The sequence below is a fragment of the Syngnathus scovelli genome, chromosome 15, assembly GCF_024217435.2.
Source record: "Syngnathus scovelli strain Florida chromosome 15, RoL_Ssco_1.2, whole genome shotgun sequence".
In the NCBI taxonomy this organism is placed as follows: Eukaryota; Metazoa; Chordata; class Actinopteri; order Syngnathiformes; family Syngnathidae; genus Syngnathus; species Syngnathus scovelli.
Window position 1 is genome coordinate 7,438,464 of NC_090861.1, and position 114,210 is coordinate 7,552,673.

The 114,210-nt window shown below is 42.2% G+C and overlaps 9 protein-coding genes across 24 annotated transcripts; 4 read left to right on the forward strand and 5 right to left on the reverse strand.

Moving 5' to 3' along the window:
- The first annotated feature begins 3,755 nt into the window (after positions 1-3,755).
- Positions 3,756-16,274, forward strand: LOC125981701 (serine/threonine-protein kinase PAK 3). Of its 4 annotated transcripts, none has more exons than XM_049741565.2 (16): positions 3,756-3,954; positions 10,660-10,853; positions 10,925-11,025; positions 11,130-11,283; positions 11,371-11,408; positions 12,370-12,432; positions 13,401-13,562; positions 13,639-13,813; positions 14,053-14,116; positions 14,454-14,502; positions 14,592-14,704; positions 14,896-15,013; positions 15,309-15,408; positions 15,494-15,690; positions 15,769-15,906; positions 16,041-16,274. In XM_049741565.2, exons 2-16 carry the CDS (start codon positions 10,682-10,684, stop codon positions 16,128-16,130), a joined length of 1,734 nt encoding a protein of 577 aa, XP_049597522.1. In that variant the 5' UTR covers positions 3,756-3,954; positions 10,660-10,681; the 3' UTR covers positions 16,131-16,274. The 4 variants fall into 4 exon arrangements, with proteins under 4 accessions (XP_049597522.1, XP_049597524.1, XP_049597526.1 ...); XM_049741567.2 differs by having other exon boundaries at positions 13,404-13,562; XM_049741569.2 differs by lacking the exon at positions 12,370-12,432 and having other exon boundaries at positions 13,404-13,562.
- Positions 16,275-19,390: 3,116 nt separating this feature from the next.
- On the reverse strand, positions 19,391-27,519 carry LOC125981700 (calpain-5). Of its 3 annotated transcripts, XM_049741563.2 has the most exons (14): positions 27,446-27,519; positions 26,024-26,100; positions 24,487-24,675; positions 24,109-24,240; positions 23,686-23,894; positions 23,284-23,476; positions 23,016-23,206; positions 22,841-22,918; positions 22,572-22,767; positions 22,353-22,475; positions 21,086-21,288; positions 20,866-20,987; positions 20,647-20,783; positions 19,391-19,972 (listed from the first exon to the last, which is right to left on the reverse strand). In XM_049741563.2, exons 3-14 carry the CDS (start codon positions 24,649-24,651, stop codon positions 19,790-19,792), a joined length of 1,932 nt encoding a protein of 643 aa, XP_049597520.1. In that variant the 5' UTR covers positions 24,652-24,675; positions 26,024-26,100; positions 27,446-27,519; the 3' UTR covers positions 19,391-19,789. The 3 variants fall into 3 exon arrangements, with proteins under 3 accessions (XP_049597520.1, XP_049597519.1, XP_049597521.1); XM_049741562.2 differs by lacking the exon at positions 27,446-27,519 and having other exon boundaries at positions 26,024-26,155; XM_049741564.2 differs by lacking the exons at positions 26,024-26,100; positions 27,446-27,519 and adding an exon at positions 25,260-25,556.
- A 2,224-nt stretch (positions 27,520-29,743) lies between these two features.
- Positions 29,744-41,203, reverse strand: LOC125981702 (neuronal migration protein doublecortin). The gene is made up of 7 exons (XM_049741570.1): positions 41,036-41,203; positions 39,184-39,609; positions 38,505-38,848; positions 34,061-34,163; positions 32,844-32,933; positions 31,637-31,734; positions 29,744-31,554 (listed from the first exon to the last, which is right to left on the reverse strand). The coding sequence occupies exons 2-7, from the start codon at positions 39,545-39,547 to the stop codon at positions 31,498-31,500; spliced, it is 1,056 nt and encodes a 351-aa protein (XP_049597527.1). The 5' UTR covers positions 39,548-39,609; positions 41,036-41,203; the 3' UTR covers positions 29,744-31,497.
- A 4,605-nt stretch (positions 41,204-45,808) lies between these two features.
- On the forward strand, positions 45,809-51,260 carry LOC125982025 (transmembrane protein 47). The gene is made up of 3 exons (XM_049742170.2): positions 45,809-46,162; positions 48,009-48,149; positions 50,608-51,260. Exons 1-3 carry the CDS (start codon positions 45,946-45,948, stop codon positions 50,787-50,789), a joined length of 540 nt encoding a protein of 179 aa, XP_049598127.1. The 5' UTR covers positions 45,809-45,945; the 3' UTR covers positions 50,790-51,260.
- Positions 51,261-53,365: 2,105 nt separating this feature from the next.
- il13ra2 (interleukin 13 receptor, alpha 2) lies at positions 53,366-56,436 on the reverse strand. 2 transcript variants are annotated; one of them, XM_049742044.2, is made up of 9 exons: positions 56,349-56,436; positions 56,073-56,178; positions 55,783-55,934; positions 55,530-55,686; positions 55,340-55,454; positions 54,586-54,770; positions 54,308-54,450; positions 53,939-54,098; positions 53,366-53,842 (listed from the first exon to the last, which is right to left on the reverse strand). In XM_049742044.2, the coding sequence occupies exons 2-8, from the start codon at positions 56,158-56,160 to the stop codon at positions 53,958-53,960; spliced, it is 981 nt and encodes a 326-aa protein (XP_049598001.1). In that variant the 5' UTR covers positions 56,161-56,178; positions 56,349-56,436; the 3' UTR covers positions 53,366-53,842; positions 53,939-53,957. The 2 variants fall into 2 exon arrangements, with proteins under 2 accessions (XP_049598001.1, XP_049598000.1); XM_049742043.2 differs by having other exon boundaries at positions 53,366-54,098.
- Positions 56,437-57,190: 754 nt separating this feature from the next.
- Positions 57,191-71,347, reverse strand: lrch2 (leucine-rich repeats and calponin homology (CH) domain containing 2). Of its 3 annotated transcripts, none has more exons than XM_049742041.2 (21): positions 70,944-71,347; positions 66,910-67,054; positions 66,628-66,754; positions 66,438-66,543; positions 66,069-66,205; positions 65,854-65,984; positions 65,681-65,768; positions 65,476-65,572; positions 65,249-65,322; positions 65,107-65,174; positions 63,413-63,517; positions 63,166-63,234; positions 62,689-62,748; positions 62,487-62,535; positions 62,263-62,403; positions 62,041-62,091; positions 61,800-61,863; positions 61,202-61,314; positions 60,804-60,941; positions 60,644-60,721; positions 57,191-60,241 (listed from the first exon to the last, which is right to left on the reverse strand). In XM_049742041.2, the coding sequence occupies exons 1-21, from the start codon at positions 71,224-71,226 to the stop codon at positions 60,122-60,124; spliced, it is 2,244 nt and encodes a 747-aa protein (XP_049597998.1). In that variant the 5' UTR covers positions 71,227-71,347; the 3' UTR covers positions 57,191-60,121. The 3 variants fall into 3 exon arrangements, with proteins under 3 accessions (XP_049597998.1, XP_049597997.1, XP_049597999.1); XM_049742040.2 differs by having other exon boundaries at positions 65,249-65,346; XM_049742042.2 differs by lacking the exon at positions 63,166-63,234 and having other exon boundaries at positions 65,249-65,346; positions 70,944-71,346.
- Positions 71,348-72,027: 680 nt separating this feature from the next.
- zgc:163098 (uncharacterized protein LOC100037380 homolog) lies at positions 72,028-81,044 on the forward strand. The gene is made up of 24 exons (XM_049743779.2): positions 72,028-72,199; positions 73,479-73,563; positions 73,639-73,750; positions 73,828-73,934; positions 74,023-74,090; positions 74,169-74,269; positions 74,366-74,430; positions 74,505-74,670; positions 74,751-74,950; positions 75,533-75,576; positions 76,558-76,662; positions 76,742-76,808; positions 78,121-78,290; positions 78,368-78,530; positions 78,718-78,797; positions 78,892-78,979; positions 79,066-79,194; positions 79,268-79,457; positions 79,542-79,622; positions 79,688-79,745; positions 79,834-79,981; positions 80,082-80,192; positions 80,453-80,625; positions 80,708-81,044. The coding sequence occupies exons 2-24, from the start codon at positions 73,486-73,488 to the stop codon at positions 80,826-80,828; spliced, it is 2,625 nt and encodes an 874-aa protein (XP_049599736.1). The 5' UTR covers positions 72,028-72,199; positions 73,479-73,485; the 3' UTR covers positions 80,829-81,044.
- On the forward strand, positions 80,712-105,364 carry klhl13 (kelch-like family member 13). Of its 6 annotated transcripts, none has more exons than XM_068653066.1 (9): positions 88,333-88,483; positions 89,579-89,653; positions 94,936-95,007; positions 97,850-97,991; positions 98,165-98,297; positions 98,728-98,924; positions 99,094-99,889; positions 100,844-100,957; positions 104,427-105,364. In XM_068653066.1, the coding sequence occupies exons 2-9, from the start codon at positions 89,601-89,603 to the stop codon at positions 104,912-104,914; spliced, it is 1,995 nt and encodes a 664-aa protein (XP_068509167.1). In that variant the 5' UTR covers positions 88,333-88,483; positions 89,579-89,600; the 3' UTR covers positions 104,915-105,364. The 6 variants fall into 6 exon arrangements, with proteins under 6 accessions (XP_068509169.1, XP_068509167.1, XP_049599745.1 ...); XM_068653067.1 differs by lacking the exon at positions 94,936-95,007 and adding an exon at positions 89,761-89,895 and having other exon boundaries at positions 88,454-88,483; XM_068653068.1 differs by lacking the exons at positions 88,333-88,483; positions 94,936-95,007 and adding an exon at positions 80,712-80,851.
- On the reverse strand, positions 81,105-87,797 carry wdr44 (WD repeat domain 44). Of its 3 annotated transcripts, none has more exons than XM_049743775.1 (21): positions 87,670-87,797; positions 87,234-87,369; positions 86,961-86,994; positions 86,717-86,791; positions 85,861-86,470; positions 85,199-85,347; positions 85,014-85,109; positions 84,750-84,886; positions 84,554-84,637; positions 84,351-84,457; positions 84,140-84,291; positions 83,920-84,058; positions 83,776-83,840; positions 83,593-83,709; positions 83,388-83,510; positions 83,113-83,304; positions 82,618-82,719; positions 82,403-82,518; positions 82,064-82,191; positions 81,861-81,995; positions 81,105-81,789 (listed from the first exon to the last, which is right to left on the reverse strand). In XM_049743775.1, the coding sequence occupies exons 2-21, from the start codon at positions 87,332-87,334 to the stop codon at positions 81,701-81,703; spliced, it is 2,751 nt and encodes a 916-aa protein (XP_049599732.1). In that variant the 5' UTR covers positions 87,335-87,369; positions 87,670-87,797; the 3' UTR covers positions 81,105-81,700. The 3 variants fall into 3 exon arrangements, with proteins under 3 accessions (XP_049599732.1, XP_049599733.1, XP_049599734.1); XM_049743776.1 differs by lacking the exon at positions 87,670-87,797 and adding an exon at positions 87,448-87,663; XM_049743777.1 differs by lacking the exons at positions 86,717-86,791; positions 87,670-87,797 and having other exon boundaries at positions 87,234-87,663.
- Positions 105,365-114,210: the final 8,846 nt, after the last annotated feature.

The following is a 114,210-nucleotide window of genomic DNA, read 5'->3' on the forward strand; positions in this document are numbered from 1 at the left end:
ACGTTTATTGAATAAATTGAACATACAACAGCTGTAAATGCCATAGAACACATCATAAATTGCAAATTAAGAATGAACAAGAAAATGCTATTATATAAAAATAATATAAAAATATTTAAAGTAAAAAAAAAAAAAACGTAATAACGCAATAATAGATCTAGGAAAATTATAGACACGTAAGCTAGGCTTCTCCGCTTTCTTGTTCAGGAATGTACTCATTGATTGTAAGTACAATTCGAAGTCCTTTTTGTAATTGTGTCATTTTCAATCCATGTTTATGCATTTAAAACTTTGGAATTACAATTATCATTTTTTATCACAAAGATTTTTTTCGTCATCATCTTTGTTTCTCTTTACCCCGATCCACTCTTGCGATCGTTTTCTTATCCTAGCTTCAATTGTTTTACTGTCAAATTATGGTCTCCACATCAGTTTGTCCTATTATTTTCATGTTTGTGTGTTTAGAGGAGGCTGTTTTGAAGGACACTTTTAAAGAATATTTACTGATAGTTCTGCATAGGGTAGATAAAAAGTGGTTAAAAAAATCAGACATTGATATTCTCTGCCCTTGATCTGACAGCTTGTTCTTAATTGGGCTCCAAATTAGTGACGCCGTTGGGTAAATGTGCCCCTCGCTCTAATCTCCATAAAGGAGGGGAAATAAGGGAGAGGGTACCTGTTCCCCCGCTTATGTCAGTGTCTTTTCTCATGGAAATAGAGGTGCGGCCCTCGATTCCGGGCACCATCTGCCCTTCCTCAGGCTTTGGGCCCCAAGCACTCCAGACATGCTCTTTTGTTTGTGTGTGTCCAAGCAGAAAGTGGCGAGTACACGCGGCCCTTGTGCACCCACCCCAAAAAAAGCGCTTTGCATCAAGCGCATCAGCCTGCTGTTCATTAGCCTACATGTGACAGAAGAGAGTGGGAGGCTTCAAGCGTGGCGTGTGTGTGCCATAACATTAGTTTGCCTTTGAGGCTTGGTCAGGCTTGTGATGTCATTCAAAGTAACCGTTGACTTGACAGGTCAAATGCTCTTTTGTGATCCTGCGCGATAATCACAACATGTTGATTTCCAGCGAATATGAACATGTATGTTCTGCAAAAATGCATTTACTTTTGCGGAATTTTGCAAAAGTTGTCTGTGGTGTGACTCAAAGGAAGTAGTCAGATCCTCTGGTGGTTTTTGTACCTTTGCAAGACTCCGGGACAATGATGTGGCAGATCAAAATGTCATCTGCAGTCCTGGAGAAAGAAACCGGATAATGCGGAGATAACCTTTTAATATAATCATACGAGTTGAAAATTATTCATCTGAAAACTGAGAAAGAGAAGGCCCTGATTTTTTTTTTTTAAAAAGCGGGTTACTAATTCATGAACTAAACTGGCTGCTGCACTGAAATATTCTCTAGCTTTCAAGCAGCAAATCTGACAAGACCTCGATAGTAGTGCAATATAGGAAGCAACAATATTGGCATTGACTTACTCAAGCAAAGTTGCATGCACATTTTTGGACTGGTCAATGAATCATAAAGTGACCTCAGTATACTGGATCAGCCTCCTCATTTTCCAATCCCCACGCTGCCGGCTGCATTGAGATTAGTTATTGAACTGGTCAAGCAAAGGGAAACAAGGCCGCTTCAGAGACACGGCGCACAATAAGCCAGCTGTCAGAGGGAGGGGCTTTTGGGTTGTCATGGCTAGGGTGTTGCGTCGCCTCCACAGAGATGATAGGTGATCCTGTGCCATTTTGACATGCTATCTATACTGACATAAATCTTGATTGGGCCAGCTCGATTTATTTCAACATTACAATGACACTAATAAAAATGTATTTATTAATGACGACCATTTCTGGCCGGTGAGCTCGCATCTTCTTTTGATGATGCTTCCAAATGCATAATAATGACAGTCGAGTGTATTCATGAACATTAAAGCGTCTTTTCAGAGGCTCCACATGCCTCTCTGTTACTCTTTTATATTCAAAAGGTCATCCCAGCATCGTCTGAATGTCCTTTGAGGTATAAAAGAGGAATTAAATTCACAAGATTCTGATCTTTGTCTACATTTGGTGATTTTTATTCTAATAGGCAAATGCCATTCTCTCAAGCACATTTCTATTCACATGCATCAGGTATGCTCCTGTTAACTCCCTCTGAGCCTTGTTATCCTCTTTGATGCAGCAGGTTGAAACGTGCCAGAAAACCTAAATTTTAAAACTTGGCAAGGCCTTCTGAAATATTAAGTGCACTAAATTTCAAATGAAGCTGTAATCTGTCATTACTGTGCTCAGCTGCCCACGCTTAACTTGGACAATCAGCGAGAAAAAAAAAAAGAAACATCAATATTTACCCGTGATCAACTGGATAAAGGCCCACTAACCTCAATTATATTCCTTTTTTTTTTTTTTTTTGGTGGGGTGCAGGGTGGTAATCTGTCATGCTGGCACACATGGGCACGCACACACACTAAAAGTAGTCGTTGTGTTTGTGAATGCAGCTGTAGCATGCATGAGCGTGACCTATTATGTTCTGCATGCCAAGTTTACCAGTGAAAGGCTTAAAGAGGTTAATCTGATGTAGTAAAATGAAGTGCATTTAATAGACTGTCCATAGCAGACCTCAATGTAGTTCCATCATTAGATTTATTGATTCTATTTTATGCATTTATATCTATAAGTGATTTAGCAAATAATGTATTTTTCTACCCTCTGTTGTTCTGTCCAACTCTCGTGTCTACTTTAGGATGCTGGATTTGTCCCAGCAAATAAAAATTGCATTTGTCTGTATTTTCAGTCATGGCTTAAGCTTAGCATTCCAAAAAGTAGATATGCCAAAGAAAGATGCGTGTCGGATTATACTTCATCTGCCTTATATCTTAGACCTCTTTAAGATTAAACACATGGACCTTTGCTGAGGTTTTTAGGATGAATAAAAAGCATTTAGAGCTATATTTGCAGTGATGATTATGAAATGTACATTTTCACGCTGTTGTCTTTTCAAATCCCCAGGCTCTCCATTCGAGTCAACGCTGTCTACTGAACAGCTATGTTGCTCTTCACCACCGAGTGTCGACATTACAGGCGTTGTCATGACAACCAGCCATGATCCACAGGGCCTTGGTGAGGTTTCCACCTTGAGCTAGATGCTAGCCATGAGACTCAGCAGATGCTGCGCTCTTCAACCAATCACAGGTGAGTTTGAACAAAAAGATGACATCATAGGCAAATGAAAGCAAATGCGGCCAGGCGTTTGGTTGCCATGTCTGCCTCCCTCTGAATCCTCAACAGCTGAATAGATGACATTGCCTGCAACAAAGTAAAACTGATAGAATGCTATTTTTGGCTCATATTAAATAGAGACATGCATGCGCATATTTTAAGCTTTTTATTCTATATTGAATATCATTTGGCAGTATCTGCATATAAATGTGTCTTCAGAAATGGGGTTCGGGTAACCCTAACTCTAACGTTAACCCTAACCCACAAAATATACTGAATCGAGAGTATACTATTTAATATGCTAGTATTCGGTGTACTCTTTATGTTATTATTGTTACTCATTAACTATTATTTTTTTAACGCATAAAAAGAAAAAGAGCCAAAAATGGTTATTCAGTCCCGCCCTCCCGACCGTCTCACTCAGCAGGCTCAGGCTGTCAAACAGAAAACCAACAGTGTCTTACTCTCTGCTGGTTCCTCCCTCAGACCTGCTTCTCTCTTTAATATTCATTCTCTCGACCAATAAGCCGAACGGGGCGGATGACGTCACGAGCTAGGGAACAAGCGCAGCCAGTGAAGCATCCAGCCAGCCTGCTGAACAAGCCTGCTTTAGGGTCAGGAACTGGTCTGACAAGAGAATGGCAATCCTGCCGTAAACCGTCAGTAGGACCAGGACGGAAGACGATGGTGATGGCTCATAGGCGAAACGCGGACCGAGAGAATGTGAAGACATATTTCAGGTAATTCCCTTGTTTGTGTATGCAATATGAGGATGTTTTAGAGGGGGAGGCAGAAGAGGCGAGGAGGAGGACGGGAGAGGGAGGGGGACTATGTATGTCGGGGTGCTTTGTAGCCCTTTTTACCCGTCTTCCAGTCTGCAATAGGCCTGGCTAAGGAAGCAGCTGTTTGATCTGCAGTATGTTCGAGCGGGATCCGCTGACTGCATTAATTAAAATAGCCTTGACATGTTCCTTTTTCTTTTTTTTTTTCAATACCATCCCATATCTGTGCCCCCACCTCCGCTCCTCTGCATCTCATCAACTCTGCATGGAGAGAGCGTGCACCCCCTCGCAATTTAGAGATAGGGAGGTGTTTCTAATCAATAGTGGCGTTTGTGTAGGCCGGCAGCAGCTGCAGTTGCAACCCCAAAAATATAAAGACTCCTGAATCTGACGGATGTGATATGTGCGGATGCTTCATATGCTCACCGATGCTCTTTTGTTACCTCTGCGGTGAGGCCTCCCCACAAAGGAGGAAAAATGTCTTTTGGGGGCTCAGTAATTATCCACACAAAGCTAGGACATGCCTCTGTCTCCTGGCGTTGACATGGACGTGTGCACCAGTTTCATGGCGGCGCCACTGACAAGCAGATATACAACATCTGGTCACCTGACTTCTTTGGGGATGGGAGTGGGGGCGGGGTGCCGGTCCTGTGAGAGCCAAGCCGCTATCCTCCAGATTCTTCCACACCCCATCGATGGAGCACGATTGGACGGATGGGACCCAGATGAATGCATTTCCGCCACCATTTCGTGCGACTGAGCCAAAGTGAGCGATCCGTCCATGAGACTTGTGAGGCGCAAGGCCTGCTGGGAAACCTGTTGTCTAGCTGTCAGGCGTGAGGGAGATTTTAGGGAGTCAACCCAGTGATGGAAGGGAGGGTGAGATGATAACAAGGAGAATTGGGGGATGGGTTCCAGAAGGTGTTACTCCCTGCTAACACTGGTCTGCTGTATATATTGATATTCAGTGCTTTGTGATTCTAACAACATAATGACACAGTTATTCCTTGTCCTCACATTTAAAAAGGCAATATTAAGTTGTCCCAGTTGAAGATGAGACCTACCGAGCTCGTCGACACGGATGTATTTATTCTCTTCCCACTTCATTGTGCTCATAAAGTGTTCAAGCCTTCATTTGCAGATATTTAGCACAGGAACTGAGCTCTGTCTGCCCTCCACCCAGAATTCACTCGATTCAGTCCGTCTCTGTAGTCTCTGAAGGTTACATGCAACTCATGAAAATTTCATTGCTGAAAACAAGTAGGCAAAAGGTAAGATGTCCGATTGCCACAATGCATTACTGCAAAGAGTTGTAAAACTGCACCGGCCACTCAACCGTTTGTATAGTCAACAAAACTAACTGTGCGGGTGAAGGGGAACGAACGAGTTATGATGCATGTGCGTCAGTTCATTCCTTATTAGCGCTATGCTAATAAACAACTTTCAGTCTCCACTAAACTTGCAGATTAGGATAAAGTCTCTTTTGTCTTTCACTGTTGCTTTTCTTCGAAGTGATCCAAATATGAATCCTTATGCCAAATTCCGATTGTTTGACCTTGGCAGAGCTTTGCTCTCCATAGCATTTAAAGAATAAAATCAAATAGTGGCTGATTTTATGATGGCCTATTTTTCCCCTTCCTGTGTTTGCATTTCTTTGGCCTCCTTCTGTTTTCCATTACGACCGATGTAACCCAACACACGCAGCCTCTCTTACCTCGCCTCGGCTAACAAAAGCGGCAGAACATCGTCTTGGCCTGCAGCCCACTTAAAGTGGACTTTCTGAAATCTGATACACGCACATGGAGGCCTCCATCTGTTGGAGTCAGGGTGAGACTTGCTGCTGGATAGCGTTATTGTTCCGTCAAGTTACCGTTAAGGTCTCCCGTGTCTTCTATCAATGCAGGAGTTAGGTGGGGCGTGTGTGTTTGTTTTAGGGGCTAACTGACTGACTCCAGCAGTGTATTGTCGTAGGTGTGTCACTGTGTGTGCGTGTGTGTGCGTGTGTGTGTGTGTGTGTCATGGATTAGCATGTAGGATTGGAAGCCATCTGGCCATTTTGTTCACGCTGGGGAGGGGGAGTAAGTGCAAGAGATGGATGGAGGGAGACACTCACACACTGACACATTGACACAGCTTCAGTCATAATCTGCCTACTTGATGTCTGCCGCTTCTTACAATGCACTCACTTGTCTGCGTGCATTTGTTTGTTTGTCGGAAACGCTTCAGTCCGATGCGTCAAACTCCAGCAGTAAATTTCACTTTGAGGACAGTCCACAGGGTTTTCTTGGAAGGGTTCAACGTTTCTGGAAAGCTAGAGATGCTACACCCTTTAACTGGAAGATGACTCAGAGATGAACAGAGACATGCTGAATATAAGGATGAAATGTTGCAGAGTTGGAAGAGGTTTAAGAGATTAGCAAGTTTCACTGGGTCAGGCGTTTATGGAGGGGCTGGCGGAACTTGAATGTATCACTTCGGACAGGCCAGGGAATCGATTTGGGGAATTCAGAGGAAGACTGCAAACGCCCTCTCTTTGATTCACTTTTGAGTTTCCTCTGTGTTGTAAACGTACATTTTTGACAGCACTGGATTTGACTTATAGCGGGTGAGAGCTGTGCAGGCTCCAGCTGCAGTATTTAACTGCTCTTAATTCCCAAAAAGCCGTTTTGGCGAGCGTATGATTTGAGCTCTGCAAATGCAGGTGAAAGGGAAGATCACACACTGTTGCTTCGATCGCCTCCAGAGAGGTCTGTTTATTTTCTCAGCTGTAAGGAGGTGCAACTATTGTGTCCATGCTTTGTTAATTCACTTGCTGGCTAATATGAGGCTCACCAGAATGTGTATGGGTAGGGGGAGTAGAATCATAACCAGCAAAAATGTATTCAATCTGATTATCATTAGTGCCCACACACCGACTGTTAGTTGCAATTTTATGTAATTCAACGTACGAGTACCATATTGAGCACTCATACTGGTAACAGTTATTCCTACTTTTCAATCATCTATTCCTCGAATGTGAGTGGAAATACACAAATAAACCCAAAACACTGCCTTAGGGGTCTTACTATCATGAGGCAAATGTAGGTTACAAATCTATTTCCTGTCCCAAAGCTCATTAGAATAAATTTGTTATATTTATGCTCCTGGCTTTCCTGTTCTCACACACACGCACACACACCCATGCAAGTTTATTGGTCAGTGTTTCATCACTGTCTGCTCTTGCTGCACTCTGGGTTTTTTATTGTCACAGGCCAATGACGCAACCAACAACAACACACCTTGATTGCACATGGTTGTCGAGCAGTGTGTGACTTGAAGCACACCCATGACGACAACTGTTCATCAAAACAGGCATTACAGCATGCTTGTGCAAGAAAATGCATTCATTTGTGATGTGGCTTTATTGCTGGCAATTATGACTGCTAATTGGAACTGTTGCCTGGGCGATAACACATTACTATTGTGAATCAAATTCATTTCGACCAGTTCTTTGAATTTAAAGCGTGCTTGAAAATGGAAATAAATGGAAAGATCTACAACGAGGAGCTTCTTTCAAACGGTAGCATGTCATGCCTGTCAAAATAAAAGACTTATCATGGCGATAAGCTTTCAATAACGTGTCTCTACGGAGGAATTGTTGCTTCTTCCAAACAGACAACTTGTCATGTTAATGCGCCTAAAATGCTTTCAGGATCCTACAGATGTTGTCCACTTGACAGGAAGAAAATTTACCTTGTGCCGTTCAAATTCGCTTTTTAAGATATGTGTGGTTTTGTGTGTGCGCATGAGAGTGTGAGTACGATAAAGCGACACGCAACTAAATATTAAATGGCAGACAGTCTGGGTTCTCACCGCTCCTCAGCGGGGGTGGGGGGGATTGGTGGGAGGATGAGAGTTTGGTGGTGAATAAATTAGTCTGCAGAGTGGACTAACCAGTTTTCTCAGTTGGTTTCTTCACAGGGACGTTATCCCTCAAGCGTATGTGCTGATCAACTGAATCCTTAAAAACCTGGTATAGGGAGACCAGCCAAGAAAAACTAAGGCCACCTGTATGAAGAAGATGGAATTCTTGCTTTCCACAAATTTAAGGCAATCCTTGAAAATCGGTTCAAAGAAGATCAGACAGTGACATCTGGCTAGTGACTAATAATAGCCCCCTGCTAACTGATTAGAGATGTTTGTGCTCGTCGCTGCATGCAAACGAGTGGCTGAGAGATGATAACTTACTCCATGTTTGTTTTTGCAAAAAAAAAAAAATCTTACAAGAAGTATGCAAAATAGAAGTTGTCAGAACTCAGCGGGCTGTCAAGGGCTCAGGACATTAAAGCAGAAGTGCACGCGGTCAGAGAATCCATTAGCTTAGCCTTTGATATTGTGTAATCATGCTCTAGTTGGCATATTATGACTGAATATATGCCTTTTATGGCAATATAAGATGTTAGCATATTCAGAGGCGTAGACTACACCCGCTAAAAATAGACATTTACAGCTTTCTCAAGAAATGTGTCCCAACTATTGCTTCAAAGCACCGGGCTAACACCAGCGGCCATCTCTTTAAGGACCCATCCCTCTTCAGCGAGGCCATTACCGGACGGCCATGGATTCAAGATTAGAGGCCCTTCCTGAGTTGGCAGTTCAAATTCAGCATTAATGTTTGAAAGGCCAGCTTCGCGTAGTGAGATTAATTTTACATGAGAGGGAAATGTGAAAACATTATTTGTAATGTCTGAGTGTTGAAGTGTCAGGCTTGTTTTTAAATACATTCCGATAGCACGTTTAGCAAAGGATATTGTCGCAATCATTCAATTTTTAAATCAGAACTTGCAAGCTATTTTTGTTAGGATTGGGGCATTTTCTTTTTCCTCTGCTCAACCATGTTAGAAAGGTCTGAGCCCTCCATTTTGCTGCCTTTGTTCATCAGGTAGGTTAAATGGTAAAGTTTTATCATTTAATACTGATTATTCATCTCAGTAAGGTCTGGTAAACATAATGACTTTTTGGGACTGCATTCTTTATCTGAAGCTATTTTCTCCTGTAGTGGCAAAAGAAGCGTCCTGTCTTTATGTTCTGTATTATATGTTGCAAGGTATACAGTGAGAGTCATGTGCATGTCAGCTGAGTTCATTATGTGGTGTTGTTACTATCGATCAATTTTCCCTCTGTAATTGGTGACCAGATAGTGATGCCCCATTGATCGTATCTTGGTTGCACTTGTCATAAGCCATGGGGCATGACAACTCCTCACAATGATATCGTCATCAGTTGCATGCGACGATGGTGAGTCAAATACTATATACACTGTATTATGATTAATGTTAAATTTAGGAGTTAAGCAGAAAAATACACATGCTTTTATCCATCTCACGGGGCGGCCATTTTGCTTTGTACAGCCACTTGCTGTCGACTGAAAAATGACGAAGGGCTCAGGTACCAACGGTTTGCATTTGGTTATGTGACATTCAGAAGCTCAGCAGTTAGGCAGTGTAATGCATTTCCACCTGCATTTGCATGAGATGGAAATTAATTTTCCACAAATGCAATCCTAATCAGAATCGCTACTGTGTTGAGTGATGATAGAATGATCTGGCTTCCAACCTCCCGTTGTTGTCAGACAGACCATGCGGCTTTAGACAGTAAACACTGTCACAGAGTAGAAAATATCTTTCTAAAAATATATTAATGAGCTCAACATTTCAATTATAGTTTGCCCTTCTCATACTCGTGGGCAACAATGGAAATGTAATGTGAATTTTAAAGGCATCCTTTGTTCCAAAGGTTTTGTTTTGTAATAAACAGCCACGTGAGATGAAAAATTATAAAACGTTGAATGTCCTTCCTTGGTGTCCCTTGAAACTTCCTGACTGGCAGACATCTTATCAATTAATCAAGGGTTGGACTAATCCCCGTACTTCTCCAGAATCTTAATTCTGCATCTTGCCAAACTATTTTAGACAATCTGGTGTGCGCCTCGGTTTTTAAATCAAAATCCCTAAAGCCAGAAATTTCTCTCTGAGGCTGAGCCATTTTGTCCTATGAAAGGAAAAGCCACATGAAATAGTTTTGGATCATCATGAAGGCTTACTTGTGATTCGCTAGATTTATAGTGCTCGCTGCGTAAGAGCTCAGGGGTGGCTTTTGTTTGATAATGTAGGTCTCTATGATGGGGGCGGCCCCGGCTGGCCCGCTTTTCTGGGACAATCACACATCATATGATGGGCTTGGCCTCAGGGCGAGGCAGTGAAGGAGTCTCACATCCTAGTGGGATGGCTCGGTGGAAAACAAATATTTGACTATTGAAAATCTTGAGGTTGGCAAGTGGGAGAAATTTCAATGTACTTTATAAGACTGGTTCTTCAAGCAGGTTCCTGCTGTTCGAATGATAAATGAGGCCAAAGCCCAGACCAATTTGCACCAAGAACTGTTCCATGCATGTGTATGCAATGTGATCTGTCTGATGTGACAGTCACATTACCCCAATTCCGCTGCCTCACAAAGCAGCTGACCAGAAAAGGAACTGTGTCGTGTACATCACTACCCTCACCGGACTTTAGCAGCATTTTGTGTACAGGAAACAGGAAGTGCTACCAAATGCTAAGATTTTACAGGGTTCTCTTCTCTGCATAGACTTTACATAAACATTGCCTCCCTCTTTCTCTTTTCTAGGACATTGTGAGTGCTACTAAAGATGTCTGATAGTGTCGATATTGAAGAGAAACCACCAGCCCCCCCCTTGAGAATGAACAGTAGTTCCAGAGACTCTTCATCAGTGAATCCCGCCTCTAAACCGCTTCCAATGGCTCCTGAAGAGAAAATCAAGAAGGTGCGCCTGCGTTCCATCTTCCCCGGAGGTGATAAGAGTGAGTACTTGTCCCCCCGTTTCACCTTCATGTTTTGAGTGGCTTCTACTAATGTTCATGATGTCCTATAGCAAACAAGAAGAAGGAGAAGGAGCGCCCCGAGATATCCCTTCCGTCCGACTTTGAACACACCATCCATGTGGGCTTTGATGCAGTAACGGGAGAATTCACAGTGAGTGTCAAATTTCACCAGCAACATTAAGAAACATCACACTATTTTTGAATTGATATAAAAGTCTGAACCTCTGAAATTTACCTCCCTCTACTTGGTTGCAGGGGATCCCGGAGCAATGGGCGCGTCTCCTACAGACCTCCAACATCACCAAGCTGGAGCAGAAGAAGAACCCACAGGCTGTATTGGATGTCCTCAAGTTCTATGACTCCAAAGAGACAGTCAACAACCAGAAGTACATGAGCTTCACTTCGGGAGGTACAAAACTCCAAAATGCAAATTTTCAAGACCAAAAAATACAAAAAAACATCCACAGCATTTCAATGATATGCCTTTCTATTTCAGACAAGTCAGCCCATGGTTACATAGCAGCAAACACTCTGGTGAGTTATTTTATAATTATGGTTGAATAAGTCTTAAATCGAGTAAAGCATATTTTATCCCAAATACTGTAAAAGCCCAACAGGTAAGTTTTAACATTTTGTGCACTGGATTAATCCGAGTGACTATGGGAGTGCACTCATTTCCCTTTCATGGGCAAAAGTGCACATTCCACTCGATACTTTCCCAGTAATTCCCTTTGCAGCCATTCCAGACTCCAGTCCATTTTTCACTCCAAAACTGATCTTGTGTGAGAACCACTGCTGCTCCTAGTTTATTTTTCCGATCTACTTAACTAGATTTTGAAATACAAACAATAGCCCGGCTTCAGCAAAGACTCCCGCTAGGCTGACCTCATTCCTAACGTTGACCAGAATAATCTATGCTTTTAATGCCTTTCTCCGCACACCCCGCTCAGCCAGCCGGGTGAAGAAGCGCAGTCCGAGTCTGGCGAGTGGGGATTCGCCGCCTCGGGGCCAAGCGCGTTGGGATCATGCAGGGCTGCTGCGCGGATATTGCCAGCGAAGGGCAGGCGAGGGTGGCATTAAGCCCGAGAGGTTGCGTGTGAGAGCGTATTTGAGGGCGTCTCAGACGGTTGCGTTGGTTCTCTGCCCTGCAGACAGATTCAAGCGCGCCTGAATCTAGAGCCTCCCATGAAACGTATTGAGGCAGATCCGAGCGATGCACTCTGTTCTGAACTTGTGCCATAGATGGATCATAGTGTATCCAGCAGGCAGAACTCTTAAAAAAAAGTGGAAGGAAAGAAGTTCAAAGTAGTGCTTCATTCAGTCTTTAGTAGCTCCATCATGCCACATCCGGAGCTCAGTTTTACAGACTTGACGTCCATCCTTCAGTAGCGACCCCCACCCCTTGCCCCTCCCTCCCCCCTGCAGTCCACTCACTCTTCAACACTGTGTGGGTTTGTTTTGAGTAAATCCTCCCATTCTCAACCTTCACATTCAGAACCGACTGCTGTCGTCTGGGCCTCCTGTCAGCCTTAGAACCTGCAGCGCATTATTTGACAAGGTAACTCCTCCATATTACTATTGCACATCTCTGCATTGGCTTTCAAGGGCCAATCATTTGATCTAAATTATGCCCACTAAGCGAGTGCAAAAATATCATCACTGACATGGCGGCTGCAGTCATTGGTTAATTCTTGATTAATTCATGATGTCAGGGGTTTGTATGAGTTAGAAGCATGTTCTCTCCGACTCACTTTGAGAAGTCTCCCTTGTAACTTCATCACCATTGATGACATAACCGCATGGCCTTTTCTTTTTATTAGAAGACCAAAAAAAAATCCCTACTTAAAACATCCAGACTGTAATTTGTGCACGACACTGTTGACCAAATCTTTCTTGAAGCGGGTCAGAGGCCTAGTGGGCTTCAACGAAGCACTGGGTCTTTCCTTCTTGTTTAATCACCAGAATTAAGCTGCACTGCTTCATTTATGCATGACATAAATGTGAATGTTTCCATAAGAGGAAAATGATCTAAGGCTAACTGACTTTTGGATGGGGTGGGGGTACTCAGGGTTACTTGTAATAAAATTGCCTCAAGCATATTAATGTAGATTTTTAGTGAAAGGTATCCTCAGGATGTCTGCAGGTCATCGAGGCATTGCACTTTACTGCAATGTTGCAGCATGTTTGATCCACTTAGCATAGTGGAATACGTAAGCGTGGCCCTCAGAAAGTGCATTGTCATCCCCGGTTCTTGGCACACAGAACCTAACCCCGCTCTGACAAAAGTGCACCTTTTTCCTTGAGCTCTTACTCGGCTGCTAACACTTTCCTGCCCTTTAGCGCAATTGTGCCTGACCATTGCGCTGCTTCATTTTCCTACCACATTTAATAAAATGACATGTCTCATTTCCAGGAGTTTTATTTTTTAGGTTTATAAGATGAATTCTAACAAACTTGACACATCTTCCAGTTTGGGTTTCACTTGCTTGGAACTATTTATGATGTCATACATGTTTTTCCATCCAGCAGGGTGCCAAAACATCTACGTCAGAACCCCCGATTGCTCCACCTGTGTCAGAAGAGGAGGATGAAGAGGAAGAGGAAGAAGAGGAGGAGGAAGAGGAGGAGGAGGACGATGACGACGAACTTCCTCCCGTCATTGCACCTCGACCCGAGCATACTAAATCTGTGCGTTTGATTTATAGCATGAGCGAGCACAGTCCAAACTTGTAGAATCCAACCTTGCCATGATGATCTCTCTTAGATCTACACGCGCTCAGTCATGGACCCGCCCAAGCCTCCCACTCCCATCAAAGAGGTTGTGACGCCACCCGAGTCACAGGTCCAGCCCGACAACACATCGAGCACAATGTATCGCCACACTGACCGTCAGAGGAAGAAGTCCAAAATGACAGATGAAGAGATTCTGGAGAGACTCAGTATGTGTCTTTACAGACATGATTCCTGCCACGTGTACCGAATAATGTGATCAGTGAGCATACAAGTGACTGACACTTTCTTAATTGTACTATGAAAATGCTTTGGCCTAATTTCTAAAATGAGATAGGCAAAGGGTATTTGCCTTGCACTCATGTTTTTGTTATTCATTTACACACCCACATATATAGTAACACGCAACACGCACAATCATTATGCATGTGTTTTGTCTCTGACTCAGGGAGTATCGTGAGTGTGGGGGATCCCAAAAAGAAGTACACACGCTTTGAGAAAATAGGACAAGGGTAAGTGTGTGTGCGTTAAAATGGAAACCTGATTTTATTACATTTAAGAATAATATCTGCCTTTGTGACCTCACGTTATTATTATGAACTGTAAAAATTAAATCAGGCCTTTGTTTCTGGTCTGATGGTTAAGTAGGAAATGTGATGCGCTGGAGATGTTGTGAATCATTGTCATGGGCCAACTTCAAATTGAATTCCCCCTCAAGTGTTGTCATTGAATTAAATTACAGCTTAACAGTTCCATTGCAAATTTTGATAAGTACATCCTGTTTATTTTTACGCCTATTCAATCATAAAACCATCTACGTGTTTATTGATATCATTTCTTTGTCTCCAGCGCTTCTGGCACTGTGTATACAGCCATCGACATAGCAACCGGCCAAGAGGTAAGTGACGATTGTGGTTCTAATTATTCAAATATTAGTTCATTGTTGTGAACGACATTTTGTTTTTTTCATCGCTCTACCCACAACAGGTGGCCATCAAGCAGATGAACCTTCAGCAGCAACCCAAGAAGGAGTTGATCATCAATGAGATCTTGGTGATGAGGGAAAACAAAAACTCCAATATAGTGAACTACCTGGACAGGTACGTTTATGGTGTCGCTGCACTTAGGCGGAGTTAATCAGATTGTGGCTCATTATTATTATAGGCGGAGTCAATCAGATTGTGGCTCATTATTATTATGCTGATCAGCATTATTTATAAATCACATTACTGCTGTTGAAGAATGAAGAACAGTGACGGTAATGGAAATAATTATATTCTGCTTTTATCAGTTACTTGGTAGGAGACGAGCTGTGGGTAGTGATGGAATATTTGGCCGGAGGCTCGTTGACAGATGTCGTGACTGAGACCTGCATGGACGAGGGCCAGATTGCAGCAGTTTGTAGAGAGGTAAGCCTCAGCAGCAACACTCTCAACTGTCACATGACCTTTACTCAGAGATGGAAAATGGAAACATTTGAAATCGAGCATCTCAAATGTTTCTACTGGCTGAAGAAAAATTCCCACAGAGACATTCCAACATCTTGCATAGTCATCAATGCTGAAAAGGAGCGAGCATAATCGTTCCGGCCCTGTTGGGATGAATTTGAGATTTGTGGTTTTGTGATAGTCACCAAAGAAGGCTGACCGCTGATCAGATGCAGTTATTGATTTAAGATTAAAAATGTCTTTGTATTCTCATCAGTGTCTTCAAGCCTTGGATTTCCTGCACTCCAATCAGGTGATCCACAGGGACATAAAAAGTGACAACATCCTTTTGGGAATGGATGGATCTGTCAAACTCAGTAAGTTGTTGATTCTCATATGAGGTAAAAAAAAAAAAAAAAAAAGTCGATTTCAAGTAATGTCACTGATGGATTTTTCCAACAGCCGACTTCGGCTTCTGCGCCCAGATAACTCCAGAGCAGAACAAGCGCAGCACAATGGTGGGAACGCCCTACTGGATGGCACCAGAGGTGGTGACCCGGAAGGCTTATGGCCCAAAAGTGGACATCTGGTCTCTGGGTATCATGGCCATTGAAATGGTGGAGGGAGAACCTCCATATCTGAATGAAAATCCTCTCAGGGTAAGAATTGCCTGTCATTAACCATAAAATATTTACATTTCCTACCTCTATTTTGATCCTGTCCGTTCGTCTTTGCAGGCATTGTACCTGATAGCTACCAACGGGACGCCCGAGCTTCAGAACCCAGAGAGACTGTCGTCTGTCTTCAGAGACTTCCTAAATCGCTGCCTGGAGATGGATGTGGACCGCAGAGGTTCTGCCAAGGAGCTGCTTCAGGTAATAGAAAATCAAGTATAATAGATAGAAGGCAAATGGAATCTGCATTTGGTTCCATAATAAAAGCTTGTTCATGCTTGACTCTCAATTGTCCTCATCTTTCGATTACGTTATGTCTTTTTTCCTCTGTGCAGCATTCGTTCCTCAAGCTGGCCAAGCCTTTGTCCAGCCTGACGCCTCTGATTGTAGCTGCCAAGGAAGCCATAAAGAACAGCAGTCGCTAGCGGGCATCTTCTGTCCTCACCCAAGGCCGGAGCCCTGCCTGCTCGGGGTGCATGCGTTCATAATGGGTGCTTCTGATATTTGTGGGATAGGTGATGTGACAGCACAATGTGTGGTGGTGGGGGGGGGGGGCTGCTGGTTGGAGCTCTGTGACCCCCCCCCCCCCCCCTTCTCAAACGCCGTCATCCCCCCCCACCAGCACCGACCCCAGCCCAACCATACATACGTACAGTACGTCGGATGAGCGGCGGCCTTGCAGCCTCTCGGCATCGTGCTGCTAAAAAGACATTTTTGTTTACGTTTTCAGCACTCTGTACATGTAGAGATGTCTGTCACTTGTCTGCGTGAGTGTGTGAGTGCGCACAAATGTCTAGGTTCTGTAGGGAGGGGGGTACAACTGCTTCCAAACCAAAAAAAGAGGGGGGCAAGACCCTCAAAGAGGAGCTTTTGGTAGAGTTTCCTCTTCCTCTTGTGTCCTCCGTGTGGAAAACACATCATGCCTCCATCTACAGTGTCACTCAAGGACCCAAACTGTGCTCGTATGACTGTGGTGGTGCTTATAGCAGCTGTGTGTGTGTGTGTGTGTGCGTGCGCCCGCGCCCGCATGTGTGTGAAGTGCAGTTACAAGGGGAAAGTTATGATTAATTTTACCTGACCAAAGTTGGATTTGAGCATTCTTCATCGACCCTGCTTTATTTTAGCTTAGCATTGCTCTTATTTAATAAGTTAATTGTTTATCATTTTTCAAATCTGGCCCGAAACTGGCTCCCATTTCAGATCAAACGGGCAAATATTCAATGGTGGTGGTCAATATGGTGTAAGGACATGTTTAACTTTGATCCGATATGCTTTAAGACTCCTTTTGACATTCAGGGCTGTTATGTTACTAAGCCGCTCTTAGTTGCAAATTTGCATGCAAGTGCATTGCCAATTTTATACCTCATATAATATTTACAATATTTCATTGATTATTTTAAAATGTGTACAAATACTCAGTAGCATCTTTTGTTGGCATGAATTATATTTTGTACATTATTGCTCAATACCGTCAGTTAAACTACAACTTAATCCCGCTTAAATTGTTTACTATAATCCTTCTGAAAATCAACTTTGAATGAATAAGTAAATTATTTGTTTTTATTGCTGAAAAATATTTGACTGTTGTTGGGACTAAATACCAAAAATCTGCCCTCAAAAATCCTTGTGGAAATATTGAATACATAATGTTAATGTGCAATTAATATTCAATATTTCAACTTTTTATGTCCCCTTTCTCTTGGTGGTATTATTTTTATTATTATTATTTCTACTTTTTTGAGACCAACAAAAAAGCCTCCGTCCAGGTTTCTAAAACGTTTTCTCTCGCTGTGACTTTGCTGTGATCAGTGGACTTTTCAGTCGATCCAGTCATTGATGTCAATCATAACAACACTACCTATCGGTTGTGATGTCGCTCGTGTGTGTGCATGTTTAATATTATTGTCACAATCTGAAGATACATTATTAAACAGCTGGTTATTGCTGATCAACACTAAAGTTATGCATTACAATGCCATAATATAATTCGGAAGCTAGCACTTGTTATATTCCTCATTTTAATGTTCAAACAAAGTAAAGGGTGGCCTTTTATTTGAAACAATCACGAATCCCGGCACAAATACCATACAGTATCCAGACTTGTTTGTATTGGTGTATCCCCATGTAGCTACACCACCGTGTGCGCGCTCTCTTGTCTTCCTATCTATGTGCGACATTTCATCCTATTAAATTGTGAGTTTCCGAGGGTTACCTCAGTCAAGTCCTCCGACATGACAGAGGTGTGTGGGGAATTGCTCAGACACATTTTGTACCTCCATTGTACAGCAAAGGTCCACAACATGGAGTTATGTGACACATGAGTCATGCATGTTAAACAACCAATTGTACACTGTCTCATCATTCACTTAGGTTAAGATTGTTAGGATATATGCAGCGGTTACAAACTGTCTACGCACCCCTTTTTGAATGTTTTTGAAAGTTTTTTTTTTATGATACAGAATGAGAAAATGGCAAATCATTTAGGAACTGTTTCCACGTTTAATGTATGATCTGGACAACTGAATTGTATAACAAGTCAGGATAATTTGACATATATTTTGAGTTAATCAGAGGCACTTAAATTGGTGGCAGTTGTGTGCTAACTCCCACGTAACATGATTTCTGATATGATTGATAATATCCCTAATCAGGTGAATATAGCCTCACTTATGAGGGTGTGCACACTTGTGCAACCGTAGTAGAAAAGTTGGTAGAAACTTGAAATGATTTATCTTGTTTTTGTTTTTTCTACCACATTGAAACAGGGTTGTGTAGACTTTTTGTATCCACTGTATGTACAGTATGTAATGTATGTATGTATGTAAATATGAAAGAGGGAACCATCCCCTCTCCCCTCACCAACCCCCCTTTTTTTCAAATGATGTAACTTAAAAATAAGACATTTCAGGTTGCTTTATAGTATGTATCAGTCGATGTTTTGCACTCTGCAAATGGAACAAAAGAAGTAACACGCACACCCTCTGCACTCCAAGGGTCCCCTCATTTTGGGCTCCAATAAGACAGTGAACTGATGAGTGTGTGTGTGTGTGTGCGCGCGCGCGATGGGTATGGCTGGCCTGTGAAGGACGCTTGGTGCAAAAGGCCCCAATGACGCCCATGCACAGGTGCGAACTGTGAGCACGAGAGGTGGCGATGCCTCCGAAGTGCCGCCTTCCCCCTTTCCGTGGTGGCTCCTGTGCATTCCTATCTTCTGAATGTGTCAATCTGTACACGTGGTGTGAAAATTCCTCTATTAATGTGTATTAAGAGAATGGAACAAAGACAAAAAAATGTTACTTTTTAAATTATTATCATTACTACTACTCTTACTATTGTCAAGCTTTGTAAAACTGCTGATCCATTTGGCGTACCTCAGCAGGCTGGCTGCTCCCCGCCTTTGAGGACAAAAAGGACATAAAAAGCCCAACGGGGAAATGAGGTTTTGGATAAACTATTTTTAATTGTGGTTGAAGCAATAGACTTTTTGAACTTTGAATTGTGCATGGCTGTGTCTTGAGTGTACAAAAAAATTATTGCAGTTTGGGAACTGGACTGAAATAAAAAGAAACCGAGTTGCTGTAATGCAATGTGGCTATAGTGAGTTGCATTCAAGGTACCAGTTTACAAATTTGTGGAATTTTGGAGCTGTAAAAGGTGAGAAAGAGGTAGAGATGCATTTTGAAAATAGGTGGTTGATTGTGTTTTAATACACTCAGTGTGCACAATGTAATTCAGTAAAAGAGCTGTACAAACAAAGATAATAATACTCACATATTAATCTGGTTTTGATGGTTTCATCATACTTGGAGCTGTTTCTAATATTTTGCTCGTAACCAAAATATCAGAAACGCCCCAATGATTAAGAAATTAAGAATACAAATAAATGAACACACTATTAGCCTTACAGATGATCATAAGTGTAAACAGTTCATTATAAAATGTATAAGTTACTCGTAAGATATAAAGGTTAAAAAAAATTAACATTCACACAGTCCAACATTGCCTTGCTTTACAAATATGCATATCATAGTATACAATGACCTTAATGGCGAGTTGTCATAGTTTCATAGTTCCGCACGGAGTTTCAAATGGAGGTAAGCTGAGTGGAAGTGACTATTCTCAGAGTGACACTGCCGGGCATCTCGTCGGCCATGTTGCGACCTTGCTTCCTCAGCCGAAGCCTCTGAGGATTGGTGGTGTCCTTTGCAGAACCAGAAAGCATCACTTGGCCCATGAACTGATCCTGCACTGCGTTGCCGTTCCAGATCTGGCGTTAGGCAGGCAGGTTTTGCGGGACAAAAGACAATCTGATTAGAAAATACTTTTGAAAGAATGACAAGAGGGTATACAAACAATAAAAAGCATTACCGTATTGGCCCGAATATAAGATAGTGTTTTTTTGCATTGAAATAAGACTGAAAAAGTGGGGGCCGTCTAGACATTATACCCATTCACAACGCTAAATGGCAACAGACATCTTTAAAGTGAATGCTGAACTTAGGCCCCGGCCAAAACGAAGCCCTGTCACGAAGAATAAAAATAAAAACAGCGGTAGCACGAAGAAGAAAAATAAAAAATAGCGGTAAGAAAGGAAAGAGAAGAAAATAAGAGAAGATATAACAGAAAATGGAAAAACCAGAAGCCAATCATTTACACTTTAGTTTACATATTTAAATGTTCAGATATTAAGATGTGATAGACAGTTTTTGCATGATTTGAATGAGGCAAAATAACATGCTTTTTCTCTCGAATATATTTTTATAATCATTTGTTTCAGATGTACTGTAATTATTTTCTGTATAAAAATTTAATTTGGTGTTCAAGAAGTCTTTTTTCAAAACTGAGTCTTGAAAAAGAGGGGGTCGTCTTATAATCAAGGTCGTCTTATATTCGGGCCAATACGGTAGTTGACACAATTGAGAATGTAAACAAACATCTTACCTGCACAGTTAAAGGCTTCCTGGGCTTCTTCCTGTAGAAAACACCACTTGTTTCAAAGTCTGGTGTCAAAGTGTCCTTCTGGATTGGAGATCTTACTGAGTGGCCCTCACAGCTTATGATCACATATGGGTCTGCACCTGCATGGAACCACAGGGTCACGTCAAAGGCATGCACTTTTTAGGATATTGTGTAAATTTGGCTCAAAACCAAGCAACTGACCCCCTGTACTGTCCTGGTTTTGCAGCCCCTCGGCAGCATGGACGTAGACGTGCGTCACGACTTGTGGGTAACCCAGGAAAGAACTCCAACATCTCACCCTTGGCTTATCCTCGCTCAGTTCCCTGGAAGCACAGAAATTAGACACGTGACTTTCTAGATGATGATGATGCAGATGATGATGATAAAAAATCCTGAATGTGTTGTGTGACATTTAGATTACCTACAGCCCGAGTCCACGTCAGTGAAAACTCGCAACATGTAGTCACCCAGAATGTGAGGATGGAAGGTAGTGGGCATGATGACGTAGCGGCCCTGCTTCAGCGTGGACCTCATGAAGACCGTGCGGGCGTTGATGTAGGTAGACGTCGCCACGCATTTCTGGGTCAAGATGTCGTGCAGCCTGTATTTTCTGTTCAGTTCCACCTGTGATAGATAGTTAGCAGCGTGAAGAGGACAAATATGAAACACAATTCATCATTTTCCCCTCCATGTTATGCTGTATCCCACGAAGTTCAAATAACGACGAATAATTGGATGTTTTCACTTAGCCATGTGCAGACAACTGCTTCTTAAAATGTTAATTGCGGTACTGACCTCAAATGCTGTCCAGAGCCTCCACAATCAGCATGATAAGAGCGTATGATGTGTGTTTGACCCTAGCCAGATGTCAAGTCAAGTGTATTAAAGGAAAAGTTTTGGCATAGACTTAAGTGTGGAAAGCCTAATCTGAGAAAACGTTATTCAAGTCTGTACAGAAACCTTTTGTGAGAAAGCATGTGTTTTTAAAACTAAAGACTGGTTGTTTGTTTTGTCACTGTCTGGCGTGTCCTGTAAGGTTTCTTCAGCTTGGAGCAATTAACATAAATGATAGCATTATTTGCTATGATTCAATGTCCTGCTGAAAAAAAACCCTGATATGATCCGATAAACTCAATAGGTGTCATTAAAATTTCATTTGTTCAGTCTTCAGCCAAAGCCAAAATGTGAACAAATGAGCCTTCTTTCTTTCCAAAACAAATTGTCTTTTGGTCTGTGTCCACACATCCCAGACTGTGTACCTAATAGACATTTTTAAGCATGCCAAAACAGTGTCTTAATATTTTTACTTTTTTACACGACATATATTGAATCGTATATTGTACAATAATTAATTTGCTTGCCTGTGTAAATTTTTTCCCTATTTAGGCCTCACGCAATGCACATCCCATTAATGTGTCGCCACCTAGCGATACATTTTCAAAGTGCAACTAGCGCGTGCGCTGTTGATGTAAATTTTAATTCATAATACTGTAAATTTAAACCCCTCAATTTACACTATGTTGTGTATATTGCTGTTGGAACATGTTTTAATTGATGCTAAAAACCACTAGGTCTCAGCTCTGATAGCAACTTTATGTCACTTCTCCATGAGTATTTTTAATTTATTGTGGATGTATTTCGTGGTTCTTATTTAGCTTCCCTTATTATTTCCTATGGGTTTATTTTACCTTGAAGACAATGAAGCCGATTGTTAGATTTTCCCCTTGACCATATTTCCTGTGAATCTTCATATCTCTTTGTTGTAAAGAAATGAGGACCTCGTCAGCCTCCTTTGTGACATCAAACACATACTACAAAAAGACGGAGGACAAAAAAATCAGACCACCCATCTTTGTTATAATATGATAAAATGTTTTGAAGTGTTGTGTATTGTGGCTCCATAGTACCTGTGGGTTCTGCAGAAAGGTTTGCTTGTGGTTCGCGCAGCCACCACAACGGTTTAAGAGTGGTTCAGATTGCTTGGTCCAGCTTCCAAAGTGGACAATCTCATGCCAGGTCTTATGGATACTGATCACCGATGTATTGATGAGACGACACACGTCGGCATCCGTAAAGTATTTGCACCAGTCTGAGAAAGACATCCTGTGGAAGGTCAAGTCGCAATGATTAAAGGAGGATGTGGCCACTGATGGAGGATTATAAATTGATTATGTACCAGAACTCTCCATCGTCCTCCACTGTGATGCCGAGGTTGCCTCTTTCAGTATCACCAACCTTTGACCATTCCGCCGAGCTGAGAGAGACACAATGAACATAGAATACAAAGTAATCCAAGAGAAATTGTATAGAAAATGGCTGGCTGGATTTGGATGTATGTTTGGGGTCCCCACCTATCACTCCAGGCTCCATTCCACTCTGTCTTGCCCCACGGATTCCTCATGCGGATCAAGGGGATGGTATCATTCTTGAAGTAGGCCACCAGTCCGTGACCCAAACGCACCCTTTTCACTGCTGTCACAGAGTAGGCATGACCTTTCACCAGCCCGTTGCCCAGCTTGAGCTCAAGTTCGTGAGCTTCTGCCTGTTAGACGGGAAACATCTCACATGTAGGACCATCTCTACCGTAGACCAATCAAATAACGAGGACACGCCACACACCTTAATGGAACAACTGATGATTCCGCCACGATCGTACACCTTGAGTAGATCTGCAAAGAGATGGTCCAGCTTCTTCTGGTCCTTATAGTAAGCTTCCGCTTCCAGGTTGATGGCCTCAGCCACGGCTCCGCTGAAGTCCACCACTGCATCTCCAGTGTTGCCCCCTTCCAGCGACTCATAGCAACCAGATAGCCTGCACACACGACACAAGGCACGTTTGGGCCCTTATGTTGTATTTTCCCTATCAGTGGCATTTTATCAATGGGAGAACTGCCACTTGTTGCTTGGCAAAGTTCAAAGGCAAATAAAGGAGATAACAATAGTCCAGCAAGTATTTTTTTGGATGGTGTGTTGATACAGTCCACAATTGTAACAAGCTGCTATGATAAGTGGTTGACTCACTTAGCATAGGCTTTCTCCAGCAGAGCGCTCCAATATTCATTGTTGTCTTTGGAGTGACAGTAGATGAGCTCTCCATTGATGGTAGGAAGCCGGTCATCCACTACCACATCCACCCACGCTCCAAACACCCAAAACTGAAAGTGAAAGATTCCAGCATAGTTCTCCGGGTGTTTGGAGTCCCACTCCTGCTCCTTCCAGTCTGGAATTACCTGTATACGCAATGGAAACCTTTATAATTGCACCAATATTTTGAGGTTGAGAGCATTTTGTTTTCATTGTTTTGTTTTTCTTGTAAAGATAAAAGAATGGCAGTACAAAAAATAAATAAACTCAAGATTTACTTTGAAATAGCCTCGGGTGAATTCCTGCTGTCAGCTAACATGAACATAATATAGATCATCTTTCTAAATACACGACGCTCACTTTTTTCCAGAGGTTGGGCTTCAACGCCAGACAGGAGCAGGCGGCCACAAACCAGCAGTTCCCCACAGAGCCCTGGTTCAAGTCATGTGCGCTGACGCCCTCCACAAACAGGTGAGGATCATTGCTGATCTCCTGCAGCACAAACGTATGACTGGATCACATGAAAGGTATTGAGAAATTTGTTCAAAAATACATGTGGTGCATGTCTCGCCTGTGAGTCAGAACTGATAAGTGATAAAAGCAGCACCCAGCACCATTAGATACACTTGATAACATTTACACTTTGTCTACAAGCTCAAACAAACTGTGGAATCTTGTCCAGTAAGTCTGGATTGTCCCTTCGACACATCCCAAAATTTCCCAAAGAGTACAACTCACCCTAGGTCGTTTCCATTGCACCATACCAGGTGGTGGTTTCCGAAAATACAGTGACGCATTGATGCACGGGAACTCGGGATCCTCAAAGAGTTTCTTACTCCTGATACAGTCCTTCTTTAGCTCAGCATAATGCTGGTTCTTGTAGGGGGTCGCAGAGGAGAACATGGTCCACAAATGGAAGACTCACAGCTGAATAAGGGAATGATATACATTTCAAATTGGATGCATATTGAGCCCCCCTCCCCCGGTTTTGGCAAATGCTGCCATTTTTTTTTTTTTTTAATCCCCAGAAGAATTTTGTGAATACCTCTTGAGAGTCTAGCTCTGGAAATATTCGATTAAGTTATTGAAGGCTTTGTAATAACTGAAACCATATTCCCAAAATAAACATGCGCCAACATTCACATCGAAATTGTTCACACTGGCCCAAATTACATTTTAGAGTATCTCAAAATGTCACATGGCTAAAGGAGCAATGAACTATGAAGCTGTATACAGATGTTTGAACTTACGACCCCACACACTGACTCCTTCATTGTTTAGATACAAGCCAAATGAATTACACTAAAGCGATCAAAAACTCCAAGACGACATTAAACTAGATTTACATCCAAGTAAACATATTTTCTTTTGCACGGCCAAAATATTCAATAGGTAATCGAAATCAATTCAGTAATTGTGTCACAAATATTGACCAAATGTCTTCAATGGATTCTGATGATCCATTTCAAGTAAACAATTTTAGATGAAAGAAAGTAGCGAGTTCACCATACCTCTGACGCAGGGACGAATGCCTTCCTGCTCCACGAGAAGGAAGCTCTCGAGTGTTTTTACCTGCCCGCCTCTGATCCTCCCACTCACAGTCGGTGCATTAATGTTCTGCTGGAGCCGCGCCCTGCCAGTTTTCCACCGCACTCCACTAATGTGTTAACTTCCTCCAGTATTGTTTTATTGTGTTACATATACTGGACATATGGGAACTCATTTAACTCCGATTACCCGGCTGATAGACTTCTAATTTAATTGAGGAGCCAGTCCGAGCGGGAAACTACTGTTTGCGACAGTGTGTGTGTGTGTGTGTGTGTGTGTGTGTGTGTGTGTGTGTGTGTGTGTGTGTGTGTGTGCGCGTGTGTGTATGTGTGTGTGTGTGTGTGTGTGTGTGTGGATGTGATCATGCGGTGTATTTTGGTAAGGTGTTTATATTTCAGTAAGATCATAAACGTAGCATTGATTTTTTTGAAAAAGTACTATTAAATTGCCATTTTTAGTGTATGTATATGTGATTGAAGCATGTACAATCCAATTCAAGAACTGTATCCAATTTCTACTTTTGAGTGGCAGTGTCAAAGTATTTGTTTAACAATATATTTATTATGATAGTTTGTGGAACTATTACAAAGACTGATGTGACTAATCATGATCATATTTTTAAAAGTGCATATCAGATCTAACAAACTAATCAATTGTCATAAGAGCATGCAGGTATACCTAATGAACTGTGAGTAGTCTGTGCTAAGGTAATAAAGGTAACACTCACCTAAAGAGTGCTGTCTTCTGTTCTGTCGTCAGTCACATTCAAAATCCCCACTGCATCCCACGTTTGGATTTCAAAGTCTGTTTCCATAAAACACAACGGGGGGGGGGGGGGGGGGGGGGGGGGGGGGGGGGGGGGGGGGGACGGGTTCAAATACAGATTGTGAGCTACGTAAACTCCCTGAAGCAAATGTCGTAATTGGCCGACAAGCACGAGTAGAAAACTGGTCTGACCAGCAGCTCCGTGCATTCATGCAAAAGCTGCAGAGGAGGGAAGGGGAGACTGAAACTGAATACTTCAGAGCTCCTTGTAAGTCAAACAAGCCAAAACCTGTTGTGTTTGATTTGCATTGCTCCCGTAAGCCATCACAGCACTGTGTGTGGAATCGGCTAGAGCTTTTATATAGTAGCAGTATTGTTTGGAATCACCCACAGAGGCCAAAGATCAGACGTATTTAAAAGCCTGACAATTAACAGGACTACCAGGGCCATTCAGTGTGCACACTAGGTGAAGTGTAGTAAAAAAGACAAACTGGCGAGCACTCTGTTGTCTGGATTGAAGTCGGGGAAGGAGCACAAGAGGCTCTTTGACTCTTTGAGACAGAAAGGGAAAAGAAGTCTTTCAGATAATCTTCCACCGTGAAGGGGAAAAAGAGGCAAGTGAAGAAGAATGTTCCGAGAGAGCCAAAAGAACTACGCCAAATCTGTGCAGAATGAATGGAGTAGCTCAAGAAGAAATTAAAAATAAATCTCACGGATCAGGATTGTGCTGCGAAAGTGATCGGTGATGTTTAAACAAATGGAAGACTCACAGCTGAACATATATGAACATGACATATATTTCAAGTTGGATGCATATAGAACCCCCTCAGCCCACCCCCACCCATCCATTTTTGTTTTCTTATCCCCAGAAGAATATTGTGAATACCTCTTGAGAATCTGGCTCTGGATGTATTCAATTAAGTTATTGAAGGCTTTGTAATAACTGAAACCATATCCCCAAAATGAATATGCGCCAACATTCACATCCACATCTTGTTTTGTTTTAGGTGAATGCAACAAAATTCTTCACACTGGCCCAAATTGCATTTAGAGTGTCTCAAAGTCACATGACCAAAGAAGCAATGAACTATAAAGGTGTATACAGATGTTTGAACTTATGACCCCACACACTGACTCCTTCATTGTTTCGATACAGGGCAAATGAATTATAGTGAAGCGATCAAACTCTCCAAGACGACATTAAACTAGATTTACATCAAAGTAAACATGTTTTTTTTTGCACGGCCAAAACATTCGATAGGTACATAATCGAAATCAATTCAGTAATTGTGTCACAAGTGTTGACCAAATGTCTTCACTGGATTCTGATGATCCATTTCAAGTAATCAATTCTGGATAAAAGAAACAAACGAGTTCACAATACCTCTGACGCAGTGATGAATGCCTTCCTGCTTCACTAGAATTTTGCTCTTCAGTGTTTTTACCTGGCCGCCTCTGATCCTCCCACACAGTCAGTGCATAACTGCATTGTTGGAGTTATGTCCTGCCAGTTTTCCAGCACTCTCCTCTATGTGTTAACTTCCTCTAGTATTGTTTTTTTGTGTTATGGGAAGTAATTTCACTCCGATTTTCCGGCTCCCAGACTTCTGATTTAATTGCCAGTCTGTGGGGGAAACTACTGTTTGCGGCAGTGTGTGTACGTGTGTGTGTGTGCGTGCGTGCGTATACGTGTGTGTGTTATCTATTTTAGAGTTCCAGGCTAATGTGATCATGCGGTGTATTTTGGTAAGGTGTTTATAGTTAAGTAAGACAAAACATAGCATAATACAGAAGATGAATGGACTAGCTCAAGAAAAAATTAAAAGTAAATCTCATGGATGAGGATTGAGCTGTGAATGTAATTCCGGAACATCCATCCATCCATCCATTTTCTGAACCGCTTAGTCCCCACGGGGGTCGCGGGCGTGCTGGAGCCTATCCCAGCTGTCATCGGGCAGTAGGCGGGGGACACCCTGAACCGGTTGCCAGCCAATTGCAGGGCACACAGAGACAAACAACCATTCGCACTCGCACTCACACCTAGGGACAATTTGGAGTGATCAATCGGCCTACCAAGCATGTTTTTGGGATGTGGGAGGAAACCGGAGTGCCCGGAGAAAACCCACGCGGGCTCGGGGAGAACATGCAAACTCCGCACAGGGAGGGCCGGAGGTGGAATCGAACCCGCACCCTCCTAACTGTGAGGCGGACGTGCTACCCAGTGCGCCACCGAGCCGCCAATTCCGGAACACAAATTATCAAATTTTCAAATTTGTATCCGGGAGCTGCCGCGTGATTATTAATAAAAAAATTAAACTGATAGTTTAATAATTGTGACAACTAACAAGTTAAAACTTGCTGCCGCCTGATTATTAATAAAAATATTAAACTGATTGTTTAATAATTGTGACAACTAACAAGTTAAAACTTGCTTAGTCCCACACTGATAAGAATAATTATGCTTCCGGTATTACTTCATCATCTTTCCCAAAAACTAAATAAAAAATGATCCAAGAGCAATTTGCAACAGTGAATGCCTCCCAAGTGATTAAAACAGGCTGGGTCAAATATGTGCCCCGCAACGTCACAGCTATTTCTGCTAATATTCGTGAAACATGAAACAATTTGTCTTCATTGTTTGCAGCACGAGGCGGGGTCACCTTTGTCTTAACCCAGGTCGAATGTGCAATAAAATGCCGTTTAGCTTTTAAAGCACACAAATGCCACAAGGTTACTAGCGTGACTTTTTACGTCATGTGCTAAAAATTTCGACATATTTTAAATAGAGGGCAATGCCCGATAAGAGTGTTTACCATCTTTAATTGATTTTGGGCAGTGTGACAACTATGCTTAGATAAACTTTGTTTATCTTTATATTAAGCCACTAATTATCCCCAAATTCACAATAACAGTACACGACAGTCAGCAGATGGCAGCAGATTCCAATTTGTTATACTACCTATAGCTTAATAACAGTGAAAAATACTTACTGCGCTGTGTTATAATGATCTAAAAAATGATGAATACCTGACGTGTTATTTTCCTATATCCTCCAATTTCAAAGGGTGGAACAAAAGTTCTGTATTTTCCCCTACTTCAATAATTAATGTGACATTGGCCCCTTTTAAGTTATGCTCGCCTTTTACACGCCACTTTTTCTGTTGATGTCCATGGGGGAACGCGCACGTTGTTATCGCCACATTTGACGGGAGGACTTTGTTTTGTGCCGTCATCGTCAGGTTTTGTATTTGAGACAATATTAAACGCAAGCAAGACACGATCCTGCTGTACGTCATCATTCCCGACTGCTGAAACGCAACGCAGTCGAACACCAGCGGTTACCCTTAAATCCGGTGGCCTAAAATAAATAAATAAATGTCATTCATGTGACCTTCGTGAGGTGCACAATAAGTGACCTCATTTTCAGACATCTTGTGACAACTTAGTGCCAAAGAACAAAGTTGAAACTAATTGAATTTCATTTATTTATTTATCATAGTGCTCGGCTGCCATCTTGTGGAATCCTGGTACCAAGCAACTATGTTAGAGTGGGGGAGTTTTGTTTAGACAAAAGTAGAGCTTTGCCTCCATAGGCAATTCTAAGCGTTTACGTGGCAGATGGTAGGAGTACATGAATGGAAGGACATCACTGTAAATGTAATAAATGATGACATAGGTGATGTATTTGTACAATTGTTTTAATTGCAAAATGATGCCTGTTATTACATTGAATGAAGCACTGAAACAAGCCACTGTTTGACATTCCAAGATACCACAAAAAAGGTCATTTATGTTATGAGAAAAGGCATAGGTGGAATATAAAAGAGTACGGGATACACCATGATAAAGTGTCTAAGCCTACAAAACAAGCATTGTTGGTGAGCCTCATTTGAACAAAGTGGTTAAAAAATAGCAAGCAAGATTCTTGTTTTGATCAAAAACAAGGCACCAATGTTGATGACTAAACCCCACACGGACATTTGTTTGTTTTATATTCTGGGTTCATAGACGTCGTCGACAAACGGCATGAACATTTCATCCTTACTCCTAAAATCCAAATGCATAGATGTTAATTGAAAAACGGAGGCTATACAAGTAGCACTTTGTTCACATAGTTTTTCGGGGGTGAATTGTGGTCCTGACATGCAGACATTCAAAGTGCCTGGAGCTGGTTGTGCTTCAGTGTTATCTATCCAATTGAATCAAAAGAGTCTCGGGCTTGATTGCCAGCAAAACCTGAGAAAGCTCTTAGGAAACAAAATCACATACTTTTTATTATATTTATTAAAAAAAGAGCTGCACAAGGCGACTTAAAAAAGTACTAATGGTCATAGCTCACAAGTTGAATGTAGAGAAAAATCCAAGACACGTATCATTCTTATAAATTAATAAACTTTATCAAATATTAAAAGCAATATTATGTTAGAGCCTTGGGAGGAACATGTTTGCATCACCAGATGTTCCTCCAGAAATGTTAATAGAAGCTAAGTCTTTTTTTCCTAAATAGATCCTGCAACACTTTGGCTTTGTGACCTTTACGTATTTATCCGTGACTTATTAAAATGTTACCAAAACACTGCCGTATACTGATTGGCCTAATTTAACAAGATGAACTTTGGTTAATCTTATGCACCGTTAGGTCCTTCAAATCAGCTTTTTTTTTTTTTTGCACCTAAAGCTTTAAAATAATTCACCAGTATCATGCAAAGCAATATGTACAAGATGGAGGGTATATGATGTAACCGGGTATAGCCTGCAAATGTATATATGGAGCCATTAAACAAAACAAAACAAAAAAATTGCCTGAGGAATGTGTGGAATGTTTTTCCGCAATGTTTTCATAGTTATTGCAATTATTGATTAAGAAAGCTTCCTTTTCAGAAGATCTTTCCACACATTGCTACCTCAGGAGTTCTTTTACTTTGACTACAGCCAGAAAAGGTTGAAAAAACGTTAAGATGACTTTATGGAAGCACAGCAATGGTGACCGGAATACCAGGAAAGGTTATGAGAACTATGAACAGTATTTACAGCAGGTTCAAAACACGGGGCTCACCCCCCTCCCAAAAAAGACTAGCTTTAGCACCCTAAAAAAAAAAAAGGCATACAAAAGTCAGATTTGACACCCTAAAATCACTCATTTTGCTGCTGGGAAATTTGTGATTGGAGTGTAGTGTGCAAAAAAAAAAAAAAAAAAAAAAAGAGTACAATTTCTAACCAGTGGCAGTGAAATTTGTTAAAACATTTGTAGCATTGTGAGATGAATATTTTGTGGTAAAAACTGATAATAAATTATAAAACCAAGAGTGGGTGTGTTTGTGCTCTCAAGCAGCAAAGAGAATTATAGTTGACACCTAAGTGGGTCTCCTCGACCACAAGGTGGCACTCTAGAAAAGCTGGAAAGCCTCACAGGTTTACAAAAAAAGGTTTCAGAGTCTACATGGACTCCCCAACAGAATCATCATCATCCAGAGATAAGGGCAGGTAGAGATCCTGTAAACACACAGATCATGTTCAGATGATGCATTGAAGGATTTAAAAAATAACAAAAAACAGCAAGAGTGTGTTTTGGTACCTTCTGTTTGTTACCGGGTGCAGGGCTGGTCGGGGTGGAGGTGGGAGAATGCTTGGAGATGGGGGTGGAAATCTGGCTGCTGGAGCCTGTTCCGTTGGCTGGGAGGACAACATAATAGTATGAAACTTAGAGAAACTACTGTTTGCGTTAGATACTCTGTTTCCTGTGTGTGATATCAACAAGTATGCTTGCGAGTGTGAGCTGTGGTAGACAGCAGCTCCTGGGTGTGTAGTCGTATTTGAGTTTTGATATTCTCCCAAGAAAATGCATCACCGAGAGCAGCTAATTTAAATTCGGGTGTAATAAAATAATTGATTCTCATTTTGACAAGACACATGGGATCTGTTTTAAATTCTACACTTTTATTGTAAATACAGCATATTTGCGTTTTGACAAAATGGCGGCGGAATGCAATTTTGTTTCATTAAAGAGCGACGCCAAAGGAAAGGCAAACATGACACAAGCAAGCATCAAAAGGATTGCTTCATTTTACATCGCACCAAAAATGATGGATGGTTTTCTTCCAATCTGTAATTTACATTCCTCTAAAAGTTGAAAGTCATTTGTTTGGTTCTCATTGTGTCACATTTTTGGAATCTATCTGCTAGCGTATTAGTGTTTACATTCAAAAGCAGCGCAAGAGTTTGTAAAGTGGGTTAACGGTGCTTTTTGTCTACAAGAGATAAAAAGACTTGAGCAGACTGTCAGCCAGGTAGTCAGTGAGTGTTGTAAACAATTCTTGAACAAAGATTCATTGTTAAGCTTCATTTAAAATCACTCAGTCAGACTAAGTGTATCATTAAAAGAAGGCCACCCAAAAGCCACAACACATATCACGTTAGTACATAAAATTCCCCAAGCATTACAAACCACATCTCGGTTTGGATTTTGTAGCATATAATAACATTCCATGGAAAATCCAAACCACTGAATTATTTTATTTAGTGCAGGAAAACCGGCATCTGCTGTACAAATACAAAATACTGCTGAACAGCTATTGTGTGCACGGCTTCCCCAATCAATACCGATCAATAAAACAATCAAGTCAGTTAAATAAGACTGAAAGATTGTGCCTCCACCCCCACTACTAGGCTACATGCATCAGCTGCCTTTGTTTGATTTTTTATTAGCTAGACCGCTATGATTTATCTGCTATTCTGATGTTCATGCATTCTAATTTGTGAAGGTGAAAAAGAAAGAAGCTTACTTGATTCAGCAGGGGACTTGCAGCGTGTGACGGATCCAGGACTCTTGATCAAACTACGATGAGCTTTCTGATTCTTCATCACTCGGCATTCTGCAAAGGTAGACCATCAGCACTTTTTGAAAAATGAATTTCACAACAATTAGCAGACTTGCTGCCATGAGTTTTTTTTTCTTTTTATGAGTGAATGATAAAACTGTTACTATTCATGTCTGACAACTATGTTGCCACACAGATTAAGGCTGAATTTCATCTGTTATTTAAGCATTATTTTACAACATAATCTTGAATTGTTAAATGTTTTGGGCTAGTGAAGCAGAAAATACAAAGCACGTGTTTTGTAGTCTTCCATCTTGCTACTTAGCTGCTTGGAAACCAAATAAATCTCAAATTGACCTTGGCTGCATGTGATGTGCAGCAATAGAAACACAGCTTCTTGTGTATTTTTGTTAAGTGGAAAATGTGGTGACTTGGATATTGCCCAAGGCCACAGACCTCATTTATGGTTGCTGGGTAACCTCTTGTTGCAGGACGAATATAATCAAGTTGAACCATCTAGCCCTCAGCATTGATTGCTTTTCTTAACTTTTTGTCATAACATGCAAATACAGCGTGATAAAATGGAATTCTAATATTATGGCAAGCAAAGATGCTGAAAAAGGCAACTTAGTCCAATTATACATACATACACTGCATCATATTGCAAGGTGGTAGACAAAGAAGTGATAGGCATACCTTCAAAACTAGCTCGCATTAGAATGTGTTAATATTCAGAGCAAGTTGGTTAAAAAAAGAAAGAACAAAGGCTTTATGGGCGTACAGCGACTCACTAAGAGGATTGCTTTAACATTTCTCGGCAGTATCAGTAGCGACACATCAACTGGCCTAAACCTGTCACCAGGCAGATTAACGCTTCTTTTTCTACCTTTTTCTCATTCCCGCTGCTGCTTGCAGATAACAGGCTCCCTTTCTGCCTCCTCATTGGCCTCCCTCTGACTGCTTCCCTCAACAATCATTGAGCACCACAGGCAATATTAAGCCTATTTAGCCACAGTGGAGGTGACAAAAAAAAAAACAGCTCTTGTCTGGGGATATTTATGGATAGGTATACACTACTGCTGCCGTGAAAAAAAATAATTACGGCTTTAGCATCCTTATTGCTGTGAAGGAAGTGTTTTCTTTTCCCATACAGTTCTTGCTTTGTAAAATAATAACTGTACCATTCTCATCCAGGGAGAAGTCATCCTGGGCGTAGCGGAATTTCTCAGGTCCACATGCAATGAAGACATCATCGTCCCCAAAGAAATCTTGAAGGCAAGTAACCTATGAGATCACAGGACAGAAAACGTGAGCAGGAATTATAGTACATAATCAACTAGTATCAAGAGAAAGAGTACGTGCATCTCTCCAAAATTGATTTTATAGTATATAAAATATTAAACCATTTATATTTGCAAAACACGCAATGCTGAGGGCATGAGTGTGATTCATTTGAATTATTACTTTTTTTTTTCCATAGTTAAGAACTTAAGATATGTTTTGCTGTAGTTAAGTCTATATTTACAAATGATATCCATATATTTGACATTAGCGCTAAAAATAAGCTAATATGCTATCAAGCAGCTTCCAGGGCGCAGTGTTTGTCTGAAGATGTGACATGATAAATGCCACTGTGGCGTCACATTGCATCATGGCACATTTCATGATACACATCTAAACTATGAGCTGCAGATAATTTGGGAAGATCCCACCAACCCACCCACCCAAGCAGCTGTCCTGACCAACAAGTGCGTGCTGGTGACTTTCTGGCATGGCATCCAACAGCTGTACCCACCCCTCTCAAAGGCCCTTAGTGCACATCGTGCCCCCCTGCCAACTAGATTAAAGGCAGGATGATCCGCTGATGCACAGAGATGGTGCTTTGACTCTCGGGATTAAATGCTAATTAACTAGCCAGAGCAATTTTCTGAATGTGTATGCTGTTTTTACCATGAACATTAGCAAAGGGATTAGATGCATGTTACTTTCATTACTGCAGTGTGGCAAGAAGAGCTGGAAGCTTCAAGGAGACACTCATTCCGACCCCCTAGAGGAGGAGAAATGGGCTGAAACGGGCCCGCAGGGGAGAGGCTCGACTGTTTTAATAGCTTTAAGGACCGAGCTGATTAAAGCGATAACGTAAATAACTCTCAGCAGGACTATGTGTGCAAAATGTGACAGCGAGGGGTAGGAGGATCACTCATCTGTCCAAATGATCCTTTCATCAATTAACATTAGATGTTATTAGATAGCAAAGTGAGCTTAAAACTGTAGTCAAAGGTAACTCCAGGGGGAACTCAAAGTGTCTATAAACTCATAAATAACCTGCATAAGAACACCAGTGAGTCCCTCTGAGCAAAGCACTCAGACTAATCTCGTCGCCAGGGATCATACAAGTTTCAAATGATCTATACAGTTGCTCTTTACAAGTTCTACTAAAAAAAATATATTTGGATGATACACTCAATGTGCATTGGCCGAGCAGCTGTCTACAGCTTCGCTTGCTCTTGAAATGTCAAGAGTTGCTTTGGAAATCCATCTTGGAAAATATTTGGAGCAAATATAGCACATCCGCCAGACAAAAGTGTGGAACTGAGATGTGGCGCCATGACAGCAACACTGACAGCAGAGCTCAGTTATTCAAGATAAATTATATTGTGTCTATTTGGAAGAATGTGTGCATGCATTGGAAAACTAGGGACTCCTTTGAGATCCCCCTTAAAGGCCCTCCCTCAAACCCCCTCCACTCTCCATGCCACCCAGCCCATCCCCTAATCTCTGCTTGACCAGCTGTCAAGAACACATGACCTCCCGAAAACTCTTAACAACTGAATTATTCAGAGTGACTAGTGATCAAGAGAAGAGAGCTTGGGTTGAACTAACACGTCATCAATTTCCAGTCTTCACTAGCAACTTATGTCTGTGGAACCTTGCTGCATCAGCACACTCATCAGTGCTCATTTGAAGCACAGATGAGCAATTCCGGCAGAGATGTATCTGCACAGTCATGGGGGCCAGCTGGTGTCTGATCTGTTCAGCCCCCACCACCACCACCACCACCACCACCACCACCCTCCCTTCCTTCCCCATCCTGGAGGAAGCCAGCATCGCATTTGTCTGACGGATGTTGTCCAGAGCATCATTAAAACGTGATTCCTTCTTTTCCCCCTAGGTCATGTTCACTGGTTGATGCTGTTAAGAGGGAGACACGACCCTTTAAGAACCTCGGAGAAAATCAAGGGTTGAGGCGACGTCTTCATGTGACTAAATGAAACGGGCAAACGAGAGCCAGGTAAGCCCCAATGAAAATGACAAAAGGCCCACTCAGCATATCCTGTCCTTTGTCAAAAACCGAATCCATCACGGCAGAGCTTATCGCCATGACAACAGCTTCTGCAGTGTGTCCAAGAACAAGCAGACAATTTTTCCATCTCAGCAAATGTATTTAGTCTTTAAGACGCCATAAACACATGTCTGCATCCATCTCCCATGCTGAAAAACACTCCCTGAAATTAGGGTACTGTGCACCTTAAAGAGATTTCCAAAATAGCATATGGCACTTATTAAATGAAAGCTTCCCCTCGATTCATTTAATACAAACCAGATGCAAACCAGACACTGCAAATTTAATACAAAAGGTCTGGAGCCGATTAGATAAAGACTGATTTTGTGTTAAATTTGTTAAACACATTCGAAGGCAATGGGAACAATTAACACCCCCAGCGCCCTTGTCAGGGGAGAGAAAAAAGAATAAAATGATTACAACTGGCTCAAAAGGATGGAAAATTACTGCTCTCAATGCATCGACCCCACCCTTTTGGATTCGTGTAAAAAGCAGCAGCGTTTGAGGGAAAATAGGAGTGATTTTCGGACGGAAGGGTCCTTAATGTCTGTACTACATTTTGAAGGAAAACAAAATCAATACTCTTATTTATATTAAAAAAAAAAAAAAAAAAGCCTCGAGTCTGATAGGGAAAAAAAAAAAGAATTAAATCATCCTCTTACATAAAAGACCAGGAATCAATCACATCCCGTAATGGAATGCAAATATCATAACCTACATTGATAAACTTTCACACCCACTAGACTGCGGGATGTAGTATCCGGCAGACCGGTCCACACCAGCTGGGCTCTCTTTGTGCCTGGGATGTGGTTTCCTAGCAACCAGACCTAGCAGCTATCGCTATGCAATGGTAAGAGGAGGAGGAGCGGCGCAAAGTCAGGGAGGGGCAGGCACTGCATCAATAACGTTTCTACTAGATCACCTCCAACGCAGTAGCGTCGTTATAGTCTATCAATGTTGTCCGGCCATTTTTAAACATTTCTGCCATTTAACGTTACAAAAATCAATTATATGGATAAACAATTAATTGTAGTTATGACTGTTTTATTCTGATTAGGATACATGACCTATGGTGGTAAAAAATTCTAATGGCAATGCTTCCTATTTTATGACTGCAGTATTCAAACATTTGGCATGTTGGGTCTGTAACACCTTGCGGCTAACTGACGGCATACCAGGGAGAGGAGAATGCATTCAAATCAATTCAATTTCTAAATTTATCATGAGACAGCTTCTCCCCTCCAGCAAGGTCTTACCAGACAAGAAAAAAAAATGGATGGGTTCGGTTACTGGTTTGGTTAGAGTAACTGTTGTCCTCCCATTAAGACCAAAAGGTAGCAAGTACTTTTATTGCGCTGTAATTCATTCTAAGTGGTTTCACTGGACTTGACCATCAAAGTGAAAGGTTGAGTACAAAGTATTGCTGTTTACCAGCAGGTCAGTGAAAACGGGGAAGCAAGGCACACAATGACCTTCTTTGTCTTAAGTAAGTGTTCACCTGCCTTGCAGTTCAGGTCATGAGTGTCCTTTGTTTTGAGAGTTTTTTTAGGCCATGGTGCTTCTGAGAACCTTTAAAGTTCTGCCTTTCACCCTGTGTGCATTACAAAGAACCAAACCCTGTATTGTAGTGAGAGAATTGTCCCATATTGTGGTTATTTGTGTTTCAAGAGCTTCTGAGAGTTCTGAGAGAGAGTTAGTAGATTTTGTGATGTGGTTTTCACTCATGGCCTTGTATGATTTAGTTTCATATTACAAACTGAGACTGTACACTCATTTACTTTGAGTCATTTCCCATGCTCAAATAAGTTATTAGTCGTCTGGAATTGCATAAACAACCAAATCAAGATTTAAAGAGTTCACAAAGAGAACACGGGAATATTTATTGCACAGAGATAGTAAGTCATTGAATAAAATGTGGAAACAACTGGTATGATTTGTAACACTTGCACCAGCTGCTCAGTAGATTTTGCAGTTTAGTATCTCTTTAAATCAGTTTTTTTATTTTGGCATAAAAGCCACTTGGAATTGGTTATTTCACAATAAAATCCAACTATTTGTAATTCAAAGGTTTATCCAGTAATCATACAGTTTGTTAGCCCATTAATGGCATTTTGCATTATTTGTTAGCAGTATGCTAGCTGCCTTTTGCAAGACCGCAATGAGTTTACTGAAAATGTGTCTTTTTGAAATAGTGTTCACCATCTACAAACTCCCAATTTTTTTGAGATTCCAAGGAGCACAGACAGTTGTGTGATGATGAGGTGGGCGGGGCAATGACATACCTGTTTGCCATCCAATGTGTAGATCCTTTTGACCACCCCGCTTTCCAGCTTGATGGCCTCCGTGATGTCTGTGAGCACCTGCTCAAAAGAGTGCGCCGTCTTCTTGTTGAGTAGGATGCGTACGGCCTTGCGCGGTTTGACGCCGCTGCGCATCACTGTCACCAGCTTGGGTCGGACAAAGTCTTTGCTTTGCTCTCTGGGCTCACTAGCGGCACGAGCCGCCAACGATTGAATGCTCTTCTGGCTGGCCGAGGCCTTCACATTTACAGACCAGTTGGGGTTGACGTTCTTTGTGTAGTCGACCTTCTTGAAAGCGTTCTCTGAAGCGCAAACGTAGCTCTCCCCTGGGATGGCAGCAAATAACAATATTAGGTTAGTGTTACACCACATTGTGGACACCAGAGACTCCCAGTGGTGTCCTAATGCCTCAAAAATAGCAAATTAAATCAAATAAAACGTCTCAAGGGGAGTTGCAAACCGTCTTTTAGTCTAAAGAGAGCACTTCCAAGAGACAAAACTAAAAACTACAAGAGACACATTGACTTTGAGGCAAAATACCTGCAGTCAGTGGCGGCGGTGCTAGAGGGTCGCGGGGGGTACTGACCCTCTTCAGATGAGTTGATTCGATAGATTCTTTAAGACTAAGTTGATAACATAGAATGTTGCAAAATGAGCGTACCTTCTTCTAGTTCATCCAGTGCTGTGATCCTAGTGGCGCCATCAATGGTGAAGATAAAGCGGACGCCCTGAGGCAAGTTGATATGGTCGGCCAGCGAGCGCGTCAAATCGACTAGTAGGGCGTCGAAGGTGCGAAATCTGTCATTGGCCACAGCATACACGATGCCCTTGAAGTAGCGGTCTCCGTTGCGGTAGAAGCGCACCTTCTTGGCCTTCTTCTCATTGGACAGGGCTTGCAGTGTGCGCGTGCGGTAGAAGCTGCAGTGGGCACTGTGGGTAGGGCTGGGGAGTCCGTTCAAGCGGCCATTTCGCGGGCTCCGGGACGCCTTGTCTCGCTCGTCGAAGTGTGCAAAATCGAGCTCCATGGTGACCAAGAGTTTGGGTACTATTGATACGATTGAGGCGAGGGGGACCAGCTACACCGAGTCTAAAAATACAGGGAAGAAAGTTCCAATGAATTTCAATGAGGTCGAATGCTGCCTGCCACTTCAGGGAATATGCAAATGATCGTCCGTGAAACAATCACCAAGCTGTGCTTTGGAATGAACAGTCCTGAGACTGGAGGACCATCCATCTCTTTCAAACATTTGCATACGCACACCCACACCTCACCTGCACCCCATTCAGGTCCCCTCCACTTTCATCGACAAGTACGCAGACTGGCATAAATTCAAGCAAAACTGATGCACTTGTTTCCACAATAGGGTAAGGACACAAAGTGAACATAAAACATAGTTGCTCGCATTTTCAAACAGCTAACACACTTCTAGGAAGATTTTATTCAAGATTTGAAGAGTCCCTTTGTCGATCCCAAAGGTGTTTCATGGGGCTGAGGTTAGATGCAAATTCTTCTCAACCAAAGTCAGCCAACCACAGCTTTACATACCTGGTTTGGCTTTTCCTAAACCAATACCACAAAGTTGGAACCATAGAATTGTCCAAAATGTCTTTGAATTTAATATATTTTGGTATGTCCCAACACTTTTGTCCAATAACATTATGAACATACCAAAGAAATATTCTGGTAAACCAAAGCATCCCTTCAAAAAGCCAATCAATTATCGAGGCAACTTTAAACCTAAAAGGAGGAGATTTCTGCTTTATTTGTATGAGCTAAACACCTCAACAGTGCAAGATATAATGGGCTTCAGCGTGCAATGATGACCGCAGTAATATCATGCATTCTTTCAAATGAAGTCTCAGTTTTATGAGGGGCGCGGTGACAGGGGTGTGACCAGTGGTGGTCCTCAGCTGACAAAGAGCAGGTTCCAGGCCCATCTGCTGCTCCAAAAATGTCCCTTTCCCCTTCAGAGCACTAACTGGAAGGACAGGCCATTGTCTGCGTACAAGTCGGCTCCTGCAGTTTAGGGTGACATCACCTACCATAATGCATGCTGCTATGGACACTTGAGTCCTAAAACTATTTTTTTTCTCTCTCTCATTCAGATTAACATTTTTAGAACATTACCATCATAGTTGAGAGTATAATTTATTGTCGAGTGATAAAATTGTTAAGATTGGACAGAAAAGGCATGCATTTGACATATAGGGCTGGTTTCTGACGGGTGACTTCAGAAAATCAAAATGTGACACTGCCTCCACATAAAATATCAATAGTTTTTTTCTTATAAGAGAACACAAAAGCGGTGAATTGCCATTAATGACCGCATTTTTTTTGGGGGGACTGGCACATGGCGCTGACGCCAGCTTTTCTTTCTTTCGCATGCGCAAGTCTTAAGAAACAACTCTCCCATGCATGCAGAACTTAGAAAATAACTCAAATATTCTCTTCGGTAGTCAAAAAATTAAATTATGTTTCCTGCATCCGTAATCCCACCTTGAAGTGGACTCACCTGCGTGGCTGCTTGTGCCAGTGAAAGGAGCGTGTGCAGAAGTGGGCGAGGAGAGGTGCAAGTAAAGGAGCGTGTCAGAGCGCGCGCGCGCGTGTGTGTCAATGCTGCAGGAAAAACTCCACGCTGCTTCTCTGCTCCCCTTTGTCTGCCAGCCGCTGCCTGCCTGCCTCACAAGAGCAGACGCCGGGTCCTAAAGCCGACGCTCCCGGACACGCCCACTATGGTCAGTTTATTGGTGCCAGGAAAAAGTGGGTCACTCATTAGACGTTTTGAATTTGTAGTGCGACTTCAAAACGTAAGAAATACTTCACAAAACAAATAAAAATAAAATACATAAAATCCATCCCTCATTAGCGTAAGTTTGCATCCTCGCCTGTTGTGTCTGTGGCCTTTCAACACGGGATTGGAGTTGTGCTGTGAATGGACATGAGTAATTTGCATGCTTGACTGCTGCTCAAATTAATAACTAAGGCATGTTTTTGACAAAAACCTTGTCAAATAGAGGGCAAGGTGAGCCAGAGGACTGACTACCACATGATACTCCCAACAGGCCGACAATATCCGAGGATAAAACCCTACTATCCAAACAATGTGAAGAAAAGGATCTCCTTTGTTGTTGTGAACTTTGATGAACAGAAATGACGTCTTCCATTCCTCCAAAGTAGGCCACAGTGCAAATGTCTAATGTTTCTTTCCAGCAAACTGTCCTGGTGAACCTTTTTTGATCATTCACCTCATCTTAGGGGTAGTGAAGTGCATCCATTTTAAAGCACAACATATGCAGTACAGTCTATTTTATGATTCCTCTTCCTCGCCTAGCCTGACCAACTTTGCAAGTCAGCTGTTGCCAGAGCGTGGCGCCTCTCCTTTGCATGTCACACATAGCTCTAATGCGGTGTGATCAGCTCACGCGGCGCTGCCATGCCCCGCCCGACTGCCTGTAGTGTGACAGAGGGGACCGGTAACACGCTGTCAATACACGGCAAGATGGAGGGGTTGGGGCAGCTGGGGGAGCAGCAGATTTGGATTTTCCGCTCTCAGCTGGATGCCTTGTTGTGAGCAGTTCCTCTGGACACATGTAAACATGGAGGATACAGGATCCAAATTTCTCATTTCCTGCTCCTACCGTGAAATTAGCATTAAAATACTAAAGTGAGAACATGATGCCTGACTTGGAGCTCTCAAAAAAAGTGAGCTGCTTATCTCAAAAGGCTTAAGTTGAAATGCATTTAAATTTATGCTACATTGAATAGGATAAAAGTATATATACATATATTTGTACATATATATATCGAGATCGAGAGAGAGAGTGAGAGCAACCTTTTGGCAGTAGTTTCAAAGATGGATGGATGGGCGGATGATGGATGGATGGATGGATGGATGGATGGATGGATGGATGGATGGATGGATGGATGGATGGATGGATGGATGGATGGATGGATGGATGGATGGATGGATGGATGGATGGATGATGGATGGATGGATGGATGGATGGATGGATGGATGGATGGATGGATGGATGGATGGATGGATGGATGGAGGGAGGGAGGGAGGGACGGACGGACGGACGGACGGACGGACGGGTGGGCGGGCGGGCGGGCGGACGGACGGACGGACGGACGAATGGATGGATGCAAAATAAATCAAACTGGTCTGCAAATGACTTTCTGAGCCACTTTCTGTACCTAATGAAATGTCTTCCCATTATCATTTAGAACAAAACAAAAGGTCATAAAATTCAAATCACCCCCAGAGGTGAGGAACATTGGGTTAGAGTGTGACGCTTCCCTCGGCTGGCCAACAAAAGTTGAAACATGATACTCATAATAGAAGCATTCAGAATCTCATTTGATTATCCTCCCACAGTCGATATAAAACAAAATGGACAAAGCCTGCTTTGGTTTGTGTATTGTACATGATGACGACAAGTTGGTGACTTCTGCACCGGTGAAGGCCACGAGGAGCCAACTGAAATGAGAACTATTAGCGTATTGCAGCTGGTGTCTGCAGAGAGGCGTGGGGAAGGCCCTGCCGGCTTGGGGGCAGGGTCTGCTGGAAATTGGGGTGTCAGGGAGGTCGCAGCCATGGCGACGGTTCCTGGAGGAAGTAAACAGATGTCCACAAGCTGGCGAGACAAGCAGTATGGGCGGTGAGGACGCTGAGAGCCAGTTGGACATCCAGAGACACAAGCAGGCTTGGAGACAGCTTGAACTGACTGACAACCTAAGTTGCTAATGCTATAGCCAGGATATAGCTAGCCAATTGTATTTGTTCACTTCCATGGCGCTCATCAGACCAGATGTGTCTTTTAAAGATCTAAACACATTTACAGCCCGATCCTAATTTCTGTCCTTTTATATTTATTCCCAGCCTTTCGTGACCACATGAAATAATACGACAGTGAGGATGATGCGCTGAGAAAGCTTCCATCTCAGCAGTCCCAACACATTTCATCATCGTCTCCCTTAAAGCTCACTTCAGCGTTCTGCGGCGTCACCGCGGCAGTCTCCAGGAAACAAACTAAAGCAGTGCCGTCGATTTGAATCCCGCAGCATAATGCCGACTCGGCGCGAAGGGCAGGAAGGCCACGCAGGCGTTGTTGTATCCATCAACACTTGATGTCACCATGACCTTGAGGAAGGCATTCGAAAGCTAGACGCTGTAAGGCTCGCTTACATGCTGGCGCCGACTTCAAGTACTCGAACGAAAAGGGACAAACATGCTTGTGACAAAGTTAATATTTTCGCTGAGTGACATCTTGGTTTATTGCAACTAGCCTTCAGTTGAGTGCAACCCTCTGCCAGGGCTGAAGATTCAGTGGCCCTCGCCGAGCTCCGCCAGCGGCCATATCCACATACTGCTTGTGTTTCGATTGTGGTTATCAACGTTCATGACTCACTGGGAATAAAAATCCTGGATCCACCAAAATCTCAAATGAGCTCATGCCTCCTCAAAGTTTTGCAGTCGATGAATAGTGAAGTGCATACTCAATACAAATAAGATTCGACGGAACTTCTATCTTCACAATAAATAACAATAAATGACTGTGATACATCATGACAGACTATAGTGGATTTCTAGGAAATGAAGATCTCTGTGGCTCTGCCGTAAAGCCAGCAGTAAATAAAACCTCATCAGTTACCATGGAAGCTTATTCACAGCCGGAAAACCCTTGAGAGGATTATTAGGAGCCTACTCAGCGGCAGTAAATGCAGGGAAAGATGGAGGCAACAAAGGATGAGGTCGTGTGATGAGTAGTTTATTAGGAAGCTTCCTAGTCATCCACACCATTGCTGAATCATCAGCGTGTCTCACTCTCTTTCTTTGTTTTTATGTCTACTCCATTGTTCTCCATCATTCCGAGAATGCTCATGAGTCACTCCTCCTGTATGTGGCAGGCTTTAGAATATGGTGGATGGATAAGAGCTAACAGGAGGATTGTACTGTAGGTGGTTATGTCTTGGAGGATAAGTTAGACTTAAGCTGAGGATCACCCAAAAAAATAAAGTAAATCACGACCAGACTTTTCTGTCTGCTCTTTGTGGGGAGTCGGTGCCTGTGCCATCGCAAGTAGCTTTGTCTGCCTGGAGGATTTTCTAATGAGGGGCTTTTTGGAGGAGGATGACAGGCCGCTCAGCTTGTCCTGTCCATGAGGAGGGGCGTTTAAAGGAAATGAGCAATGTGCTCTCTCCGTGGATGCCACTAATACTACACCCTCCGCTCACCACCCCTCCTCTGATGCCATGCTGGCATCTTGGCAGCACCATTAGCAAAAGACAAGTTGCAAACTGTCATTATGTCAAAGACTTTGAAAACCCGTAATTTAGCCACCATCGAGGGGTACAATGAAACCAAACTAGGCCACAACAATTAGACTCTTTATACTAGACACTCATCAGCCATAAGATAAAATCTTAAATATCTTACACAGTTCCTGTCTAGGGTACGTTGTGCGCAGACATTGATGGTATTATATATCACAAAATGGCCATGTATAGTAATTTTGACAAATATAAATCAGCGATTACAGCGGTAACATTATATGCAAAGTTATCCATAATTCCACATTTAAATATTTTTGTCTAATGAGACAATGTACAGTATGCCTTACAGTCGCAACACACATTAACGAACAAATACTGCACCCTGCTGGATAGCTATAAGATTACAACAACAACTCTTCCAAGCCTTACTTCTATCGCGATGACAGATGCAGTATATCAATAACTTCATCAGAGAAATGTTTTAACGATCATTTAAAAATATAACTGTAGGTTATTTTAGTATGCAATGCATTTTAAACTTTTAAGGTTGACGTTCTTAGGACTTTAAGTAAGATATAACCAGCTCAGACTTCCTTAAGACATTTGAAAAATTAAAAGCAATTGTACCTGAGGACATTTATTCCTTACAAAATTAAACAGTTCAGATTGCACATTTTAGGCTATTCTCGTTTTATAGCCCACAAACGTAAGGATCCAAAATGTTTGTTGTACATTATTGACAATACAAAATTGTATATTAACTTATTTTTAATTTACATTTCTGTGGGTGAAAAGGGAATAGAGCACCGTAGGTATTTAAGCTAAAATGATAATCATGATATGGTCAACATTTTTTTTAATTTTCGGGTCAAATGACTGAAATTGGATAATTTCCTGTGACAGATTTGCTTTCAATTATACAATTGTAATTTACCCGTTACTCTTAATGTGAAGGCTGATCGGATGAATGTCTCGGGTTAAAGTTTCCAAGCTTAAAGCGCCCAAATGCAGCGAGCGTGCGCGTATCCGTGCGCGTAATGGTAGTCAGTGCGTCTTATGGTTGCAGACAGCGCACAAGCAGACTGCTCCTCCTCCTCGGGTTCTTTCCACGGCTACGGCCCCACGGCGTTGTGAGACGAGAGAACCATGTCGATGAACGACGTGTACGTGCTGCGGCCGTTCAAACTGATCGCGCTGTTGTGCGTCTTCCTGGCTCTCTGCCTGGACCTGGTGGCGCTGCTCAGTCCGGCGTGGGTCACGGCCGACCACTTCTCCCTATCCCTGTGGGAGTCGTGTTCCCAGTCCGAGGCGAGGCAGCTGGACGAGGAGGCTTCGTGGAGCTGCTTCTCCACTCTCACTTCTGGTCAGAAACGTTTACTCTTATTTGTCTTCATCTCTTTTGGGATGCGCTAAGTGTTTGGATACTGCAGGGAAAAGTTGGTTAACTGAACTTAAGAGACAAACAAAAATGCACATTTATTAATTGAAGCCAAGAACATTGTAATTGTGTCAGTATCACCCAAAACATGAAATAACGTATTTATGTGTCACTGGCTAAGTTTCCCTACTTGTAATGTACTCAAATACTGTACTTTCAATCGCATATCTTTGGGGCTAATTGACATTTACCTTTTTTTTTTTTTTTTTTTTTTTTTTTTTTCTAAACCATATGAAAAGAGTAATTGATTTAATGTTTATTTTGCATTTGCACTTCAAGGAAACAAAAACAATTACAATATATGTTATCACATACAAAAACACTATGTACAGATGGTCCAATAAGAAGTCGGAGGTCAAACTGATTTAAAGCCTAGGTGAGGTGTGATGACAAACATGCGGGCTGATTCATGAGCAGGCAGGACACGAGTATGAATAGAAGTCGCGCTGATGCACTTCCAATCAACGAGTTAGTCACCAGCCATATGAGTGAGCCCCTATTGTTTTGCCATGGTCAGTTTAAATAAATGTTTTTGTGTAGTGGCGAAGGTAGGGGAGCTATGTAGGGGGTCAATCAATCACTTGCAGTGGATCCCCTTTGAACCCACTATGACACAAACACAACAAAGGCTTTCAGTGGGCTTCAACAGGCACGTGGGCCCACCACGTTGTAATCACGTGGCTGCTGTGTTTATACTTTCACTCACTCACTTTGAATGGGCACTCTAAATGTTTCTTAGAAATGACTAAATATGTACAGCAATCCATCTATGCATGCATTGTGTAAAGTTATCAAAAGAATGCATCTTAAAATGAATTTAACCCTTGTTGGGTGTGTGTGGTGTAAGATGTTATGTTCATAGTTGCACACATACACGCATGCCGCAAAGAATGTAGCGGAAACGAGGCTTTGGCCCAAGTATTCGTGTTGTGGAATGTGTGGGGCCAAATGGGAGGTGGGTTTGTCGCTTTTGAGTGTGTGCAGATCCCGCAAAAGCAACAGTGGACGGCTGGCTTGGGGTTAAAGGCATAAGCAGAGGTGCCAAGGCCAATCTTAGCACCTAACACCTAATTCATTTCATCTTTGGACTCAGCTCTGCACACAAATAGTGAAAAGCACAGAAAGGACCATGAAATGTTATGACCTTAAAAATATGTGTTGTTGTTGAGAGGCGTCTGATCAAAATTCTAACCACATGATGTGGTAAAGCTGGAAGCCAAACGGTCTCCGGTAGGATAAGCCTTCGCCTCGTGTGCTTCTTATTCAAATGCCATTGAGCCGTTATCACGCGGGGAAACGTTCCGTTCTCTCTTCCCGATGACAAATGAAGCTCGCACACCGATTGTTCGCCTCATCCGATGCAAATTATTCTTTTGAGCTCAGGCCCGTCTATGGTCTCCTGACACCGACAAGTGGGATTTCAAGGATGGGATGTGCAACAAAGCAACCGAAAAAAGAAGGAATCTCATTTTCGTGTTTGTTGCTTGACGAGAATCCTCACGGTAAAAGTCAAGCTGCACCTTCTAGAAAAGAAGATTGTATGTTTTCAGTGGACAGTTTGAACTTGAATCTTAATGTCCCTTCACAAACATATTTCCAGAGTAGGAATGTGTTATAAGAACCTCAGAAACGATCCTATGCTTTTTCATCAACCCGAGCCCAACGTCATCTCCATGACAACCGCTTTTATTTTGCTGTGCCAATGCCTGCCTTGTGACTAAATTTTGCTTCTATGATGTTCTAACATTAGTTCATTTGTTCCTTCCCGCAGACTGGCAGATCGCCACCCTTGTGCTACTGGTGGGCGGCGCCGCAGCAACCCTGGTGGCCTTTTTGGTGGGCCTCATTTCCCTGTGCCGCGGGACGCAGAGGAAGCACTACCGCACTGTGGCCGTTTTCCTCTTCACTGCAGGTTTGTTTTCATTGAAGATACCAAATGCACATGACAAAAAAAGAAGCAGGAAGGCGACATGCACACCCTCAGCACACCACAAGCCTTTCCAGGCAGACAAGATTTTATTTGTTCCAGAGCTCATATCGTATGAAATAAAGTCGGCTGAAGGAGAGAGGCAGTGTGCGTTGCTTGAGCTCATTTTTTCTGTGGTGAGCAGCCCAGAGGCCCGCTTGGCCCACGGGCCAAGAAAAAGCAGCCACAGAATTTGCAGCAGCACCAACAATGGTAAGTCACAGAGGGGAAGAAAAAAAAGCACCACTTGCATAGTTGAAAGAGGGGAAATGTTGACACTAGTGGGGGAGACTCCGCCCTTAAAGTATATAATAAAATCAAAAACCTTTGAATTATTTTGGCAAAGAAATTTAATAGAAGTAGTCTTGGCAGTTGGTGCGTATGCTAGTGTTGAAAAGACTAACCACTTGCAGCCCCTTCACTTGCCGGTTCCATATTTGAACAACATTATGTAAGCATATGCATCACCGTCCATGAGCTATGGAATAAACATTGTTTGGATAAATTAACTCCACGTCACACACTGATAAGTAATGTTTTTATTAAATGTATGTATGGCTCTTTTATGATAAAAATAGAACTCTATAATATTGCACCCTCTAGAAGCAAACTCCAATGACAAAATTTAATATAATTTTTTACTTCAATTCAGTGGACATTGTGCTGCTCCTTCTGCTGTGTGTGCATTGGCCACCTGGGGGCAGTATAATAAACACAGTGAGACACAAAGAAAAGTTTCACATGTGACCAAATATCATCATCAGGTGTCTTGCCTGGAACAGGCATTGACGGCCATGGCCCTCCATTCTTCTCTGTCATCCGAAGCTTTCATGAACTGGTTGCCCATTCACGCTGTTCTTCGATTTAAGCATTGAATGTCTTTCCATGGCTTTCTTTGCAATTTTACAGACAGTAGGTTGCAATTGCTTTCTGTCCGAGCAGTGCCCATACTGGGCGGCTGTCCTGACCATTGTACCTAAGGGTATCTATCCTCTGCTCAGCACGATGAAGTCCAAAACCAGTAACAAAGATACTCTCTGGCTGCCTTCAAACTTCATCGACCACCTGCTTCCCGTGGCTTCATCGTGACCCTGACAAGGGGAGCTAAATGGGTACTCAGTCTTGCCCAAGGACCTCCCATAGGCTAGCGGAGGGAAGGAGCACCTTACACTTCCTTTGTCAAAGCAAGCTCTGACCCGCCACCCGCGTGACCAAATAAGCTGCAGTAATATTAGTCATTGTTGAGAAACTGTCAGTCTAAATATGTTGCTGCACCATTTGTGTTCTTAAGAAGGTTGCATTGGTGACTCTTGTAGTCAGGCCACTTGTATCTCAAGGCTGTACAGCAGGGGTGTCAAACTCATTTTCTTCGCGGGCCGCATTGTAGTCATAGCTTCTTTCGGAGGGCCATTATGACTGTCAACCAAAATAAATGTATGAGCACCTCATGTTATATCCAGTAAAAGCTACAAAACAAACTGACAAATAACTCGTTTTCAAATCAGACGAGTGAAAACTGGTCAAATATTTAAAAAAAAAAAAAAGATATTATTAAAAGTGAAGACAATTTGCAATTCTAGCAATGACACACAAATTTGATGCACAATTTGTCTTCGCCGGCCACATAAATTGATGTGGCGGGCCGTATCTGGCCCCTGAGCCTTGAGTTTGACACCTGTGCTGTACAGTATGAAAGATAAATGTACAGTTTCGAATGTGCATTAATTTTGAGGAGTTTTGATGACGGTGACAGTTTTTATGTTTGAAATTGGAGGTCAGGCAACATCCTGGAACTGACTGTTCTCCACACTTTAACTTTAATCTGATGAATAGTATTTAATGTGAGTTTAATAGAGGCTGTGAGGCAACTTTGACTTTTTTCCTCTGTGAAAACATGAGGCATAAAGAAAGGGCCACTGTGTGTTTGACTTAATGGCTACACCACTGCCTGCTAGCCATTTACTGAAAAGCATGGGAAGCCGCTGTTATCCTTTCCTGTGTGCGTAATTGCTCCGAGAGCCTGCCTGGCGAGAGAGAGAATAAGGCCGCCTTTACATGCGTACGCCGCATATTGGAGCCCGTTAAACGCCCCTTGGCAGCGCTGCAGTATTTATTTTCTGTCCAGAAATATGACCTCAGCTCAGTCTGGGCTCCATCAACACGGCTACATTCTTTTGGGCCGCCACCACTCCTACAGGGAGGAAGGAAAGGCCCGACCAGAAGTCGTACTAAAATCCTCAAAGCCGCAAAGACTCCGCGCAAGGAAAATGACTCACAGTGGTAGAAACATCCAAATTTCCTTTTATGTCAAGGTCAAAAGTCTTTATTTTCCACTGATATTGTTTTTTTACAGAGTCAGAATCAGCAAACCTTTTGAATTATTTCTTTTTTTTTTTCCCACCAGTTGTCCTGCAGGCCTGCGCTTTGGTCCTGTACCCGATCAAGTTCATCGACGGGACGGTTCTGCAAACCTATCACGAATTCAACTGGGGCTACGGACTCGGCTGGGGCGCCACCATCTTCATGCTGGGTGGCGGAGTCCTCTTCTGCCTGCGAACGGACATATATGAGGATGCCATGTATTGACGCCCACCCTCACCCCTCCCATGAACACACACATAACTCTACGTAGTTGGTGTGTATAGGAGTACGGACCAGAATTCTCTCTTGGCTCTCTTGGTTATTTTTAGTCAGGTTGTGTAGGCCTAAATAAAGTAGGACAGGTCTGTTTGAATGGTTGCTGGATACTTTCACTGCATGGTGACCTGGATTTCTGTTGTTGGACCGTTTTGTTCAGTAGGCTTTGAACATTTAAAGTCAACAAGGTGTATTCTTTTCTAGCATTACAATGAGGAGTTTGTTTTCAATGGCGCCACTTTCTCTGCATTCTGCCTGAAACATATCATCGTGTCTCCTCATATCACAAGACTTAGCCTTACATATATGCTGTATTTATAGTGTGTTTGCAAGCTCAATTTGTCTTTAATGAAAATGTAAATGTGTAAAAATTGTTTGTACATGAAGGACTTTACGGAATAAAAAGTGTTGTATTTGGAAGTGATGAGTGTTAGTTATTGGTGTGTCTTGCAAACCTCAAACCTGTAAAAAAACAAAAAAGCTCTTGTTTGGACTTAATACGCTAATCATCAAGTGTTAAGATTACACACATTGACATTTAACAGGTGTCATCACAACTTCTTTTGTGTTTTTCTTCCATTTGCTGCAATTATGTTAACGGTTTTAAAGTGTGAAACAAAAGGCACCAACACCCCTGCATACTGGTGGGAAGTTGTCAACTCTCAAAGTTTCAACTACAACAGCTGCTTGGAATACCGCTGCAAAAAAAAAATAAAAAATTTCAGCAGCTGCCGCATCTGGATAGATGACCACATGAGAATTATTTTATTCTTGGATGTGGATGAACCAACACCAATGGGAAAGTCCCAAATGTCTGCATTGATCCCAAGATGCTAGATGTGATGTGAGAGGCGTCTCTTTAAGTGGTTGTCTTATAATAGCAAGTTGAAATGTGATCTGGGTTGAGGTTGTGGAGTTGCAAAAAAAGAGAGAAGAGGTTTCATACAATTTTGGGGTGGATATTCTTTTTTTGAAAAAACTCCATTGGGTTAAGGACTTTTATTTATTATTTGCAGTGATCACATGTACAAACACATACCCACAATAATTATTACACGACAAAAATAATGTATTGAGAAATTAGAAAATCACCCATCCATTCACACGACTTGACGGAGAACTTTTGTTGGAAAGGTGTAATAAGACAGCTGCATGTTTCCGGCCATGGGCTGCTGTTTACGGCCTTCATTCAAGATGGAATGTCCCTTTGTGTCATTTTTTACCCTTTTCTACCCTCCTGTGGTCAAGCGAGATATTCAGGATGGAATCCATTCAGGGTGGAATGTCCCTTTCTGTAATTTCTTACTCTTCTCTACCCTCCTGTGGTCAAGCGAAATATTGCATTTTTGCTTATGAGAAATTGTATTGTGGAGTCCAGTGATAACGGCTTATGTGTTGATGTGGGGCTTTGCTTTCCGATTATGTTTAATATACGTTTATATCTAAAAAATGTAAGACTGCAATTTATTCTCTCTCCTTAGAACACACTTTTTATTGAAGCACTCTGATTAAAAAAATTAAATCCTATTTTCTATGTAACCAGAGCAGTGCATGGTACAAAGCAAACTCACATACAGCCAGTGGGAAAAAAAAAATGAAATGAAGAAAACTAAAAGATATAACAACATCCTGGTATGCTTACAAATGTACGTATAAACAAACCTAAGTGTTTCATTCTTCTTCTGCATTTAATGATGACTGACTAATTCTATTGAGGACCATGCATTTTGTGATGTTGACTCAGCTATGAGCGCAGCATGCAAATACCCCACTGTGGTAAATATTTGGTAGAGCAGGCCGGCCTCTGGGGCCAGTAACCAGCTGGGCCCTGCAACCGTTCAAACTGCAGGGACAGATTCCAGTTACTGAACCCGGGGGACGGAGAAAAACTTGACGGTCTTTTGTATTGTTGTGGTTCGCCTAGTTGATCTTAACAATAGCCCCTGTGATGTACTGCTGACCAATCCAGTGCCATCCTAGTGACGAATGGAAAATTAAGTAAAGTGTTGGTTGGATAGATTATATAAAATGCAGGTTGAAGAGTGAAGGTATGTAATCATGCATGCAAACCTGGAAGAGTTGAAGCCTGTCTGGTGGTCCTCAGCGGTGGAAGTCCTCACCAGCAAAGTGAAGTGACTAGCAACACCTGAGCTATACATTACCACCACTCCAGTCTTCTATCAAGCATGACCCCACCAAAATTACACATTAACTCGAAACATGTCACATCTCCCTCGCTATCATGCGTCTGCTGGCGTTCCTCACATGCCACATGCAGAACATGAATTAACAAAAGATAAGATAAACAACACAGGGCAAGGCAGCAAAGGTAATATTGAGCTGAAATAAAGTTGGAGAATGATATTTTCTACTAATGATACAGTAAGTTAACCTACACAGAGACACAAATGAGTATAATGGACAATTCTGCATTGCTAGTGGGAAGCCTGCAGATGGCTGCATGGGTGACCTTGTCAGTATCATTTTTAGAAGTAATCAAACAACAACAAAAAACACAGGTCATCCAGGATCCAGATGGTTTTATTCCCAACATTAAAGTAGTACACAGCGTGGACATAAAAGTCTTCAACAAAAAAATTAGCAATCCATATGAGCTTCATTCAATTTTCTTTTATGTGGTCATAAATATTTTGTTGATACGAGCATATTTTGTACCCGGAATTTATTTTCGTAGCAAATGTAAATGAAAATATATCTTTCAAATTCATTTGGATAAATATGGGTAGGAAACAAAAGAACGGATTGCTAATTAAGCGAGGGAACTCACACCCCCACTCGCTTCATCTGTTCAAGCCTTCACATTTTCGCTTACAAATGTTCAAAAACTCATAGAGACATAACATTTGAAATGTTATTCTTCACAATCCGATATCCCTGAATAGAAATTATATTCTCTACATTGTGATAATCTCACACAATATTCTCCCAATATTCTCCAAGTTGATTTTGTCAACTGTCGAACCATTAAAATTCTGAATCACCTATAAAGACAATGAGAAAAATATAATTACTGTATTAGCACATGGCACAGTAATGATTATGAGGCATATTTTAGATTAATGTGTAATTTGTTGTACTTTTGTTGTTGCTTTTTGTTTAAATACATCTTTGGTCACTCCATTTGCTCCAGATGCTACTCGCCACACAATATTTGTTCAACTTGGAGCGTACCCTGAAGCAGTTACGCTCAGCCACAGCAGGTAAAATCAGGCTTGTGTCCATGGTGTAAATTTGCTCCTGTAGAAGACATAAGTAATTTACTAATCGGTGTGAGGAAACAAAAATAATTAAATTTGAAAAAACTTTTTTTAAAATGTATATATTTTTAATAAGCTGTTCTCGAATTAACTAATTCAATTCAAAATAAGTAAAAATGGTGGGAGGCTATGGACTATTTTTCTAAAAAGCGCTTTGGGAATTTTGCATATTACCGAATGCACATTTACCTTTTGTGATTCTTTGCTGGTGTGCTCCACCTCCCATATAAAGCAGTCTTCAGGAACATTTCCATCAGGTTTCTTCCAGCGAAGTTTGAGTTGAGTGTCATGATCTTGCTGCAGCGTCAGCTTCACCACAGGATTAGGTTTCACTGCATTAAAAAAAGACATGATGCTAACAGGTGAAATGGGACTTTGGACAGGTGGAACAAAATAGTTATTCTTTATAAAATATAAATTAAAATTATAAAATAATTTCATGCTAGAACAGGGCAACTTGTATGCACCAATGTTTTGAATTTGAAGGGATTGATATGTAGGCCTCAGGGGGCCTTCTGGAGAAGACCCATTTACACAGAAGTTGACATCAGTAAAATCAGGGAGAGGTTTTCCCGTGAAGCTGCAACCACATCTGACTCCATTTCTGAAAAGGTACTTAGGACATTCCTCTCTTTGTTCCAAATCTTTGTGCCTGCGGGACAGAAGTTGGCATGAGGACACTTCAAAGTAGAACGTTGCGCAGCTGTTATTAGAAGGGATGAATATAACATGCAACACAAGAATACCATCTATCTATCTATCTATCTATCTATCTATCTATCTATCTATCTATCTATCTATCTATCTATCTATCTATCTATCTATCTATCTATCTATCTATCTATCTATCTATCTATCTATCTATCTATCTATCTATCTATCTATCTATCTATCTATCTATCTATCTATCTATCTATCTATCTATCTACCTACCTACCTACCTACCTACCTACCTACCTACCTACCTACCTACCTACCTACCTACCTACCTATCTACCTATCTATCTATCTATCTATCTATCTATCTATCTATCTATCTATCTATCTATCTATCTATCTATCTATCTATCTATCTATCTATCTATCTATCTATCTATCTATCTATCTATCTATTTTATTGATGAAATACTACTTATTGTGACAACCAACTATTAGAAGTTACACACCAATTTTATATTTTGATTGTCAATACCACCAACAGGAAAAATAAATGGTACTCACCAGTAATACAAATATATTTGTGCGTTGGATGGCAAATTGTGGTAATTTGTCCACAAGCAGCCCAGATGTTCCATATTAAAAAACACACAATGAAAGTTATTTACTGCATGAGGACCTATTGGAACAGAACAATACAAAGTAAGTTAATATCATCACAAACATTCCTCACTGCTCTCTGCACCTGACTGACCTTCTCCGGGAGGTTTCTGCACCAGTTCCGTGTAGTTCTGACTTTTGATCCAAGTGTTATTAGCACAGTGTTCCCCCAGGAGGGTGTACACTCTGACTTGAATGTCCTTCATCAGATCAAACTGAGCACTGTATGTCCTCTGAGGAGTCTTAATAACCTGAAAAAAAAATCATATTCTTGGTCACTATCCTTGTATTTGAATTATTGAAGCAGTTCTTCCATGAACGGGGAAATGTTCGCAGGTTCTACTCACATCCCAACGCTGCGTATAGGCATTGAAGTATTCCAACTGGTAAAGCGTTGGACATTCTTGGATATGAGTTAAGCTTGCTGGGAGAGTCCATGTAATCTCCATACGACCAAGATAACCAGGATCTATGATTTTAATCTCCTCGGGGGGTTCCACTGCAAAAAAAATGACATGATACAATGTAGTATGTGCGATGTTGTGAGCGCAAGCTAAAATGAAGTTGCATATTTCAGCACAAAAAGTTTCTGGTAACAAAATGTTCATTTCTAAGTAGTAGGAATTTTTTGACGAACCTTGAAAAATAGTACATTGCGATGCCTCCATGCAGATTATTAAGAGCACCATCAGTAAAGTTCCATGAGCTGGTTTAAATGCCAACATTTTTTATGTGGATGGACGCTGTGAACAAACACACAAATTTAACATTTTGGACAAAAAATTGTAATTGACATAAAACAGTTGATAATTAAATTAAAACAAAGTCTAAATAAAGAGTTGACTAATTATTGATTAAAATTACAAAAGAAGTTAAAGAAAAAAAATATATGTGGAAAAAGCCAAATACTTACAAGACTGTGTGAGTGTGCGTCAAGTGAGTGGATGATGCTTGCTTGCTCGGTCGAGTTTTAGACTTTTAAGCAAAACACCAAGGGGGAGGAGCAACTCAACATTCACATAAGATCATGTCAAGGCAAGTCTGGCATATAATGTCTTCTCACGATTATTCATGCTGACTCTTGATCCCATTGAGTCATCGATGGAGACGTGGTGGAAAGGTTGCAAGTCTGGTGTCCGAAAAAATTTATTTCAACCCCAGACCAGCTCAGTGGCCTAGTAGTAGAGTGTCTACCCTGAGACTAGAAGGTTGTGGGTTCAAACCACAGCTGGGTCATACCAAAGACTATAAAAATGGGACCCATTGCCTCCCTGCTTAGCACTCAGCATTAAGGGTTGGAATTGGGGGGTTAGATCACCAAATGATTCCCGAGCGCGGCACCGCTGCTGCTCACTGCTCCCCTCTACCCCAGGGGATGGATCAAAATCATATGGGGATGGGTTAAATGCAGAGGACAAATTTCACCACACCCAGATGTGTGTGTGACGATGATCATTGGGGACTTTTGACTATAGAGTTTAAATGTGGACCACATGTTCAATTAGCACATCTACGAAGACATTTTAGGGCATGTTCTTTGGTTCTGTGCAAAAAGAAGAGGCAAGAGTTGTATGCGGGAAGCTCGTGGCTGCTTCATGGCCCGAGCATCCGACAGTTCCTGGTCGAGAAGAACACCGTTGTGCTGTAGCAAAAATGCTGTTGAATGTAAAACTGTTTATTACATTATTGCTACAATGTTCTACATTTCCACACCGAATTCAGTAGTCACTAGAATGTCAAAAAATAACACGAGAGTGAATTGCAAAGAATTTATTCATAATTACCATATTTGGAATTTTTTTTCGTAAGAAACCTGGAAGACCACTATATTGATAATGTGTACAATGGTCATTCATTATCTTCACAAAGGCTTGACCTATTTAAAAATACAGACAAAAAGGGATTTGGTGTATAATTTTAGATGGCAGTGTCTGACGTCATGGTGACTCACGGTTGTATCCTCGATTTTGAATGTGTCAAAATATAGATTAGTACATAGTACATAGTACATAGAAAAGTGAATCACATTGAGTTATAAGTCTAGTGAATCATTATTTTGGTGTCATAAACCACAGGTGTCAAACCCAAGGCCCGGGGGCCAGATACGGCCCGCCAGATCATTTTATGTGTCTCGCGAAGACAAATTGGGCATCAAATTCGTGTGTCATTACTAGAATTGCAAATTGTCTTCACTTTTAATAATATATATATTTTTTTAATATTTGACCAGTTTTTACTCGTCTGATTTGAAAACGAGTTATTTGTCAGTTTGTTTTGTAGCGTTTACTGTATATAATATGAGGAGCTCATACATTTATTTGGGTCATAATAGCCCTCTGAAAGAAGCTATGACTACAATGCGGCCTGTGAAAAAAATTAGTTTGACACCCCTGTCATAAACCAAAGACCATATTGAAAAAATTTCTGCCTTGAAATTGTACAAAGGCCTTTCAATGAGGTATTAAATAGCTGTTTTAATTTTTTTAGGGAAGGGGTGTTTGTATATTTGACAAATATTATTCTACATGTCATTGTTTCCATCTTAATTCATTATGTTCCAAAAGTCAAAAGAGAGAAATTTCCGTAGGGTTCATTTTTGGTCATTTGAGTGATTGATAAGTGACATCTCATTCAATCCTGACATCGTTAGAAAATTCAAAGGTGCTCACATGGTTATGACGCTTTCAGACACATATGAGGCATGAGTCAGCGCATAAAATGCAAAGAAAAGATTGTTAGTAATAGTCATGTCAAACATTATCACTTCCAATGTCACTTCCCCTTTGTCACGCTGATTTTTTTGATACCTGTGTCAAGTCAACCTTCTTTGACGCGAACATATAGATGTAACTCTGACACTAAATTTGGCCGTCTTCCATGAAAATTAGTCAGCATGTCGTGTGTATAAAACAGGAAGCAGAAAATGAAAATAAATGTATGTACATAAAGAGAGAGAAGAAAGAACAAACATAAAATTACTGTTCATTGAAAAAAAAATACACATGTAGTTTCAAAGGAGAAAACATAATTAAAAAAATGCCATGTTTTGGTTTTCTGTCAATCTTTGCAAACTCGTCACTTGAACTTGACCCCAATAATATATTATAACAATATATTCAGCACATTCCCATGTCATTCCCATATAATGGAGTCAAGAAAAAAACTTTTCGGAATTCTGCAACTCCATTAAAAAATAGCAGAGTACAAGAAGAACTCTCGGAGTTACTTGGAAGGAAGAGATAAAAATCACAATTTGGGCATTTTACAAAACAATTACTCAAGAGTGAAACAAAGAAATAGGAAGTAGGGTAGGAAGAATCATCAATCATTTCACGTCAGTTTTCTTTTTTTATCCTTGTGGCCTTTATTCAATTGAAGTTATTTGAAAGAACCCGTGAGTTAAGTCAGTAGCAGGACAGGAAGGCTCAAAATATATCTTTTTTTTTTTTTAATAAAAAGAAACCATCATAAAATAAATAAATAATAGCTCAAATCAAAACACACTAGTAAACACGAGCTTGAGGATACGGCTACCGATTCAGGATGGAGTCGTGATCAGTGCTTCGGCCAAAAGGTACAAACACGCAAATCAAAATCATGTTACAAAACACATAAATAAGAAATGCATAAGTCATTCTGATTTCCCTGACATGATTGAGCATATGAGACAGTGTGAGCACATTGTGCTTTGTGGAAGTTGTCCTGACATATTTGGATCCTTTCATGGAAAAAGCATCCAAAGCAATGATAAAAAGCTTCTCTGTGTCTTGCGTGGGAAAAGTATAAAAAGGGTAGAAAAATCCATGACTTCAAATAAAAAAAAAAAAAAAACAGCTGAGAAAATGCTTTGAAACCACAGTGGGCTACATGTCATCACAGTGGTCATAAACACTAACAGCAGAGGATTTGTACACTAGTTTACAGAAGATTTGCGATACGGCATGACATGAACAACAAATGTGGTCGTCATGCATTTGGAAAGGCAGAGTTTTGTAACAGTAGAATGCTCTAACTGGCAGAGAAGTTAGCTGTATAGAGTAGAAAGGGCGCAAATGGCACTGAATTGAAATACATGTTCATGAATGAGTGAGGGTCAAAGAATGAGTTACATGTCACAACCGGCACTTGAAGAAGGCTCAATAACTAATGAGCATTGAAAGAGGGATTAGCAGGACTGCTTTTAGAGCCACTACCTTGTGCAAACAGTCACTGGCGGAGCTAGGATTTTTTTTTTTTTTCTTTTAGGGGGCTTAGGAAATCAACCTAAAAAAGAACCCTGACAAATTCTTCCAAAAACTTATTCATTATAAGGTACCTAGGGGGGATGGGTTAAAATGTGGAATAAAATTCCCGGATAATTGGGAAAATCCCCAGAAGTCTATTATCTGTCCAGACACTGGGGATCCTCAAGCATTTTTCAGGGGGGGGGGGGGGGGGGGGATCAGTGCCCTTGCAGCCCCCCTTCTAGCTCCGCCAGTGCAAACAGCCCCAGTGGTAGAAGTAGGAAGAGAGCCAAAGTCGTGATGGACTGGAAGTGTCTGAGATTTGCACAGACAGGAGGATGTTCACTGATTCAGTCAGGCACAAGCCAAGAGCCACTGGGTCCTCGTCCTCTGAGTGAGGTGGCAAGAGGGGATTTGTGGTCCCTGGTGTGGTGGGTGCGAGTCGGGGCCGAACGGGTTTGCGTCAAGCAGCTGATAGCTGCGTGGGCTTCATGGCGGGTAGATCCAACAGCGCCTGCACGGTCGCGCTCACCTTCACCAGGCCACGCTCTTCCAGGATGTGATGGGGCAGACACAGTTTATCCTGCATTAGCAGGATAAAAATGCAATTGGAAGTTAAACAGACAGTACTGAAGCAGAAGTACACATACGTACTTTTGTTGGAAAAGAAGACTTTGATAAAAGTAGCAGAAATGCTCAACTCAATTGAATTTACAGTTGAATATCTGCATATAATTATAAAATAATATTCGAGTAAGCCTGGTTTGTAAAAAACAAAAAACAAAAAAAAAGGGCAGTTTTATTTTTAGATGGCGAAACTGGGTGTGTCACTACGGTTTAGCCTCAGGGATTTTCTATTCTTTCAGATTATATGACGTTACATAATTTCCAAATGTGTATCTTTGCCTCGGAATGCAAGATAATGTGGATGATAGACATATTACTGGAAACAATAAAATTCTATGTATAAATAGTAAATGTTTACCTGTGGAACTCCCATTTTCTTACAGGCATCCAGGAAGTTCTCCACATTTCGACGGCATTTAGCCATACTGAGCTTTGGCTGGGAAGACGCAAAGAGGATCAACACTGAAATGCAGACAGAGGCCTTGAAATAAAACGTGATATCAATCAAAGTGCGTTACCACTGCCGGCGAAGGTACGTGGATGCTGGCCACAGAGCGAGGACAAATGTGATTGGCTAAATGGCAAAGGACCACGCCATCCATCAGAGCAGCTCCGACATCGTCTGGAAGCAGCACCTTGAGTTTGGACTCAATGTTCTGTAGAAATGTCAGGCGATAAGAGCATTTTTTGGCAGAGAGGTATTCATTCAAGAGTGTTTTTTTATTGTGGTTGTAGTAATTGAAAGTGCTTTGGTTATGTAATGGAAAGAACATCAGCCAAGCAGTTTTTCAGTCCAAGCGTTTAAAAGTCAAATCCATTGAAAGAGGCTCAATCATTGCCCAATCGAGTTTAACAAAGGAGGCTGTCACATTTAAATGTAGAAGACTCATAGTAGTGAATGTAAAAATGAGAAAACCTGTCGTAGGATTCCTATTTGCTCAATTTCCTCTCTTAAATGTTCCATCTTTCTCCTCATCGTAAAGCTGGGCTCAGTGGAGCTGAACTCCTGATGACCTCCTCTGGTAAAGGCTGAAATGGAACATTTGGAAAAGATTTCCAAAAATAGGAGAAAAAAAAAAGTACAAATAGAAAGTACATTCAAATTAGTTCCAATTAACTTTATAGGTACATTGAGGCTTTTTTCCTGACACAAGGCTTATATTTACTGACTTATAACAGCTTGATAGTTTTGAATGAGGCTTTTTTAAATGTTATTAGTGAACACGTCGCTCCGAGGAATTTCTGCTGAGATTATCTGGGAGGAGATTTATTTGTTTTTGGTTTCCTGGAAACCTCCTCACTTCCACAGAACTGATGTTTTTCAGAAGAATAAGTGGTGCAGAGGACAAAATAGTAGGCTGTATGATACTGCAGTGCTATTTTCCAAGTAAATTAATCGTTACATCACCGTATGATGTACAGCACCGTATGTGTATGCATCACATTTCTATTTATTTAGGACTGTTTGTTTTATATTTTGATACATGTTTGGATCTAAGTGCGCACATTAGTACCTGATCTTGGCTTGAGTCCAAACACAGCTAGAGTGGTGCTGAAATCTGAGTTGCGTAAACTCTCCTGTCAACAAAATTAAATTTACAGGATTTCATCAATGCTGTTTAATGACACAGCATCACACACACATACGCACGCACGTACGCACACACGTATGCAAACACGTACGCAGCCACATACACACACACAGACACACACAGACACACACACACACACACACACACACACACATGCACACACCTCACAGTCGTTATCCCCGCCGCAGTTTTTCCGGGCACTCTGGCATTTGTACTGTCAAGATAGCAAGCAAAAAAAGATATGAGTCTGGTCTTTGCAAAAACTTATTTCCCAGAAAAACTGATGGTTATCTACAAATCTGCATCGGGTAGAATACATTTTTAATCTTGCACTTCACTTTTCTGAATTCAATGTAAGTTTGTGGAGGTTTTTTTTTTTGCACACCTTGAGATAATCTTTTCTCAGATATTTGTTTCTCTTGCGATCTTCATTTTGATTGAGGACAGGAGGGACCTCCGGCCATTTGGACTCTGAATCGGACTGATCCATCCTCAGGCTCCCGTCAAAGGAGCAGGATGACGGAGGCTATGAAAACAAGGAGATACTTGCTTGTCTCCTGCCAGTTGAAACACAACTACAAAAAATACATCTATGCAAGTAGGTGGTACCTGTGCACTTAGCGCCGATGCGCCGCTACTTCCCTCATCCAATGAAGCACTGTGAGAAATAAGAGAAATTATACTGACTATATTTAGGGGCAGATATGATTTTTACAACATGAAAAAAAAAATCAGTAAAGCAGTATCTTCGTCATTCCATCAGCACTACTGAGCGTGTGCAGAACAGGAAGCATGTGGTACAGAAAAGTACCTGCGAGGTTGAGGAGGAGGCCTGGCTTTGCTGCCGGAGCTCCCAGAGTGACTTAGAAATCTGCAGACATAACCAAGTAAACTGTCATGTACAACATAGACAATTTTAAATGCATGACTTAGCAGTTTTCCGGGCTAAATTTTAAACAATTGTATCAGCTCACCTGGTACAATGTTAACATATAATTCAAGATATACATAAAAAAAATATTTAAAAAAACAGCTTAGGCTTATATTGTGACTGGCAAGGGTATAATTATAATGGTGAATCAAATTGGTGTGTTCTGCACGCCATGCTAGCGGAGGAATAGCTTTAGATAGAAGAAAGCTAATAAGCAGCATGATGGAAGCTTCCTGTAGAGATGCGACCTCTTTTGTGCAAAATGTAAGATGATGCAGAGAGAGACGCGCCAATGTATCTAGTGCATGTAAGCATACCGACTTGGGAAATAGCAGTGAAAAAAGCCACTTTGTCTACCTGTGAGCTCGACCAGTTACTCTGCGTCGATGGATGAGACTTTCCGCTCTGCAAATTAAGGACCGTCGTCTAGAAGCAATATATCACACGGCCGCCACCACAGAAGGAAAACAAGGAGAATCAAGATGAAGGGCAAAGTGATATGAAGCGACATGAAGACGATAAGATTTTTAGCGCAAAGCAGAGGCAAGAGAGAACAGGCATGAAAACGTGCTTTAGCTGCGTTTGTGACCGTGGAGCCGCGCACCTGTTCTGCTGCTCCTGTTGCAAAAGCTGTACGGCAATTTTCCTCAGATCCAACACCTCCTTCAGTTCATCATCCTCCTCTTCCAGTAGCTGCTCTTTGTCGGAGCTGCAACACGGACAGGAGTTGAGGTTTATTAAAGCTTTACGTGTACAGACGTATTTCCGACTACAGTCATCATCAACCTAACCCCCCCTAGCATTATTTTCACATTGTTGTTTGTAAAACAAATTATATACAGCGATACAATCAAAATAAATAAGCACCACAAACTGGCCACAAGATTAAGTGCAAATTTAGTAGGATCTCTTCATAAAAACAAGCCTTAAAAATATAATCAGAAAATTGCTCATCTTATGCAGTGTGCAGTTTATTGCTTAATGTTTGGTTACCGTATTTGCCGGTGTACAGGTCGACTCGGTGTATAAGTCGACCCCCTAAAATTCGACGGAAATTTACGATTTTATGATATATCCTTTGTATAAGTCGAGCTCAATTGTTGCATTATATTAAACTTCAAAATTCAATATGCGAAATTTATTGACGAAATGTGTTCAAATTCCGGGAGGCCGTGCGCATGCGGCTGTTTATAAGCACCGCGGAGGAGATCGCGGCCGGCGAGCTCGCGCACGCCGCCCGGCACCAACGGGAGGCCGGAAATAGCTCCAAGCCGAGCGGATCGGCACTTTATAAGCACCGCGGAGGAGATCGCGGCCGGCGAGCTCGCGCACGCCGCCCGGCACCAACGGGAAGCCGGAAATAGCTCCAAGCCGAGCGGATCGGCACTTTATAAGCACCGCGGAGGAGATCGCGGCCGGCGAGCTCGCGCACGCCGCCCGGCACCAACGGGAAGCCGGAAATAGCTCCAAGCCGAGCGGATCGGCACTTTATAAGCACCGCGGAGGAGATCGCGGCCGGCGAGCTCGCGCACGCCGCCCGGCACCAACGGGAGGCCGGAAATAGCTCCAAGCCGAGCGGATCGGCACTTTATAAGCACCGCGGAGGAGATCGCGGCCGGCGAGCTCGCGCACGCCGCCCGGCACCAACGGGAGGCCGGAAATAGCTCCAAACCGAGCGGATCGGACCTTTATAAGCACCGCGGAGAAGATCGCGGCGCCTCATTGGACTTCCAGCGGGCCGCGCACTCGCGCACGCCGCCCGGCACCAACGGGAGGCCGGAAATAGCTCCAAGCCGAGCGGATCGGCACTTTATAAGCACCGCGGAGGAGATCGCGGCCGGCGAGCTCGCGCACGCCGCCCGGCACCAACGGGAGGCCGGAAATAGCTCCAAGCCGAGCGGATCGGCACTTTATAAGCATCGCGGAGAAGATCGCGGCGCCTCATTGGACTTCCAGTCAAATTTTCTAAGTGCAACGCACAATGAGATGCATGAGAAACGGCCTTGGTTACCATCACATTTGAAGCGATGAATACGAAGTTAAATTTTATGACTCGGTGTATAAGTCGAGGTCGATTTTTTTCGGTCGATTTTGGATCGAAAAAGGTCGACCAATACACCGGCAAATACGGTAGTTACCAAAAGCCAAACATGATGACTTACAATGTTGTCTTTTACAGCCTTATGTCATAACAGGAACTGAAGCTTGGTTGTGAAAACAAGGTTTGTTTGTTTTTTCCAGTAAATTTTCAAGAATGACATTTTTGTTTGTGTTTAAATTCCAGCAACATAATCTTACCCTGACTCCTCTTTCCAGCTCTCCTTGTCTTTGCTTTGGTGAGACAAGTTAAGAACCTTTTCCAATTCCTGAAATACACATGAAAAAATAAATATATATATTAGAGTAACTATATTGTGGATTGAAGCATATTTCTTCCTACCTTAATACACGACACATGACAGTTCTGCTGTCCATCACACTCTGACAGAGCAGGATCCTCATCCGGGTTGGGTTCTATAAAGTCATACAGATCCTGATCTGATAGAGGGAGGAAGCATCCGCGACGATCACATTAACGCTCGTATGTATATATTTCTAGGCACTTGATTCAAAAATCCCCACGTCTCTGCGTTCAAGAGGGGTAATCGGATACTTATTGTTGGTAACCTTTGCAAGAGTCCATTTTGGAAAGGATTGAGAGAGCATCGGCGCGGGCTGTCTCAGACACCTGAGAGTGGAGGCTGACGGTATCGTCATCGGAAGGCTGCGTGAGGCAAAGAGATGCAATTTGTGATTGGTTCCCCAAGTCAATTTGAGCTATTTATGGACAATAGCTTCTCTAACTAAAATGTTTATTTAATTAATGTCTGACCTCAGTTGTTGACAGCCTCTTGTCACCATTGTCACTCCCAATCCCAGAGTCAGGCCCGTGGTTCTTACTGGGATAAAAATCTTCTATGCTGAACACAAGTGAGGGAGTTATGAACTGTTGTGAGAGCTGCAACAACACAACAATTGTTTGATAAAACGGAATATTAGCAATACCTATCTGTGAGTTGCTGTTGAAGACAACGTTTCCCGAGGGAGGGGATATCCAGGGTATCTGGCTTTTTGTCCGACCTGCACGCTTGAATGTTCAGGTACTTGAAAATGTGCACTTTCCCCTTGAGGCAAATCTGAAATGTTTACGAGCGATGTGGTCATTTGTCCACTAGATGGCGCAGTCGTGCCGGATTGGGATTGCTTGCGCTGATGCTCACCTGTGCTGGAGGAGACTGCATAGGATTGTTATCGAGGATGATGTGCTGCAGTTGCCTGAGTTTCCTGTAGGCTGCTGGGATCTCGGTGATCTTATTGCAGGAGAAGTCAAGTCGAATGAGAGGCAGATCAGCCAACTCTGTCAGGAAAGTGTCAAAAAGAGCGATTGTTGTCGTGTCACTGGACATTTCATTAGGTACACACTCTCCAAAGTAACTTAATTATTAGAACGTTTGCTTACTTTTTTGGTTTTGTTTATAAACAGGCGACCACATTCCAAAAATATGCATGTTAGGTTAACAGGAGATTTTAAATGGATGAATACAGAAGTCTATTTCAATACAATGATTAGGTCAATGTTTCATTCTGACCTTCCGGAAGAATCTGCAGACAGTTCTTCCTAACGTTGAGTTCTCGTAAGGCATGGAGACGGCCGACCTGGGCCGGCAGCGCCTGGATCTCATTACAGCTCACATCCTGCAGGGGGAGAAAGAGTGAAAGCATCCATCGAGCATGACATGCACTTTGCCTTTTAAGCATGGAAAGAGAAAAGCCTCTCACAAGCTCCATTAGTTCTTTGGCTTTGCCGATCTCTTCGGGGATGGACACCAGCTTGTTGTTGCTCACGAGTAGAACTTTGAGCGGAAGGTTGAACAAGTGTTTGGGCAATACGGATATTAGATTTCGACTAGAGGGAGAAAAAAAAAGGAACAAATAGTTAGAATGATGTGCACTTTTAAATTCAATTCTAATGTTTCACAGTAAAATCAGAACAGGTATTACAATTAACACACATTTTTGTTGTGTAATTGGATATCGACAACCAAGGTGTGGCATGATCACCTGATGTCAAGATACGTCAGTATCTGCAAGTTGATGATGGCTTCTGGGATGCACTTGATACAGTTGTGGTAGAGGTTGAGGGACTCAAGCGGGGCAAAGAGACAAACTTCCGGAGGGACTTCAGAGAGACGATTTTTGGACAGATCTGCAAACAAAAACAAATTACACTATACGGCCAAAAAACATTGTGGAATGGAAGAAAATAATTTCTCTCTCCTTTGGGGCTTTTCTGGCTAAACGCTAAACAGTACAATTTATCAAAAGTCTACTTTTGTTCACATGGTCCATAATGTTTACTGAGAACAAAGAACAGAAGTTTATGTGGACATTGTCCGAGTTGTAGGCAAGATCAATTGACTAGACAGACAGATCGATACATCTTAGTGAGCATGTCGTCACTGAATACTGGTCTGAACTTACAACCCTTTTTGAATATATCAGTATTTCCGTTATTGATCCCATTGCAAGAGACCCTAATGCCTTTAATGTATGTAATTTATATGACTGGGCAAAAATGCTAAAGAAAAAAAAACTAAACAACCAGACTTGAGATTGTTTATAGTCGAAAGCTATTTTAATGTCCACGATATTTGCAGCAGCTTTCTCCAATGCGCTCTCCATCCCTCAACAAACACAAGCATTGTCTTTTGAAAGCAAAGGAGACACACATGGACGAGTGATATATGTGGAGACTACCTATTTTGGACACCTATTGATTGTGCAAATGAGTGTGCGAATGTGTGTCTTGCCGATGCCATCCCCTGCTGACATGTTCATTAGCAGCCAGCGTGAGAAAGTGCGCAGCCACAGATAAACATATTGTAGAAGTCAACATCGCTACGTCTTCATCTACTAATTCCAATTTCTTACAGCTTACCATTATGGGGATATTACCTGCTTCTTATAACCTGACTAGTTTGCTTTTACATAAAAAAATAGAATGTAATTAGCTGATTACATCACATAAAAGTCAGTCTTGAAATTTGAGTTTTAAGAAGTGATTTGAATAATCGTTTTAAATGTCTTAAGTTAGCTGCCGTTAGCTTAATCGGGTGTACATAATGTTGTGGTCGGTAAGGATTTAAAGCCTTTGCATTGTTAGTCAAAACCAGAAAGCAGAAGTGAGAAGACCACATTAGACACTCATCAGTCCGCAAGAATTGGCCCTAGGGGGTTAAAGGAAACACAAATTATCGTCTTGAGAAGACCAAAGCTGCGGTCAAAGGGTCTAAGCACCATCCATTAAGAGTAAATGCTTAAGGCTTGATGCTGTAATACAGCTGCATTTAGGAAAACATCCCGCCCCACCCCAAGAATTCTGGGGATTCTTAGCACCACCGTAGGTCAGTGGGGGTGGAGCGCAGGCGGCAGGCGTGACCACCCCACCTCCCATTTCCCTCCTCCAACCCAGACCATCTGTGGCCCACCTCCATGCCAAATCATCAATCCATTCAACTGTGCTGGAGGTGCAGATGATGTCTGGCTATACTTCCGCCAATGACACAGCAAAGGCTAAAATAGACATCCTGCTGAGTGCTGCTTGTCTCACTGCTGCTTTACTTCCTGTGTTAAATCCTTTTCACATCTAAGATGTCATAAAGGTGGTGTGGCGTATTTATTTTGTGCTTATCTCTTGTGTTAAATGATCAGAATGAATAGTTTGCCTATGACCTCATTGCGTGAATAATAAATGACTGCAGAGACAGAAAAAAATAAGAGAGCCAATTATGTTGCCTTGTGGCAAACATACAGTAGGCAGTGTCAAATAAATGAACAAAATGTCAAATTATAATATACTGGAAAATGTAGCTGGAGACTAAATCCAACACGCAATGACTGTAGTTGGACCGTGACATCATTACAGTGATGTGGCCTTGTTTTCGTGCTGACAACTATGTCGTGTCTCAACATGCACAGGCACATCACGGAAGAGCCAGAGGCCGGAAAGTCACTGCACAGGAATTACAATTGTCAAGCTACACTTGCGTGATTGCGACTGTGCCGAACGTACTTAGACTTCTCGGCAACCGCTAGTTTTCATGAGTCTATGTAATTTCTCTCTGTGAATCAGAACTCGGACTATTATGACCAGCCCACTTTTGGTTCCTGACCCACCAAATGAGAATCAATTCTAATTCAAGTTAGAAATGAACATTGAAGGAGTTCCAAGTCTTGAGCCACTATATGCATGCTGTGACTTGCATGCAAACAAAGCAGCGCTATGTGGGTCCTCTCGAGAGTGAGCAGATGACGACATATGAACCAGAACATCTGCCCAGGTGGCTAACCAGGCCCTCTCCAAGGTCAGGCCATCCGCCCGCGAACTCTTTCCCATGAGAATACAAACCGAGTGGAGACAAAGTGCCAGTGGCAAACTGCAAACAGACACCCTTGTGCGAGTAGACTCTTTGCTTTTTTTGCACAACACTGCTCAGTCATTAGTCAGATGACACGCACTCAGCCAGACCCCGAGTACAAACAACACAAAACCTTGCCTTTCATTCAGCTTCGAAAGATCTCCGGCAAAAGTAAAGGTTGCGGAAAGAAGTGACAAGCTGTTTTTTTAGTTTAGTTTCCTTAGTGTTGAGATCTTTCGGAAGTGAGATTTTTGCTCTGGCAGTTTTTGGAATGAAAAACCCAACAAGAACAACAAAGGTGCTTAACCATTAGGTTTAATGTGAAATTTACTACAATCCTTACCAAGGCCAAAATGTAAAAAAAAAAAAAAAAAAGTACAGTCACTCAGTGTTATTTTTGTATTTGCATGTGCATATGTTTATTACTTAGCAGGCTTACTTCCTGTTTAACGGGGGAGGAAGAATGAACGGGCATCCCAATTTACAGATGCCACAGTGACTCAAAGGTTGAAAATAAATAATTATACATATGCATGTCAATCCTCATCTACAGTAAATGGTTTGTTGCTAGGTTGCTCCAAAGCTTATGAAGTTTTTGGAGAGGACTTTACGTGTGAAACCACTCCACCAGAATGATGACGCGACCTATATGCTTGGTATCCTTTGTGAACCAGGAAGTTTATTGCTTGCAAACAAACATGTTCCCTTTTTTATGGCCTGCACTCTACTTTGTAATATTTTAGGTGTGTGTATGTAAATTACAGCATTGCAAGACTTTAGTGGGCGTCATGCTTATGTTCAGACACTTGGTTGCCTTTTCATGATCAGATGTAACGGGTTAGCGATTGTGGCAAAGCTATTTGGGGTATATCATTTTACCACATTTAATCCCATGGGGTAAGCACCCACCATCAATCACTGCTCTGACAAAGTGTAACAGCAGATGGTATATGAACATATCAGAGAAGACTATCATTAGGAGACATAAACCGTCTCAATGGCAAGTATAATGACTTAAGCTGCTGACAGAATGAATAATAACTGACTGATCAGGCTCCCGACGAGATAAGACTCCTTGGAATATAATTGAATAATTACAAATGTATGTGCCCTTCATGTGCATTCTCTAAAAGCCCAGTGGAATTATCTGTAAGATGAACCCAATAGAGAACCTAAATATCAACAAACCAAACATTTACTATAAAAAAGGAATAGGAGTTGGGAACCGAGACTGTAGTGGCTTCCTCCTTTCTGCAGGCACGCACGCATGCAGAAGGGTGAGGCTGGCTGCAAGTTCCATCTTTTGTCCGCATGCGAGCAAAGTGAATGCGCCACACAAAAGACATATATCACTGAATTTATTAGCAATTGTTCATTCATATTATTTTCCAATGTATTAAAATGCACAGTGGCTGATTTGGGTGCGCCTGCCAATGTCTCATTCATGGAGCTCAAGGGGAGGCGGGTTGGGGGGGGCAATGAGGGGCTGCTGGTTTCGCCCAAAACAACCGAGCAGTAACCGAGCCCCTTGTGCTTAAAATATATGAGCCACATCATTACAGTGGTCGCTTTGTGTAAGGGTAGACACATGCAGGCAGGCAATCGCAGCAAAACTCCTGCACTCGTTGTCCTTACAATGTAACATTCGTGCACATTTTTACACCAAATGCCACGCACCTGCTTGTGTTGTATCGGTGAGGTCGTAAGTCAGCCCCGGGTACTCCCTCAGCTTCCTCCCGCTTAGGTTGAGGATCCCGGAGCAGACAGCATCCTCCAGAGCTCGCTCCAGGCTCCGGGCCGTGAGGTGCTGCTGCTGCTGTTGCTGCTGCTGCTGCTGTTGGTGCTGTTGTTGCTGGTGGTACTGCTGTTGGTACTGGCTGCTCCCCGGGCTCCAGTGAGGTCCGCTTGTGTGGTGGTGGTGGTTCTGAAGCGCAGTGACAGCTCCTTGGTTGGACGCCATTTTCGTTTATAAAAAAAAAAAAAAAAAAAGGAAAAAAGAATTTGGAATTGAGTCTCAGACTGATAGCAGCAGCAGCAGCGCACAGCCGCAGATTCTACGCCCATGCGCGTGCAGAGGCGTGCATCAATGAGGGGAGGCGCAAGGGGGTGGGTCTCCACAGAGGCGGAGGTGCTGATGATGCTGGCGGTGCTTGATGTGGTGTGGTGGCCATTTTAGGCGTTAACCCCTCCTCTCCAGTTGATTAAGAAGCAGCAGAGGTGCGATTTGGTGGAATGTAACTTTCTTTATTTACCTGAAAATGATCTATGAGGACATATCTTTTCAGGTCTTGAGTATCTGTAACAGGGTTGCACCAAACACGGCAAAATGTATATGACAAACAAAATAGTTCATAAAAATGTATAATGATTGAAGGTTATGCTTGGCGAATGAAATTATATGACAGTTTTGCTTTGTAAGATGAGTAAAATAAATGCAATTAGCAAATGAATGATTGGAAATATGTTGCCCAGTCACTGCTGTGCTTGAGAGAGATTATCAGCAGTGCCCCTAGAAATGATCAAATTCCATTGAGTTATTAATTTACTACAAATAATGCATTTCTGTTGATCTGTTAGCAGAACAAGTACATGCTCCTCCACTAGATGGCAGAATATGCAAACCTACTAGGGCTCCATCATTATTTATTTGCTGTAAACTTGCTATATTTGTTTTTGTTTTGTATGATGACGTGAGATTTTGTCAATGTAAAAATAGCCCATTGGCTGCGTAAATTGTGAAACACTGACGTAGGTGATAAGCGAGCCCAGAGTGAGACTAACAAAGAGTGAAATGTCCAGCTCATGAATATGTATTAGCTCTCAATGTTTCCGACTGAACTCCACTCGTCTGTATTTTCCGCTATGTTGTAGCATGTCGGTATTGTCCGCGATCGTCGCTGCCAGGATGGTGAAGCAGTAACACAAAACACTTTGTAAGTTACACTTTTTTTTAATGAATGTGAACAGCTTCCGTGTGTGCACGTCGTTGTGCTTTTGATAACGTGTGTCGATGCTCGTTTGGCGTTGCTAACGAGTAGCGATCTGATGCGTTGGCTTAGGCGCTGGTGACTTGGTTACTTTGCACTATTTATCATCTTTGTCGTCTCTAAGGGGGGTTGTTAAGGGAATTGAGTTGTGGTAGAAACGTCAATTTCTTCATCGGGTTGTTTGCATCTCCATGAACTAGCGTCAGCCAAGCTAAATGTTTGTGTTAGCATAGCGATGCTAGCAAAGTGAAGCGTCGACAGAAGGTAAGGAGACATACACAGGCCCTTTAAATCATTGTGTTAGTTCTCAAAGTAGAGTTTATTGCCTGTTTACATCGGATAATCTTTCATCTTTTGTTTTTAACCAACAACGTCTAACTCTGTCATTGCACAAATGATGCAGCTCTCTGAAGAACCACTTCAGTTGTGATGTGTTTTGTTTTACCTCGCACACCCACTGTAATTTACTACACTTCTGTCTTACATTAAAATAACCGCATTGTTTGCAAATTTAGTGTTGGATCCACCGGGCTCTTGTTTAGTGACAATTGAATAAAAATGGCTGTACATAAAGGGGGGTGACGACGTTTACAGGCAAAGGGTGCATGAAACGACAAAGGCCTGGGTTTGAGCTAGGTTGCACAGAGTGATACGGATAATATTTAAAGAAAGGCTTGATGGAAAGTTAATTTAAATGCAACGTGCATGGGCTGGATACAAGCAAGCATTCTTAAAAGGATACAGGTAAGTGGGCATTAAGAGTACAGGCCAGGCTGCAAAGAAAGTATTCAGAAAAGGATACAGACAGTGATGAAAGATAGCTGAAAAGACGCATGCAAGGGTACATTAAAGGATTCGGCATATAATGCAAGCCCAATTACACGGGATGATTCACGCTCAAATGCATGGAGGGAGACGGAGAAAAGATGCAGGGCAAATGTAATAGAATTTTGCTAATTTGAATACCAAATCTGTGCAACAGTTAATTTTAGAAGTGGAGGCTGTAGGAGTACATCGTATCATGTTAAATAATGCCACACCTTTGAATAGTGCTGATCTGCATAAGAGATCAATTGCTAGGTTAATGTGTGTGTGTGTGTGTGTGTGTGTGTGTGCGTGCGCGCGCGCGTGTGTGTGTGTGTGTGTGTGTGTGTGTGTGTGTGTGTGTGTGTGTGTGTGTTTTAAGGCTGAATAATTTGTATTAAATAAGTCCTTCTTTTTGCAGTTCAAGAATGGCTGACAAAAAGGTAAACACTGTCACCCCAGTCAAAACTCTAACAAGGAAGGAGAAAGAAGTGCGAAAGAAAAAGGTAAGGCCATTATAAACTGCAACTGAAATGGAAATATTTTTAAAAATGCCTTGCTAACTGATTGTGGTGATGTAGGAGCAGGAAAAGGCAGCTGTTGTTTTTGAAGAATTTTTAGCATCATTCGAGCCCAACCAAAAAAGTGGAGTGAAAACCTTTGTCCGTGGAGGCATTGTGAATCCAACAAAAGGTCAGGGGTTAAGACTCGCTACACTATTTCATTTATTTATAAATTGTGATTTTTAACAGCTACTTTTTTTCTTGCAGATGAGGAAGCAGCAGAGGCCAACAAAAGTCGGCTTTATCGACCTGCCTCAAAGTTTGTTCCCCTATCAGACGATGGCGGACCTGAATCATCAGAGAGCAAAAAATCTGTAAGTGTGGACCCGTATCCAAAATAAACTGTTGCATTTCTTCAAAAATAAACACTTGAGCGGCATGCACAATGTCTCCGATTCACAGGCTTTTAAAAGAAAGGCAGAGGAAAAGAAGAAGAGTAACTTAGAGCTCTTCAAAGAGGAACTTAAGCTGTGAGTCTACCCAAAAGTTTCTAAACTTTGCCATTTTATTTTTACAATATCATTGTATCTTTGTTGTGAAAATTGTAGAATTCAGGAAGAACGTGAGGAGAGACACAAAAGAAAGCAAAATGAACCAGCTAGTGGAGGCGGCTCCGGACTCCTGGAATCACCGTTGTTAGGACGGCCAGGTAAGAAACTTACCGACATGATTACACAAGTCAAAATATGGTGTTAGTCCTGTATTTAGTATGCTCTGCCCTGCTAAACCTCAGTGTGTTCCACAGTGTTTTATGATGACCCAACGATACCGACCACCACCAATCTATACATCAGCTGTATCAGTCCAAAGGTAGGCCTCACAGTAGAAGACTGTCGGCTCATGTTAGCATAGCAGCTAACACAATGCACTCTGTTGTTCCTTAGATGAATGAGGAGATACTTTGCAAAGAGTTTGGTAAGTACGGTCCTCTGGCCAGCGTGAAGATAATGTGGCCCCGCACGGATGAGGAGCGCTGCAGGACTTCCAACAGAGCCTTCGTGGCTTTCATGACACGGAAAGACGCAGAGCGAGCTTTGGCAGCGCTAGATGGTACTCCTAAAGACATGCTCTTTTCCATTTTTATTCTCATGGCTTGGTCTCATACTATTTTTTTTGGGGGGGGGGTTTAGGTAAAGTGATTATGGGCTTCGAAATGAAGCTGGGATGGGGCAGACCAGCTCGGATTCCACCTCAGCCGCTCTACACTCCAGTTGGGGTGAGGGCAGCGCCACCACCTCAGTCTGGGCTTCCTTTCAACGCTCAGCCAAGGGATCGCTTTCGAAATGACTTCACCAAACCCCTGGCCTTGTCCAAAGTAGATCTTGACAAGGTAATGTCTTGCTTCATTTTGCTTTATGCACGTGCATGATGTCTGAGCAGTGAGACAGTCGGACGCTTCATTGGGTACACCTGCACGTCTTTCAGTGGGGTGTCAGTTTTAAAAAAATATCAATATATTATATACACCAATAATACATCTTTGTTGTTCATCTGTCTTTAGCAGCCGCTTAATAGTGCTGTAATTAAATTATATTCCACTAGGTAGCAGTAGGTTCCTAATCAGAGTATCCTGTTCGTGCTCAATGAGGGAAAGGAAACACTACCGTATGTGCAGGTGTACCTAATGTAATGGACATCTGTGATAGGCTGAGTCCCTGTTAGTTTCTCGAAGGATAAAACGGAGGGGACGTGTATTAAGTAGTCTGAAAAATAAGCCCTCAACTTTGAGATAAATGTCATTTAGTGTGGACATTTAACATGCAGTCACGGAGGGTCTGACCTCTTACACTTAGCTCTCATTCCTCTTGCTTATAGTATGTATGCTATGGTTTCTCTGATTCCTGCCGTATTTCATCTGTACAAATACTCACCTTTGTCATATTTTCACTATTTGGTTTGACTTCACAAACAGACTCTGTCCGAAGCCGTAGTCAAAGTGGTTATCCCGACCGAAAGGTACACACACTCTTCCTCCTACGACTGACCAGCTGTTAGAACACAAGTGATAGGACAGAGGCAGGTGCTCTAACATATTTATTAAGATAAAACTTTTACCCCCACAAAAAAAATAAAAATAATAATCTTAACTAAGCAAACAAAGATCAGTAGGCCTCTTATTTAGTGCAGTTTTTCTTGATAGTTCAAAAAAGCCATGCTCTGATTAATTGCTAGGTGCTTCCTCGGCCACTATATGAGAAACTAAAGTATTTGTATTTTCTCACCTCTTGACTTTCTAAAATCGTATGTCCTTACTGGGCGCTTTCATACTAGGAGTAATTGAAGTTGGTGACATTACCAGTAAAATGGTAGCAGAACATAGCAAACCTGTGCAATCAAATAATAGGAATTATTTGCTTGGAATCGAAGCCATAAAAGACTATTGATAATAAAGAATGAAGTCTGTTCTAGTCCAACTCATGAGATGTTCATCTCCCTATTTGTATCCATATAATATCACTTGAAGTAGTGAAATGTGCATATAAAAAACATTCTGTTTTCTACAGTGAGCCTTATTCTTGCTATTTCACATCCAATTTGTGGCCTTTTTTATCTAATCATCATATGGACAAGGTATAAGATCTGCAATTGGTAGTCATAAAAAGTCAACCAGCCAAATCCGAACGAATGTCTTTGTTTCTGAGGAATCCTTTTTACCTCTTTGACTGAGCCGCAAACAATGTCTGTCCTGGGTGCCGTGGAGGGCAGTGACTGTGCACTTTAGTGAAAACAGGGTGTCCTTTTCGACAGGCAAACATTTACGCTTCACAGTTTCAAACGGTAAATGCTTTGACAAGAGCAAAGAGCCAGCCTGCAGTTTGCACGGCTCACTAGCTCAGTGTAAAGAGGTATTAAGAGATCTTTCCTCCCCGCCAGAACCCAGAGAGAAAATTGAAGGTTTGCCGTCAATAAATCACTTTCTGTTTCCCTTCCCCATAGAAATTTATTGTTCCTCATCCATCGAATGATAGAGTTTGTGGTGCGTGAAGGTCCTTTGTTTGAAGCCATGATAATGAACAAAGAAAAAAACAACTCAGACTACAGGTACAAAAAAAATGCTGTGTGTGTGTGTCCTAACTATTAAGCCCATGAGTTCCCTAACTTTGATTTTCTTTTGGCTCAGGTTCCTTTTTGACAACAAAAGTCAAAATCACGTTTACTATCGCTGGAAACTATTCTCCATCCTGCAGGTAATTTATGTACATTTTCCCAAAATAGTCTTTTTCTAGAGAACTGTTATTTCACAAAAAAAATTGTTTTGGTGTCTGGGGTTTGAATCCCTCCTTGCAATTTTGTGTGGGGTTTGGATGTTTGGGACAGCTGTTAGAACAGGAGTTGGCGCCAGTAATGGGTTTGAAGTAAGGGTAGGGGTGCACCAGGGATCAGTGCTCAGCCCATTATTGTTTGCTATCGTGATGGATGTGGTATCGAGGGAAGTGAGGGGTGGACTACCATGGGAGCTGCTCTACGCGGATGACCTGGTATTGATGGCTCACAGTCGAGAAGACCTAGCTAGGAAGCTAGCAGCCTGGAAGACCTGCCTGGAAGTGAAAGGAATGAAGGTGAATGCGGCAAAATCAAAGGTCATGGTCGGTGGTGCTGGCCTGGGAGTGGTACCACAGTCAGGAGCATGCCCATGTGGAGTTTGCGGAAAGGGAGTGCAAGCTAACTCTATCCGGTGCAAGGGTTGTCAGAGATGGGTACACCGGAGATGCAGCGGAGTAAAAGGCAGCCTACTAGCTGCAAGTGAGACCTTCAAATGCAAGCGGGGAGAAGTCGCCCAAGCAGACCCAGCTGAGCAAGAGGGGCTCATAGTAGATGGGGAGATGTATGAGGTGGTGGACAGCTTCTGCTACCTTGGAGACATGCTTAACGCTGATGGGGGGGTGGTCCTAGCAGTGACAACAAGGGTGAGAAGCGGCTGGAAGAAATTCAAGGAACTCATGCCCTTCTTAACATCTAAGGCCCCATCCCTGAAGATGAGAGGCCAAGTGTACTCAGCCTGCGTCAGAAGTAGTATGACATACGGAAGTGAGGCATGGGCCCTGAAAACAGAACACGAAGACAAACTAAACGGAGCAGAAATGAGGATCAGATGGATGTGTGGTGTGTCAATGGGGGAGAAAAAACCCAGTGCAGAGCTGAGAAAGAAGATGGGAGTGGAGGCCATAGTGGATGTGGTGAGGAGAGGCAGACTGCGATGGTACGGACATGTAGAGTGAGGAAGGACGAGAACGACTGGGTGAAGAAAGTTATGTCGTATAATGTAGAGGGAACAAGACCCAGTGGCCGACCTAAAAAGACCTGGCAGGACCTGGCAGACGACCGCGTCAGCTGACATGAAGTCACCTGGCATCAACCACGAGATGGCCATGGACCGTTCCTGGTGGAAGAAAGCCATATCAAGAACTCAGTCCAACCCAGCGGCGCCTGGAAAACGGACTTTAAACCGATGATGATGATGATGATAATACATTTTTCTGACAACCTTCACATCCTTAGGGAGAGTCCCTGACCAAATGGAGGACCACAGATTTCCGTATGTTCCGAGGCGGCTCCCTTTGGAGGCCTCCCATCCTCAACAGCTACTTGGACAGAGATGAGGAAAAGGATGAAGGGGAGGAGGTCGCGTCTCCTGAGGAGGAGGTGAAGAAGGGACAGCTCCGAGCCGAGTGAGTACAATAAACGGGCAAAATGCTAAAATGGGTTAATTACCCATCCTTAAGTGTTAACAAGACAAAACATGCAGGCACAGACAGAGGCTGGAGGTGTTGCTTCAGGAGCTCACTCCCAGCAAAGGAGACATCGCCGGCGCCATGTTCTTCTGTCTTGAACGAGCTGACGCAGCGGAAGAAGTCGTGGGACATGTCACGGAATCGTTTTCTTCGCCTCAGACTTCCCTCCAGAAGAAGGCAAGTTCCCCCCCCATAAATCATTTTATTTTGAACACACATAGCTGGTACGATGAACCCCCCGTTTAGAGAAACTGTCACTCATGCATGCATACGACAAAGTTATGGGGGAAGTCTGTACATGGTATTTTTAGCAAGATTTCCCATCAACAACTTAACCTCACTACTTTTTTTTTTACTCTTCTAGATTGCCAGCTTATATCTAGTGTCAGATATTTTGTACAACTCCAGTGCCAAAGTAGCAGGGGCATCATATTACCGGAAACAGTAAGAGACACCTTTTATTTATCCTTTCATGCACAGTGGTCTTGATGTTTTCCTGTTATGTATAACTTTGATTTTGATGATTGTTTTTTTTTAGTTTTGAATCAAAGCTGTCGCAGATATTTGGAGTGCTTCATGAAGCGTACAAAAACATACAAGCCAGGCTGCAAGCTGAACAGTTTAAGGTAACTGTGTCTTTGACGGATGAGGATGTTTTTTTGGGGGAAAAAAAAGTTACAAACATTTTGTCTGCCGTCTGTGTTGCCCGCAGCAAAAGGTCACGAGTTGTTTTCGAGCTTGGGAAGACTGGGCCATATACCCCCAGCCTTATCTTATCCACCTCCAAAATATCTTCTTGGGCTTTGCCAAAGTTGGCCAAGAGTTGACAGAAGTGGCAGATGTGAGTGAAAAAGGTCCTCTTTCTTTGATCAGTCTTCTATGCGGTATTCAAATGACTGATGTTCCTCTTTTAGGAAGCTTCCTTCAAACTTGACGGCATGCCGATAGACGGGGCTCTCATAGACGGGCTGCCTTTAAGCAAAGGGCCAGTGGATGACCTGGACGGCTGCCCTATCGGCTGGGACTCCCTGGACGGCGTTCCTGTCGATGACATAGACGGCGTTCCCTTGGGAAGTGCCATGGACGACATTGACGGAATGCCACGTGAGTAGAGCGCGGCTGTTATGTATGCATGGCGCGTGTGTCCAAGAGTGGCAGCGTTCTGACATAGTTCAACTTTGTCCTCAGTGGATGACCGCAAGGTGGCCCTTCCCAGAGGGCCATTGTCCAAGTGGGAGAAGCCGGCCGATGACGAGACTTTGTCACAAGGTAACACGGCTCACAAATGTCCCCTGCAGAGTAGACTGTATGTAACGTTCTCCGTTTTCCTTCAGCCTTGCCCAAGTCCAAGTGGAGCATTGCGTCAAGCAAGGACAATGAAGTGAATGTAAGGTAAGGGCCTCTGTGGTTGTTTTGCCTTCGTCCACACATTTCACAAGCATTCAGTGTCAACATAGTTCTTTGTTTTGCTGTGAAACAGTGTCAAGCCACTGGATGGAGGCAACTCTGAGAGTGACAGCAGCGATGACTCGAGCAGTTCTCCCAAACATGACAGCGCACATTTCCCGAGCTCACTCAGAGGTTTTCAAATGTCTGAGAGCCAAAGAAAAAAGCTGAGAGAGCTGGAAGTAAGTGAACTTTCTGAAATTGTCAGTAGTCTGTCAAATTGATACCTATATGTCTTTTCAAAATTAAAACATTAATTTTAACATTATCCTTGTAACCCAGTTAAAGGTTATGAAATTCCAAGATGAGCTAGAAAGTGGCAAGAGGCAGAGGAAGTCCGGCATGAGCATCCAACAGCACGTGGAACATTACAGGAACAAACTGCTGCAAAAGGTATTTGGAACACAAAGGCGGTCTTTGAGGAAGAAAAGCAATTGCTCAGTAAGATAAATAATTCTTTAATGGCAAATTTTGTATTGGCAACACTGACATCTGAGTACAATTAGTGGCGCACAAAAACAATGTCGCTCAGTGGGTGGAACACGGTTTCACAATGAACGTATTACTGGTCCCAAAGAACCCGCTAGCTCATAAAAATGTGATTGTGTCAGGTTTTAAATTGAACTTTTTTTCCCGCCCGCTATCTCCTGTAGGAATTTGAAAAGGATGACGAGAAACCTGAAAGCTCAACATCCAAATCAAAAGAGAGGCCGACAGAGGAGAAAAAGGACAAAAAGAAGAGCAAAAAAAGTGAAAATGGAGACAGGCAACGGAGTCGAGATTCTGACAGGCGCAGCCGAAAATCAAATAGCATTTCTCCTTTAAAGTAAGTGACACGTGACAAAGAATACACCAATTACGATGACTATTCTCAAAAGTGACCCTGTCTCCCCACCACCTCCTTCCAGGTGTCCCAGACAGTCCAAACGGTCCCGATCTCCATCTCCAGAGTGGAGGGGGCGGCGATCTCGGTCCCGGTCACAGTCCCCACATCGTTCCCACAAGAAGACAAAAAAGAGTAAACATTGACTCTGGCTGCCAGGCCTGCAACGGTAAGCAGGTGTCCACCACTCACAGCGCTCCGTCGTCTTGGTCCCAAACAACACCTCCCTCGTTCCTGCAAGATTCTGCTCTCTTTTGTATCATATTTGGACACTAATTATATTTTTGTTTTACGTTTGTTTATAAAATAATTTCAAATGTGCGATGCTCAAACATTAAAATCACTTTTAGTGATTATATGAATTTGCGTGTGATGCTTCCTCTCACAGAGGCGCAGGGCAAAAGTATAGGTATTAACTCTGCTTGAAATATTAACAAACATTTTTATTGAGGACACCAATAGAGTGTTAAGTTGCTTACAAAAGCAATAAGTGTGCAATGGTACATTGTACATCTATAGTCCTAATCTATTGAAATGTATCAAACATAGAGCCATCAGTGTTTCGGAAAAGTACATGTACAGTACAAAGTATGATACGTGACCCCACTCAATCATGAACGTACAGATTTGCTGTATCTAAAATGTTGCTATGATCAGCAAAGGAAATGTCGAGAATCTGAAACATTTTTAAAAAAATAAAGAAAACAAAAAATTAGGCACATTTACAGAAAAATATTATTTCAAGACTCGTTGAAATGTAGAGACAGTGTCTTGCAACAGTTAGGAAATAACCGCTGAGAAATGCGACAGCACAAGAAGCTAACCACAAATTCCATATTAATGAACGCGTCTGCTGAAACCACAGAATGGTAACGTTGGCAATTAGAGCTTTTAGAAACGTCAAACTAATCACAGTTGCTTGGTATTTAAGATGAAAATTAACGCTGTGATGCAGCCGTCAAGCTCGAAGATAAAATAATTATATATCTGTGTGAGTTACAAATAAGTCTCATGGAGCTCAATATTTCTTCACATTAATGAAAACCTTGATGGCTCCAGTGAAGTCAGCAGAGAGTAGAACCTCTGTGTGATCCGTCTTGAGGGCACCTGCAACAAAATTTTCCTCAGTACAAGGAACAACACTTGAGATTTTGTTCCCATTGAAGCACAGCCGATACCTGAGGGAATCGTTTCCGATTCATTAGAGTCAACACTCTTGCAATCGGCATCTGTTTTCTCTGCACCGATCTCTTGTGGCACTATGAGGCCTGGGTGCGGTGCAAAAATGGCTGATGTGACGACAGCGTTGTGTGCTGCGGGGAAAAAAAAAACATACACATGTTGGGCAGGTGCCTGCATTACATTGCACAGCGGCAGTTACCTTTAATCCCTTCCCAGAAGTCATTGCGATCTCTTCGCACTGATGTGAATTTGCTGAGGTCGTGGTAAGTGCTCCAGATGTACACGTATTTGTCCTCTGAGCCACTGACGATGAAAGAGTAGTCATGGCTGCGGGAACACGCTTGTGTTAGAAATCCATTTGGCTTAAAGGCGGAGGGTAAACAGCTACTTGAGCATAGGCTAGAGTCGCTCGATGCATAAATTTAATAATTAGCATCTCTGGTGAGTGATCTATTTTATTTAACAAGGCATCAAATGTGATTTTAATGAACATTGTGGAGAGGCTTATTACTTTGTGGTTATTAATGTTGCTCCTCACCTGAAACTGGCCTTAATCTGACTGCTGCTGTTGACGTAACCCTTGTACTTCATGGATAGAGACAAGTCCCTCAAGTCGTAAAGGCGGATGCGGGAATCATTTGAGGTCACCAAAATCTATGAGAGAAGACATACAATGTCTTGATGGAGCCAATCTGCTAAAAAGTTACAATTTCCCCAAAGTAGTGATGAGTCACATTTAGATTATTTTGTTACCTTATTCTCTCCAGGTAATGGTTCAATACCGGTGATTTTTCGCCCAACTTTGTTCCTTCCTCTGGTGGACCGTACATGTATTTGGGTATGATATTTCAGACGCTGTCGAATGCAAAAAAATACTTCAAGTTTACTTGGCAACCAGACATCTTTCTTAAAATCTCATTGCCTGACATGGTTCCAGGAATGAACACAATGACCTCCTTCATGTGGATGCTCAACCCCTTAAAATCCTCATCTTGAGTGGCCTCACAGCAGCCTTTGACACAAGCAACACATTCCATTCTCATTTCCAAACAATAAACCTGCTTCCTCATCACTCTGTGCCCTGGTTCAGTCTTAACTCATTAACCAGGAGCAATTCATCCACGTCAATAACCGCAGCGTTTCACACGGTGTCCCCCAGAGTTCTGTGCTTGGGCCTTTTCCTTTTCACTGATAAACTGAAATACAACTCTAGATTAAAGAAACAAACTGAAAAGAAAGCAAAGGTACCTCTGTGTCATAGAAGATGCATCTTCCGTCATAGGTGCCGATGACAGCGTATTTCCCATTTTGACAGAAGTTTGCAGCAGTGATGAGGCGCGTTTGTCCGTCCACCTCATTCCACAGCGCCACCTTCTTGTCCGGAATGTTCCACAATCGTAGCTTCCCATCCAGAGAGCCACTTAAAAAGTATCTGTCGTCCTGGGAAGAAACAAAACTGTAGCGATTAATAATCTGGTATTTGTGTGAATTGGGAGACTTTTTGAGAGATGTTATCAAGTTACCCTGGGATGGAATGTGATTGCTGTGACAAAATCAATGTGCTGAAAGCAGCAGAGACACTCTCTCCTGGATATGTGCCACAGTCGGACTGTTTTGTCCATGGATGACGAAAGCAGGAAGAAGTTCTACGGTAACGTAGCAAATGCATCGTATGAGGCAAGACGGCATTTGAATGGAAGATGAATTGAAAGCTGTGGAGATGGTCACCTTTGACCAAGACAAATCCAAAAGATCTGCTGTATGCCCTTTGTACTTGCAGAAGGGGGCTTGGCGAAAAGGGGCGTTCCTGTCTTCTGTATCTGGGTCCTCTGGAGCACAACTTGCCTAAAACACAAGGACGATAAGATTTTTTTTTTCCCCCTACATCAGAATATTTGGGAATTTACTCACCCCGGGATCAGTGTCAGATTTGGAGGAACACAAGCTTTCCTGAGAGGGAGAAGGTGACACTCGACCTGGGAAGCAAGCATAAACCAACACGTCAACGACTCATTGAAGTCTTGTCACGGACATCAGGGGACTTTTGGGGGATACCTTCCGTGTTGTATTTCAATCTCATGTTATTGAAATAGTCAAAGGCGGTCTTTAGGACCCAGATGCGAACTACGTTATCTTGGCCGGCAGTAGCCAGCAGCCTGCCACAGTGTGAGAACTTCATTGTCCACACGGCTCCCTTGGAACAAGGAACAAAAAATCCTGCTATCAGACATTGTGCCTTTCAAATATCAGAGGAGGAAAGAGCAATTTGTCCTACCATGTGCTCGCCACTCAAATCCTGGACAACCTTGATTTGATCAAAGTCAAACGGACCCTTAAAGCTGTGTGCTGCCTTAAACTTGGCAGGCCTGGTGTAGGGCATCCCCTCGTCATCACTGGAGGACGGGTCGTCTTGATCTGTGTGGAAAACTAACACAAGAAAAATGTTTAGAGTTTATGTAACCAAATTTATTAATTTTTTTCATTACCTTCATCGCGAACACTTTTCACTTTGTTCACCGCCTTCTCTCCGTATTCCTCAGCAAGATGCTTGGCCTTTTTCACTGACTTGCCCAGGAATTTTTTAAACTGAGTTCTGGAAATAAAGACGGATTCAGAAGAACACAAGATAAAGATGAACGTGACAGAACGAGCATTACAGTTGAGGATGAAATAAGATGCAGCTCCTTACGTTCTCTGTTTCAGTTTCCCCCCATCTGTGTCTGCTAGTGGAGCCTGGGACTTTTCATCATCATCTGACTGTGCTTCATCATTCCTGGGATGGAAAAAAAAGGAGCAACTTCCCCTTACGACATGTTGCCTTGTTTTTCACTGGAGATCATATTTTTCCAAATCAAGCACAGTCATACATTTGACTATCCCCTTACGTGATATACTCTTTGGTCCTCCTCATAATGTGCAAAGTTAGGGGATTAATCCCCGCAGGAAGTTTCTCCTCTGCCTGGATTAGCGGGATCTCTTCCCCAGTGTCTAGGTTCTTGATCATCACACTGGCCAAGATTTCCTGTTTTAACATTCGGTACGGTCCATTGAATGTTGGTGGAAGTAATGTGCAACAACAACATTGATGTGGCTTAAAGCCAAGAAAAATAAAGGCCCCCCAAGACGAAACCATACAGGCAAGGACCTACCTCGTCAGTGAGTTCTCGACCGGAGTTGGAGCGTGGACGCTGAGGGCCCGGAACTTGTCCCTCACCCTGACCTGAGGCTTCCTCATCCTCATTCTCCTAAAATCCACAAAATGGGCATCCATTATCAAGTGTTGCACTGAAGACCAAACACACCATGTACAGTGTGTGATATTTTAAACACTGACCTGTGCGGTCACCACCTTGTCCCCACTGGTGGCACTGGCCAGATCCAAGGAGTGCTGCAACTCTCTGGTTAAACTTCTCACGGTGCTACTCGGAGACACCAGACCAGAGGGTTCCAGAGTCTCGCTACTGACTTGACCCACTGCAGAGACTACAGTGTGTATTCATATATATTTGAGGGAATGTCATTTGGTAATTATTAAAAGTAAGCTGGCATCTACTGTTTTAAGAAATCAAATGTGGGCCCTTGAGCACAAACATTTGCCCTCACCAACTACATTTTTCACCAAACCATTTCTTGTTGTGATGACAAGAGTCTGCCAATCTATGATTAACCTGGAACACCGCTGCCTTGTTATTCATTTACTTACATTTTGCACAAGTCAGCAATAAGTAAACAAGCCTCGGACCATTGTGTTGCCTTAAAGGCTGCAATGAAATACAAACATCAAGCACTCAAAACACCGAGAAACTGAGACATATTAAGTAATGTAATCAGTCAGTAGGTGGCTAAGACACAAAGTTCTTCTGAATTTGATTTAGTGTATTGGTCAATTTGTGTAAATTCTTTGAAGATGGTCCTTTACTGTTACAACCAATACTAATACTTAAGTGTTGCTTGGATGGCCAATTTATTGTACAATATCTTTAAATGCATGTTTACCTTCAAGCCCACTGGGCCTGAGACACTCCTGAGACTTCTTGGAAGGGAGACGCTGCATCGCAGGTGGAGGGGGTCTTGGTGGAGGAGCTCCACTAGGAGGGCGTGGCCGTGATGGCGGAGGCTTCTTGGTGCTGGCTACAATATCGGGTTCTACCGTGAACTGCCGTGGTGGTTTTGTAGGCCCTGATGTGTCCATGGAGTCCACTGAACTGTCTGCGAATGAAACCTGCTCTAAAATGTCAGCGGACCTGGGTTCCTGCTCCCCTTCAGCGACCACGAGCATCCCGTCGGTATGACTCTGTCCAATTGTGCTGGTGATGTCTGGGGGCTGAACACCTTCCCGCGTTGCACCTGAAGGTCCTGGGAGGTCCAAGGAATCGGGGGCAGGCAGAGAACACGCTCCGTTTGTGGCAGAGGATTCCGGTTGCTCCTCCTGTCTCTCGATAGGATTCGAGTCATCAGCTGCAATCGATGCCTCCACAGGAACTTCTGATACTTCACTCTCTTCCTTTGACTCGGCTTCCGCAGTCACATCAACATGGAGTTGCTTGAAAAGTTCTGCGATGGCACCATTTTCCTTCTGACTCTCTTCAATGATGCTATCAATGATCTGCAAGGTAGAGAAAAAAAATCCATAGCACCAATTTATTTCTACATGAAGTGATGCTGAGTCACCAGTAACCATATGTGTAGAAAAAGTAGTACTGTCAAAACTTTGACTTTGTGTCATCAAATTTTTTAGGTTATTAAAATCCTCTCCAAAGCACACAGTAATATGATAAGACACATCCACCCCACTTAGCTCTTGTCTAATGTGTGTGAGTGTGTTATTGAACAATAAAATAGAAAACCGCACATGTAAGGAATCATCTTGAGTAGTCCCAGAGGCAGCCGCTCCGCAGCTCTCATCTTCATCCGATCTATGCAAGAGCTGTTCATAATGAAAATATTTTGTGAAATGAAACAAATATAATCATAGTTGTTTGTCACACAAGTCTAAATGGAAGGTAACTCCTGCTTAGTAAACTATTTATACCATGAAGGCACATTATTGAGATACAATGAAAACGGTCAACTTTAAACAACTTTAAGAAACATACCTTAGGTGATGGAATAACAAACTTTGCAGGAGACCTACAAGACAGAAACGTAGTTAAAGATAATTAGTCATCAAACTAATAGTTATTGCACGCCTCCAGAATATCAGATGATGCACGGGATTTCCATTTAAATGGGAAACATTTTTCATTAAAACTGAAAGCATACAGTAATGCAAAAAGACAACGTTCTTAAAAGATTGACGTTTGAAGATCGACAGAACGCAGAGCAAAAGTGATGTTTTAGCTATCAGTACATAAAAGGTGTTTTCTTACACTTGGGGAGATGGGCTGAAATGCACATCCTCTGCAGCATCGTAGAACTCGTCCGTGTCACTCGTGTCTGACGCCATGCTAACATGAAATGATCTCTCCATTGAGCTAGCCAGTTTAAACACCAGACAGCTGCTAACTAAAAGAACAACATGCGATCGAGTTAACCGAGATGCGGCCTCTGTCTGTTTTGTTTCTTTCGCATAGTAACGCTCACACAAAAAGGGCTTGGTCTTGACTTGTTCGGAAAACACTTTTCTGTCAACGTCAGAGCATTACGTTACACTGATCGCAACTAGAGCTACATCATAGCGTAATGCTGCAAGTCTACTATTATATTTAACCAAACAGCCACTTGTATACAAGAAGCCTGATATAATTTACTTATTTGCAATCACAATATCTTCCAAGATGAAAAATTGCGTCTTTGAGTCATTACCTAGCTGGTGTCTTGGAGGCAGACAGCCTTATAAACAAACCCATTTCTTAAAAAAAACACACACACAAAAAAAGAAGTCAGCCAGTACTAAGGGAGGGGCATGGGTCTTCTTTCTTGGTTAATAGCTCGCCACCTACTGTATCGGAGTGGTGGTGTTGCGATCCCACCTTGAGCTATTAAAATCTCTGTTAGGTGAAAATAAATCAAATATTGGACCACAGAGAAGAGTACAGTCTAACAACCCTCTCCAATGAAAATGAGTATATTAAATGTGCCTCAAACTTGTGAAAAATCAAGCCAGTCTCAAGAAACATTTACACATTTATTCTTGGGAATCGTCTTCTTTTTGACTCAAATTAAAGATAAAAAGAAATTACTTGCCTTGAAAATAAATAATATAAATTGAAAAATAGTATGACTCAAAATAACCAAAATAATCCAACCCTAATACTTTAAGTATCAGGGAGAAATCACTGAATATTACTTTCTTGTCACTTATTTGTGTGGAAATTCAATTACTCCAAAGTGTTATATTACTGCATGAACTGTAGGTTAAGGATAAGATTTATTTTATTTTTTTTGCAAAAGGATGAGAACGTCTCATGAGAAACACTGAATTTAGTAACGGAAGTTTTGAGCCAATAAGAAAAGATTGCCATACTATTCTAGCAATGAAAAGTTTGGATGGTCGTGGTTTACCAGTAAACGAATATCCGATTGGCTAACATAGAATGGGCGTCTCCCTTACTGTAAGTGGATTTGAGGGCTTGGAAGGAAAACAAGGACATCAGTCAGCGTTACCTCGTCGTTGAAGGTATGGAATTTAGCATTTCAAGTTTATGGAGTGTACTCAACAAACATATTATAATCGAATTCAACATCGAACAAATTTAATCCAACAGACAACAGGTTGGCAAACAGTTTGTTAATTGGTTGAAGCAAATGAACCCGACCAAGTAGCAACTAACTACGACCAACTAACTCACGTCCATATTGTTTATCTAATCTAAACTACCCAAGTAATATGTTTAACTACTAGTAAACACAACTGGCAACAACACTGCGGAGTGTTCTTAATATATATTGCGATCGCTAACAATTATCGTTGACCAGTTAGCTTAGCTATAGTGTTAGCATTAGCTTGTTCACTGGTGGCAACGTTAACCATAAATGACCGTAAATACATTTTTATTCGAGCCTGGCAGTGCCGCTCATGTGACGATGTATTGTTGTAATCGAGTCATTGACATCGTACTGCTATTTTTCTTTCCTCATAAACAAGTTAGCTAACTCGTATGTACACTTTTCCTTTTCACGCGTTACAGTCACTTCCCTTGCGTTTACACCACGTTGTATTGCGCCACTGAAAGGTAAAAACTTTAATTAGGTTATGTTGGGGTCACTTTGTTGCGTTTCGACTACATGAGTAATTTTGATTGATCTTGGATTTTGCGCTTTTGAGGCAAGACACCAGGCAGGTATTTATAGCTTCAATTAGCCTACATTTAGACTTAGAATTATATTAAGAAAAATATGGCATTTCAGAGTAAGATGATCTGAGGGGCTGCCAATTTGCATGGACTTATTATTAGTATCTACCCAAAAAAACCCACATCTGCTTTATCATGGAAATGTGTCTACCTGTCAGAATTTATAATTCCAGGATAAGTGACTGTTCACAGTGTTGAATAAATACCTTAAATTAGTTTCAAATAATTCCAGGATAAACGACTGTTCATAGTGTCGAAGGAATACCTTAAATTAGTTGCAATCAGGTAAATTAAGGCAATGAATATGGGTCCTACTTTCAATATTAACATTTGCATCAATTCACTCTTGTTAAATCTTGTCTTCATGACTTTTTTTTTTTTTAATATCATGTTGGTTGAAATTATTTTGTCTTGGTTAGGAAGGTGAGGCCTGGCAAGGGTATGGAGCACCCTGTGCACAAAGGGGACGCAATGCCCATTGGACTGCATGACAGGTAATGTACGATCCAATTACACAACTAGCACCAAGTGATAGATGTTGAACTTTGAGAGAATTTAAACACCCTCAGTCAAGGCGGATGCAATCGATTTATCACACCAGATTGAAGACAGAGTCGCACATTTAGTGCAGCGGTTACATGGTCTGGCCTGGCCTGACCTGGCCGTGTGTCCTGGCTGTAAGACTGTCATACCATCTGGAGAAAAGCTTTCATGTGGAATCAGAGGTGTTAATCAGGTAATACCTTATTAGCAGTTAAGATGCTGTACTAGAGGATTGTGCTTAAGAGGCACAACTGCAAGTGTTGAACAAATAATGTGAATTGAATTTCAACTAAAGGCATTGTAATATGATAATGTTCTATTTTAGCCCACACAACTCTTATATAGCGGCATTATATTGTCAAGAAGTGGTTGATTGGTTTGTTTTCTGTCGGGATGCTAATATGGAGTTTCATTGTTATGTTCCATTTTAATGGGAAACTGGAGTATTGGTTCATGTTGACCAAAATGTGTATGGACTGCTGATCTTCAATTGTTGTGCAACCTTCTCGTCACCCAAGTTGTAAAAGGCATCTATGGCGTGCATGTGAAAAGTTCAGAGCTTTGTAGTATTACAGCGGACTATATTTAGCTGATGGTCTGTGTATGACTTCTGGAATAAGTGAGAGGATGACAGATGGGGCGGCAAAGTTTTTCTTGACCTGGCGACAGTGGAATAATTGTGGACATCCAATGCGCTGCCTTCAGCTCTGCAGATGTCTCGTGTGTAGTAAGTGGACAAGCACGTGTGATGTGAGTTTCTCAAATGTGGAGCGTTAATGAAGAAGCTCAGGACATGTTGTCATTAAATATTCATATCTTAGTTAAGCAGTATTCTGGTTATAATTCAGCTGCCCGGCTGACCATTGGTCATCATGCCACAACATATTTACGGCACAGTCAGAAGTTACACTGTATTATCACTGTGTTGTTATATACAAAAAAATAGCTGAGTCCAAAGCAACCAAGCAATTGCTCGAAATGCCTCAAAAATACCCTAGCGGTAATCACAACTGTGCTAACAAGGTGGCACTGTTGCTTAGCTACACTTGACGAACCCTCGTAAGGCTGTGCTCAAGCGCCTTCCCCCTCCTACCACGAGACAGTCGCTTATGCAGCGAGGCGAGCAGTTGCGCTGGATGCAATCTATTGGCTTCTTGGCGCTGCCGCTAATGTCACAACCCTGCCTGCCTGTAGCCGGCACTGCCTCCACCCGTGTATTTCTGTCGCCGCGGCCCGCTCTCCCCCTCCCCCTTAAACAGTGTGGGCAGGAGTGGCATGGAAGACTGCATTGAGACGCTTCGCATGGAAATGCTCTTTGCTGTTGGTATTGCTCCAGCACCATTCTGGTGACAACAACATGCCGTTGAAATGGAAAAGCGGTTCTCCCGTCAGCTGGAAATTCCCAGTGCCGGTTCTTAAGACGTCCCGGTCCTCACCGCTTTCACCTGCTTACATGTGAGTAATAGCATTCATACATCGCTGATGTGGATTTGAGGGACCTTTTTGTTTGTTTCCCCACTTTATAATCATTAAGATACCTTTTGGAACGTTTGACGCTCTCATTTCTGGTTCCACTTTTGTGTTCTGATTGGGGGTTGTTCCGTTTAAAGAGATTAGCCTTGTCCGGCATCGTTTGCTGTTTCTCTGGCATGCTGCTTTTGGCAAGACTCAATTTGCCGCTTGTCTGGGGCGCCACAAGCACCACGTCCAAGACTTTTGCCGTCTCCCTGTGGCTCTGTTTATTTGGAAACAGGGACTCTCTGGCTTGGGAGGAGTCTGCCTTTGTCAGGATGTCTGGCTTGCCCTGGTTTAGAAGCTATTGTCATCTGCTACTGTTCTAGAGGGGGGGAGGGTCGACCAGAAGGTCTTCACACAACCTTTAGCCATCCTCGCTTTTTGCCTTCTTTTCATCAGCTCTCCACTGATGGTCTTGTTCATCATGGTTTAGGGTGGAAAAGAGTGCAAATGTGGCTGTGGGTTGAAATAATTTGAGGGCAAGCCTCTTGGGTAATTGTATTGGCTTTTTTTTTTCCGCTCAAGTGGATTTATGCAATCGTCAATTATTGCGCAGATTTACTTTGGAGCTCCTTAGGAGCTTACTTTGGTGATCGTCACGAAATTTAGCATTGCTGTATAATTTTTCATTAGAATCAGCAGTGGAGCATCTTGAGGCTTGACAGATATGCACACATTTTCTGTCACTTGATTGTTGATGAATGTTGGCACTTGAATTATACTTCAAAAATATCACAATTCCTCTCCCCTAATTTTAATACAGTTGACTTGTCTTCTTCAGATGTTTGTGACACACACATGGAGGAAGACCGCAATAACCCCCGTCATTGGAACGCTTTGTGTAAATGGCCGTGCACAAGTAGTTGTGACTATCGAGGTCTCCACCCAGGTCCTTTTCCATCCCCACCCAGATTTCTTAACCCAGTCTGTAGATCAAACATCCTGCCCTGCCGCACATCGTCATCATCAATCTCCCTCTACAATACATTTAACAGCAAATCTGTCTGTCGTGCCTTATTTTTCTTTTTGCAGTTTTTTTCCTCAGCAGTGCACATTGAAGACTTTAGAGAGATTTTAGTAGTTGTCTGGTCAGACTGAGTTTTTAGTGGACGGCATGCTGCATGAGAGCACAATGAGGACTCGTCAAGAGCACAGGAGTAGCTGAGGATGGCGTTTGCGTGTCTTGTTGTGCGCGTACGCTGGCAAGGGAAGCGCATCAAGCCCTGAGGCTCCGCCTCCCTCTCTCTCACCACACCGCCTGCTATTTTCAAACATGTCTATTGTAAGCTGTGTTTTTGGGTAGCTTGATATCGGGCCCCCAATTATAGGTTTCTCTGTGGTCAGGCAAACGTCGCTTTTGCTCGGTTCTTTATTCCGGAGCCCTTGAGGCTTCTGTGGTATTTATAACTGCATGCTGCTGGGCTAAAGGTTATATCCACAGCTAAGGTTTTGAATATATGTTATTATTTTGTTCTGCTAACTAGCTAACGCAGGCAAATGAAATTATTGTACGATACAGAACGGTTTTACACTTGACAGATTTCCCGCAAGACATGTTTCAAGTGTCTGTCAGGCAGCCGTCCGTCTCTTGCGCTCATGTGATGAATTTGGCACTCGTTCAAGCAAACGGTTCAGGCACTGTGAGAGCCTCTTCGATACCAACCTGGGTTGTTTGATCTCTTAATCAAACAGCAAGATCCGCGTTCCAAAAATAATCATGTTGTCAATTTGACAGCCGACATCACACTCTAGAGCTGAAGAATAGTTTTTTCTTCTTTTTTAAAATCAATTTCACTTTGAATCTACTGGAAAAAATAGAGCACATTTTCATGGCTACAGATACAGGCAGATTAATTACTGGTTGCATTTTTTTGGGGCAGATGTGGAACTTGAAATGGAATTGAACTAATAAAACCATCTTCCACAACAAATAGTTGCCTGATTACAAAGCTCGCTTGTTTGATGGTGGAGAAAAAAAAAACTTCTTTATAAAAATATTTTCCCTTATCTACAAACTGTTTTTTTACCTGTAAATATGGCTCTTTCTTTTATCGGTGCAACAATTAAAAAATAAATAAATGACTGCGACATCTCCAGGCTGCTGTTCTGCACCGCTAAAATTTGTAGTAGCACATTGTCCCAAAAAATAATTGCCATTTTTGCTGTGGTTGTGGTACAGTGACAATGTCTTCATATCCATTCCTAAAAATGTGAAGTATCTCTAAGCAAGTACTATTTCAGTCGCCTTGTGTCTTTTTTTAGTTGTACGCATCTTGTTCTGGGTTGTCTCCCTTCCGCAGCATCCGTCGGGTTGATTTAGCATTTTGTTGCATGTTGACAGATTGTTTACACCACCCACATGTGAGCCTTTTTTCCCCACTTAACTCTTTGTAGGTCATTTTAGTTTCTTAGTGGGATGAATTGTCTCGATTCAAGATGATTGTTATGATGATGTACATCTTGATATAAATCTGCCCCATGTGTGCATGTAGTGTGTCTTACGAAATGCAGTCTACCTAAAGGTCATCAGTCACCCTTTATGTCAGTAATATATTTTTTAATGTATAGAAAGAGACAGGTGTTAAGAAGTAGTTGTTTGACTGCATTCTCCTACTGCCTTTGAATTATTGCTATTCTGAGCGAGGATTGATCAAAGATGAATTCCTCTGTGGTGGAAGGTATGCGTGAATGTATGGCTAGAGATGTTGCGCTCTAGTCGTCAATAAAATGTACAAATGTTCTTTTGAAAAATGACTTTAGATGTGATTGAGTTTGAAAAATGACTTTAGATGTGATTGAGTCTTAGTCAAACGATTTGGAGGGCTATGGTTTTGCTTAGTGTCATTGTTGCATTTCCTAGATCGCTCTTAAGACTACAGTGATCCCTTGCTACTTCGCGTTTTGTTTATCGCGGCTTCACTACATCGCGGATTTTTCAAAATTAAAAAAAACGTTTAAAAGTCAAAATAAAACTTCTAAATCGAGGAAACGCAAAATCGTTAGCCTGCCCAGTACTTCTTGTTGGTGACCGTACTTCGCGGATTTCACTTATCGCGGGTGGTTTTTGGAACCAATTATCCGCGATAAACGAGGGATTACTGTATTTTGCGTGTTTGCGTTTCTGCCCTTGAACAAACGTGAGGCATTCATCCAAGGCATTTTCAATGACATTCTTCCAGAAATGGCTTCCAATCTAAAATAAATGATTTCATGACATTTCTATTGGTTTGCAGTTAGCTAAGAGCGCAAAGCTATTCTTATAAATCTTTCAAGAGCCACTGTCATCTCGTGCAAAAGCCAAGTTGACTTTAGCTTCTTAAACTGTCACTGGTGGAAGGATGTTTTTAAGCTTTCCACTGACATGAAGGGGATTTGATAGACTGCTGCGTTCATTCCCTCCTTACTCATTTCTTCATTCCCCTTGACACCTTTTAGTGGTTTCTTTGACTTCCAACTTTTTTCTAATACTATATAAGGGTTGCTTGGGACGTATAAATTACCATTCGCTGTTCCCATATAGTCAAAAATGTTCATAAGACTGAAGAGCCCACCCACTAATAAACGCCAGTTGAGTAAGTAAATGTCCCGCTTACCACTATTTGAGCCAATACGGCAAAGCTTAATTGCATCAATGAGTAGAGATCAACTTTACTTTGGTGAGATTCCGTCTCTCATGTTGGATGCTGTAGCTGTTGTCTCCTTTGTTTCGTTCCGGCAGCCGCCAACACTCCTTTGTGGTGTGGACAAACCACTCTCTCCTCGCTGCCTGTCCGCCTTACCACCTGACAGGGTAAATGTAAATCCTGTCTCCTTCCTGTGATTGTGCTCACTGTGCGTTTGAAACAGTGGTGGTGTCAAATCCTGCTAGTTGTATCACCATCCTGTGTGACCCTTCACCTTCATTTCAAGAAACAAAACAATTCAACTGAGTCGTGGTAGAAGATGTGACGTGTTTGCTGTGTTTTTTTTCTTTTGCTTTTGACAAAGTCCCATTAGTTTTCCTGTTCCATAGTTTTGTAAAAATGTAAAACAAGTGGCAACCAGCTCAGTTGTTTATCCATCACGTGCCCATCATAAAATTACTTTTTGATATTACCAATTTTGCACATACAGCGGAGCCATTAAGGTTGAACACAAATGTATTATAAAGTTTAGGAAGCAATGAAATCTTTATTTACCAGTAATACAAAGATTAAGCAACCTTTGTGGTGTATTTTTCCCCCTGAAAATGTTTTGTTCATTTCCACAATTTGTGACCTTTATTGTCTTCAGCCTTTGAGGTTCTGCTGTTTTAGCATTACAATTCCTATTAGACTGTGTTTGATAGCGATCCTTGACTTTCTTAATCATGCGTGTTGTATAAAATGTTTATTTTCATCACTTTTAGGAGCTCTGTAACATTGCCTTTGGAATTAATGTCATATCTGTCACTTGTTTGTTGTTAAAGTTAGCGGCTTAAAATCTGAAATCCCAATTTAATTGTGTTCTTCCATTTTATGTATTCTATCAGCCAAAGTCTGCTAATTGAACACGAGGGTGAGCTACGACATCGTTGTGAATAGCATATTATGAAACATTTATAATAGCCTTCAGAAGCTTTCTACGTTTTACTAAATGGTAAAAACACCTAAATGTCCCCATTGGCTTCGGGGCCGAGAGCCCGTTGGAGGCAGATTTACTACTATGCTGTGCCAAACACTATTTTATCAAAATCAGGCCAAGCAACATTTAACGTGTGGGGGGTACCCTTGACAATTCTATCATCTTATCCTATCTAGTGCAGGGTAGATGTAATATTTTTAAGCCTTTTATTCACCAAATAAATCTGCACGTAAGGGAGATAGAAGGTCCGCAAGTGTAAGGGATTCATTCCCTCTGGTGATAAACTGACTTCTTCATTGCCTGTCAGTTTATAGGCGATTGATATCATCACACACTTGCGGTATTTTTTCTTTTATCTTTTCAACAAGTCCGAATCAAATCACAACCAAGTGTAAATGATTGTTGCCTTCAAATGTTTCTGCTTCTGTGTACTGTCATGTAATTCGAAAAAAAACCAACACAATTATTATGAATGTTATATTGATTTCCAGTTTTGAATCCTACGAACAAGTAGAAGTGAATGTCTCCAGAAACATGTTCTCTTATTTCTAAAATGTACTTGATTGTGGTCCGGTGGTTTAATCGTTTTCTTTGTGCATAGCACAGCTCTGCACTTTGCACTCATTAGTTTCTTGCCTGAGTCTAGACACAAAAATGTCACTACGCATTAAAAGAGAGCGCAATCAAGAAGCCTCCGGAGAGCAGCTCCAAAGCCAAGAAAGGAAAATGTCACATAAGTCATATGAAGATGTTCACTATATTTTTGTTGTATTATTATTATTATTTTTTTTCTCAGAGCTGCTTTTCTGTAGTGCAGCACTCGTTTGCGCGTACTGATGTCACGTTCCTGGCCCTGAGGTGGCACACAGTTTATTACAGGCTGCAATGCAGATCCCCTGAATGGTGCACATGTTGAAACGGCATTTTGGTAATATATATTTTGGTCATTCAAGATTTACCCGCTTCTTCATTTAGAGGTCACAAATACATAATGTATGCTCAGCACATTTTCTAATTTCAAATGGTTCATCCCCTATGAATGTTTTAATTTTTCCTTTTATTTGGCTCGTTCTATTTTATTGCTGTGATCTTTTATGTCCAAGACTAAAGGTCAGCCAAAAGGTTATCAGCACATCAAAAGGAATCTCATCCTGTGTACAATGAACTTTCTTCAATCAAAACTGTTTTTGATCCGTACTGGGCACCACAGGAAACATTGCTGAAGGTCATCTTCATCTTCATCTTTCCAGGATCTTCTCACGATATCTGTCATGTCTGGCCAGTTTTGGGCATTAAGATAAGATATTGATTTCCAAAGAGGAAATTCAGAAACTGCTGACAAACCGGCAAGCACAAGTCTTTGCTATTTCAGTTTCTATTAGTAATCATAAACAAGAATGGATTGTTTTTCATTGTTCTCCTTTTGTTAACGGTCTGTTCATTTATCTCCCTTGAATAAATTGGTCATGAGTCGGGATGAATCGATTTTGCAGTTTACTGTGTCCGCTCATTTTTGCAGTGGAAGGAAAAGGGGAAATTATCCCTGAGCGAGCAGACGGCGCTGGGTTTCGAGCCTCAAGCAGAAATGGCTGACATCTGAATGAAAATGCTTCAATTGAAAAAAAAAAAAAGAGTTTGAAAGCTTGAATACAGTATAGGCAGCTTGATTTTAAGAATAAGTCTCGTGAATATTAAAAAAATGAAATTATTTTCATTGCAGTTCCACCGTGATTGTGTTAATACATTTTGTGGTGTCTTGCATGCATGAAAAGCCATTTTGCTGTTTACAATGTCTTAATGTTCAGAAATACTGTGCACAGGGTGTTTTTTTTAATTTTTTTTCTATTCAAATTGAAATTGTTGATGGTGCTAATATTGAGATCATTTTAGTCCCTCAGCATCAACTTCCATGCAGTGTGGTGAAATTTAGGCTTTGGTATTCCAAGCTGTTCAGCATTGAGTTGAACTGGCCTCTACTCTGTGGAAATCCAGGTGACACAAGTCAAAGCGAATTGTCTTTCTCTTCACAGATCCCTCGTGGAGGACGACGACACTCACATGAAAGTGGCTCTGGGCTACGGTGATATGGGCGTCTGTGCTCACCTTCAGGCATCAAAGACTGGAAACACACGTTTTTTCACAAGCAACACACACAGCTCAGTGGTTCTTCAGGTGAGAGCTCAATTCAATCCCAGCTTTAACCTTGAAATGTAAACACCATTTTTTTTTCTACAGTTTAAGAAGCGTATTGTGTGAAATATTTTTTTAATGGGGATTGTTAGTTTACAATGGTTCACTGTGTTTTGGAGTATGCAGGGATGGTTTATTGAGTCATTTTTTTGCAGGGATTCGATCAGCTTCGAATAGAGGGACTGCTATGTGATGTCACTCTTGTCGCTGGCGATGGCGACGAAGCCTTCCCTGTTCATCGAGCAATGATGGCCTCTTCCTCAGACTATTTCAAAGCCATGTTCACAGGTGGGTCCCAAATGACTCTGAATATTTGCACCTCCTGTGTCATTCTGATATAATTTATGCATCGATGATTCATTCAATGGCTGCTAAAAAAAATTTCCTGTGAAGCTTTTTTTTCTTTAATTATTCATGAATGCATTCATGCTTTGACACAGTACCTTGTGAGAATGTGTATGTCAAGCCGTTAAGAATAAGCTACGATAAGGCCCTTGATGCAGAATTATATATACCGAATGATTTCACAAAATATTAATAGCAAATGTTTTTTTGACACTTGGATGCATGTATAAAACCAAATTCTGTGGAATTGAATTTGTTGCTATCCTGAAACAGCAGACAGCATGGATCCAGCTACTCACAGGCCTGTCAGTTAAAGAAGCTTATGTATTAGTTGCGTCCTCTTTAGCATAGCCTCTGCTTTCCTCCAATGCAGGTGGAATGAAAGAACAGGATTTAATGTGCATCAAGCTCCACGGAGTCAACCGAATAGGCCTGAAGAAGATCATCGACTTCATCTACACAGCCAAGTTGTCCCTCAACATGGAAAATCTGCAAGATACGCTAGAGGCGGCCAGCTTCTTACAAATCCTTCCGGTGTTGGATTTCTGCAAGGTCTTTCTTATATCTGGGGTAAGCGAATGTGTGCGTACACAATGCTTTTATATTTTTACCAATTCTACAGTGCATTATTATCAAAGCCTTTTTTTCTTTATCTACCTATCTAGATAGTCAAACTGGCTTTTTGTTGTCAACACAGGCACATATTCATTGTAGATCCTTTCTTGATCTCACTTTGCAGGTTTCCCTTGACAACTGTGTGGAGGTGGGCCGCATCGCTAACACGTATAACCTCACAGAGGTGGACAAATATGTCAACAATTTCATCCTGAAAAACTTCCCCTCACTTTTGGGAACCGGCGAGTTTGTCAAGCTGCCTTTTGAGCGCTTGGCGTTTGTGCTGTCCAGCAACAGCTTGAAACACTGCACTGAATTGGACCTCTTCAAGGCGGCTTGCCGCTGGCTGCGCTACGAAGATAGTCGCATGGACTACGCCTCCAAGCTCATGAAGAACATCCGCTTCCCCCTCATGAACCCGCAGGAGCTCATCAATCATGTGCAGACGGTGGACTTCATGCGCACAGACAACACGTGCGTCAACCTTCTCCTAGAAGCTAGCAACTACCAAATGATGCCCTATATGCAGCCCGTCATGCAGTCGGAACGGACAGCCATCCGCTCGGACAGCGCTCACCTGGTCACGCTGGGCGGCGTCCTGCGGCAGCAGCTCGTGGTGAGCAAGGAACTGCGTCTCTTTGACGAGAAGGCGCACGAATGGAAAGCGCTGGCCCCCATGGACGCGCCTCGCTACCAACACGGCATCGCCGTCATTGGCAACTTCCTCTACGTGGTGGGCGGCCAAAGCAACTACGACACCAAAGGCAAGACGGCGGTGGACACCGTGTTCCGCTACGACCCTCGCTACAACAAGTGGATGCAGGTGGCATGCCTTAATGAGAAGCGTACCTTCTTCCACCTCAGTGCACTCAAGGGACACCTCTACGCTGTTGGTGGAAGGAACGCGGCTGGGGAGCTCGGTGAGTTCCCCCTCGTTGCACAAATTTAGACACTAGAATAAAAAGGACTTCTCTTGGAAAGAACGTTAAGACACACTGAGGCAGTAATTAGAATTGTATATTGGTTTTTGCTATGGATGGGCGCATTCCGACACTAGGTATCGTTACTGAGACCAGCCTTATCTCAAGCTATTAGTACTTGCGACAGTGCCTCTTTATGATCACAAACTTATTATAGGAAGAATATAAAATTGCCATGATTTTGATTTAAGACATTGTTACAGGTAGGCAAAGTAATTAGAGCACAGTGAGGTTTCCTTTTTTATTGGTGCTCATCAGCCAGGCTCGTGATCTTTTTCCAACAAAGCAATCGCCAAAGCTAAACTCGATGCCTTTTTCTTCTTCTTCTTGCCTCTTTTCTTAATCCCCAGAGATTATTAGGACTAATCGGCCTCCACAGAACACTTGTCGCTTGCCGATCCAATTACTGGGTTCTGTCCCCAGTGTTTTGGGCCAGATCTGAAGGTCACCAAAATACTGTGGCTCGCAATTCATTACTGCCAGTTGTCCCTTGGCTGCCCACTGGTTCCATTAAGATTTGTGAGGGGCAAAAACCTGCAGGCTATTAAGGTCACACTAATCACAATGGGTCTTTTCTTATCTGATAACGTGAAAGCATGCCAGTGAAAATAAAGCTCTGGTGTAAATCCCCAATATTTAAGTGTCTTTTCCAGATTGTTGCCAACTTTATGAAAACATCCTTGGAACCGAAATGATTTTGCAGTCGTATTATCTTCCCATTTCTTGTTCGCTCCCTGCTGATATGGTTTTTCGGATGCTCCTCCGGTGTTGTTTCAGCTCCCACGCTGAGACGCTCCAAGGCCTCATTTGCTGCTGTTTGTCCTCCTTAGTTGTCTGACTCTTGACCTACTTTATACTAATACGTTTTCTTCCCCCGCTTTGGTCGCCTTTAAGCTACTGTGGAGTGCTACAACCCAAGGACAAATGAATGGACGTATGTTGCCAAAATGAATGAGCCGCACTATGGACATGCCGGGACAGTGTACGGCGGCTATATGTATATTTCAGGTAAGTTGCAACCATTTACTTTGTAGGAAAGCACGTGCAAAAAGCAAATAAATTTTTTTGTATGATGTGGCTGGCTGAGATGTCACAAAAAATCTTTTCAAATATACACGGTGGTCCAAATTGTTTTTTTGTTTTGTTTTTGTTTTTACCATCACCAATTATATTTGCTTCTATAATTGTGTTTTTAAGAACCTGCTTTAAGAGCTTCTTGGCACGCCAGGGACAGCAGCAGCTTCAAGTCTCTGCTTGCCGCTTCTCAGTGGCTTTATAACACCTGCTCTTTTAATACAATGCATTTGCCTGACAGAAGCTTTCCTTAATATTTCTTTATCCAAATGAAGGCATTTCCTCTCGCATTCCATTGTTTATTTTAACAGTATGATGATTTTCTAAAAATGTCAGTGTTTTAATACTGTTGGTAAGACATCCTTGCTTTGTAACACCAAAACAAACTTTCTTTATCCCCAGTTATTCATGAAAACTAGAAAAACATAAAATAATCTCCTTTAGCAATTTTAGTTTGTTTAGCTAATTAGCTAAGCTAATTTATCTAAGATAATTATCCAACCTGTCTGAGATTTTAATCAGAGATTTAAATATACAGAAGACAAACTTGTTATGCAGGAAATTATACACTTTCACTTTATTGGTAGAAAAACAACTATATGATCTTTCTTCAATTTCCAACAAGCCCAAATTTCACATTAATTAAATTTGTGAGTAGATTGAGACCAGATCATTCACCACCATGTCAGTATATCTCCTTTTTGTAAAAAAAAAAATGTTTCTAATGCCGAATATGTTCTTTGACTCAACAAAGTCAGCATTCATACATGACCAAATTAACCGCACCAAAGTTTGTTTTTAACCAAATCAAAAGTTGTTTATGTGCTCGTGTGAACACAGCCAAAGCCTCTCACACCCATAGTTGTTCACTTCATGGGATTGAAAACAGCATATCCCGCGCTATGGAGATGAGTCCTCGTTTCTCCCTGTGTGACTAATCCTGAGCAAATTTCTACAACGGAAGTGGAGGGGAGACTGGAGGGGGGGGTACGGGGGGTGATAACCGGATGAAGTCTGTGTGGGAGGTGTCACATGGAAGATCCTGTGTGTTAATCCGTACTGGCTGCAGGTACTGTGGATACTGTGTTCTTACAGCAACATACATGATGAGCCTTTATGGACTACATTTTTTGAAATCCTTTAAATTCACTCTACCTGAAATACTTAAGCGGTTCTATCTTAAAGACATACAGCTCATCCCCACACTTGATTAATTTAAATACTGCACAGTATTTTGTTTGTCATTAGAATTGTCCGAGCACCTTAAGTGGTGTGGAAGCACACTCTTAATCTGTCCTAAATTTTCCACTTCATCAAACAATGAAGCGATGAATAACACAGTGGTCACAGGACCACTAATCCGCTTTTAGCTGGGTACCTCTCATTGGCTGGAGCCCGCAGGGTTGCATTGCTTACACATTTGCTTCTGATACGTTGAAGCTTCAGGTTTAGTGTAGCTGGATAAAAATAAAGATGCAGAGCATCAGGGGGATGGTAATGTTGCTGCACATCGCCGATTGTTTTTTTTTTTTTCGGTTCAGAAACAAACTGGATTTTAGGCAGCACAGTGGAGTGGAGATCTTAGTTGTGTAGGTGCATGTGGTGTGATGATGAGGGTTTGGTTCAAGAACTTGAAAATCACCTTAGATTTCAAGGACTGATTCTGGAAAAGTGTTTAAGGTGGTGCAGGCATTTGAATGCTCAAGGCCAGGTAAATGGCCAATTAGAAGAATTTTGTTGCACTGAGGCCCCGCAGCACCTTTGAGGTCTCGGGTGCGGGAGGCTGATAAGAGCCGCTGGGCAAGGTGATCCACACTGAAGTGCACTTTTGTGTTGGTCTGTCACAGCGGATTAGCTCCCGTTGTATGGCTGCGCCTCTCAGCTGTCTGAAGGTATTCTATCAGCTGGATGAACCTGACACATGCGCTCAGCCCACGGAGCGTCACAGCTCAAGTGGCGTGGCGCTGTTCAAGATGCGAGTAGTGGAGCACCGAGAGCCGCGGCGCCTCTCAATCGCAGCACCGCCGTTCCGAGGCCCTGCGGTTAGAGACGTTTTTTTCCACTCAGTGACCACTCAGGCTCCAGTGGCTAAACTAACTTGCCTCAAATGAGCGGTTTTAGTCAGATTTAACATTGTATGGAGTTCTTCATGAAGCGATTGAATAAAATGCCTTTTGCTTGTTGTAGGTTACCCGAGGTTAAGTGTTGGCTCTCACACAACACGCCTCCAGCAAGCAGTGGGCTGACTGAGGACTGTGCGAAGGCTGACTGTGCAGCACTTATATATCAAATCTGCCATTCTGGTGTACAGTCTTTTATTTATTGCAAGATCTCACAGGTTTCAGCCTCATAGCCTAAAATTGAACCTGACAATGTAAAAAAAATGTTTACGCTTGTGGGAAGACAGGTGAAAGATGAGTTCATCTGAAAGGAAAAGAAAAATGTATCAGTTAACCCTGACTGGATTTTTTCCCCCCCATGAGAGGTGTGGGTTTGCTATTCCACAACTTCCCACTCCTTTATAACTAGAAGTTAGAAAACAGACAACAGTGCACTTGGCAATGATAACAAATTTATAATTTTTAGTTTATGGCAGGATTTACCATGATTTTATTTTGATTATTGCTATGTAGTGCTCCCTCCCTTAAATTGGCAATCTCGTATCAGTATTTATCAGGTATATATCTGATAAATACCTTTTATCAGATATTAAAAGGTAAATATTAAAAATACAATAATCCATTCTTTTTATTTTCATTTTTTATTACAATTTGAAAGTGGAAAGGCTGAATGATAGCTGCATTTCTCCCCAGTGCCTTCACTGTGTGGGCCAGTTTTTGAAAGAAAGTCTGACTTGATCACTTGAGTAGGCGACGCATTGCATGGCCGAAAAGGCGGCTCGAGAGTCTTCAATAGAGCTAGCACGCGATCTGTGGGCAGCATCCAAAGTGTTTTTTTTTTTGTTTTTTTTAATGCTGTTGATTCACCACAAGTCTTTGCTGCTCTCGCTCCGAGTCTCTCCGCCTGGGGGGGATGCGAATGGGACGGGGATGGGCTGGCTTCTACCCAAATGCATGCTGGGATTGTGTTCCTCTTTATTTTAAGCCTTCCCTGTAGACATGTCCTGTTTTTTTTTTTTTTCTTTCCTCCCCACTTTGCCTCAGCTTTGTGCGTCTCGACGTCGACAGTCTGTTTTGTGCGTGTTTACTTGAGCACGGTGCAGCTCTCACTTGCTTTTGTAGTCTCGAGCTCACCGGAGAGTAAATGCCAAATGACGAGTTTTTCTCATCTGCTTGCACAACACAAAAGAGAGCGAATGAGTGAGATTGGCCCATCTCATCCATCACACATTGCTCCTCTGCGGTTGGCATGGAGGTTAATTAGCCCTCTCTTCTCGCTATAGGCGGCATCACGCACGACACCTTTCAGAAGGAGCTGATGTGCTTTGACCCAGATGCAGACAAATGGACTCAGAAGGCACCCATGACCACCGTGCGCGGGCTCCACTGCATGTGCACGGTGGGCGACCGCCTCTACGTAATCGGCGGGAACCACTTCCGGGGTACGAGCGACTACGACGACGTGCTCAGCTGCGAGTACTACTCCCCCGCACTGGACTTATGGACTCCAATCGCCGCCATGTTGCGAGGCCAGAGCGACGTGGGCGTGGCCGTGTTTGAGAATAAGATCTACGTGGTGGGCGGATACTCGTGGAACAATCGCTGCATGGTGGAAATAGTTCAGAAGTACGACCCCGAGAAAGACGAGTGGCACAAAGTGTTTGACTTACCCGAGTCGCTCGGCGGGATTCGAGCCTGCACGCTCACCGTGTTCCCGCCTGACGAGATGTCAGGTTCGCCATCCAGAGAGTCGCCACTTTCAGCCCCTTGATGAGTGATTGGGGGGAAGCCCTGTTTTGGTCACACCCCCATAACCCTTAACTCCCCAAAAAACATATATAGACATTGTTTGCACTTCCCTTTTGGACTAAGTCAGTACTGCGTCCCTCGGTCCTACAGTTCCTCAAGCGGTTAAACCTACACACCGCTACACGAAAGGCAAGCAATTTCCACCCTTGTGTTGCATACTCGGTTCGTATCGTGTCATGAAGTACCTTGACGTGAAAAGGGACTTTGCAAATCAACTTTTCTACCTGAATTTGCCGCCTGTCGTATGTTTCCAGGCGTGTTGCGGAGGAAAAGGTTACCAGGACAAGCTCAGGGCTCGTACCAGGCCCGCCTAAAAAGCACTCCTTCGGTTTTACTTTCCTGCGATTGCTACTAAACTGTCAACAAAGTGGTGTTTTCTAAATTTAATAAAGTTTTCAAAGTAAGTAGACAATTGTGGTATCATTAGCGGTAAAGGGTTTACATGTTGAGTTTCTTCACTGTGATTGATTGGAAAAATTCCCAGTGACACCTGTCAGCTGCAGATTGTTTACCACTGGTATAAACAATCCGCTGAGCGGCGATACCTGGAAACTAGCTCTCTCCCTCTGCTGGCACCGTGACAGATGGAAACCTCGCCCAGTCTGCCCACCTGCTTCCCTCCGATTAAATCCTTAATAGCAACATATGGTGTCCGAGACGAGCACTTCACGCTGTTACCAGAAACAAAAGGTTTGTGTAATCATGAGGTGAGTTTGGTCCAAACCGTTATATCGTCATTATACTCTCATTACGGCACATTACTGTCCTGTCTCTGATTTTACTTCATTTGGGGCCTGTTGTGCTCTGAATAGATTGCCACAAAATTAGGTACACCTGCACTAGCTACACCACAGGTGTCAAACTGAAGGCCCGGGGGACAGATGTGGCCCTCCACATCGCTTTATGGCTCACTAAATTGTCAGTTACAGGGATAGTTGTGTGTAATAATATGATGGCGTGACTATACATTGATATTGTTTTCACAGCCAGCGGCCCTCTAAGGAAAATTATGATGTGGCCCCTGCTGAAAATTACTGTGGTTCGAAAGCCCTGATCTACAATATCAATCAGGTAACCATTTAATCCTTAATCGCATCGATTCAAAACTAATGTGCTGTGATCAGGAAAAAGTTTAATTAAACGGCAACTAAAAAGGGGGGGGGGAGAGAATGACCCCCCCCCCTCCCCGGCCACTCTAGTAGGGCTCCTGATTCTCACAAAAATGATGCCTTAATGAATATATAAATTATAATAAAAGCTCAATGCAAGGTCACTACAAAAAAAAAAAGACTGAAAAACACATACATTTCTGCCTTTTGACAGAAATCTTTAAGGGAATGCATGGACACTTTCAAAGAAAACCTCTTCATTTGAACTGCCTGAGCTGGAACTGCACAGTCACAGTCTGTAGAGTTCCACCAAATCCCAAAGTTTGTGCAAGCCAGTGTCAATATTGCATGATGCTGCCTGTTTTTTTAATGAACAATGCGCCCTCAGGAGAGAAGACAAAGAAAACTAGATCAAGCAAGGGAAAAAAAAAAACACGTCCTCCTTGGTCTCATCTTCCTTTCATCATCTTTACTACCTGCGCTTCTTGGTGAATTTCATCACCACTGGTGGCCTGTCTTATCAAGTGACAAGATGTACGCGTGTGTCTACATCGTAACACACATTTGGCGCACCACGTTTTCTGTAATGCAGCCAGGAAGTGACCCAAATTGTCCAGCCTGCTGGGTGTGTTTACATGCAAGCGCCCTGATGACATTGTCAGTCAGGAGGCATATCTCGGCAGCAGCGGAGGGGGAGGGGGACCGAGCGCGATGGCGGTGGCTCTTACTGTAACTAAAGCTCCGACCTCCCCCATCATGATGAAACACTCCGGAGAGATGCAGATCCTCGTTGTCTTCTGACTGTGTGCACGACCGTGTTAATGGCTATTGATCCCAGCGGATGGCAGACGGCCAAAATATCCCAATGTTACTCCCGTTGCATAATTGTATTCATTTCCTTTATGCACTCAATCCAAAAGCTGTCTGCCATTATTAAAGCCCACATGCTTCACAGAGGTTTACATGTTTTTATTAATCCTCTTTAATGAATATTCATAGGTCAAATGTTCGTTCCCCTGTGAATGTGCAGTGAATAATCCGGCCCTGATTCATCTCGACTTCCAACACCAGCTGGATTGCAGCGTGCGTGTGCGGCGATGCCAGAGGTGGTAGCGGTAATTAGGATTTGTTTTTCTTCAACATCTGGCCATGTCACAGGCCTAGATTTCATTTGCTACGCATGGCTTCTTTCCTCAATTTGCAAAGTGTGCTTGCTGTACTTGTTAACTGGAGCATCTCTTCACTGATTTTGTACAGATAATCCTTTTCATGCAAGACACCATGGAGCTTGTGTTCATGATGCATTATTGCTGTGCTGCTGCAGCAATGTTTGCTTTCTGACGCCATCCAGATTATTTCCACTTTGACGGCCCTGCAGTCTTTTTTTATTTTTTTATAAACTTGATGCCTCCCGACTTAGCTGTCAGTCAAGTCAGTAGTCATTTGCAGACTTGGAATAGTGAGATTTCCCTTTGACGCTCTGAAATTGGGCCCAGCGAGAACAGCTGCTCTGCTCGGGGGATCTCGCGAGGTTAAATACAGCTCTGGCTTCATGTCCCTGCAGGTTTACCACTCGGTTAAAGACCCAAATGGCAGCACCTGCTCAAGTCCTTTGGCAACCCAATGAGGTCTACAGTGATCCCTCGCTACTTTGCGTTTCGTTTATCGCAGCTTCACTACATTTTTTTTCCAAATTAAAAAACATTTAAAAGTCAAAATAAAACTTCTAAATTGAGGAAACGTGTCTGACCTTTAGGACAATGTACAATTTTCGGACTATAAGTCGCGGGTTTATTCATAGTTTGGGTGGGGGGGCGACTTATAATAAGGAGCGACTTATGTGGGTTTTTTTTCAAAAATTTTCAAAAAATAAAATAAAAGTGGAACCGCGATGTAGCAAGGGATTACTCTAATTTGAATTTCAAGTTACGTCAGCAGTGCGACGCGGCGCGGCCGTTGTTTACAAAAAGGACAAAGATTGATCACGGGATGACGAAGGGCCCCACGTACTACCGGCATCACTAGCGGCTTTGTTTCTAAGTGACACGGAGAACGAAGAGTTTGAAGGATTTAAGGATTTGGAGTGACACAGAAGGTTTGAAAAACTATTATGGCTTTTACACACGCCCGGTCTTACTCTACGGAGCTTTCTTTCACCTCCGTGGATTGAAGTCGGGGACCAGCGCTCGGCCGGGTGGCTGTCCAGAGACGGTGGATGGGGCTCGGACATGGCTTTTACTTACGCCCGGTTCCTACTCTACGGAGCTCTCTTTCACCTCCGTGGATAGAAGTCGGGGGCCGGCGCTCAGCCGGGTGGCTGTCCGGGGACGGTGGATGGGGCTCGGTCATGGCTTTTACGCACGCCCGGTCCTATTCTATGGATCTCTCTTCCACCTCCGTGGCTGGAAGTCCACGCCGCCACACGCCTGGAAGTTTGATTTGTTAAATAAAGAGCCGTTTACCAAACCCACGTCTTTCCTTGTACTTTGTTAACGCTACAATATAGTTATATACTAGATCTGTGGAGTAACGACGAGGCTGACGTCAGGGCGCACGCGCGGCGTTGTTGACAAAGGATGAGGAATTTGATCGGTGGATTTAATGATTTAGAGTGCACAGATGGTTTGACAATATTATTGCTTATATAATAGTTATTTGATATCTAATTTATGTATCGTTATATGGGCCTGTGGAATATTTTGAAGTGCAAGCGCTGTCAGCGGCGCGCACCCATTGTTGACAAAGGACAATTGATGGATTTAATGAATTGGAGTGACACAGATGGTTTTATAAACATGTTGTTTATGTAATAGTTTTTTTTAAATAACTCTGAATGTTACGTCAGGCCCGTTCTCAGCTCTTCGTTTGGGTTTATGTCACGTTAGCATACCTATCGTTTAGCCTGTTGTTGCTCGTTCATGTCTGTTCTTGGTGTTGGATTTTGTCGAATAAATTTCCCCCAAAAATGCGACTTATACTCCGGTGCGACTTAGATTTTTAATTTTTTTTCACGTTATTGTGCATTTTTTATGGCAAATGCGACCTATATTCCGGAGCGACTTTTAGTCTGAAAATTACGGTAGTATTGCCCAAAATGTTCGTTTACATTCCTTTAGAAGTCCGTTTTCGAGTGTTGGCATGCTCGCGAATTAGCATCTTTCCACTAACTCGTTAGCCTGCCCGGTACTTCTTGTTGGTGACCGTACTTCGCGGATTTCACTTATCGCGGGTGGTTTTTGGAACCAATTATCCGTGATAAACGAGGGATTACTGTATTGTACTTGTATGAAACTATTGAAATTAACATGTCATCATTTTTCTGCTCATTTTACATCAAAATTAATCACAGCGAATGCTATTTAGGAAATGATCCTAAGAGGATTAAGCATAAATCAGGAACAAAAGATGGACCTCATTCGTTATGGGTGACTTTTTTTGTTCAGACCAATAATTTATTGCTCTAAAATATTGGTCTTTTTAATTTGATTAAACTCATTTTAGGTCCTGAGGCGAAATTCAATTTATTGTGATCAAAGATGAAGACCATGGACAGAAAGCCAATTATTTTACTCGCATCATTACATCATCATCTGTAGATCACATATGCGTTATTTGAGTGTGAATAACAGCCACCCCTCCAGGTCACGTCCAATTGTTAGCATGTGGGTGTGACAGTCTTGATGGATAACTCAGGCTTTTGCCTAAATGTCCCTGTGTACAATAGCAGGTTGCCATGGTTACCTGAATTTCTCCGCACATGAAATGAAAAAGCACTTGACGGCACACTCTTTCAGAGCGCACTGCTGTCCTGCTTGCCTGGCAGGCAGTTGATGGAAAAAGTCAAGTAAACGATTGAAACGTCTCTTCACATGTGATTAAAAAAAAAAAAGAAAAGAAAAAGACAACAAAATAATGGTGCAAAATGCTATTCCCATTAGATCAACTCATTTCCATCCCCACTTCATTATCACTGATATGATGCCGTAGGTGCTTAGGAACTTGCGCGACAGTAATGACCTCTAGTGATCCTAATGAGAACAGGACGGCGCTTTGATTGCCATTGAAGCGGATATAAAAGGTGTGTGCGTTACACGCACGCGTAACAAGCTGACATGCAAACCCCCCTCAACATAAATCATCCAACATACTCTCAGAAGTTAATCCTCTTCATGTTCACGGTCATGGTCTGAGCAGAAACATCCATGGGAATAAAATCCATTGGTTTCCTTCTTCACCCTGTTTAAACTCTCTCAACGGGTAATGTGTGCTGCAGTTGAAAGAAACTAACGTTACAGGATGACCTCATTGTAGCAAAGGCCCCGAATGGATGCTGACCTACTAAGAAACGTTTTATATGCCCTGATACTAACAACTGAGTAAAGCAAAAACAATTATTTCTATAATTTATTCATCTGGGCAAATGAAAACTGGTTGGTTATTAATTGGATTGTATTTAGGGAAGAGTCTGTACCACCTTACAATAAGATGGCAATGACTTATTTAGGTAATTACATAAGAGTGCTCCGACTTCTACTTGCCAAATAATGAGCTATTATTTGTTAATTAATTCTTAATTTATTTATCATTATTATTATTATAAATAATATTATAATTAATTATTTGTTAATTAATGCTAGCTAAATTGCCTTTGAGACTTCTCTGTCGGGATTTGTATAAATTGAATGTTTGCCCTTATGATCTCCGCTACATTATTCTGCTACAAGTGATTCTGACAAGGACACCAAAGGCACTTTATATTGATATTGACCCAGTAACTCATTAGTAAGTAATTGGTCCTTGCGTAAAGCACAGTTTCTGCACATTGAATGAATGTAAGACCAGACAGAATAGTGAACTCTCAAGTAAGGCAATAACTCTTTGTCGTTTGTACATCATACTTAATGATAACATGCAGGAAATCTAAATTGAGATTTGGGGCCTTGTCATTTTAGGTTTTAATCGGAATTGTATGTATACTATGTTGTCACTGCCTCCCTCACATTCAAGCCCTAAATTATTAATAGTCTGGCCAAATTCACTTTAGCTCAAAATGTTGCCATGCTATGAAAAAATTGAAATTAACTGATGCAACCACCAGAGAGCAGCAAAGATCTGACAGCAGTAGCTGATGAAGAGTGGTAGCCAAGACGCGCTGCCACCTCACCGCATGTTCCTAACGCAAAACACTTGCTTGAGCAGCCATTATTGCAACAATGCAAAATGAACAACTGTTAGTCATTAGCCCCCATATTACAAACAAGCGTCACCGTGAGTCACAAAATCGCAGATAAAGAAGGAACTTGGTGACACGTACACACAAACACAAAGCACAACGCTTCTTTTGTGAGGCAAATTTTTATAAATGCGATATTGTCCGTGACAAAACTGCAGCTAATTATGTGAGTCAAATTTTCTGGTGAATGGCTGAGTCAAGCATGATTGCTGTTTGAGACGTTGATACTCGTCAGATGTGGACCGTGTTGCAAAATGTGTTCAGGGAAAGAGTCACCAGCCGCAATCTGCTTTGTTTACTGTCTTGACATGCTGGAAATGACAAACAGTCCACAAGAGAATATAAACTTGCTGCTTCTCATCTTATCTGGACACATTATGTGCCTTGTGACTCCTTGTGACATTTTAAATCTGACTCTTACAGTCAGCTGATCAGCTCTATCTTAACAAAATGGCTTTGATTTGTTTTTGCTGGGCAATGTGTTGCTAGGTGGAGTTCATCGTGCTCAACCCCATACAGATGGAAGTCAGTTGACAAGATAAACCGGAAAATACACTGCTAAAAAAAAAATTAAAGGAACAGTTTTTTATCAGGGTATGGCATGAATTCAATTTGACTTTTCTGATAAGGTTTTGGTCAGGTACGTGGCAGAGGGGGTTGTTAATCAGTTTCAGCGTCATTGGTGTTGATGGAATTAACAACAGGTGCACTAGAGGGGCAACAATGAGATGGTCTCCAAAACAGGACTGATTTTGCAGGTGGAGGCCATTTCAAGTTCCTCCCTCTTGATCTTTTCTAACTGTTTTTCCACAAGGGTTGGCTTTAGCTAGAGTCATTATCACGACTTGGAGCATGAGGTGATTTCTTAACCCTCCTGAAGTTGCACAGATTGTCCAACTCCTCCAGGATGGCACATCCATGTGTGCTGTTGCAAGAAGATTTGATGTGTCTCCCAGTACAATCTCCAGAGCATGGAGGAGATACCAGCAGAGAGGCAGTTACTCTAGTAGAGCTGGACAGGGCCGTAGACGGTCCTCATTCCATCAGCAGGACCGATATCTGCTGCTTTGTGCAAGGAGGAACAGGTTGAGCACTGCCTGAGCCCTATAGAATGACCTCCAGCAGGCTACTGGTGTGAATGTCTCTGCCCAAACAGTCAGAAACAGACTTCACGAGGGTGGCCTCAGGGCACGACGTCCTGTAGTGTTTCCTGTGCTCATTGCTCAGCACCGCGGAGCTCGATTGGCATTTGCCATAGAACACCAGAATTGGCAAGTCCGCCACTGGCGCCCTGTGCTTTTCACAGATGAAAGCAGGTTTACCCTGAGCACCTGTGATAGACGTGAAAGGGTCTGGAGAAGCCAAGGAGAGCGCTATGCTGCCTGCAACATCATTCAGCTTGACCGGTTTGGTGGTGGGTCAGTGATGGTCTGGGGAGGCATTTCCATGGAGGGACGAACAGACCTCTACAGGCTAGAGAACAGCAGTCTGACTGCCATTAGGTATCGGGATGAAATCTTGCACCCATGGTCAGACCCTACGCTGGTGCAGTAGGTCCTGGGTTCCTCCTGATCTACAACAATGTCTATTGTGGCAAGAATATGCAGACAGTATCTGGAGAATGAAGGAATTGACACAATTTGAATGGCCCTCACGATCACCTGATCTAAACCCAATAGAACACCTCTGGGACATAATGTTTCAGTCCATCATACGCCTCCAGGTTGCTTCTCAGACTTTACAGGAGCTCACTGATGCCCTTAGACAGATCTGGGAGGACATCTCTCAAGACACCGTCCGTCGTCTCATTAGGAGCATGCCGCGAAGTTGTCAAGCATGCATACAAGCTCGTGGGGGCCACACAAGAGATTGAAAAGAATTTTGAGTTGCAGAAATTGAATTTAGGCAAAAAGGACGAGCCTGCCACATCATTTTTGCACTTTGATTTTTGGGGTGTCTGTATACTGAGCTCTCTGTAGGCTGAAAACTTTTATTTCCATCAAAAGATCTGGCATCCTTTTGTTCCTGAGACATTAAACTGTCCATATCAGTATCGATATCCCCCCCAAAAAAATGTCACCATTGAAATCTGATGTGTTTTCAAAGTGTTCCTTTATTTTTTTTGAACAGTGTATGAAATACTGGAAATTCTTACTTATGTCAGCTAAGTAACGGAAGACTGTGAAGTCTCAGCTGAAATGAAACAAGCCTCATGAAATCTATACCCGCTGGAAAACTAAAGTTTTACCACAGCTGCCAAAACAACGGCGAACACTTGAGCTCACACTTCCGACAACATGACAGATGGAGCAACACACCCGTTCAAAAACTTAAGTAACGGCGCACACACACAGTTGGAGTGGAATGCAGTTTAATAGTCAGAACCATTAAGAAATATACAGTGCAGTAGTCAGAATCAAGCCTTGTTTGGTGTGCGTTTATTAAAAAAAATCATATTAACAAAAAACAAATCTCTCACAGAGAGCTAAAGCATGCAATCAATGCCACCAAAATGTTCTGACATTATAAATACATTCATTATGTTTATATAATACTTTCAACATGCCAGTTACCTCTTGGTCTTAAATACGATTGATTTCAACCTTTTGCATGTGTTTTACCTCGAGCGACAACATCATTACCGTACAAATGGGTTTACTCTGAACAAGCAACCCTGCTATGTTTTTTTGGAATCTGTCCCATTCAGTATTTAGATCGCTTGTAGTGTCTGGACGTCCCAACTCTACATGCAGAAACATGCACAGCTCTGGTTTATGTAAAAAGAAATTTGTCTGTCTGCTGTTTATCTGTAAAATGTGTCATCACGGATTTATTTTTCCTCTAAAACTTGGCAAAGGAATTAGCACCTATACTTCACTCCCACACATTGTGAACGGTTTCTCGCTGGCAACTGTT

Coding starts and splice junctions, on each gene's coding strand:
- LOC125981701 (XM_049741565.2), top strand. CDS start 10,682: ATGTCTGATAGTGTCGATATTGAAGAGAAACCACCAGCCCCCCCCTTG. Junction 10,854..10,924: donor CTTCCCCGGAGGTGATAAGA/GTGAGTACTTGT, acceptor GATGTCCTATAG/CAAACAAGAAGAAGGAGAAG. Junction 13,563..13,638: donor GACCCGAGCATACTAAATCT/GTGCGTTTGATT, acceptor GATCTCTCTTAG/ATCTACACGCGCTCAGTCAT.
- LOC125981702 (XM_049741570.1), bottom strand. CDS start 39,547: ATGGAGCTCGATTTTGCACACTTCGACGAGCGAGACAAGGCGTCCCGG. Junction 31,735..32,843: donor CAAGTCCCCTGCTGAATCAA/GTAAGCTTCTTT, acceptor TTGTCCTCCCAG/CCAACGGAACAGGCTCCAGC. Junction 31,555..31,636: donor CACCCGGTAACAAACAGAAG/GTACCAAAACAC, acceptor GTGTGTTTACAG/GATCTCTACCTGCCCTTATC.
- klhl13 (XM_049743781.2), top strand. CDS start 91,060: ATGCCGTTGAAATGGAAAAGCGGTTCTCCCGTCAGCTGGAAATTCCCA. Junction 98,925..99,093: donor AGGTCTTTCTTATATCTGGG/GTAAGCGAATGT, acceptor CTCACTTTGCAG/GTTTCCCTTGACAACTGTGT. Junction 100,958..104,426: donor CGGCTATATGTATATTTCAG/GTAAGTTGCAAC, acceptor TTCTCGCTATAG/GCGGCATCACGCACGACACC.
- wdr44 (XM_049743775.1), bottom strand. CDS start 87,334: ATGGAGAGATCATTTCATGTTAGCATGGCGTCAGACACGAGTGACACG. Junction 84,458..84,553: donor GGGAAACTGAAACAGAGAAC/GTAAGGAGCTGC, acceptor CTTTATTTCCAG/AACTCAGTTTAAAAAATTCC. Junction 81,790..81,860: donor ATCGGAAACGATTCCCTCAG/GTATCGGCTGTG, acceptor ATTTTGTTGCAG/GTGCCCTCAAGACGGATCAC.
- il13ra2 (XM_049742044.2), bottom strand. CDS start 56,160: ATGTTGGCATTTAAACCAGCTCATGGAACTTTACTGATGGTGCTCTTA. Junction 55,935..56,072: donor GCAATGTACTATTTTTCAAG/GTTCGTCAAAAA, acceptor TTTTTTTTGCAG/TGGAACCCCCCGAGGAGATT. Junction 54,771..55,339: donor CAAATATATTTGTATTACTG/GTGAGTACCATT, acceptor TCTGTCCCGCAG/GCACAAAGATTTGGAACAAA.
- LOC125982025 (XM_049742170.2), top strand. CDS start 45,946: ATGTCGATGAACGACGTGTACGTGCTGCGGCCGTTCAAACTGATCGCG. Junction 46,163..48,008: donor CTTCTCCACTCTCACTTCTG/GTCAGAAACGTT, acceptor TCCTTCCCGCAG/ACTGGCAGATCGCCACCCTT. Junction 48,150..50,607: donor CGTTTTCCTCTTCACTGCAG/GTTTGTTTTCAT, acceptor TTTTCCCACCAG/TTGTCCTGCAGGCCTGCGCT.
- zgc:163098 (XM_049743779.2), top strand. CDS start 73,486: ATGGCTGACAAAAAGGTAAACACTGTCACCCCAGTCAAAACTCTAACA. Junction 73,564..73,638: donor AAGAAGTGCGAAAGAAAAAG/GTAAGGCCATTA, acceptor GTGGTGATGTAG/GAGCAGGAAAAGGCAGCTGT. Junction 74,671..74,750: donor AGCTTTGGCAGCGCTAGATG/GTACTCCTAAAG, acceptor GGGGGGGTTTAG/GTAAAGTGATTATGGGCTTC.
- lrch2 (XM_049742040.2), bottom strand. CDS start 71,226: ATGGCGTCCAACCAAGGAGCTGTCACTGCGCTTCAGAACCACCACCAC. Junction 62,749..63,165: donor GTAACTGGTCGAGCTCACAG/GTAGACAAAGTG, acceptor TTATGTCTGCAG/ATTTCTAAGTCACTCTGGGA. Junction 62,092..62,262: donor TGAGAAAAGATTATCTCAAG/GTGTGCAAAAAA, acceptor CTATCTTGACAG/TACAAATGCCAGAGTGCCCG.
- LOC125981700 (XM_049741563.2), bottom strand. CDS start 24,651: ATGTTCTCCTCTGCGACCCCCTACAAGAACCAGCATTATGCTGAGCTA. Junction 23,207..23,283: donor TCATCAGTTGTTCCATTAAG/GTGTGTGGCGTG, acceptor CCCGTCTAACAG/GCAGAAGCTCACGAACTTGA. Junction 20,784..20,865: donor AAACCAGGACAGTACAGGGG/GTCAGTTGCTTG, acceptor GGTTCCATGCAG/GTGCAGACCCATATGTGATC.